Below are 144,179 nucleotides of genomic sequence, written 5' to 3'. Positions count from 1 at the left end.
AAATTTCTGGGGGGCCAAATAAAAAGAAGGAATGACTTCGCAAAAAAAAAAAAAAAAGAAATTTGCATAATTTGAAAATTAAAGTCAGTAGTCAGTGACATAATTTGATGAAAATAAATGCTGAACAAAAAAAAGCCTTTCAGTTAAATGCAATTTGAGACCTCATTACAATAGCAATTCATAACATCCCTCTGACACACAGTTTTCCTCAAATTTAAGTTGTCTGAGCATACCAGCCGTTCATCCAATCAGGTTGGTCTGACCCTTGTTGTAAATGCTCAATGAACGTGTTGTTAGCTTGATGGATGTTATTCTCCTGTGAGCCAGCACTCGTCTCAACAAAAAACCATACATCATTTTTAATAGGCTGAGGCTAGACTGGAATTTGTGATAATTAAAATGTAAAGTCCTGGCAAACGAGCTGCCAAAGCCCCACAATCCTGTTACTTTAAGTTCCACTGGTGGTTTACCAATAAAGTAAGCACGTATGAGTCTTTGAGCCTGTTCACCTGCATAGGATCTAGAAGAATGTCTGGACGATAAAAGACTAAAAGAAAACAATTCAACACCAGCTGGGGTGGAAAACAAAGCAATTCAATCTGTCTGCTTTACATTAGAATTTTTTTAAACTTAAAAATCAGCTCAAAAATCCTCTGAATAAATTTCGTACTACAAGGCTATGTTAGCAAGTGTGGGAGCGGGCGATTTAAAGGGCCGAGGGGAGGCTGCAGGACTGAATACAGGTACTGTTCACACAAGGCGCTCTCTGACTGCATGTTTACTCAACCAGTCACATGTCTAAATCTATGCCGGAAAAAAAAGTCATTTTACCGTTTTCCACACAGATTAACCCTAAGATTCGGGTTAACAGCCCTCCAGCACAGGAAATTCCTATTTCATGTGCTATAAGGGACACTGTCGATTCTGCATTGGCCACATAATGAATTTTGATCTGTGTTGTAACACCCTCTGAATTGACTCCATAAATTTAAAGCATATAAATTCAGAGCAGTCATTTAGATCTTGATTTTCTATCGTGCTTGGCAACACGTCAGACACAGATCATTTTATATGTGGTTGAATTACTGAGCCACACACATACATTTACTGCCATTTATGATGGAAGGGCAGTAAAGACTTCCCACAGGCTGTTTAATGGTGAAACAGAACTTTGTGAAATCATATTTATCTTCTGGTACACACAAAGAACAAAACAAGATTGCAGTGATTAGTTGTGCCACATTGGGAGTGTTTGACAATAAAGATATTCCGGGAGCATGTGGGTTGAGCTCCTGATAGGGTAGATTTTCCGTGCTTGTGTGCACCGAGAGACTGTGTAAATAAAGGGAAAGAGCTGGTAGGGCTCTCTCAAGGCTTTGCTCTCTGCCCAGACCTTATAAGGAGGCTCGCTGATCAACAGAGCCGTCGCCGGGACATTTGATCCACAGAGACAAATGGAGAGCACTTGTACTGGAAACAGTGGGCAGAGAGGCAGTCTGGGGGAGGGGAGCGATCATGGTGAGCCATCCTGAAGATATCACTGACATTTCTTAAGGCATTTTCCAGTAATTTCAGATTGAATGTGTGCATGGGTGACTGCATTCTCTTTGAGCAGTCTTCATTGAAGCTGATAATTTTGTTGTTAAAGTGAAAGGAAAGTTTAATGACAAATCTTAACTTGCTAAGATGACTTTACAACATCCAGGATCAGCTTACTTTGTCCCACAGGCAGCAGCTGCTGATTCACCGAAGCCCCAAAGCTTCTGGGATGAGAACGTGCTGCCAATCTTTCAGAGACTTCAAGATGAAAGGGATGAACGTGTTCATTCCCAAGAGCTGCTGACAGCAGAGTTGACTTCCAGGTCAGGATGGGTTATGATCATCCACAGGGTTCAGACCTTTGCGGTAACCAGTAAGAAAACAGCTGGTCTCTGGCTCTTCTTCCACCCATCCTCCATCAGTCATCCCACTTAGCAAGAGCTGAGTCAACTACATGAAATGGACACTCCCATTTACCACCAACCACCATCCCAGACAGTTTACTGTTGTCTCAAGCTTACACCATCAGTGGGAGCTTTGACAGACTCGGGTGATTGTAGGGTGACTGTGAATGTCTTTGTGCAGGATTTCTCAGGACATCTGCTCGTGAGAAATCCTCAGACTTCTCAGTCGGTGGTATTTTCATGGCCGTACGCTGAACTCGGCAGAGTCACAGTGAGAAGTGTGATTATGCAGGCTCATGCGGGGTCTCAGGTGGTACAATGGATGTGGAATAGTGAGAAAATTTGAGAAAGGCAAGCGAGAGGTCCAGGGAAGGCGAGACCACCAATTGCAAAGCAGTGAAGTGAAACATTAAACATTAGCTTCATTGGTTCACTGATCGGCCTGAAGCAGAATCAGCCCAAAGGATGAACTTGGCCTCGTGATCCAGCTCTCTTATCAGTAAGGGTGTTTTCATCACTGATCACTCGGTGGATCCTCTGCAGGTTCCACATCATGTATGCCCAGGAGGTGAATATCCGTGACGCAGAAACACTCCTAAGACATGGTGTGAAGTGAGTGACAGTGGTATGGTGCAGCTGTGTGGCTGGCAGGCCCGAAGATGCAGAGGCAGGTGTGAAGAGCAGACCACCTACAGTCCATGGTGGGAGTACACACTGTTAACATTCCCTTTCCTAGTCCCCCATAAACAGTGCAGGTGTACCACCATATAACAGCAGTGCTATGTCGGTGTCATGCAAATGTGTCCCGTCTTCCTCCTTTTTTCTATGGTTCCTTATGTCTATTTTACTGTCCAAAGTAAATTGTTATTGAGGGCATAAAATTATTTACAGGCAGTATTATCCATAGATTAATGTCTTCTAACATTTTTGGTTTGTGACCCCCTCATGTCAGTGTGACTGCCTTTACAAGCTACCCTCAACCTCTAAATTGTCATCCAATGTTAACAAGTACAAGAGTACAAGTATGCAACACAACAAATTGGCCTAATTAAGGCTACGATTCTTGTGTGCCTGCAAGGTCTGCGGAGGTCCTGACCCACAGGTTAGAGGGCGCGTGTGAAAAGAAGAAACTGAGCAGTCAAATGGAGAAAATGTCATTACATAATATGTGAATGTTTGACTGCAGTTATGACATCTGATTGAAGTTCAAATGTTTTCAAAATGCTAAAGTTGAGATTTAAATTCATATAACCAAGTTACTATAACAGGCCCAAAATGCAACCATCTCTCTCAAATGTTACACAAGTGAAGTACACTGGCAGTCACATTTTGATAGAAATGTATTTTCTCCCAGTAAGGTAGTGGTAAGGTGTATGTAGTAAAATAAATGTTCGCTTTCAAAAAGCAACAAAGTCCACATGAAGTCAACTTGTTAATTAAAGTTTGTGAGCAGAACAACACCTCGAATTACCTGGCAGTGATCCTTCTACCCTGTTAACCCACCTAGCTCTCATTCTCTTGATCCCACACTCCCACTCCCTCTACACATATCTTTTATTTCCCGCTTGTCCTCTTCTTATCTCTTCGTTTCAGGCACCGTTTGGGTCCATGTATGGTCGGGCAAAGTCACCAACTGAGGAGGAAACCCCCCTAATGAATAGATGCTTGGAGTCGCTTGCACCAAGCAGACTAGGTTTTTGGAGAGCAGTTATCTTTAAACTTAAATTTGTTTTCACTTGCTATTTGGTTCAGTTTGGGCATTAGAACTTCTAGGATAGGTTTAGGAATATATCATGGTTTGTGTTAAAAAGAAAACACTCCTTTACAGCAGGTGTGAAGACTCAGCTTCTTTCAAACAGTACTCCCAATGTATCTACAATAGTTAACCAACAGAAACAACCACACAATGGTGGTTTAATTCAACAGTGCGTGCTCAGTTGAGTTTCAACGGCTGAGTCGCATTGTCCAGCCCGATCTCACGAGGATTCGTGAAACTGTCACGTAAATTTTTGTTTCGGTTTCGTGCGCACCAACACGATTTCGTCATGTTTTTCGTGCCGCTCACCACGAAATGCACACCAATGTATTTTAAACGGCGGACTTTTCGTGCCACTCAGAACGTATTTCAAAAGAATGTGTATATTATATTTTTAATGTAAAACCGCGGCGAATCCAACGCTATATTTTTGCATGACATCGTCCCTAAACATAACCCTAACCATAATCCTAACCATAACCTAACCATAACCTAACCATAAGCCGGTGGTACACTTACCAATTTGCATAGGAATTTCAAGAATGTCCGGCGGCCGGCGGCCGCAAACGCAATCACACAAGCAGTATACGCCGATGGACAGCTTAGATCGTCATGAATCCGCCGGTATAAACCACTTTCAGATGTGATTACCACAGCGAAAAACATTTCGTGGTGAGCGGCACGAAAAACATGACGAAATCGTGTTGGTGCGCACGAAACCGAAACTAAAACTTACGTGACAGTTTCACGAATCCCCGTGAGACTGCATTGTCTCAGTATGTTGCTTCACCGTCCATATTGTCATCACTGTCTGCAACAAAATCTTCACCATTGTCGAAATAACTGTCAATGTAGTCGTTTTCCTCTTCAATATCCTCTTCATCATACTCTTCTGCTTCAACTCAGCTGGGTTACTAGGGTAACAATTACTGCCCCATCTGTGACTACTTGGCTAAAATGGAGTGATAGTTGGAAAGTAAAAAAAAATAAATAGTGAAGATTTGTTGTAGTTGTCATACATCGCCAACAAACATACTCTGGGAGAAAATATACTACCCTCAAAACATAAATAGGAATTTTGGGGAGACAGGATTCCAAAGTAAAGTCGCGATTATCAGAAGTCTTGAAAAGTCTTTTGCACTCTTTTGCAGACATCTTAGTTGGTTTTATTAATGTATATTAGCAGGCTTATTGATGGATATTGAACTACTGTACTTAATTTCACTCAGTAATGCTGCTGTAGCATAAGACTTTGTAACTGGAGAGAAAAGTTTGCCTCCTGAGTCCTGCCTGTAGTAACTCCGGTTAAGATTTGGGGTTAAAATTTTTGGCTGAGTGATAATCAAGTCCATACGAGACACAATGTGCAGTACATTGTGTGTCACTTGTGACTTTTTCAAAATTTAACCAAGACCACAATATTTTGCTTTGAGTGCCTAACCACAGAGGCAGTTAATCATGCTTAAGTTGCTGTGAGGGGATATTGTGCTGCAAGAGCACGTATTGTAGAGAAAACACTACTACAGTGTCATTATTATTTTTGCCAGTATTAATAATGTGTTGCAGAAATCTTTTAATACAGTTTTTTTGATTATATTTCACTGAACGTGAAACGCAATGCAACGAAAATTAGCTCAGGAGACAGGTTGGGTGGGATACAGGTAATGAACATCCAAAAAAGCAAGAATGCATTATTTTGCCCGATACTTTTTAAACTCATTCATTGATGGGAAAGTCATTTGTTGTTTTCTTTGAGCGTTAAGCTCTGTTCTGCCCTGAAGTCGTGATTTACACAGCGAGAGGCCCCTCAGTAAACAGAGGGAGCAGACGCACTGCTCAAGGGCTCCTCATTCATCTCATCATCCCAATGACACTGACAGCTGGCCTTCGTGACGGGACAATGAGTCCGAGAGGAGCTCCAGCAGAGAGAGACGGTGGCCAAGAGCCCTTTCTGCCTTCTCTCTGAAGGGGTTAAAGTCTTAATCCTCCTCTATTCTCTATGGCATACGGATTAGCCAGACAAAGTTTAATACGCACACCTTCAGGTTAGGGACCAGATCGAGATCCCTGTTCGGCAGCTACACAGCCTGTCTGCTGTTTGCAAACAACATGCGGCCCCCTCTGCCCTTATTGGCTGTGCCCACTACCAGAGGCCATTTTGACCAGAGGGTGACCACCCCTACTTCAAAGCCTTTTAGGCAATAAGCACAGATTGTTCAACTTGTCCCTCTGCACTTTATGCGTATGCACTCAGTCACCACTTAACCCCTGAGCTAGGTCACGACTGAAATAGAATTTGCATTAATGTGCCATGACAATAAGTAAGAGGTCTGTAAACAAGCGCATAAATAAAGCGATTTCACAGCTCTCTCTGCTGACCCTCAAAAGGAGGTTTGTTTGCCACTGCTCAGCAGTATATAAATAATCAATTGCCTGTTAGCCACGGCTGCTGCTAATCCTCAGCCGAAGTCACTGCCAAGTCGGAACATATTTGAGGGCAGCTGGATAATAAATCATAAGAGCTCAAATAGAAATATACCAAAGAGCTCGCTGTTTACGCCTTTTGTTCTGGAGCGATGAAGGTTGTGACAATGAGCTCATGAGACCAGAACTAAACCCACCAAGAACTTTTGGCTCTGTATGGACTGTGTATGCCCTAAGGCAAACTAAATGAAACAACGGTTCCACTCAGGGCACGACAAAGCATTTACTATGAACTGGGCAATACTGCATTTTTAAAATCATTCATTATCTGATATGGATGATTTTCATTTTATGTTCTGTTTCCATTGGTAGTCTGGAAAATTCATCTATTTTTCACTTTTATTATAATTTTCCAACCGTCACAAAAAAAAAAAATCTGATTTGACTGAGCACAGAGAAGATGATGTTAACTATCAAATCACAATCAGTTGGAATCAATATTTCTGTAATGATAGCGATTCTTCACTGGTTTGAGTTCTGCATTATCTATACAAATGTGAAAAAAAATCCTCTTTCCTGGTGTAATTCCCAGGCCCGTGGTTGTCTCAAAGAGCGCAAAGAGGTTGACTCAAATGCTCTAATCCATGAAGTGGAAAAGTATTAAACCTTTCAAAAACTAAAAATAAAATTGCGTGCCGGCTGTTCTTACTTTTCCTTTTTACAGTACAATAATTCACTCAAACTGTTTATCGACTAAAGCAAGTGGATACTGGTATGTTGTATAAGTGAAAACAGGTGTCCAGTGCTGTGGCTGGTATGGAGACGTACAGTGTCTACAGTGTCTGTATCTATACATGTGGTGGCTGTCTCATATCGCCTAGATCTATCTGGAACACCATTTTTCTGTATATAATTGTTTATAGTGCACATGCTCCATTCATTTTCAACAGCCTTTACCAGAGGCATTGTGGGTATCACGGGAGATATTAAAAAATATGCTTACAATGACTAAACAATAGGCAAACTTGGTTTGTGGGGCAAAAACAGGCCACATGCTCCACAGACAAACACTGTGGCGACATGAAGAACATTGTGGCATATTTGTGTGACAGCCAGAATCATAAATTAGCGCCTGCGCTCACACCACTGCTGTCAATCACGTCAGATTGCCAGAGAGTGAGCATGTGTTTGCTGAAGCAATGTCTCCCACAATAACATGTTTACACTGGTGAAAGAAAAAGCAGTTCAGCTTCTTCTAAACACTCTTGTATCCTCAAGGATGTGGAAAGATTGAATATTTTTACTGAGTCAGATAATCAAATACAGGAGAGATGACTTTTTTCAAATTGTATTTATAATCGGAAAGGCCTGGGCGAATGTGTGCGCTGTATCAGCACTGCTCAAGCAGAAAAACTTTCATGGGAGCTGACTGGTGCACAGCAGCCCTCCTCTGCTGCCCAGCATGCAGCTCTGCAGAGGCAGTTGAAGGTTATGTTGCTCTGACAAGGACAGCACATGGCATAGAGGGAGAGAAGATACACTCCACACACCACAGCACAGTCCACTGCAGGGAGTGAGACAGTTTTTATAGGAGTAGCATTGAGTCTATTATGATGGACAGTATATAAAATGATCACAATCAATGCAGCAGAATCACAGGTGTTATGTTTTGTTTTGGGGTTTTTTTGTATCCCATCTAACAACACTTACATTACCCATAAGGCAAATTCCCTACAGATCAGATGGAAGTTCAGATGTATCATAGTACAGCTATGTAACCTTGAGCTGCTATCCACGTGCAGACATGAGGGTCAAGGAGGTGGTTTGATCTCACTTGTTTATATCTTCATACCATTTTGTTTGCACTGTTCATTGGCCCTGAAGAATTGCACCAAAAAAAAAGCTCCTGTCCTTTTCTCTGTCTTGTTTTATTTAGATTCCAATAAGCCACTGGAATGTAACAGTTCTTCCTGGGGCCCTATTAATAATTTACTCTCATCACAGAAATACATCAATACACGTCCATCACAATATACTTACTAAAGACTCATTGTAAAACAGACATGAAATCAAAACCAACTCAATGGTCTGTCTAATACATAGTGTAGCTCTGTATAGTGATTTCATCTCTTTAATAAGTGGAGAAAAGAAATCTTTCATCAACACTTAATGAAAACCAAAAGTGGGATAGATAACTGTCTCTCACTTCTTTGTGCCCATCCATCCATCCATCCATCCATCCATCCATCCATCCCAGTTGACGTAGGGTGAATGCAGGGGACACCGTGGGCAGGTCACCAGTCTATCTGGTTCTATCTGGGCTCACATTCACATTCTGAACTATAGACAATTTAAAATCACCAATTAACCTCAGCATGTCTTTGGACTGTGTGAATTCCACACAGAAAGATTCCAGGGCACCATACTGCCCTCTACTACTCTATTCCTTGTGTAAGCAAATACAATTTTTTGCCATTCTTCATAGCGTTTTGGATTGGTTTTATGATATCAAAAAAAGCAAATAGTCATGAGTATGGCCAAATGACACCTATTCATTTTTTAGTCACAACTTTGCCGATGCCTTTTATGTTTGAGTACCTAGATGTGTGGTTCTTCACACCTGATTGGATCACTTACGGACACATTACATCCTGTATCAGGACTTCTCCTGAGAGCACCGCAATATATATATAAAAAGAATTTTAGTTTATATTTTTTGATTGCAAAATTGTAAACAGTCAAAGGGATTTTTGTAATGTCATTTATTTTCTATAAATTGAGAAAACAGCACAAAGAAAAATAAAATAACACTAGGGACATTTCATCCATTAAATAAACATTGTAAATTATATTCACACAAAGCACATAGCATGTTTTTTGTTTGTTTTGCTGTAAAATGACTTCATTTTACCACAGTTCAATGAGGATTTTAAGAAATAAACCCAAATAGCTTGGGCTGAAAAAAGTTGATAATTTTTTTTATTATTTTAAAGTTGTTACCAGCATAATTACACTTGAAAATAGCTTTAAAATGCATTTTACCCGCATTCACGAATCCCTTTAGCATTATTTCTAACTCTGTCTTATATATATCTTATATATATAAACAAACCTGAGTGAGAAAAAGCCTAATGAGGGTCTTGTCAGTGGGAACACCTCCATCTATACAGTGTGTCTTTGTGTTACCTCTCCATAGCGTATCCCTCCAGGTATCAGCGGAATCTATGGAATGACTAAGTGGCTTGCTAAAGTTCTTATGAGATTGCCTTGATCTATCTGTAATCCCACTCATAGGATGAGTCCGACTGTTTCTCAGGTGATATAAAGAATAGCTCCATTCATCTTATCAATGAGGGATTCTGTGTAAAGCTGAGAAGTCGTACTGCTGACCAGAGTATCTATCACTGGTCATTAGGACGAGTGGCAAGCAGATAGTGCCAACATGGCTCAGGTCCAGGTGAGACTCCACTGCTGATCGGACCAGGCAAGTTAATCCTCAATTCCAACTTTCTGTCTGACTAAAGGCACAATGCAGGATATCAGTAAAGCTGGAGCTCTGGAGGGCTGCTTTAATCCACAGTGAAACCAAGCGACCTCTGTCATCGAGCCTTGTTTATTACGGAGAGGATTAAGGTATTGCTAGGTTAAGAACAACTTTGATCATGACTGCTGGCTCCTGGAATGCACAAAGGCTTGAGCATAAGCCAAGACAACAATTACCAGCCGACAGAGGGTCATTAGACTGGGAGCTGCTGCCCACACTCCAGGCACCCCCCTCCCCTATAACCAGGACCAACCAGGACCTTTGATAACATCAAACCAACCTCCACTCGTCCAAGCTCTGCCACAGTCATACAAAACAAGGCTGCCTGATGCTGAATGCAACTCTGCCCGGCTCCACTGAGATCCAGCGTTCCCCACAACTAAAGACAAGGAGTGACCCAACAGGAAGTGTCCAGGGTGGGCCAAAGTGGGCGACTGGCAGCCTCTGGGTGGTTGAGGTCCACGGAGAGCTGCTCAGAAGTGGTCCAAATGTGATGCTATCTTTCTGCTGTACTTTGCTTGATTTTTTCCCCCCTTATTAATTTACCCAAGAGGCAGTAAATTGACCTTTAAGTGCAGGTTGAGTGGTGTTTGCTTTAGTTTTATTACAGTTTTACTGTAATTACTGTAACACTGCAATAAAGTTATGGTTGTCTCCTTCGAAAGCCAGTATGGTTCTTTAACGGAACTCTAATATCACTGATTTAATACATTTGTAGCCTTATTCCAGTACACATACAGCCTGGGGAATGGAAATGCAATTTTATCTCAAACATATGAGATATGAGTTTGAAGACTAAGTCGTTGTCTTGAGATCACAGCAGTGCCACTGTTTCTGTTCTGTTCATAAGTCAGAGATCACAGCCAGTACAATGAATGAAGACGACTGGAATTTTTAACCTTCTGCATTCATGCATAAAGCTCTTTCTTGCTCAGTGCAAACCTGATATAAACAAAATCTTGTCGAACATCAAAAAGTAAGTTTTGATGTGAATTATCTGCAATTTTTTGCAATTAAAGTGCCGACTGATTTTTTTCCCATTAACATGATTGACAATTTATGTTTGGTATTGCTGTCATATAAAAACAAGACCAAATGCTCTGACTTTGCTTAAAAAAAAAAAAAAAAAAAAAAAACACAGGCAATGCTTTGATTTGATTAAGCCTCAAGGAAAAATAATCAAAGACAACTGTGCTTTCAGTCTGCTCTCTGGATGTCTTCAGCTGAAATATGTGTACAGGCTCAATTAGAGCATCAACAGTACGACCTTTGAACCCATCTGTTCTGTTTGGCCTCTTGACTCCAGAAGTATACCAGGGTTACTCACCAAAAGTCTGATAAAGCGGTGATGGTCGGGTCACTGTCAGACTGGCTCTCAGTTTTAATTCACTGAGTCGCAACAGGCACTGCAATCTGTTTGCTGATTTGAGCTTCAGCATCATTTTGTACAAAGCACACTGGGCTGCTCCCAGCAGCTGTTCAGAGTCTTTCTTTTTGATCAACCAGTTTAAAATGTGCTGATTCTGTTAAATATGGTTGAGTAAGATCTGTAGGTCTCATAAATCTTTAAGTTGCCTCATGAAAATCCATCTCAGCAGTGTTTGTCAGTGAATAAGCAGCGCTGACATAATCAACAACACTCCCCTTGGGTCCGATCATGCCACAAAATGATTCAGTCCCGACCATGTTTTCCACTTTCTCCAGAGTTATTGCTTTCAGCTGGCCAAGCACCATTGATCCTCATCCTGAGCGCTTATGTTGTGCAAATCAACAGGAGACAAATCAGCAGTGGGTAAAGCCACAGTGTTTCAGTTAAACTTGCAAAGTCTGTGAGATGACTGACAGGAAATATGTAAATAATAGCTCTATTTTTAAACCAGGTCTCCCACAGAAGCCACAAAGGCTGACATTTTGACAAAACTGGAAGTAAATAAAGAAAGGGTCTTGTGACAGTTGTTCATCTGCAATGTCTTGCAATAGTTGTCACATCTTAGGAAAGATGGGGGATTTTAGGTTCCAGACATTTTAGGTTTGTGTCATCTGAGACACCCAGTCCTTCAACTATTTATCCTTCCGCTACTATATTCCAAAACTGACAATCAAACAAGCATAGCAGCTATCCAAATGTGTAAAGTTTGAGGCCAGACATGCTCCCAACTTGTCTGATTGTGCTGCTTTGTAAGAACCTCCTCATGTCACATTTGAATCCACCAAGTAACCTCTGGTTTCCTTTTTCAGAGTAGTGCTGGCTCATTCAATAGACCTATAAAAAATTGTGAATGCCAGAAATAGATGCCATGAATCCATCACCAAATATTCTTCTTTGGTGTCGTCACTGTTGCTCCTTTTCAATTAATGAGGAGGCTGCCCTTGTAGCATATGGTCAATGTTGTGAAAGTGTGTATGTTAACCCAAGCTGTGATCTTTTACTGACATTAAAGGTCGATGAGGCAGAAATCTGGAAAAGGCAAAATTAAAAAAAAATATCCAGAAATATTCCAACCCTGGCTTTCTAAGTGAAAGTCCTCCAGCTAACCCAATGCACCACTACATGCTGCTTTCACTGGGGAAAGTTAGTATGTAATTATTGCCCCGTGATGCCAAAAAATACTGCCTACACCAGCTTTAACAAAGTAGTTTTGGTGACCGAATCTAACCAAACAGCAAAAGTATCACGAAGAAAACTAAACTAGGAGAAAAAATATTGGTGCCACATGGATGCCTCCAACTTCCTTATGAGACTCTTTTAAGCTAGAAAAACTCTTATATATTTGTTGGCGCTGATTATTGACGTGGGTGGCACCGAAGCCACCAGCTTTGGATTTTTACTCTTCTTTTTCAAGCTTTTTTTCCCCTGCTACTCTTCTATCCAACCCTAATACCTCAGCCACATTTATATGACAGCTGAGCAGAACACCCTAACTATCTTTTACAGCTGAAATGTTCCAAGTTTTCACCATTATCCCTATTTGTCTAAATTGTTATAAGCACTAGTTTATTTCAGCATTTAAAGTGGGATTTTGACATCATTCTCCAGTGGCAGTGAGAGCTCAATGCACTGCTCGGAGAAAACATCCTCACCAGCCTGACAATACAGGCTCAGCATTTACACAGCTAATCACAGCTTTTTAGTGCTCATCTGGAAACATCGTAGTCTGTGCAATTTGCAGCGCTTCTGTTTGTTTGCTTTCTATATTTGGAGAATTTTTTTCCTACTTTGTCCTTCACCTGCAATGTTGATTAGTAAAGCTATTTTCTTCATTTGCTTGTGTTTCATCTATTTGCAAGGGTTTTCTCAAGCTGCAATGGGCTGAGCTCAGCATTCAGTCATTGGAAATCTCAGGTCTTACAGCTCTGAGATTTGTTTGGACATTTGTGGCTGTGTAGAGCAGGCTGTCCACCAATCACAAGGCTGGCAGTTTAGTCCTCGAAGTTTCCTTGGGCAAGACACTTTACATGGCAGCTTTGTCGCCATTGGAGAGTTTGAATGGGTGAATAACAAACACATTATACAGTTCTTTGACTACCACTAAGGTAGAATCAGAATCAGAATCAGAAATACTTTATTGATCTCCAAGGGAAAATTGCCTAAAGCACTTATAAAGGAATTATATAAGTGCAAACCATTTACCGACTTCAGTGCCACGACTTTTCTTAATGCAGAAAACAATAACTAGCTATACTATATACACACAAAGAGACACACAAATACACTACCAGTCAAAAGTTTGGACACAGTTTCTCATTCATTTGAATGGTAGTGTGCTTTCAAACCTACACCTGTGGTTGCTCCCACCACACCCCACAACCTCCATGATCCTACTCTACCACATGGAAAGACCTTGAGTCAGACTGAGTGCAGAGGTATTAACTTGAAGCACAGTATCTGGCAGCAGTGTGCAAGCTTTTACAAACATGCCAAATATGATTGCATTTTGATTATCTTGAGAGCTGTGCTTTTTTACACTGTCCAAAGAAAAACATCAATTTACTTTCAATTGCTCCAGGCTGATTATAGAACCATAGGCGATATTTTCACAAGGCTTTTGGGAACATTATCACAAACACAGCAAGCTGAGAGTTTGTAAGACCTTTGCTATCCCACAATTATGCTTGAACTTTGTGTTACCTGTGGCTGGTAAGCTATACTTGGCGCGGCTGACACTGAGATAGGTCACATGACAAACATTGCTGGCCTTTGTTTCATTATTATACCATATTAAAGATGGATTTGACCCATTTCTGTAGTTTACTAGTTTTGACCATAAATGGCAGGTAAACTTTCTATTTTATTTGAGATTCAAGAAAGTGTTCATGTGACCTGAATCCAAAATCTTCTGCAAAATAAACTAAGGATCTTAACTCTCTGCTGCAGTAAAGTAATTCTACTGCCCCGCGACATTTTATATCAAATATCCCCAGTCTTGTTGCAGTATTGTTTCTAAATTATGCTTTTCTAAATAGAAGATTTTGCTTTTCACACTCCCTCTCGTTTTCTATCTCCTTTGACAGACAAAGTAAAAGTGTAGCATATCATTAGATGAGCAATAACTCCAAGGCCTCTGCCTTCATGGCATGTTCAGGCTTTATGGCGAGACTTTGCTCTTATCAGACACAACTCTGAATTCCACTGCAGAGCAGATGGAATCTCATTTTATCTCTATCCATTGATAAGATTTACTATTGCGCCCACTATGTCTGTGATTTGTAGCTACAACTCACTTTGAAATTATCCCATTTACCTGTGCTCCTTCTGGTACACCCCAGGGCTGAACTATGGAGGAATATGGTTGGTGTTCCCATTTTCACTCACCTGTCATTGACCACATCAGTTGGAGTTGCAGTGTTTTATGGTCTGCTCATTGAGGTGATTATGAAGAGCACCGAGAGAGTCCGTGGTCGGGTCTGTACATTGGATCTGAAGTGGAGCAGCTTCAGTCTGCTTCTCAGAGTGGTTAAATAGAATTTAATTTTATTGTAGTGTAATGTTGTGGTCACACAGTCATATCCCTCAGCGATATCTTAGCTAATTCAATTAAGGGGAAGCTTTACCCGGCCGAGTACTAAAAACGACCAATGTTGAAAGTTTCATATTGCACACACTTTTTAAGATAAGGTACCTGTACATTTTTAGAGACCTCTAAACACCAACTTTACTGTGAAACCATTTTTTTTCCCCTTTTGAACAACTGGATTGAAATTAAGTGCCAATATCTCAAAACTTGATTTTCGGACACACATAAACTGCCCCTTAACTTATCTTCTTACGCTTTTGACCAAAACTTCCCATTTTTGGCATGCTGGTAGTGTAGGCTATGCAGAATGAACCTATTAGCCATTTTTTTGATAACTTCATTCTATGCTGAGTTATATACGAAAATCTTTGTAGCAATTGTTTTGTTTCATTACCATGGTAACCATGGTGAAATATGACAAAATGCCTAATAGGTGCACAGGTCCATACTTGAAGTACTACGTGGTGCATTGGTATCATTTTATGTTAAATATTGCATGAGATTTTGCTTGGGGCAAATACAAAATGTAATTTCGGGTTCCATAATTCAACAGCATTTAATTTCAATCCAGTTGTTCAAAATGAAAAAAAAATTGGTTTCACAGTAAAGTTGGTGTTCAGAGGTCTCTAAAAATGTACAGGTTGCATACCTTATCTTAAAAAGTGTGTGCAATATGAAGCTTTCAACATTGGTCATTTTTAGTACTCGGCCAGGTGAAGCTCCCCCTTAAGTCCAAAGAAATCATCGCAGTTAATGTACCCATTTGCAGGAGGTTTACATCTTTGAACTCAGACAAGTGGATGGACAAATATCAAACTGCGTTGACATCACTGACATCGGAAAAAAACAGATACGGTCAGAATGGAGGAATGGTTTGCAGATAGTCCATTGACAGGAATTAATGCACAAATGCAAAATTTGAACAGACTCTGTGAACTTAGTGGAGGTAGCTTGAAAGCTAACACAGTTTGCCCTGCAATTTGGAGTCATGTCTCCAAACATATGGAACCAAATATGTCAAAAAGGCATGTGGATGAAATTTGCTGTGCCATTTTCTGTTGTGACCAGGCCCTAAGGCTGTTTTTTAATCACTGTAGGAGTCTAATAAAGTAGCCAGTACTGAGTTCTGAGTCTGTCTGACCAATAAATTAGCCTTGAAGTCTGGTTTCTTGATTTTTCATGTGCCACAAAGATCACAGACTGCCCTGGTTATACTTCTAGTAATCCTGAGCAGAGTGGAAGGCTTATGTGGGAAAAAAGTTGTTTTTTGGATGAATTTTTCTTTTTTTATGAACATTTACATACATTTGTTTTTTTATTATTTGAGCAAAGAGAAAAACAGCTCAATTTGGTGCTTTCAAGTACATTTTTAAGTGTCGCCTTAATATTTCCTTATACTTGTAAGTCGAACCACATACACACGTGGACAAAATTGTTGGTACCCCTCAGTTAAAGAAGGAAAAACCCACAATTCTCACTGAAATCACTTGAAACTCACAAAAGTAACAATAAATAAAAATTTATTGAAAATTTAATAATCAAAAACAGCCATCACTTTTGAATTGTTGATTAACATAATTATTTAAAAAAACAAACTAATGAAACAGGCCTGGACAAAAATGATGGTACCTCTATAAAAGATTGAAAACTATTTGACCAGAGTGACATGATTAACTCAGGTGTGTCATTTAATTGACATCACAGGTGTTTCCAAACTCATAATCAGTCAGTCTGCCTATTTAAAGGGAGACAAGTAGTCACCCTGCTGTTTGGTGAAAAGGTGTGTACCACACTGAACATGGACAACAGAAAGCGAAGGAGAGAATTGTCCCAGGACATCCGAAAAAAAATGATAGACAAACATCTTAAAGGTAAAGGCTATAAGACCATCTCTAAACAGCTTGAAGTTCCTGTGACAACAGTGGCTCATATTATTCAGAAGTTCAAGAGCCACGGGACAGTAGCCAACCTCCCTGGACGTGGCCGCAAGAGGAAAATTGATGACAAATTGAAGAGACGGATCGTTGGAATTGTATCCAAAGAGCCCAGAGCAACCTCCAAAGAAATTAAAGGTGAACTCCAAGGCCAAGGTACATCAGTGTCAGATCGCACCATTCGTCGTTGTTTGAGCCAAAGTGGACTTCATGGGAGACGACCAAGGAGGACACCACTGCTGAAAAAAACTCATAATAAAGCGAGACTGGAATTTGCAAAAATGCATGTTGACAAGCCACAAAGCTTCTGGGAGAATGTCCTTTGGACAGATGAGACCAAACTGGAGCTTTTTGGTAAGGCACATCAACTCTATGTTCATAGACTCAAAAACCAAGCATACGAAGAAAAGAACACTGTCCCTACGGTGAAACATGGAGGAGGCTCAGTAATGTTTTGGGGCTGCTTTGCTGCATCTGGCACAGGGTGTCTTGAAAGTGTGCAAGGTACGATGAAATCTGAAGACTATCAAGGCATTCTGGAGAGAAATGTGCTGCCTAGTGTCAGAAAGCTTGGTCTCAGTCGCAGGTCATGGGTCTTCCAACAGGACAACGATCCAAAACACACAGCCAAAAACAGCCAAGAATGGCTGAGAGAAAAGCGTTGGACTATTCTAAAGTGGCCTTCTATGAGCCCAGATCTGAATCCCATTGAACATATGTGGAAGGAGCTGAAACATGCCATTTGGAGAAGACACCCATCAAACCTGAGACAACTGGAGCTGTTTGCTCATGAGGAGTGGGCCAAAATACCTGTTGACAGCTGCAGAACGCTCATTGACAAATACAGAAATCGTTTAATTGCAGTGATTGCCTCAAAAGGTTGTGCAACAAAATATTAAGTTATGGGTACCATCATTTTTGTCCAGCCCTATTTCATTAGTTAGTTTTTTAAAATAATTATGTTAATCAACAATTCAAAAGTGATGGCTGATTTTGATTATTTAATTTTCAATAAATTTTTATTTATTGTTACTTTTGTGAGTTTCAAGTGATTTCAGTGAGAATTGTGGGTTTTTCCTTCTTTAACTGAGGGGTACCAACAATTTTGTCCACGTGTGTAGCTAGTTTGTTGATGAGCAACAAAAGGCAAATGAGAATCCCTTCTGTATTTTTTTCTTTTGGGCCAGGGACCAACAAGCTATCAACTTTCAGACCATTTATGCAGCCAACTGGCTCTTCCTGTCTTTTAACTTCACCCACTACCAAAACACAGAAGCTTCAGTATTCAAGGAATGCTTGGCACCGTTGATGCTGCAGTGTGATTACAATCCATGAGTTAAGGAGCACAAGGATTACAAGGAACAGACAGAAAGGTCTTTTCTGTGTCCATAGACAGCTATGTCCGTCCAGCAAAGGGCCAGGGCACCATCCCAGGGTGCTGTAAGCTGTTTGACCAACATGAAAGTGTCATGGCGGAAGAATAAAGCTGACCTCTTCTGCTTGGTCGCCATATCCTTCTCAAAAATCGCTTGAAGTTAAGCTCTGTGTTAAATGAATCTCTGGTCTACAAAGATAAGACATACTGCACAGGAAGCCTTTTAAAGGTCTCTTCCTTTTGTGGGTTTGGATGATAAAGTCTTAAGGGAATATAATCTCAAACTAGATTAGCTTTTCTGAGAATTTAAACCATTTGAGACTTAATGCTGTTTTTGTGTGTACATTTTTGCAAGAATACAAGAAAAGGGGAGATTGTCTTTTACTCGATAGTTTAGACAATCTAAACCTCAGCATTTAACTATCCTGAAATCACTGTGGTCCTCAATACCGGGAATGCGTCATAATTTTCATGCAGTCAGTTGTGGAAAGTAATTTGGATTTTCTCAAGAATTTTACATCAGTTGTTGTAGAAACCAACAAAAATGCTGTAACAGGTCAAAATGAGCTTTCCCATTTGCTGCACCCTGGAGAAAAATGTTTAAAGCTGAATGTAAATGTGTGAGATAACCAAAATGCACGCAATAATGTCCTTTAAAGTGTTTTTTCCCTTCATTATATATGGGCAATTCACAACAATGAACGTAGGGCTTGGCAGCTTGCCAAAACTAAAAACCAAGACTGTCTGGAAATCTTTCAGCAGTAAGACTGAGAGAGTATGAAGATGTTGAATCTGATTCAGGCGACGCTCTGTAAAGACTCCATCCTTGTCTGCCTCACATTGAAGACACGAGATGAAGCTGGCCAAAAACATCAAAGAACTGGGAGGAGAACAATCAGTTTCTGAATTACTGGTTTCCTTTTGGCTTATCCCCTTTTCTGAGGAATTTCTTGTATGTAAATAGCTGTTTGCGGATTTGATCAGTTAGGACCACACCCAAGCACTGCTCAAGCCAAACTGTCTCGTCTCACTCGCCGAAATCCCTCCAACCTTATCACCAAACCGAGACATAGACGTTTTACTGCTCTGTCAGATCCAATTGAGACACATGACCAACAGCTTTATCTCTTGGATGGGAGTAGGTTTTTGATCGCTTGATCTTCTCTCACATTTGAAGCCACATCAAAAGGCTTTAAGCTATTCAAAGAAGGTGGAGAAAATGGCATCCTGTCTTCATGTGAGCTAATTCAAGCCAGGTGGAAGACAGAGAGAGCAATGAAGACTGATGGATGGCCCGACGTGCAGATGTAGCCAGTGGCACTGCCAGACCTGCAGTACTGTAAATCCTGTAAGCTCCAACATTGCATTCAGACTCTTTGTTTAAAGAGCTGTCACAGCGCTATACTACAGACACTTTGATGTTTGCCTTTTTCCCAGAGTGTGCTTTTGATGATTTGCGCACATTAATGGCTCAATAGATATTTTAATTTTCACATGAAGAGCCTTCAGATCCCACATTTTCACACAAATTCACGACATAGACTTCAAAATTCACTAATAATTATAAAAATCAGCAATGATTACTCCTTCTCAATGTCTCTGTTGTTACAATCAAGCTTTATATGCTCTCCAGCCAACCCAACAACCTCACCACCACCTCAGTATTGTTCATAAATGTAGAGCTTTATTCATTCCAAAAAACACTGCCAATGAACATAATGCCCTAATTTGTCGGAGAAACAGTTACATATTAACCAACAATACGTTTTAATATGGATATTTTACTTTACATCAACAAAACATCAAACGCCAGACAAGAACATTCGGTCATTTTGTCGATTCTGTGGACTTCTAGACAAGCTGCAGATGCAGACAGACAGGCCTTTGTGTGCAGGTGAAGTGATGCAGTAATGCTAACGCTAATCAAACTTAAAGAAACTGGTACATGTACCAATAACTGTTGTTGTTGTGTGAGGCTCAAGATAATTACACAAAGCACAGTGAGCATGTGCAAGTTAAGGTGTAATATAATTCATTTCCACATTTTGCATTTCCACACAGACGCACACAAACCTGAGTTCTTAGAAAATCTGCTCTTTAAAAAAAATCTCCACTTGGACAACTTGAAGATAAGGTGGGTGAAAGATCCAAATCACAGAGGAAAATGTTAATTTGCAAATTATCTGACTTTATGTGGACAAGGCCTGAAACACGTAATGGAAACGGTGACCTTCATTGTCAATTCCACCTGTGGTTTCCCACTGTGACAAGTCAAAATGTCTGCTGTGAAAAGGTCCATATATTACAGTGCCACCTGACTCCAGATCTATGCTTGATGCAGAGACTTGAGTGGTATTGATCTGCTCATCTAAATGTCAGCAAGTACGTATAAGTTTATTTCCCAAAGTGTTGAACTTTTCCTTAAGGGCTTCTGTTTGAATAAACAATCAGTCAAAACACTTTGTATAGTATAATTGAGTTGTTTCATGCAAATCTTCTGGAATTAACTCTTCACTTTCTATCTTTACATATTTGGCTCATTAGTGTTGCTTTCTCGTCTACACCCTGACAGCATGACTCAGTGTTTTCCCATCTCACCATGCAATACACAAGCTACAATCTGTAGCTTTTTTCAAACTGGTCGATGCATGCGACTGAGGTTGTGTTCAGGTCTGGACTTCTGTCTTCGACAGCGTGCTCAGCTGCGACTAATCCTAACATAACAGCGAGCAAACCATTTTCATCAAACTATTATTAAGTTAAGACCCAAAGTCTTTCACTATAAACTTTCAGAAGGGGGCTAGTGTTTCCCCTCAGCTCAGAAAAATTGGCACCGTCAAACCTTCCTCTCTAAACTCCCCTCCGAATTAGCAAGCAGGTGTTTGAAACCAGGCAACCAGGTGTGACTCATTACACCAGTTTTTATGAATGAAGAAACAAACAATTTTTCTCAGCATTACCGACCAGCTCTGTGAGCGAAATTAAAAGAAAGTCAGTAAGCTGCAACCCCCAGGGGCATGAAGAAAATCTCAAGATGCATGCCAGTAATGGATTCCCAGCTGAAATTTTTTTTTTCCTTTTACTTTGTGTGTGCTTGAGCATGCTCAAATCACTTTGGCTTTTAATTATCTTTCCATTTTAAAGAGCGCTGAGACCTGGCACTCCTGTTTATAGAACTTTCAACAAATGATATCATGTTTCCAAACTAAAACATGATGGTATAAACTGTGTAAAGAACCACAGCAAAATTTCAACGCTATTTAACTGTTAGGCAGTCTGCCTGACACAGCAGTAGTCCCTGACTCTTAAATGCAATGGGCCCTAACAATAAATTAAACTGACACTGTGTTCTTGTGGGTTGCCAGCATGATGAAATTATCCATTTTTCATAGCACTTAGTCAGGCTGTTATTTCTCACCTCCAGCCGGGTAGTGATTTGCAGTTCAGTTCTGTGTCTGTTTTGACCAGTTTGCTGCACGCTGTGTTTTAGCTTGTTCAACAGAGTCACTCAAACAAGCATTTAATCACAGGTTTCCACACTCACCCCGAACCTTTCACTGCGCCGCTGATAGTGCTGCCCTTCCACAGCTTGACAACATTAATCTGCCGGCAGATAATTATGGAAATTAAAGATTTGGATGGCTGTTGTGAAGTGAACATGAGTGTTAAAAAGTGTCATGTTTAGCCATTTAATTATCAGAGAAAACACGGAAAAGCCAGCTTCAAAGGGACAACAAGGGGCGTAAAATTGGCCAAAGTGATAGTGGACTTATACGCTGAATACAAAGTGTAGAGAAAGAAAAAAACAAACAAATGAAAGTAGTAAAAGTCAAAGACACTGTGCTAAACAATGGTCTTTATTGCAGCTTTCAGGATTGGCAGCATGTCAGCACACAAAACAAAGAGGAACGGGTCTGGAACAAGTGGGATGCATCTGTGGAGGATTAACTGTTCATTAGTCAGCAAAGTGCACACAGGACAAGCTTTAGGGAAGTACAAATGACATAATGTGTTTTGAAATCTCCCAAAACAAGTGTTTGTTCATTCTAACCAGCTGTCCGGCAAACTTTGTTTAACGAGAATTTTCAAGTTTGCTTTGAAGGACACAACCACATTAACTTAATAAAGAGCTGTTCATGTCCAGAGCTTATGGCCAGCCACAAAATCTCTCACTTAACTATCGTCCTCTGTTTTCATTTGTTTGTAGGGGAAGACAGCAGAGAACAGATGCCCCGTGGCCATAAAGAAAGCAAAAAAAGGGAACAAAAACAAGCCTTCTCATTTGTTTAAACTTGAACTCCAGCAGGCTGATGGGAGGTAGATTTTGGGGTCGCCAGTCCCATAGTGCTTTCCCTCTATGCAGCGCCTCCCCGTGCACATCAAAGATCCTCAGCCTCAGCAGATAGCTGCTCAGGCCGGTGAGCAAAAACAGCTGGGGCCCCGAGCAAAACAAAGATGATATAAGCGGCTTCCTCCTCGGTGGCGGCACCAGAGCAGTCGACAGTGATAAGCCGTCAGCCTATTTTGTGTTTGAAGAGCGGCCCCACCCCAACACCCACCCGCCACCACCAGCACCACCAAAACCAGACAATTTAGAGCTCCGTGTAATGCAAGAGGAAATATAAACTGTGATCTCTTGAACCCTGTCAAAGGGAAAAGGTCTGGCTTTTGTCTGTGCAGCCATTTTGGGGAAGTAGCAGGAGTGACTTTAACGTACGAGGAGTGTGATCTGTGAAACCATTCAAACATCCCCTAATGTCAGCAGGGGAAAATGGGGTGAAGCATAATGGAGCAAAGGGGGATACGACTGGACGTGAAAACGATGTGCATTTGAAAAGATGCCTCGCTTTAGTTGAAAAGTCTGACAAATTGTGAGCTTTATTTTCTTTTGCCTTCAAGGAGGAGACAGAGAGGACTTCATGTCAGCCACAATGACAAAACATGCATTCTGCTTCTCCCTAAAGCAAATTAATCATAACATATTCTATGTACACACTTCAACGCACCTACTGGTAACAGAGCTACTTAGCATTTTTTACAGTTGAAGTATTCTTCTCAATCTGGGCCACATTTTGATGACCAAATAAAGATGCCATCCAAATGACTCATACTAAGAAAAACAGGAAATGCTGCATAGTCTGCGGTGACTGCAGATCTTGCATATGGACAGAAAGAAATTTTCCTGGCTCGTGCCCAAGTGGAGGTAAACATTTTCAAGGGATGCACAATTTCCCGTTGGATTTCGCCGACTGTGCTCCAGGCAGGCAGAAAAGGCAAGAATTCATCCTCAGAGGCTGCCAGGAGCGAGAGTTCTTATTTGCACACATGAGATCACTTTCTAAACAGGAAGAATTTAAGTTACCTTGTTCCCCTGGGTTTATACCTGCAGTCATAGGAAACAGGATTCAAAAGGGACCACATTTTATCTGCTTTAACGCTGAAGTTCTTATATAATCCAAAAAAAAATTGCAAGGTTAAATGGATGGAGTTCTGCAAGGGATTATGCAGTATTATGCAAATGGAGGGGCTAATATGATTATTGTGTGCACACACTGCAGGCTGATGAGATTACTTTTGGTGTAAAATGGTGAATAAGCTTAGTTCGCTATTATGTAAATGCATGTATGTGTGTCAGTTAACTTATGACCTGTGTCTGGACTAGTGGCCTCTTATTAAAACACTGTCTTCTCTAATTAGTTCCACACACACTTTGGTTCCATGACGATGGACTCAGAAACACACTTACATATTGTTTAAGGAGACAATGGGGTTTTTAAAATGTGAATGCATTGCAGTTATAGTGTCGCTATAGTGCTATTTTTCCAAAGCACTTCTGCCACTCTACAATCTACCTCTCCTTCACACACAGTGAAGTGAGGCACCTGTGAAAGATGCTGTTTTTAAGACTTTGTGGTTTTCTGAAGATATTTTAACCCTCTGAATAATGTGTGGTCTGCTCAACCTCCTGAAGGTGGTGCGGGAGTCTTCACACCAAAGAGACTACTTGTGATGCTTATTGCTCAAATTATTGTCTGGTTGACAAAAGTGCTTGGTTAGGTCAGTGGCTAAGCGTACAACATGATACAGTAACATAGTTTAAAAGATTTTGCACAATCACGCCGCACACACCATTCATTTGTTGAAAAGAGATACATGAAATTGAATGGTATGGCACATTTTGAATGGCTTCCATTTTACACTGTAGTTCCTTCAAACGTCAACATTGTCCAGAGCATTTTCAAGGTAATCCACAAATTTACATTTACTAACATTCCACTTCATGCCAACGCTCCTCATAGATTCCATCCATTAGCTGTACTTGCAAGACTGTCACAGGGGACGGGAGTCTATTCCAGCTGACATTGAATGTGACGGAGGGTGCTCCCTGGACAAGCCTTCAGTCTGTCACACAGCTAACACAAAGAGACAAACAACAACGCGTGGTCACACTCAATCCACAGCCAATTTAGAACCATCAATTAACCGGCCTGTATGTGTCTGAACTGCAGAAGGAAACCAGAGCAACCACAGAATATGGAGAACATGCAAACTCCACACGAACAGGCTCCAGCAGACCAATACATTCAAACCCAGAACTTGGGCTTGGTAACCTCTGCACCACAGAGCCGCTCCTCCCCTGTCCATTATCAGTGCTGTTGTGGCCAGTTCCCTAGAAAGCTCCCGTCCGCTCAGTTCAAAGAACCGGCACTTGGCTCTAGGTGACATCACTGTCCTCCAGATTACATTGACTTTGGAGAGCAGGAGGGGTCCTCCAGAACCCCCATCACTCCCCGGGGTCATCCACAGCCGTGTCTGGTGAAAGTGGGCGTCAAGGATCTCACAGCCAGGCTGTTAGGCCTCCATCTGGGCCCCTGAATTAAACATCAGCTAGGCAGACGGGCGTCCTGCCTCAGAGCTTGAGGGACCAGAAACTGAGGCCAATTAACCCATGCCTGGTCTATTCAGACCTTACTTTGTAGCCAATTAAGAGGGCATGTCAAAAGATGATAAACCGGCTGGGTTTGATTTGACACCAGGCACACTGGTGCTGTTTGCATAAAATCATATGGAAAGGGAACACTTTTCTTTGGCAGTGACTGTAGTTACTATAATCAAGTAAGCACATTAAATGCTCAGGATAATCATGAACAATAATTGGCTTTGCTTTTGTTGCTTTTTCCCCTCGAGCTTCTATGTTGACCATGAGCATTTCCTTCCAGTAAAAAAAGATTAACCTTCTTTGTTTGTTTGTTGAACCATTAAAGAACAAACTCTTAAATCTGTGCCTTTACTGATGTCATATTATGTCACTAAGTCATCAGACACTAGTTTGTTGTCACTGCAGCTCAGTTCCTCTGAAACCATTTTGTATGAAGAAACACTTTTGCAGATGAGGCAGAGTCAGGAAACAACGAATGAGAGGAGCAGAAGTGAACAGAATCAGGACAGAGTTTTTTCTTGTCTCGTTGTATCAGATGGAGACGATCACAGATGTGACCAGATCACAAACTCCCAATCCAACCAAGTCCCACGTAGCAAATCATGTCATGTAAACAGTCTAGTTTTTTAATGTCTTTTCAGAAAAAATAATCACAGTCATTATGTCTGGTGCTAATGATTTAATGAAAGAAGCTCTGAGGTGTGAGCACGAACTTTGTTAGATTGTGACTGGATAAAAAAAAAACGTTTGCAGACAGAGTTTGATTTAGATTTCATGGACTGGTGCCATAACATCCCCAAATAATGGCCAGGATTTATCTTTGTATGGCACGGTCTGTAAGTATTAGGACAGGGATGTGTTTTTCATTGGTTTGGCTCAGCTCCAGGACACTGGATTTGAAATGAAACATATGTTAGAAGGTAAAGGTTCTGACTTCCAGCTTTAAAGGTGTTTGGGAGTGTTCACACTGATACCCGATGTACATTGTGGCTCTTTTTTATCTTTTGGGATGAGAATATTGTTGTGTATATATAAAAGTGTCTACAATTTCTACACATTTTATGAATGTCAAGACAAGACAGACGTCTCAGCTGAGACATTTTCCTACATTTTTGCATTGGATCACATTTTTTTTCTTTGCTGGTGATGCCGAAACAAATGCATAAACTACTAATGCAAAAAGCTGGGTCATAAAACTCTTGCAGCTGACAACCTTTTTGTTGCCAAGTGCTGTATTACAGACATTGATCAAAAAGGGAGAGAGTTTAAAATAGGCACCTTCTTTGCTTCATGTCAGCTATGATATAAAACACAAGGTAAAACACAAGGGTACCATATGTCTGCTGCTTTTTTTTTTTTTAAACCGGTGTCTGTAAACCTGCTGCTCTTAACTCAGCATATATATACATGTGAACACACAAATGCACGTACATTTACACATGTCCCTATTTGTGAGCTGGGTCGGCAGGGAAAATTCTTGTAGATATAATCTTTACAACATTTCTAACATTCAGCGCTCAGTACGCCGCCCCTTCGAATAGCTAACATTTTACATCAGTCTACTGCCTCGGGGTAGGAAAAAGTGTAATGACGGTGAAACTAAAAGAAACAGGTGTTCGTCTTGCTATGGGTGCACTTTGAAGGTGCTGAGAGTTACAGAAAGATTGTGAATCACTGCTAATTGCATGAAATTATAGTTGTGGGGTGCAAAATGAACTCATCCCGGCACTGCTCGAGCCTACACAGTGGTAGAAGTTCTTTGCAGGGTTGTTGATGGCATGAATTATGGAATGACATGGGTATTTCTGGATTTTAAGCGAACAATGACTCCGGTTTACTGGAAATGCTTCAGGGGATTTACAGAACAATCACCTGATTATGGTGATCCGAAGCAAATTGTTTATTTAATAACATGACAAAAGTGCTAAGTCACTGTCAGATTTACCAAAATAAAAACCTGGGGAAAGTGAAGTTAATTTAAAGCGTGTGCCACTTGGAGATTTGCTTGATCAAACCACTGAGCCAAATGAGAAACTCTGCCTGGAGCTTCTTTTTGTTAAAAGTAAAACATGTCTGTGTGGTTTTCGAACAAGAGTTGACGTTTCAGGAGACGATCTATTGAAATAATTAAATTAAATCTTAATTGTCAGCATCGGCACCGTGTCTAATTACAAAACACACACAGCCTATAGTTGAGCTGCTCCGTCGAAGTCACCAAAACAAAGGCACTTGCAGCCGATATTTACATGAAGTCGTGGCCTCTCATTATTCAGCTGCTTTATCAGAAAAGGCAGCCGTGACTAAACCAATTTAGAATAGACAAATAAAAGTCATCTGTATTCTTTGACAGGCCAAAAACCAATAACCAGGATAAATAATGCACAAGCCAGAAGGGAAATATCTGACTGATGATAAATCCAGGAACTTCTTTCATATTATTTCGGCAACTTAATATACGTTGCATATTAAGTTTGTGAAATATTAGGCTGAGTATTGCAGGATGCTTCTTTGCAGAACACACTTTTAGCCACTTAGAAACTGATAGGGTTGTTTATGTTGTGTTTTATGAATCCATATTCATTTGAAGTCTGGTGACATCTGATTTTCACCTCAGCAGTCTCACATGAGTTAAGCTTTCAAATAGGCACAAAGTAAGATCTTATATGAATGCTGAATTTTACATGTCAAGATATTTTTTCATCTTCTTTGTCTATAATGTAAATACTTTATGCTGCTTGTTTGTAGAAATATGCTCCGTATCATATGACATATGACATATATTTTCACATGAAATGCACGGATCCTTCCTCAGTTGCACTTCCTGAATTTCTTCTATTTTTAAAGTATTTTTGGGAGGGTGTTTTTTTTAAGTAACCGGACATCGAAGAACAGACGGAGTTGTATGCTATGCATGTTGTGCTCTTGAAGCAATATTTGTCATTTGTGTTATTGGGCTATTGTATGCAAATAAAATAGACAGGAACTGACTTGACTAAAAGTTAATAAGTCATGTTTTGACCGCTGATGTTTCGCCATAAGTTCAAACTTGGAAATACGGCAGTGAATTATGTGTTTAGATCATGTGATTGCAAAATGGTAGTTACCACATGACTTTAAAATTGCTTTTAGAAGACTTTTGAGAACTGAAAGTAGACTCTTGACCCATTGCTTCCATCCTACAGAAGCATCACTTCCCTTGAAGAGCCAGCAGTTTGTTATTTATTTGCCAGTTGTGCTCTAGATGACAAATGTAACAGCTCACTTTGACAGAACTGCGTCTTGATCTAGACTTTGAAGAAACGCTTTTTGACAAAAGTTAGCAGGGATAATTTCTGCTCGCTACAGGACATATTTCTGAATATTATGGCGTGTTTTACTGCCTCACTCGGTGTTATTTTTCTGTTGGGATTCATCGACATTGCCGCAGCAAAGGACACCTGTGAACTCTACGCTGCTGTTGGGCAGCAGAGTCTGACTCTGCCTTTTGTCTATGAAAGACTGGCAAACTCACATCCAATGAAGTGGACTCATAACAGCACAATAATATTCTACAGGGAACAAGGGAAAGTGTCAGTTGGAAAGCCACAAGACATCTCTGCAACTGGATCTCTTATTCTGAAGAATCTTCTATTCTCAAGTGCAGGGACCTACCAAGCCCAGGTGCTGTATCCCAATCGCACTTTGGCTAAAATGTGGACTGGTCGCCTCTGTATGATGGATAAAGTATCAAAACCTCAACTCAAATATGCCTGTGAGTTCAAGTGTAATGCTGTTCATCTTAACTGCGATGTTGTCAAACCTCAGGGTTTGGCCTTCTCCTGGACACTTGATGGAAAGACACTAATAAGTGAAACAAGACAAACACTGAGAATCTCTCTGACCCAAATGAAAGGCGAGGAGAGTTTCACGTGCACTGCAGCAAACCAAGCCAGCAAGGAGATTAGTGACATCGTTCGTCCAACCTGTAAAAGTCCACCACCTATGCTTTGTTTTGCACGACAGACTGTTGTGGCAGTGTTAGCAGGAGCAGCAGCTCTCATTCTTCTTTTGCTCATCATCACCGTCGTCTTATGCTGCCGTCACAGGCGCAACAAGACCCATACGAGACACAGGAATAAAGGGGAACTGAGGATGCTTTCTGTAAACAAGCGAGATCCTGACTCCATTAGCCCGGACTATGAAACTATGCACCCGACTGAGAGCTCTCCGCCCCCGAGCCCCCAGCCTTCACCAAGAGCCTGTTACCAGAAAGTGTCTCAGCCTGAAGTTCAGAGTGAAAACAGGCTTCCACAGATCTCCACAGCTGCTGAAGGACAGAAACCTTCACCGGTGCCAAAGCCAAGGACGAAGAACACCCAGACAACAAACATGTGAACATACCGTCCTCCCTTACCATTCCAGCGACTTCCAGGAAAGTAGACAAAAAGACATGTATCGAGCTTTTGATGGCATACACGAGAAAATGAGAAAAAAGTACCGAAGAAAATAGGGTTGTTGGCAGTCTTAATTGACATGTTCTTTATCACTTTAATAATTTGATGTGATGTTTTATAGATACAATTATATGGTGATTTGGTGCTGTAAATGTGCATTTTCCTGCAAAGGTTTGTCTGTGTTGTTTTGCTGTTAATGCTTAAAAATGTGTTATTTGAACTGTTTGATTTAGCGTGTATTTTACAGATGAGTTTTGACACTGATGTATTTTTCATTTTTGATGTTTTTTTCTGTTTTGTTATGAATTTTCAAAGCATATCATCTTTGAATTCTGCACAGCTGATGTACTTATATGATGTATAAAGTAATTTCCATACAAATAAGAGATCTTTGCGTCAAATGTTTTTTTAAAAATATTTTACTGAAAATGTAGTATCAATAGTTACAACAGTGGTGTTGTATCAGATTCCCAAGGTACGATATCTCATTCATCAGAAGTACAGCATTGCCAAACCTGTTCTTCATTTCAAATAATGTGGAAATTTGAAGCCATTTGACCTCTTCTTTAACAGACACAGTTATCACCATTTGACCTACTTTTTGTAAGTTTTTTTACTGAATGAAGGCTATTTTTAGCTCCTCTGATATTTTTCCCACACTCCACACAATTATTTTCAAGATAACAGTTGTTTTTTTTCTGAAATATAATCACACTGTATGCTGACTTGTGTCTGAAATGAATAAAATTGTCAAATATGATCATGTGTCTCATATTTTTATGGAAAACTACAATAAGCAGCTTATCTGTGTCAAACACGGCCCTTTGTTCCAGCTTCTTACTTGTCAGCATTCTTGCACTTATTAAAATTTGCTTGCTTGCAAGAAGTTATTAAAGGGGGGCGAAAATCAATAGAGAAATGGATTAGCTAAGGCAAATATCTATTATCTCCAATGGGTAAATGGTAATCCACACATGAAAGTGTTTGCTGTCTCGCCTAATGCTGTGTGACAGCCACATAATGGAATCCCCCCTGAGCGTCATCGCCTAAAACTTACAAGCCAATGTCATCTTTTGTCAGGTCCTGCTCTACTCCTGCTCTCTTTACATGGCTGAAATTTTCAGTCCAGCCGGCAGGGATTTGGCAGTAAAGCTGGTATCTGCTGCTGGAACAATGCCCTTTTTTCTTCTGTGTTTCTGCGTCTCAGTGTCAGTGTTTCTCAAAAAAAACTGAGACTTGACTGGCAACATGCCATGTCACTTCCCCTCCCCAGCTAAAACTATGCACCATCTACACAGACAGAGAAATACAGCAAAACACATGCACATACACAGACATATTGCAGTCCCACTTAAAGTACACACACCCATACCCGACTGTATTTCATGATGCAACTTAATGAAACACATCTGATATGCCGATGCTAGATCTACCCTGGAATTGGAAAGGAAATACTTCTGAAAAGTGTTTAATCAGCGACTCTTAGAGTCTAGAGGATACACCCTTTTGATGTTGAAGTGTGTGTGTCCAGGGAAAGGGTCAATTGCCCATGGAAAGTATTTATACTCATGTCAAATCATTCTTATTAAAGTTCTTTTGTTGTTCGGGGCTGCCAAGTCTGGGGAGAGTACAAATCAGAAAATCAGAAGTCAGCCAGTGCAGGGGCTTTTTTCAGGAGATTTGTCTGAAAATACAGAGATGATTATGACCTATTAGCATTCCTGAGCAAACAGTACTTCTCTGAAAGTTAAAGCATACAATGCAAAAAGTTTACTCAAGCCACACTCCTTCAAACACTCATCAGTTTATTGATCTATTAGTCTTGAAAGCTATATCATGATGTAATGAGTTTGAATACAACATTGTTTGCAGCAAAGACTCTTAAAAGGGGGGCAAATAGCAAAAAGGCCTAGGTCGTATTCTTGCTGAGCACGTAAAAGCATTGCATTAAAACGGTGTGAACTCCTTTTCCAAATGTCTCATTAAGCATCAAATTCATAGAATCTGTCAACACACCAGTCCTATTGATTTGCTCTCCTCCATCTGTACACCTCACACTGTTTTTCACACTGTGCATGCAGTTTCTGGAGCAGTTCTGCGGTCTGTGGGTGTCTCAAACACAGCTACATAAATTTGCTGAGGAATCAGGCTCAACTGATTCTTAATAGACACAGAATACGGTGTACTGTGATTTAGCACCTCATAGACACTGGATGTCCGAGGCCAAAGCAATATGCTGTGTGCTGGAGTTTTCTAACATTAAATTGGCTTTAATGTTTTTTTTTACTAACAAATTAGGTCTTTGAAGAGAAATTGCCAATATGTCTGTACACAATTTCACCCACATTAAGAAGCAACCCTTTTCTGTGTTGCACCAGGTTGTGCATAAAGTTCTTGCTAAGTTCTAATTGATGCTAAATAGGTTCAGATCACCGATTTTCTTCTATTGTGTTGGAACCTTAAAATTATAGAATGTCTTACCAATGAAGACTTCAGTAATGTAATAATAAGACTGATGTGGTTTGTCACAATCCGCTCCTCTGTCCTGTCTGTCTCTGTCTGTTTGTCTCCCATCCGCTCTTCTGCCCTGTCTTTTCCCTACAGCTCGGTGCCTGAGTGGAGTCTAGCTCCTCAGCTGACTCCACTCAGGCAATCAACTACCTGCACAGGCTCCCGGACAGCTGACAACCATTTCACTAATCACTCACTCGGCAATAAAGACCGGCTCAGCCTTCCACTCCCTGCCAGAGCGTTAAACAAGAACCACGCAGTTCGGTTTGCTCTCTAGCCCCCTTCATGATCTGTCTTGTTAAGTTTCTGCCAACTTCTGACCTTGCTTTCTCCTGCCTCCCTCAGATCAGCTGTCCGGGATCCCACGCCATCCTCCTTCCCCTCCGGTTTTCCCCAACAAACCTTCACCAGTTACGCCTGCCTGGACCCCCCACTCCTGCCCGGATCCCTCACTCCTGCCTGGATTCCCCACTCCTGCCTGGACCCCCCGCTCCTGCCTGGATCCCCCACTCCTGCCTGGATCCCCCGCTCCTGCCTGGACCCCCCGCTCCTGCCTGGATCCCCCACTCCTGCCTGGATCCCCCACTCCTGCCTGGATCCCCCACTCCTGCCTGGATCCCCCACTCCTGCCTGGACCCCCACTCCTGCCTGGACCCCCCACTCCTGCCTGGACCCCCACTCCTGCCTGGACCCCCCACTCCTGCCTGGACCCCCACTCCTGCCTGGACCCCCACTCCTGCCTGGAGCCTCACTCCTGCCTGGAACCCCCCTGCTTCTGCTCCCTGGCTTTTCCCACCCACCATTATTCATCCCCTCCAATAAATCCTTTTCATCTCCTCTGGTCTTGGAGGCGTGGTTCTCTGCTCGGGTCCAACTCGCTCGTTGTATGACAGAACGCTCTGGCCCGACATGGACCCGGAGAACTCGCTGTCAAGGCCGGACTGGCTCACTCCACCCGACATCAGGCAAGTCCACCAAACCTTTCGTCAGCTCACGGTCAAGTACCAGAAGATACTCAGTCAACTCACTGTTTTAACTGGCCAGGTATCCCAGGTAGCTCCCGACCCTGCCTTGTTGGTTCAATACAACCAAGCCTTTCAGGATGTTGCCGCCACTAAGGCACAATTAAACCTAAACATCGCCCAGCTCACTCAAGTTTCCTCATCTGCAGCCCAGCCCGCGCCATCTTCCCCCCCACCAGCCCCAGGCCCAGCCAACACCCAGACCCTAACCGACGACACCTCCTCTCCCTTCTGGGGAACCCGGCTAGCTCTCAAACCACCATCTAGGAAGCAGCATGTTCCCCGGAGAGGAAACACCCAGTCCCCGCCAATCGTGGAGCCGGCCTTTGAACGACCTGGCTGCCTAGGACACCATACCAGGAGGTGCCGTGGCTCCCGCGATCTTGCCCCATCACCGCCCCTCTCTGACCCCCCACCCGTTGTCCACATGTCGTCCGTCCTCCTGACCTCGGCTCCCCAGAACCGGACCCCGACCTCTGCTCTCCAGAACCGGACCTCCGTTCCTCTCAATCAGACCCAAACCCAAGACACGCCTTGGGACATCTTCTCCTCCTGCGACGAGCACAGCGTTTATTTCAACACGTTATACGAGTTGTGGGAGAAGTGGAGGGAGGATCCCCAAGACGCAACCATAACCCTGGGCCGCAAGCTAGCAAGCCAGCGACCCGGATTAGCCAGCCACTTACCTGATTACATCCGTGACTTCTTGAGTGCTCCTCTGAGCGAGCCGCCTACTGGCTCCCCTAGCAGCCAACCGGGCCCTGTCTCCCTGCCGTCCACAGACCCACCTGCCAAGCGGCCGGGCCGTCGAAGACGTGAGGCCAGGAGGCATCGTGGCCCCCCGGCTCCAGTCTCCGCAGAGGACGACGACGCCCCGCCTCCTGTTCCCGCGGAGGTCGACGACGCCCCGCCTCCTGTTCCCGCGGAGGTCGACGACGCCCCGCCTCCTGTTCCCGCAGAGGTCGACGACGCCCCGCCTCCTGTTCCCGCGGAGGTCGACGACGCCCCGCCTCCTGTTCCCGCGGAGGTCGACGACGCCCCGCCTCCAGTTCCCGCGGAGGTCGACGACGCCCCGCCTCCAGTTCCCGCGGTGGTCGACGACGCCCCGCCTCCAGTTCCCGCGGTGGTCGACGACGCCCCGCCTCCAGTTCCCGCGGTGGTCGACGACGCCCCGCCTCCAGTTCCCGCGGTGGTCGACGACGCCCCGCCTCCAGTTCCCGCGGTGGTCGACGACGCCCCGCCTCCAGTTCCCGCGGTGGTCGACGACGCCCCGCCTCCAGTTCCCGCGGTGGTCGACGACGCACCGCCTCCAGTTCCCGCGGTGGTCGACGACGCACCGCCTCCGGCCCCCAGGACTTCGGCAGCCGTCGAAAGGCTTAAGGCCTCCCCTCCAGACCTGCCCCTGGACCCTGCTCCGCCCCCGGAGGGGCTCCCGGCTCCCGCGCCGCCCCCGGAGGTGCCCCTGGATCCCGCGCCGCCCCCGGAGGTGCCCCTGGATCCCGCGCCGCCCCCGGAGGTGCCCCTGGATCCCGCGCCGCCCCCGGAGGTGCCCCTGGATCCCGCGCCGCCCCCGGAGGTGCCCCTGGATCCCGCGCCGCCCCCGGAGGGGCCCCTGGCCCAGTGTTCGGTCCCGCCCCCGGAGGACCCACCGGACCCGGCTCCGCCCCCGGAGCGGCCCCTCTGCCCTGTCCGGCCCCCGGGCCGTCCGCCGGAGCGGCCCCGCCTGTCTGTCCGGCCCCCGGGCCGTCCGCCGGAGCGGCCCCGCCTGTCTGTCCGGCCCCCGGGCCGTCCGCCGGAGCGGCCCCGCCTGTCTGTCCGGCCCCCGGGCCGTCCGCCGGAGCGGCCCCGCCTGTCTGTCCGGCCCCCGGGCCGTCCGCCGGAGCGGCCCCGCCTGTCTGTCCGGCCCCCGGGCCGTCCGCCGGAGCGGCCCCGCCTGTCTGTCCGGCCCCCGGGCCGTCCGCCGGAGCGGCCCCGCCTGTCTGTCCGGCCCCCGGGCCGTCCGCCGGAGCGGCCCCGCCTGTCTGTCCGGTCCCTACCTGCCCGGTCCCCGGGCCGTCCGCCGGAGCGGCCCCGCCTGTCTGTCAATCCCCAGGACCGTCCCCCGGAGCGGTCCCTCCGGTCCACAAATCCCCAGCCAGTCCGACCTACGGTCCGCCCGCCGGAACGGACCCTCCGCCTACCGGAACGGACTCACCGGCCCACTAATCCCCAGCCAGTCCGACCTACGGTCCGCCCGCCGGAACGGACCCTCCGCCTACCGGAACGGACTCACCGGCCCACTAATCCCCAGCCAGTCCGACCTACGGTCCGCCCGCCGGAACGGACCCTCCGCCTACCGGAACGGACTCACCGGCCCACTCATCCCCAGCCAGTCCGACCTACGGTCCGCCCGCCGGAACGGATCCTCCGCCTACCGGAACGGACTCACCGGCCCACTCATCCCCGGCCTGTCCAGCCTACGGTCCGTCCTCCGGAGCGGACCCTCCGCCCTGTCCATCCCCGACCTGTCCAGCCTACGGTCCGTCCTCCGGAGCGGACCCTCCGCCCTGTCCATCCCCGGCCTGTCCAGCCTACGGTCCGTCCTCCGGAGCGGACCCTCCGCCCTGTCCATCCCCGGCCTGTCCAGCCTACGGTCCGTCCTCCGGAGCGGACCCTCCGCCCTGTCCATCCCCGGCCTGTCCAGCCTACGGTCCGTCCTCCGGAGCGGACCTTCAGTCCAGTCCTCAGCTTCGCTCAGCTCAGTCCAGTCCTCAGCTTCGCTCAGCTCAGTCCAGTCCTCAGCTTCGCTCAGCTCAGTCCAGTCCTCAGCTTCGCTCAGCTCAGTCCAGTCCTCAGCTTCGCTCAGCTCAGTCCAGTCCTCAGCTTCGCTCAGCTCAGTCCAGTCCTCAGCTTCGCTCAGCTCAGTCCAGTCCTTTCCTTCGCTCAGCTCAGTCCAGTCCTTTCCTTCCTCGCTCAGTCACTTTCCTTCGCTCAGCTCCAGTCCTTTCCTTCGCTCAGCTCAGTCCAGTCCTTTCCTTCGCTCAGCTCAGTCCAGTCCTTTCCTTCGCTCAGCTCAGTCCAGTCCTTTCCTTCGCTCAGCTCAGTCCAGTCCAGTCCTTTCCTGCCTTCGGTTCAGTTCAGTCCGGTTCAGTCCTTTCCTGCCTTCGGTTCAGTTCAGTCCGGTCCAGTCCTTTCCTGCCCTCTGTTCAGTTCAGTTCAGTCCGGTCCAGTCCTTTCCTGCCCTCTGTTCAGTTCAGTTCAGTCCGGTCCAGTCCTTTCCTGCCCTCTGTTCAGTTCAGTTTCAGTCCGGTCCAGTCCTTTCCTGCCCTCTGTTCAGTTCAGTTCAGTCCGGTCCAGTCCTTTCCTGCCCTCAGTTCAGTCCGGTCCAGTCCTTTCCTGCCCTCAGTTCAGTCCAGTCCAGTCCTGCCCTGCCCTCAGTTCAGTTCAGTCCAGTCCGGTCTTAGTGCAGTCCCTCTCCCATTTCTCTCCCTCCCGTCCCTCCCGTCCTTCCCTCCCTCCCGTCCCTCCTGTCGTTTCGGTCCTTCCCGTCCCTCCTGTCCTTTCCCTCCCGTCCTTCCCTCCTGTCTGTTCCCCTTGTTTTCTGCCCTTCCTGTCCTTTTGGTCCCTTCTGTTCCGTCTGGTCCCTGTGTTTGTGTGCATGTCTCTGTCTGCTCCTTGTTTGCCCCGGTGGGTTTGGTTGGGTCCATGGGGCGCCGGGAGGCGCCCGTTGAGGGGGGGGTACTGTCACAATCCGCTCCTCTGTCCTGTCTGTCTCTGTCTGTTTGTCTCCCATCCGCTCTTCTGCCCTGTCTTTTCCCTACAGCTCGGTGCCTGAGTGGAGTCTAGCTCCTCAGCTGACTCCACTCAGGCAATCAACTACCTGACAGGCTCCCGGACAGCTGACAACCATTTCACTAATCACTCACTCGGCAATAAAGACCGGCTCAGCCTTCCACTCCCTGCCAGAGCGTTAAACAGCACCACGCAGTTCGGTTTGCTCTCTTAGCCCCCTCATGATCTGTCTTGTTAGTTTCTGCAACTTCTGACCTTGCTTTCTCCTGCCTCCCTCAGATCAGCTGTCCGGGATCCCACGCCATCCCTCCTTCCCCTCACGGTTTTCCCAACAAACCTTCACGCATTACGCCCTGCCTGGACCCCCACTCCCTGCCCGGATCCCTCACTCCTGCCTGGATCCCTCACCCTGCCTGGATCCCCCACTCTGCCTGGACCCCCATCCTGCCTGGACCCCCCATCCTGCCTGGACCCCCACTCCTGCCTGGACCCCCACTCCTGCCTGGACCCCACTCTGCCCTGGAGCTCACTCCTGCCCTGGGAACCCCCCTGCTTCTGCTCCCTGGGCTTTTCCCACCCACCATTATTCATCCCCTCCAATAAATCCTTTTCATCTCCTCTGGTCTTGGAGGCGTGGTTCTCTGCTCGGGTCCAACTCGCTCGTTGTATGACATGGTTTGGAGGCAACCATATTTGCACGATATGTTTCACGATCTTCGTACCTTTCTTCATACTATACAGTAATCAGACACACTGTTAAAACCAACCACCTAATATTGTGTATTGTGCTGCCAAAGTAGATCGAAACCACAGAGGTAAGAACATAAGACCTCTAGGGCTTTCCTGTGGTGTCTGGCACCAGATTATTGGGTGGGGCCTTTGTGAATCAGTCTTGTACCAGTGCATCCCGTGAATGCTTGAACTGATTGGGATTTTTGTTGTGTTCCTCTAGCCATTACTGAGCAGTTTTTGAATTGTGGCAGGACACATTGTTCTGTTGGCAGTCGTACCTAGCCAGAACATCTTGTACAGCATACGAGTCTGCCTGCACCACACTGTCATTCTGCTATCAGCGGGAAAAACCCCCACAGTGAGTTGTTTGGACAAAGCCGACTGACGCCATCAGTAACCTGTGCATGTATCCTACATACGATGAATCAGACTATCCAGCTAAGGAAGTCATTGGAGGGTGTGCTTGATCTGTAACAATGTTTTGGTAGGAGGTGCTTGTCAACATAATATTGACATGCATGCCAGGACCCAAGGTTTCTGAGCAGGGAATTGAGTCTAAGTAGTTTTAATGTTGTGGGTTTTTGGTGTATTACTCAGAATAAAATGCATACACCACATTACAGCTATGCAGTAGTTATAGCAACAGTGCAGTGTTTGCGTCGACCTCTAAAGACTTGAAACCTTGTAGACGGGAAAATTATTTTTAAAGAATGTATTAATAATTAGGAAAACATTACTGACACAACAAAATGGCAACTTTATGTGTAAATGCCACTTTCGCTATCCCCTCAGTAAACAAAGTACCACTGCTGTACCTACTCCTAGCTTAGCATGATACATAGTGTTAGCACAGAATTAGTAGAAATTCTGACACATATTATGAAAGTTGCATTGGCTGATGCCAGACGCTCAGCGAACTACGGACTGTCTAGCCATCTGGGAGTCCAAAGTCAGTGCTAGACAGCTGAAAATATGATGATAGCAATACTGAGCTTGGGTTGACTGAGAGCAGTGACGGGAGATCATGGTATGTGTTATGTCTTTGGTTAGCAAATGAACCCAGCTAATAGTAGAGCTAAACTGTGATCAGCCTTCGCAAACATCCACGCCATTAAACTTGGTGGTTAACTTTGCAATAGTATCCAGAAAAGCTCAGGGTACACATACATTCTGGATGATTTATTTCCCATGAGTAGAAAGAAGTAGCTACTTATCTCCTCACAGCACTAAGCCAGCAGCACCTCAGCTCATACTTCTCTGATTTGAACAGTGATGCTTGGGACCGGGTGTGTGTGGTCCTGTGGGCCCAGCTGCAACAGTTTCAAGTGAGTTTACGGGTAAAAGTGAAGAGCAGCTAAGTTTTGGGCCAGTCTTTCACAGAACCATCCTGAAACTACATGTGAGGCCTTGAAACTTTGCTGCTTTCCCCTATGACTTACCCGCGTGAGTCATCATTCTGCACACCAGCAAAAGTAAAGACTAAGCAAAGTGCATGTTTGTATGTGGAAAATGACATTAGAGTCTGTCAACTATAATGCCAAGAAAAAGAAAATTGTCCATTGACATGAACCCACATCTTATTAAATGTCAGCTTTAAGATGGAAACACCAGCAGAGACAAATTCTATGAAAACTTAGGAAAAAATAGGCTTCCAACACTTCCCTGCTCTGAAATCTAACATTTTCCCAATAGTTTTCTTTAATGATTGTTAAAATATTTTAACAAGAAGTTAGGAGGGAAAAAATGAGAGCGACTGCCTTAAGGTTTTCTGAATGTATTTTTGTGTTTTGCTATTAAGTCTTATACATCCAAAGTAATAATTTATCAAAATTCGGTTTATGGAACAGAAATCTAAGCATATATCTGGTTATACTTCTCTTTGGTGATCTCTGGTCGGCTTTTTTTGGTGCCAATATATAATCTTGACCCTAAAACTAACTTTTCTGCGGCCTATTAAGGAATTCCTGGTTAACTCTCAAATTTGGCATCTGCAGTGGTTGGGAATGCATGTTTAAAGCACTTTGATACCATATCAAGTGTCCAGGAAATGAGAGGTCACATGTGAAGGCAAGATGGACAGAATCAATGCTGAGACCATATCGACAGCGAGTAGAACAAATATTCCCACAATTTCATTCTAATGCCTCAGCAGCTGCTCTGAGCCAAAGAGGCTGGCGTGTGAAGAGAGAAGAGGCTGGGAAACAACAGCTCTTTGTCAGACACGGACCTAGAAAGCAGCACTCCAACCATTTGTAGCCAGGGAAGGAATGTGACAGCACCAAGGTCTACAGACATGATAGAAAACATCCTTGCTCTCAGTGAGTATATAGCTAGCTGTGGCACTGTAGCACAGGGCTTTAATGCAGCTTATTGAGGACTCGGTAAAGATGTAGATAGATAGGTGTCAATTATAATACAAATACTGTGCTCTTTTTAGCAGACTTATCAGAAGGAGATTATGTACAAAGATGTAATCCCCCACTGGCTTCCCACCTGGAATTGCATTTAGGAGAACACAAACAGGCTGAAGCACTATGCAAAGGCCCTTAAGACAACTTATTATGTCAGTAATGTAGAAATTTTCCTCTGATGAAGGTTGGATTTTAGAAAAAGAAATACATATATAACCCATACAGCATATGTAATTCAGGGCATATGGCTAATCCAGATTTAAAAAAAAAAAAAAAGAAGAAGAAAACATTTGCCTTTCTTTCCTCTATTGGTTCTTTTTACACATCAACATGTGAATTTCCATAGAGAAGTGGAGCACAAAACTTTATAGTTTTGGAGGCGAGATGGGAAAAAACTTAACAGCTTACAGCCCAGTAAGGAACTTTCTGAGCACTGCCAGGTAAAAACATGAAGAAATCCCAAAAGCTGTTTGTATAAACAACCAAGCTGTTCAATTAAAATAGTCTTAAGCCTATCTAAATCCTGGTTGTGCTACTTTCACATTCAGTCCTAAGTACATAAATGCTGTAAATGACATCATTCTAAACTCAGTACAAAACCCCTGTGTATGACTTTTGTAATTGTATTTATTTAGATTTTATGAGCATGTACTGACTGGCTGTATTGTTTTATCCTTTTGTACAAATTCAAAACGGGCAGAAATCAGATTTTCCCAGACACAGTGAACTTGAATAAATACATTTAGCATTAATCATCCATTTGTTTCACAATCAGTCTTGGGCAATGAAATCACAGCTTTTTACAGAGGAGTTTTGTGTTTCTACTCATGTTTAGAGTTTTCCAATTCCCTTTCTGTGTTTATTGCTTCACCAGCTTTCAGTGTGACTGTGTTTAGGTCATGTGAGGGATGTCAGCTGTGGTTAAAGGATCCCTTACAGGACGGTTAATCTTGTCTGTTTGTTGTCCCTCACCAGGTGTACCTCAGAGCTGGTCTTCATCTTGGCCACTGCTACAAATTCCAGGTGAAGCTGCCGTACAGGGGATGAGTCTAAACAAACATTCCAGGATAATCAGCTGTAGACAAAAGAAAGGGGGGCAAACTTCAGTCCACAAAATGCTTCAAAGCACACCTATCATTTGCACCACAACTAGAACTCTATAATAAAAATGCTTCTATCAGTCAAATTACCCATCCATGGTCTTGCACCTGATATAAATCAGATGGAAGAAAAATTCCACCTTCTGCTCTAATAAGCATCCTGTGTGTACAGGCTCAGCATTCACGTAAAGATCAAACATTTTCTATAACATTCTTGCAGATATGGTGCGTGTGTGTGCCAACGTAAAATTACAACCTGGCAAAAGAAGAAGAAAAAAATGAAGGGGCCTGCTGCTTATGATGTACATTTTGCACAATAAGACTTTTTGCTTTGACACGTAGGGCATAAGCATTTAAGATGATTCTCCCAGATAGCTGTAATGCCTTTTGACGAACACCCAGAAGAGATAATTTGGATAGTTTGAAGCCTTTGTCTCGGTCTACGGGTCTATCTCCTCTCAGAGAAAAGGATCCCTTCAGCTTTTGTGTGTGTGTGGATTCATGAGGGGATAACGGCACGTCAGTGAAGGGCCACGCAACAATAGTTCAAGATGAGAGAGGTGTAAAGGTGCGACAGAGGACTAACAACATAAGGTTTTGCTTTGACTATGCCGTGCCTATCTAACAAAGCATCAGCCCAACGCTCCAATGGTCTCTCTGTGTGGCCTCGGTTTCTTCAAACATGCTTGAAAGGTACTCTGCTGCTTGCAGTGGCCTCATACTGGAAAACTGCCTTGAAAAGTATTTTATCACCCAAATAGATAAAAGCATTCGGGGTAAAAGTGTTTTGCTGTGTATGTGCAGCCTATTTATTGCTGCTATGGAGACCATCTGGTCAAGAAAGAGAAAGAAAACATATAAATTAAAGTTGAGCAAGTCCAATATTCACCAGAAGTAAAAGATAAAATCAAATTGTTGTTACAAGATGCTTGCCATTGTATTGAAGTAGCAATGACAGGAACAGCATCTATAGTAAAATTCAAGAAAGCTGTCATAAAAGTTTATTTTTAGTCTCTTAGAGCATAAAGAAATAAAAAAAAAGTACATGAAGAATTATTAAATACTGTACCATGGTTAGTGATTCTTATTAAAACAAAGTTGTAAATGCAAAGGTTAACACTGGAGCATGACTGCCTAATTAGGAAAACATCTAATCATGTGTCTAACAAGTCTTCTGGGCCAATTAATCTGAGTCGATTCTTGTCCGTATGGCAACTGCCAGACTGACAGTCTGGTCAAAGTGGCCACTGATGCTGCACTCTATGCCAACAAATGTGTCACAAGCAGCTGGTTAGAGCGTGTCGTTGAGCTGAAGGGCCATATGGAGTGCTAAAACAGAATAAATCCTGCTGCCATCGTGACATGTGAAAAGCTCATGAATCTTTCTTATATTTCATTCAACACTGTCTGGGATGTCCATGTGCAGAATGCAAACAATGGCCTACTGTAGGTACGGGGCATATGGCTTAAAGAGGGCCAGCAGAAAGATTGATCAATGCTGTTATGAAATGGAAGTCTGGTTGTTTCAGAAGAGCTGGCAGTCTGGTTTACTCATTTATTTATATTATACATAATTTCTGATGACAGAAAAAGACAAATTATTTTCCCTGAAACAAAGATCCCGAATCTTTCTTGGTTAGCCGAGAACTTTTCAAGGCAGTTGTGGTGTTACAGAAAATGCAGTTTTCACAATCGCAGTTGCACAGGAGTTGATCCGTGTGGCTTTGATCCGTGTTCCACATGTCATTTTATTTAAGCCACAGCTGTACAAGGCTCCAGTTTAAACACACATCCAGAGATGAAGTTAATCACTTGTAAAACACATTCCTCCTTGAAATTATGGGTTTGGAAGCTTTTCTTTTCTTAAGAGGACACATTTGTTATAGTCTAAACATGAAACACTTGGATCAGTTCAAGTGCTGCTTTTTCCCCCATTTCAGACGATGTAATAGCTGCTGATTTGCAGTCTGACAGATTTTAACAAATAATTGTTTCATTTAAAAAATCAAAAGAATAATTATATACCTGACCCGTGCAGTGTCATTGAAACTGTGGTACACATGGTGCACGAGGCAGTGTGCTCTTCACATGGACTGATTTTATGGGTAACATGTACAAAGCCAAGTAACCATTTACACACTCACACTTTTGGGCAATTTATTGTCTCTGAATCATCTAATCTGCATTTCTTTGCGTAGTGGGAGGAAACCACGAATCCTAAAGGAAACCCTCACAAACTAAGTGCAAACTTGAATTGAAAATAAATGTGAAATGCTTATAACAATTCACTGATCTTGAAAAGCCCGTTTAATGCAGATACTTCTTAATTAACACTGGTCTACAACCAAAAAGCTTCTCAAATAAAAGTAGTCATTTCTTGTGTTTTTTGGGTCACTGAGAAAGAATCTGATGTTTACAAGTGTCAGTTGGCTCTAGTTTTTGAGATACGAAGGAGGTCAGTATGTACGAGCCTTGGTTCAGGATAATACGTAAGTTACATTGTGTTAAGCATAGAAGAATATCTTAGAAAAGTAGAAATAAACTCAAATGTATCTCTGAGTGGAGCTCTAAATAAAAGTGACAATAACTCCATACAGAACATGTGAAACTTGTATATGTTGCAGGTATAAAGTGACATGATATGCAGCCATGCCTCGCACATGCATCAATAATCCCGACTGCTTCCGCTACATTTGTGGCAAAGTGACTTTTGCATCCCAAAAGTGCAGCATAACCCCTATGGTTAAGAAAGCCTACCATCTTTATTTTGGATGTAAAATTGGTGATCAAGATAAAAACTGGGCTCCACATAGATGTTGCAACACTTGTGCAACAAATCTGCGACAGTGGCTCAGTAAGAAGGAGAAATCAATGCCATTTGCTGTTTCCATGGTATGGCGTGAGCCAGTTGACCACACCAATGATTGCTACTTCTGCATGGTCCCTCCAGTTGGGAAAGGCTTGTCCAGAAAGAAAATGTGGACTGTGCAATATCCCAATATTGCATCTGTTTTGTGTCCAGTGCCTCATGGAGGAGGACTGCCAATTCCTACACCTCCTGAATTGTATTCACTAGAGTTTGATGAGGAGGAGGAGGATGAAACACATGATCAACAGCCATCAACATCACATGATCCAGATTTTTTTCAGCCAGTGTCACCTCACCCTCATTCTTCGACATGGAAGGTGACCTGATCTACTGCAGCAAGGAAGCTGATTCATAAAACTGTTTGATAAACGTACAAAATTTGTATCATCTTGCTGCCATGTTAAAACAGTAACTTAAGCATATTAAGTAACTTTAAGCATGTTAAAAAGCTGTAAGTAACAATTTTGTTGGGAAATTTCACTGTTTGCACATTAAAAAAGGTTAAAAAAAAAACACGTGTCAGATATCTTCACAATGGTAGCCAATCTTAAAAAACGGTCTTCATATTTGAATTCAGCACGTCAAAATACATAAGGATTGATACAATTTATTTCAGAAGCTGGCAACTTTTATTTGTTGACCAGTGTAATCAGTATCTCTGCTCCCTCCTTTCAAAGCAGAGTTTAATGTGCGCTGGGTGAATTGCAGCAGACATACTTCAAAATAAAATGAGTACATTTGAATAAGCAGTCTCCATTTAAAAAAAAAAAAAAAGAACAACTTCAGACAGAAAATGAGGCTGGAGAGCTTAAAAGCTTGTCATTGGCTGTTGCAGCGGTCTATTGAAGTGGTTTTGTCTGTGTTTGAGTAGCCCTATCACGAGACAGACTGGAATGAGTGCCCCACTTGCGACGCTAATAGACCAATTGTACCTGTGTGTGTGTGTGTGTGTGTGATATTGAGGCCATATTCGAGTGTGTTTCAAGCACATACACAAAATCAAACACAAAGACATTCCCACACACACACACACACAGACACACACACACACACACACACACACACACACACACACACACACACACACACACACACACACACACACACACACACACACACACACACACACACACACTCTGTAATCCAGACAGGAAGACGTACTGAACACTAGACAGAGGCACTTGAGCTGGCTCTTAATTAGAGCAGGTAGACAAAGGGGTGGAGATGTTTGGAGGGGAAGGACATCGCTGCGGGTTTGAGGGCTTTTTGAAATATGAATAGCTGGACAATAGAGGGGCTTTCTTGTGGGTTAAACGTGGCCACACCTTCCTGTAGAGGTACGGTGATTAACAATCACAACAGAAGTGATATTTTTTTATCTCCAATAAGTCCCAATAATAAAGTGTGCAACCAAATGTTCCAGCTTCTAGGAATTTCCCATTTTTTTTTCTCTCATCCAGAGATTGTATCTTCCTTTGACAGAGGAAGGCTAGTCTGCATGTCTCTTGGGTAAAAGACACGAGAACCTATTATTTCGTCAAGCGCGGAGAAAAAGTAGATTCTGAGAGCAGAGGACCTTCAGAGAGGTGATTGATGGGAGTTAACCCTGTCAAATGCAGGGTTATGGATCAGTGCGAAACAGGACATAAATCACTTCCAAATGGTCTTACCTACCACTGTGAGATCAGACTGATACACTGTCTCTTTCTGTGAAAGTCTGAAATATTTTCTTTCTTCAGTAAACTACTTTAGTTATCCTCATACTGGCAGTAAAGTTGGAGTCCATTTGCTCAAAGTAAACATGGACATTATGTCCACTTTTATTCTATGAATATCCTCCCATTACATATTCTTGGAATAAAACCTCATGTCTAGAAAAGCATTGAAATGGTAGCATTCCACAACTAGTCAAAAAAAAAGAAGCAAAAAAAGCATTTTATATTTGATGTTGCTGATGATGTAAACCCAGATGGAGGTGTTAATACAACGTTAAGGAATACTTCTGAGCTTTCAGTCTTGGCCTGGAGTCTCCAAGACAACATACAAAACATTGGAGTTGATGCATTATTTTATTTAGTAACATTCTTCAGCTTTTCAAGGTAAGAAAAGCCTTTTTTAAAGACCCCCTCCAGTGAAAATCCTGTTTTTTTACTTTCTAACGAGTCAATGTGGTGCTTTTTATATCTTAGAAGACATACAGTGGCAGTACAAATAATTCCCTCTCTCTTGGAAGTTTAGCCTTTTTATTGCTTTTCACACTTGACTCATGGTCAGTATTACTGTGGCCTTTTTGAACGGGAATAGCCGTCAATCTGCATTATTATAACAATTACTAATTATAATAATAAAAAATGCAAAATGTAAAATCAGTGATTGTGTAAGTATTCACTGCCTTCAGTAGATGCATCTTTGCCATGTGGATAGGTCGTAATCAGCCTTAAACCTCTGGACAATACAGTTTTACCTCATTCTTCTACTCATTCAGGTTGCACACAGGTATCATATATGAACGGCACTTTTCAAATTCTCAGCCTGACTGTTGCCTGGATCTGACTTGGCCACTATACAACATTGACTTTGTTGTCTTTAAACTATTTCTGTGAAGCTTGGCTTAAAGTTTAGTGCTATTATCTTGCAGGAAAACAAATCTGTCACAGGTTGCAGGGGGTGGGGGTGTGCCTGTCATGATGATGAGTGTTTGGTGTCCTCCAAATATCCAGTCTGATGGCCAAAAATCTTCTTTTCTGACATTTCCCACATGCCTCTTTCGTGAACTTTAGTTGAGATTTAATATTAACTTTCTCTTTCAGTATTAGCTTTCTCTTTGCCACTCTCCTATTAGGCTTTGACTGGTGAAGAACAGATAACAGTTGCATAAACAGTTTCTCCCATTTCAGCCACTGAAGCTTGTAACGCTTTCAGAGGAGTCATAGTTGTCCTGGTGGCCTCCCTGATTAGTCTCTTTCTTGCATGATCACTCAGTTTTTAAAGACATGCCATTAAGTGCCATATTGCTTCTATTTCTTAATGATGGATTTAAGTGTACTCACATGGATATTCAGCAACTTGGAACTTTTCTTGTTTCTAGTCCCTGACTTATGCTTTTCAAAAACCTTTTCACAGAGTTGCTTGGAATAGCCAGGAGTACTAATTCACCAGTGACTGGACTTTCCAAATACAGATAATTATGTGACTTCTCGCACCATCTGAGCTGCAGTAGGTGGGGATGAGTGGGCGTAGATAGGCGTGGTGACTCCATAGGTATGTAGATTCAAAGGGGAGGGATTGTTTAGAGGCAGGAAAGAGTTATTTTCTTCTAGATATGAAACTTTGATGGAAAGAAATTCATTTTTACCACTTTATTCAGTGATGGGAGAGGGACTTTATTTTTCAACCAAGTCTGATGCTCTATTTTAAAAAGAAAGTAGCTGGTCCTCTGCAGCAGGAAAACAATTGACTATGGAAAAATGGACATCATCTGTTCTGAGCTATCTTGACAAGAATTCTCTCATGACCACGGACATCTTTTTCATTAGCTTTGCAAACTTTTCCACAGAAAACACACAGAATGTTGCTTGTTTTTCACACACAGCATTAAACACTGCAACATGCCGAAGCCACAAAAATTTGGGGAAATCTCAGTTACTGGTGCCGTCTGTTGTCTGTGTCTTCATAAACAGGGCGTGTGTCAGTAAATGGTTTGCACTGTATGTACAGTGCCTCAGAGGGCTCTCGTACGTGTGAAATGCAAAAACAAAGGGGACATTCTGTTAAGAGGTTTAATATACTCGGGTGACGTGAGCCACAACAGTCTGTAAAAATCTCCAGAAAGCTCATTTGATTGGCGTGTTAAGCTGTTAAAAATAATTAGCTTACCCCCCCTCTCCTGTTATTGAGAGCCTTGTCTGCTGGTTTCACGCACAAAAGACCGACCACGGCTCAGAGCTACAGCCGTGTCTGGCCTTTGCCTCATTCATTCTAACTATGCTGACATGGGGCAACATTTTCCAGGCTGCTTAACAGCCTACAGTTTTACAATGGGAAAGTATTTTCTACAACGAAAACACTGCCACTAGTCGTAATGTGTGCATTTCCTAAATGACTGTCAGCACGCTTTTATGACCGCTTCACTGTGAGAACTGCTGCTTTGTTTTTGCAACAAATATAGTATTATAACCACATTAATGGCTGCCGAATATGGCTTGTCAAAATGACTCTGCTGTATTGCACGTAGTCTTAACAAAGATCCTTGAGCAGACATCAGAAATCCCTCAGAGAGTGTGTTCTGTTCACTGCTGCCTTAATGTGAGATTCACGCCAGAATCTCACATTCACGGATCAAACAATGCAAGTCCATTTTTCACCACACCACATGTGCATATGAGCTATTGGCACATACTTGCAGACCCCAGGGGTCCAACACTTACCGCCCACCCCCTTAATACCTCCTCCAGTTGGACCATGCCCGTTTTTGACAGCATACCACCCGGCTGTGTACAGTGAATAGGTGGTCAGCTTTGGACCAAGGCTGCAGTCCCCCACACATCGCATGCAGCTGTTACAAAATGGACACTCTAGACATGTAACACAATACCTAAAAATGACCTCATTCAGTCTCAGTCAGTTAAAGTCTAAGCTGACACGATTTCCTTCAAAAGCAGGCAGCCAGGCTGACAGTGCAGTCTATAATGCTCGTAAGGCAAAGTGCCAACAGCTTCTACCCCAAAACTACTGATAGCCCCGTTGGCAGCGGAGATAACTGCTTAATCGTGTGTGGTTTCAATGGATTTTGAAGCAGACATGGTGCATCAATAGATGAAACTGATACTGCTCAAGGCCAACTGTTCCACTATAGGATGTGTGAGTGCAGGAGGAGTGGGAAGGAGGGTGGTATGTGTGTATGTGTGAGGTATACAAGAATTTGTTTGAACAACCTTCTCCTACTGCAGCAACTTTCACTGTGAGAAAATCTTTCTGAGGACTTCTGAAATGAAGAAACTGGGTGTTTGAGCACACTGCTGCTGATACAGATGTGAAGTGCTGAAGGAAAGATAAAGAAAAGCAACAGTAGAAGTATCAAACCGCTTCAATCAAGAAGTCATCTATAAATATGCCCTCACACCAAAGCAACATCATGTAATCAACACTTTGCAGTTCAATGCTCAATAAAATAGAACCTCACCGATGACATGAAGGTGGTGCATATATGACACAAAACACACAAATATGTAGGATACATCAGGAAATCCTTAAAATTGGAAAGTCTCTGTCTTTGCAAGAGTCTCTGAAGACAAAACCACTGCCAGTAGTTCTTTTAATGTTTTACCGCCATCTACTGGTCAGGAATGAAGAGGCCTTATAAATGTTGCAGTACACATTTCCACGCTAACCCACTTTCATTGAGTCTAAGTGTAAATGCTACAGTCTAAAATTGTAAACTCCAACAAAAACAAATTAGCTAAATTGTGAAGATATCTACTTTTAAAGCTTTACAATAAAAAAATCTGCAATTACATTGTAAAATTAAAACATTTTCTTCATATTTTTATTTTTGTGTTTTTGTGTAAATCACAGTTTATTACTGACGAGGGAAACGAAACCGAGTTGGCCTTTTTGCAGAAGACCATTCAAATGTTGGAGTGGGCCTAGCATGGGTGTAAATAATAAAACTACTGATAGTTTAAGTGTGTTTAGCAGCTGAAACTCAAAGGTCATGCAAACAGTACTTACATAAAGTATACATGTAGCGCGCATGGCAGGGATGAAATCAGCAAATACAACAGCTGTACAGGAAAGAGGTTGCATTATTTCTGCAAATTCTTTTAGGCACTTCTCAGTATATTCATCAACTTTTCTTTCCCTCAATGAGAAACAGTGGGGCACATTTTGTCTTATATACTTACCTGGCACAATACACCACAATGCGGTACAGATTTTGTATTTGATGCATCTTCATAACTTATTTCAGTGCAGAAGTATAGACAGTGCGTGCACATTAGTGGTTAAATTGCCACATAGGACAATAGACATTATTGATTTCTTTATTTCAAATCAAAACCCAATTCAGTATCATCAAAGAACAATCCAGAACAACATCTTTGTCTTCCCTGACAGTAAATTGTATGAACAGGTTCAAGCATCTATTTAAATGGACAGAAACTTATTTCTTCTAATGCTCATTGATACATTAAAAAGAAAAAAAAACTACAACTGTGTAATCAGTCGAATCTGATAAAAGCTACTTAAAAAGTTTGTTGACTTTGCCCCAAAATTAGGTTTTAGGAATCAATACAACATTTCTGAGTTCATCTGTTACAAAGCAGATGGCTGGTGCTTTCAAAGAAGGGGCAAATATGTGTCATACAACCACTATCTTTGATGTTTATGGAAATCTATGCTACCAAAGATTTCAGGATTATTTCAGTGGTGAGTTTCTCCCTTGCAGCATCTTTGATTTTACCACGTGATTAGGATGCTGACTATGAGTTTTGATGTATTTCAGCAGTAGAAACTCAATTTAAACTCCATGTGATGCAAAGGAATTACTTTAATTTGACTTTTTCTCATTCTTTACTCCAAACCCTAAACCCTGTATAACATAACTGGACATCCAGATGCTGGTGGACATGTTTACTCATCGTGTCTCATGTGTGGTGGCTTCATCGAAGTCTTTGACTAGACATAGTGTTGTATTATAGACACTAGGGGTCACTGTTTGCTCAATTTTGGGGGGTAATGCATTTTCCTTGAGGCCACCCAGTGAATGCTTCAGGGTTTTTGGTGCAAAATTCACAGTTCAAATGTATTTTCAATGTGCTATGAAATGTTTCAGTTAAACCTTTATAAATATAGTTTAATGACTGATATGTGGGTAAGCTCATCTACTGCTAAATGTGATAAGGGATATTGTGTTGTAAACTGAAAAAAACACACTTGGGATGTGGTTTGAATACTTCTTAAAACTTAAAAATTTCATACAGCTGTATGTAAGCTGGAAGTCATGTGCATTACGACTGCTAATGCGTCACATTAAATCTATTGTGTGTTGTTTCAGTGTGTCAGTATGAGCGCTGACATAGTTTTTTCTGGGTATTTGCCCTTTAGAGCAGGTTGCAGCTGCAGATTCCACTGGAATGTCTGTGCTGTTACCTCAAAGCAGGCTGTGCTTCATGGTAAACATCAATCATTAGTGTCTTTTATGAGGATTCTCAGAGCAGGTTTGTGTTTTTCACCTTGGTCATTAAAGAAGTCAGGTTTATGCTCACAGCAAGCAGGCCAGGCAGGCTGTTTCCTAACTTGTCCATAGCCTGGAGAGTCTGGATAGACCTCATCACAGCTTGGTTTCACTGGAAAGCTGCTCTTGAGCAGAGTTGTTGTTGTGCTTCAGGACTCTTCCAAATCCTTAGATTAGATTTTAGGAACCAAGGCAGGCTTCTGGCAAGAAATCAAAGCAGTTCTTGAGGTACTGCAGTATCTGTTTTCATTTAATGTACAAAGCTATCTCTGTGCAATGAGCCCTGGAAAAGTGGCTTGTATATAAACAGTTTGCCTTTCGCTGAAGTACCTGCACCTTTATTACTGAGTCATTTCGGTGACATAATTCCATGAAAATGGTACTTTCCGCCTTTTTGTGAGGTTTTCAAAGCTTATGGGGACTTACCTCATTCTTTGATTTGACATAACAATTTGATGAGTCATCGGGGTGGTTGACAGCTTCAGCTTGTTCCAGAACTTAAGTATACATCTGCATTAGAGAGAATGGATTTTAAGCTATTTGCTCTGTTTATGTGTCTCTTAAGTGGAACGGAACTCTAGAAAGTCATGTTGTGGAAATGCAGCCTGCTCCACTAAGTGAATCCACATGGAGCCACAATCTGGCGAACACAAGCAGGCAATGACCCGGTGCCCCTCTTATTAAACCAAGTGGTGGAGAGAAGCTTGACAATGGTGATAAGAGAGACTTTAGATTTTACTCACTACATTTCATTTTTGCCTGCTTTTGTTGTGTTCGTATAGTATTGAAGTCGACCTCTATTCAAAAATGTGTCCTTCTTGTTATTTCGTTTGGATGTTCAAACTGAGAGTAGTAGAGAAAGTGTGTGAAGTTTTAACACTAGAAATTCTTCTGACAAAGAGGGTAAATTTCTCTGTTAATCTTAAATCAGGATTTCCAAAAAGTACTGATTATGAATAGCATTATGTTGTGACATTGCCATAAACCACATTTGGTCCCATATAATCCGATGTTACTGTCATAGCACAGAGTACAACAAAATGCAATCTTTCCACATAGAGCAAATTGTTCTGAAGCTGAGGTCAGAGCACAGGTCAGCCACACTATAACACCCCTGGAGCACAGAGGGTTAAGGGCCTTGCTCTAGGGCCCAACACAGGCACCTTAGCGGTGCAGGGGTTAAAACCTCTGACCTTCTGATCAGTAACCTTAACCACTAAGCTACCACCATCCCACACACCTCTGAGCTGGTTAGCCATGGCCAGAGGCATTGTTTTTGGATTGTTGGTCTGTCCAATTCTCTTCAACACCTTAGGGGAATTTTTTCATTTTTGGCATAAGAGTGCATTTGGTAATAACTGATTAGAATTTGGTGGTCAAAGGTGAAGGTCATTAGGACCTCGGGTTGGGCATTGGGAACAGGGTCCAACGTTTCAAAGTTCTAATGCAATGAAATCATTATGAATGTTACATTCTGATTGTGCATTTGGGTTTCTAAACAAATTTCCCTCACACTAGTTCATCAACAGTGTTCTGCTGTTTATCTGCGACTGTCCCTCTGCATCATTAGTCATTCAAGTTGCATGCCTCCCTGTCTCCTAATCAGGGCCAGAGTGGGACTCATTTTCAGCCCTGGACTTTCATGCCTCAGACCGGCCCACTTTAGATCACGACCTATTACTATTAAAATCATGTAATTCTAGCCTTGCATGTTAAGTCTACAATAGCGCACTGTTCTGCAAAGTCTTGTAATTTAGTGTGTTTTTCTAAAATATTTCCAATTCAATGCAAGCCAGGGTTGCTTCACAATGTGGATATATTTCAACATAAGTACACATCTCCAACATTATTCTTTACAACAATATCAGAGTCTATATTCTGTTCAAATGTTCAAGGATATCCAAACCTTAAAAATGAAATTAAAGAAGAAATGAAAATATTAAATTTAAAAAATAAAAAAATAAAATAAAAGGTGTTGCACTTTCTAATAACGGTCCGTGCACGAAGTATAATTCGTTGTTGTTACAATAACACTATCATCTCGTTTTCCTCTCCAAGGAATCAGTTCCATCGCAACTTAAATTTTACAAATATGAGAACATCAGTTAAAGAGCTAATCTCCAACACGATTCTTTACAACAACACAATGTCCTTTTTTGTAATATCAAATATCAAGCAAATTAGTGTTCACAGATATCTAATCCTCATGAATAAAGAATAATTGTTGCACTGTTGTCTGCAAGTTTGTTATTCACAGTATAATATAACTTTCTAATGATGCCATTACGGTCGGTCCATGTATATTTTGGCAATTGGATTTTCTGTTCTGAAAGGGGTATTGAAAAGTAAAAAAGGAGTGGTTATTTGAATTTCATTTAATAATACAAAAATTAAAACTGAAATACAAGGTGTTTTTCCTTTTCATGATCAAAAAGGGATATACGAAAATTTAAAAATGCTTTTATTTTCATTTCATATTTACAATAACAACAAAATAAAATCAGTACGAGATAGAAGCGAAAAAAGTTCTGGTTTTTCATTTCCTGAGATCGGAAGTGGTCATCAGCAAGTGTGGAGTCAAACAGAGTACGGTCTCAGCACAAATCTCCACTTTTTCCAATGCCGTCTGGTCAGTTTAATGTAGAGCTGAATCATCTCGCATCTCAGGTCACTTCTCACATAGAGCAGGTCTACACCAGACTCTTCTTTAGATTCATTCTAATATAATATTCACTCAATCAACAATCCTACCTCCCACTCTTGACTTGTGGGCTCTTGGCTGCTTCTTGGTGCTAGATCTTTCTTCTGACTCAGAGGGGCTACAGGACAAAGTTTCCCAGTAACAATCACCCAACAGAACACAGACTTTGAATGACCACTATGCGTGCCAAGACATGCTCCAGCTGGCTAAAGTAGCTTTACTGCTCTTACAGCAACACAGTGCTGTTACTTCTCACACTGACGTACTGACGTATGTTAACATCACAGGTTTAAAAAACATACTAACAGTATATACTATAACTATATACTACAGTATTAAAAGTAAAAGTATTTGGACTCCTAGATAGCTCAACTGGTTGAGTGAGCAACCCATGAAGAGGGTCTAGTCCCTGACGCAGTGGCCTGGGTTCAATTTCTGCTCACAGCCCGTTACTGCATGTCTGCCTCTCAGCTGTACCTATCTAATAAAAGGCCAAAAAAAAGTACTTTTAAAAGAAATGTCTCTTGTAACTGCTAGACTGTAACAGATCATATAATGATTATTATTACTCATGCATTCCTGTAAAAGCAGGATTTTAGTCTTGTAGTAACCCTAAACATCTGCACCTAAAATAATCTGAATTGAAATGCTCAGCCCTACCGTGACCTCACAAAGAAATGGATTTAGTCGTAATTCAAGACTTCATACACTAATGTTGAATGAAAATTGCAGACAATTCTAAGTGATGGCATCTACATATCCAAAAAGTCCAAACTCAACTTCATTATAACATCGTAACATTCTGCAAAAACACTTTTCTGGCCATTATTCAACACCATAATTCAGGAAAAGAAGGGGAGACTGCGCCGTATTTGTGCCGTACTTGTACATTTGTTTGGACACTGACTTGTTGACACTAATCTTGGATACCAAACTAATAAATTCCTTCTTCATTACAAATATTGCTGACCGAAATCGATGAAAACTGCAGCTTCAGTGGTTGGAGGAGACGTACAACTGCAAAGCATTCATTCTAGTTCACTATGTAATTAGACATTTGTGGTAAATGGCTATATATGAATTACAATACCAAGCTGTTTATTGTTTTTCGTTCTAAACCATTTCTGGAGTGGATATTTAATGTTGTAAAACCTGGCTTTAATTCAGAAAGTGTCGTAAAAAATGCTAAATGTCCTGCTCAAATCAAAGAAACACAAACAAACTGGTTTATCAACGATTCTGCTGAAAAGCATGTTTTATTCGTTCTTATCTTTTAACAGCATTAGTATAGTAGCAAGACATACAGTAGTTGTACGATTAGTAACCATAGCACCAGAATCATTCATTTCTTTTATACAGGCTACACACACACTGTCGGTACATACGATTCTTAAAAACATCTTTGGATAAAGCATGGCAAACAAGCACACCGTTTCTCTGTTCAGTACCAATGCCCATTCAATATTTAGCACGCTGTTTACAATTCAAGTATGAATATTAAAAATACACATATATCATAAGTTACAAATCTTAACGGTTATTACAAAAAAGAGAAACAAACAGGATTACATTTCTACAAAACTGATGGCACATAGTGCATCAAGTATTCTTTAAATTTCTGATACAGACCTCATAGCACAATTGACCATCATAAAAACGAATGATAGCCAAAGGTTTTCTAGCTGCTCATCGACTGTTATTATTTTTCAGCCATTCTTTAAATCAAAAGAAGCTGCATTGTCTGAGAAGAAACATAAATCTGCACCTATCTTCTAACTTTGGTTAAAGCTTAACATTAGCGTACCGCCGTGTTAGGTTGCTTGATCGTTGTAGCGGTCATGGAAAAAGTCCTTTATGATGAGTTAAGTCCTGCTCAAAGAGTGTTTTATCCGATAGATCTGGCCTTATTGCAGCTACATTAATAAGAGGAGTGGCATGCTTTAGAGGCAGACTGTACATCTGTACAAGAGACTCTGAAGCTCTGCCACAGCGAGTGTTATTCCTAAAGCCAGTGTTTTCCTTCTCAAGATTAGAGGTAATTCCAGTAGTTCAAAAGCACCATTCAAAAGATCCTCATTTAAGGTTAGTGGTTATGCTCTACAGAGACTTGGCTACGACCTATTTCAGCAAAGCAGACAACGGACAAAACATGCCAGACAATGGCTTCTCCGTTGGTAGTAGTCATTGTGCCACAACAAACAGAATATATCTACACGTCAATACAGAATAAATATGGTCGAACATAAATATATTACAACACATATCTCAACAGAGTATGGGTGTTTGTGAGAGGTAGGGGTTGCAGGCACCTACAGTAGGCCCGATGGAGGGTGTGAGGTGAGACATCACACCTGATACTGTGTCGCGTTGTAACAGACGAGAACTTGTGTGATGTAATTAAAGGGTATCACTACTAATAAACTAAAAATAAAACAAACACAAAAACCTAATACACGAGGAAACACTGGAATATTTCAGCTCTTTCCTTACAGCACTACTGTTGCGACAGTCGGAAGTCAGTGGACTGTCTACGTGGGTTTCAGTAGTTTTGTTAAATACCTGACAACAGATGAGAGCAGACAGACTCAAGAAATACACAACAATGAACACAAAAATGATCTGAGGTTGTTCTAAAGGGTCCTAATGTTCTGCTACAGTTTCACCTCTGGCCTGAGGCAGGTCAGAAGGATGTCAGGACTTAATTGCTTGATTGCTCTTTTTAGAAAGTGTTGAAGTCCAAACAAATTGTTGAACATTTTGAGAAATACATTTGCTTTCTTGCTGAGATTCAGACGAGAACATTGATAATACTCCCATATATGTTAACAGCAGCCAGTTAGCTCCGTGTTTTTTTTAATATATCACACTGTAAAACAACTATCCTCTATATTCCATTCCAGTGTCTGTGTATAGGAGTTCTTTATCAGACGAGATCTGCAACGACTGTTACATACGTGCTTTATGTTTCCTTTAATAATGTGTCACTGATTGCACGTTAGCTGGATCAGTGGCAGCTAAATTTTGACTTTGCTTTCAACAGACAGAATTTGATTCACACACTACCATAAGAAAAAGCTGTTTTTTTTTTTTTTTTTAAAAAAGATAAGACTTTTTCTCTTTAAGAGAGAGGAAAAGTTTGTGTTCCTGTTCTTTGTGTACTTGCTTTCCCAGTGTTTTAAAGTTCTGCATCCCTTGTCATGATACAAAAAATGCACAGAAAAAACACATTTTAGGTTCCGAAGCACAGATGTGCCTGATAGCCACTGCAAAACTGCTGGCAAGCAAATACAGCTGGCTCCTGGTCAGAGTTAACAGCTTGGATGAAAGATCCGTGTAGTACTGCTGTGTATGTAGTGTCTCGTCTGCTTTAGCTGCCATTTGGGAAACAGGGATGTTACTGTCGGATGATAATTTGTCAAACGCTTCTCCACCACACTCACAGATGACAACAGGAGCCAGCAAATCACTCTCATTGCATGTTCCTGGGCTCCCGTCTTCAGGATAAATTTAGGCGTTTGGTCTCTGCATGGCCCTCAGTGGACTTGAAGCAGTAGGCCGCTGTGAGCCTGGGGAATGCACTTCCCACAGAAACCACCACAGCGACCGTAGATTCTTGTTCCATCCTACGGAGAAAAAATGAGAGGAAAAAGTGGGCAAAGGGCAGCTTTTTATGCAGAGAATGGAAGCTGGATAAATGGTCAAATGTCAAAGGGGATTCCTGCTCAGTGAATCAGACACAAGTACAACATAGCAATTCAGATGACATTTTGGAACTGCAAACTCATTCCAAGACGCAGTAAACACATCCCAGTAAAATGGCAAGAGTATAATTTATTATGTAAATGTCACATAGTGTTAGTCATACTGAAGGAGACCAATAAATGGATTCACTTAAACCGTCTTACCTCAGATCTGTGGACCTTGACAGAGACATAGTTGCCCTGAGATATCCATTTGGTGGCCTGAGCCACTTTGAAGCCAGTGCCAATCAGATTAATACTGAACTGACCCTGAAAACACAGAATAAGTTATCTCAGAAAAGTTTTTTCAGGAGGAAGGTTGAGCGTATTCATATTTGCAGAAATACATCACACAAAACAGATGAGACGACGTGTCACCAACCTGTGGACACTTGGCTGCGCTATAACAATCTCCTGCTGTAGCGAAGGGCACCGGTCGACCAAGAGGAGTCTGGGAAAACTGGAGGTCTGTGACTGATAAACAGCAAAAGATACAAACAACAGTCACAATGTGCAACAGCAGACGTAAACACAGACTGAAAACATCTGCTCAAAGGAAAGTAACCACACAGATAGCTGCAGAAAATCAGCAAATACACTTTATGCAATGAAACTTTATTGCAGGGTTGATGTCACGTCTTGTCACTTTGCCAGGTTGTTTCTGAAGGCATTTTCCACTAAAAGGTTCTCACAGTGAAGCTGGAGTTTACACACGTGGACAAAATTGTTGGTACCCCTCAGTTAAAGAAGGAAAAACCCACAATTCTCACTGAAATCACTTGAAACTCACAAAAGTAACAATAAATAAAAATTTATTGAAAATTAAATAATCAAAAACAGCCATTACTTTTGAATTGTTGATTAACATAATTATTTAAAAAAACAAACTAATGAAACAGGCCTGGACAAAAATGATGGTACCTCTATAAAAGATTGAAAACTATTTGACCAGAGTGACATGATTAACTCAGGTGTGTCATTTAATTGACATCACAGGTGTTTCCAAACTCATAATCAGTCAGTCTGCCTATTTAAAGGGAGACAAGTAGTCACCCTGCTGTTTGGTGAAAAGGTGTGTACCACACTGAACATGGACAACAGAAAGCGAAGGAGAGAATTGTCCCAGGACATCCAAAAAAAATTATAGACAAACATCTTAAAGGTAAAGGCTATAAGACCATCTCTAAACAGCTTGAAGTTCCTGTGACAACAGTGGCTCATATTATTCAGAAGTTCAAGACCCACGGGACAGTAGCCAACCTCCCTGGACGTGGCCGCAAGAGGAAAATTGATGACAAATTGAAGAGACGGATCGTTGGAATTGTATCCAAAGAGCCCAGAGCAACCTCCAAAGAAATTAAAGGTGAACTCCAAGGCCAAGGTACATCAGTGTCAGATCGCACCATTCGTCGTTGTTTGAGTCAAAGTGGACTTCATGGGAGACGACCAAGGAGGACACCACTGCTGAAAAAAACTCATAAAAAAGCCAGACTGGAATTTGCAAAAATGCATGTTGACAAGCCACAAAGCTTCTGGGAGAATGTCCTTTGGACAGATGAGACCAAACTGGAGCTTTTTGGTCAGGCACATCAACTCTATGTTCATAGACTCAAAAACCAAGCATACGAAGAAAAGAACACTGTCCCTACGGTGAAACATGGAGGAGGCTCAGTAATGTTTTGGGGCTGCTTTGCTGCATCTGGCACAGGGTGTCTTGAAAGTGTGCAAGGTACGATGAAATCTGAAGACTATCAAGGTATTCTGGAGAGAAATGTGCTGCCTAGTGTCAGAAAGCTTGGTCTCAGTCGCAGGTCATGGGTCTTCCAACAGGACAACGATCCAAAACACACAGCCAAAAACACCCAAGAATGGCTGAGAGAAAAGCGTTGGACTATTCTAAAGTGGCCTTCTATGAGCCCAGATCTGAATCCCATTGAACATATGTGGAAGGAGCTGAAACATGCCATTTGGAGAAGACACCCATCAAACCAGAGACAACTGGAGCTGTTTGCTCATGAGGAGTGGGCCAAAATACCTGTTGACAGCTGCAGAACGCTCATTGACAAATACAGAAATCGTTTAATTGCAGTGATTGCCTCAAAAGGTTGTGCAACAAAATATTAAGTTATGGGTACCATCATTTTTGTCCAGCCCTATTTCATTAGTTTGTTTTTTTTAAATAATTATGTTAATCAACAATTCAAAAGTGATGGCTGATTTTGATTATTTAATTTTCAATAAATTTTTATTTATTGTTACTTTTGTGAGTTTCAAGTGATTTCAGTGAGAATTGTGGGTTTTTCCTTCTTTAACTGAGGGGCACCAACAATTTTGTCCACGTGTGTAGATGTTGAAAGAGTAACAAAATAAGGTATCAAAACCAAATTAACCTTCTGAAGCCCAAACTGTTTCTTTGTGTTTAGTCACTGTGGACTCATCTTTTACTATAATGTAAAGAAACAGCACAAACATGTGCAGAAGTACAGAGAAGTCAAAAATCTTACTATGTAATATGCCATAGACATAATGCAATAAATTATGTTATAAAAATGTGCACTATATGCCCTCAGGTGTTAATTACAATAATAATGGAAAACATGGTGACTGTACATTTTTTTATATATATTTTGCGGTTTACATTTTTAATTTTTTCCATATTTGTCTTTAGTGTATTCTGAGTAAACAGCCTGCAGTTCAAGCACAGGTCAGCTGAGAAGTCACTGAATATTTTCCATACGACAGTTTGGCACAGTTGAGTCACTAATGGCTTCATTATTGCAGTGAGCAGCACAGAATTCTTTGTCTTTTCCAGAATCTGGTTTAAGCAAGCAGTGTATATATTGGCAATTTTCAAATGAGATGTGGAGTGATATTAATGAAATACTTTAAGCTCAGATTTGGCTAAGATTCCCAATGAACCATCATCTCACAGATGAATAGTTAAAAGACTGTTGGTGAGTAGAAAATCTTACAATTCTTTCTGATTTTACAGTTTGTGACTTTGATAAATTATGTAGTTTTTAAAATACCTACATGTATCTCAAGCCCACCAGCAGGTTGTGGGCTTCACAGGGTTAAATCCTTTGACAGGTCTATTAAAGTTCTGTTTGAAATGCTATGCTAGCATTAATGATTACCTGATTGCTTTATGAACTGCAAGAAGGGACAACGCATATGAACCGAGGTATTTTACTGACAGGTAACCAGATCCGAGCAGATTATCAATTCCATGCGAGAAATGACTGTGTAACTCAAACCTTGATCTTGCATTTTGAAGCCAATCAGTCTAAACCCTGTTCCCCCGAGTCCTCTATTCTGATTTGTCATTTTCCGTTCATCCTGCATCACCACACGTTAGCCGTGACCGGTGCCTTTTCCTGCCCCGCCTTTGCGTCGCCTGCATGTCGATAAAGTTTACAAGATGTGCAAGGCATGCCGAATTAGCGCCTCTTCATAATCTTCCCTTCATCTTGAACTCATTACTTCCCCCCCTCAGCTCTCTTCAAGCCACCTGAAAGCCAAATGAGCAGGGTCCAGAGGGAGGGTGGGAACACGTGCTGTCAGGACCCAGACGAGACGGAGGGGATGGGAGGATGACGGCGAAGGTACTAATCCATCTTGCCAACACACACCGTACACTAAATCCACATTCTCTAATCAAAGACAGACTTGGCCACAACAGTGCAGGTGGAGCCGGCTGTAATAATGAGCACAGGAACATGGCCCGAAGATGTGTGTGTTTGGACGCACACAAGTATGAGTAAGTGTTTGATACTGATGCAACTGGATGCACGGATGTGTGTTCGCTCACACTTTGTCTGTCTGTGCTGTCTGAGTAAGCACACACGTCTGTATGTGCACGAATGCATTCCTTTATTCTCCTGCTCACATGTTTGGACCAACAGGCCTGGTTTCAAGTCCTCCCTTAGTGATGTGAACGCAGAGTGCTGAAAGGTCATTACTTTGATTTCAGAGCAGAGAGTGTGAGTGTGAGCAGCGCTTACTGCACGCGGAAAGCCCCGGCTTTAGGATGAGGCGTTATTAGCACTACGGGATGAGGGGTGTTAGGATTAAAACAACACTGCTGTGTGGTCTCTTGACAGTAGAAAAAGAGAGCAGTAAAGCAATCAAGCAGTAATTACGCACTCATGATTCTCAGGGAGCTCAGGTCCACACGAACTTTGTGGAAGAGTGTGTATCCTGCTGCTGAGTAGTCGTTCCTACAGTTGCAATCTTGTCTCCTGCTGCCGTTATACGGGCATTCAAAGGGGTTCAGCAACCTGTGTGTTAAACATGATGTGTCAGGTTGATTTGAGACAAAGCTCTCCTATAAAAACTGGATTTCAGACACCCAGCGTTACCCACATTTACACATTACATAATCTTCCACGAAGCTGCAGTGAATCACAGCTCCAGAGGTCATACACACCTGTGCCCGTACACCTCCGAGTAGTTGTCAGTCTGACCGCTACGCAAGGTCACATACTCCTTGGGGAACTCAGTCTGCATCTCAGCACAGTAAATCTGAGGCCAAACACATTGAGACAAGAGATGTGAAAACTGCTGGTTGAGTCACAATGTGTGCAGGACTAGCTCTGACTGAAAACACACACCTGTAGGATCCTGGACTTGACTTTGATATAGTATTCCCCATCTATCCTCACACCCTGCCTCATCTGGACCTCACGGCAGGAGGTGAACAACTGGCCTGGGAGAGGAAATAGGAAAGGAGGAATGAAAGATGTTAGTGCAACAGCAACGTAGCAGAATATAATTCCTCAACACTGAGGTCAACAGCTTTTAAAAGATGTGATGTTTAGCAATTCCACTTGTGAAAGTTTGGACATAACTTTTTTGTCCAGAAATGCCAGAAAGATTGCAAAGTCCAATAAACTGAACATGTCTATAAAGAAAAGGCCTGCGACCTGGTTCTTTTTTTTCTTCTGCAGTGTTGTTGTTTCCCTCCTCTGTAGTGCTGTGGAGCTAATATCATGCTGATTAGCTGATTAAAATTAATACTAGACCACAGAACTGGCTGTCACCCGAGCATATCATTTTAATTTTGCCAGTGCCTGCCTTGGCAGAAGCCAAGTTGGGAATGATTAGCCCAGTGTGCCAGTGCTGAAACATTCAAAATGTGGGGGAGCAAACCTGCAGACTTTGGCCCGCTGTTTTAAAGCACTGCAGGTTCACAGAGAAGGCCGCCTCAATCACGGCACAGACCCCCGAGAGGTTCTGCCTGACTGTCCATGTCACAATTTGAAGTAAAGTGCTGACTACCTATTTATTGTTCCACTCAGTAATCACTCCAAGAGGCTTTAACTGTTCTGCGTAATGTGTAAAAACAAAGCAAAAAGTTGCGTGTCTGTAAACACAATCTGATACGGCTTTGGCTGCAACATACAGCACAGTCAATTTAATGTTATTACTGCACACATTCCATGTTGGCAGGGAGCACTACAGGGATCAGAAAAGTTGGAAAAGACTGTAGATTCCTGAGTTATGTACTTAACAGCTAAACAAAAGAGGAATGACTCACATTCTCTGTCCTGACATGCAGCTTGAGACTCAGGTCTTTCTGACGGACGGCAGTGTTTGGACATTTGGCCTTTGGAGGTCACACACTCCACTCTGCGCTCCATCACTCCTGCCCCACAGGTCTGCGAGCACTGGAGCAAACACACACACAAATGAGTGTCCACACACAGCAATAAAACAACTGACAAATAAGCTCCGATCCAAATCCGCAAATGAGATTTCATGGCGCAACGCAAAAATGCACAAGTCACTAAAATGTTTTGTGAAAACAGCGATTAGCTGGAGAGGATTGTCTCGCCGCCTAACAACGTTTCTCTTTCACCTTGCTCCACGGGCCAACTTTCCAGTAGGCCGTGTACGGGCAGTCGGTGAGGAGGCACGGCCGGGTGCCTGGAGGGTGGGGCTCAGGGCAGTTAGTGCTGGCAAAGGAGGACTGAGCGTACGAGCGCTGACCGCGAGAGGGGGGCATCATGGAGCAGGAGACGATACGCTGCTGGTAGCCGACACCGCAACTGGCAGAGCACTGAGCCACACAAACACAATGACAGTCAAAAACACTGGCAGGAGAAAGTGTACACAGTAATAGTAACACGAAATACAGAAGTGGAGTTTTTTATCTGGGTCTGAGTAGTACTAATTATGAGAGTATGTAATGTGACTCATATAAATATCTTTTTCCCTTTCATAAGCCTTTTTGTACCTCATGTAGATTTTATATGTGTAGAAACAATGAGTTAGTTAAGTTGGTTAAATTATAATTAAATCAGTAGTGGATATCAAAAGTTTTAATGCTTTATTTCTTTTAAAAAAATTGAATAAAAAGCCCAAAATTTATTATTGCCCCTTTTCATGAGCTAAGCTTGTTGTGCACATTAGGTAATTCAGTGTTAAAGGTTTTATTGAGCGTAAAAAAAGTAGATTTTTTTAAACCCCTTACAGCAACACTTTAAAAAAAGTAGACCATTAATTTACCATTACTGTCATCTAAACATTGTCACACTCAGCATAGACGGTATACAAACAATCCAAGTTATGGCAGAAGAACCAGGGACAGTGTCTTTTCTTTAAATTCACATACTGAAATTATATACATTTTTTCTAGTAGCGGCTAATGTAGTCTCAGACCTCAGGGCTCAAACATCAGCAACAAGCTACAAAGGTCTGGAAATCTCTCTTCTTTGATTGTCAAACTTGTAGTTTTCACCTTGAACTGATGTTTGATCAGATTTTTCCACATGTGCACTTGCAACTTACAAGCCTGTAAGCAGATTTTTATGCAGAAAACAGCTGGTTCCAGCTTCTCAAAGGAGAGAATCTGCTGCTTTTCTTATTATATCATTTTAAATAGAGTACTTTGGGGCATTGAACTGCCGATTGGGATAGTCACCTTCATCTCTGAGAATGTGGGATGAGCTCTTACTACTATTTCTTTCCATTTTATCGGAATAATAAATAATTGAAAACAATATCACTGGCTGTGACTTATTTCTTCTTTCATTCCCACCTGTGACCATTCGCCTGTTATCCACATGTAGTGACAGGGCGCCTCTTTGCATGGCTGAAGCTGGGAAGGCTGGGACGACGGCTCACAGTAATCATCCTGGGCGGGCGTCATCCCCGGGCCCATGCACCCCACCTTCCTGCTTCTCACGCCTTTTCCACATGTTGCGTTGCACTAAAAGCAAAATCCAACAGAGGGAGAGGTCAGTAAGGGTGGAGAGGAGCTTGCAGAGGGGAGGCAGTGTTGCACTTTCTGCAAAAACATCACTAACTTCTCAAGATTCCAGCTTGTCCCTTTCATTCTCCAGAGACCAACAAATGCACAATTTTTATTATGCAAAGATTTACACAAATGGAGAAAACTGAGTGCTGTGCGACAATTCCAAACATGTGCTCTGGCCGATAATGTTACCATAAAAGACAAATGTTAAGATGGTTTCCGTCAGTCGTGACTTATTGGAGTATCACAAAGTTGTGATATGAACCACACATTTCAAGTTAATTCATGTAAAGAGTCTGCTGAGCGTGGATTTTATGACGGTTTCTTTGTATTTCATGAGAACAGAGAAGATTTCAGGGCGAAACTGTAAAAGAAAGGAGGCTGTAAGTTCTCGAGGCAACACAGACAGGAATCTGAATACTGCAAACATTCCAGCAGGAGGACACACTGCTATGTCCCTACATGGTGCCCCTCTTTTATGCGTGGCTTTTGAGGACAAAGCACATGACATTAAAGAAAGATGAGCTGAGAGGAAAACAGTCTGCTAGCGTGACACTGAACAGGGACATTCAGCAGGACAAAGGAATGATGGCCATCAGCACTTTGAGGTTTGATACTGTACGATGCACTGACTGATGGTTATCAGTAAAGCCCTCACGACTGACGCAAGAGATCAAAGATACCTGCAGGTCGTCCTTTAATGGTGCAGACAGAGAGGGGGAAAGCGGAGATCTCAGCCAATAAAAAACCTTAATAAGGCGGTTAAACTTCTGTACATCTGTTTCACACTGGGAGACTGAGCAAAGGAAATGGGGAGTCACAGATAGGAAGAAAGAAGATATAAAAAGAGTCCCTGCTTACTTCTTCCCATTCACCAGCAACCCAAGTGTAATGTGTGCATTCTGCAGTCTGGCACGGCCGAACAAAGGGAGGACGTGTGCGAGAGTCACAGAGATCCTCGCTGATTCGTCCAGCGCCCTTCAGCCTGCAGTAAACGTCTCGGTTCTGAACTCCATCTCCACAGGTGGCAGAACACTGTTAAGAAACAGAATACACATCAGATTGAGAACAAAAGGCTGCAAATGGAAAACGTTGGGTATGACATGCTTGTTTTGGTATTTGTCATGTTTTACAACACCAGGGATATCACACACCATAAGCACAGAATTTATTTTCCTGCCATCCCAACCTCAGTTCTGTCTCAGAAATAAATTCTACTCAGCATGTGAAAACATCTGTCCTCTGTGTGGCTCTGGAGAAAGCTATCCAAAGTGAATTATCCTGATTATGTCATCGGGATTGTACTGGTTTGGGCTTGGAGACATTGTGAACAGAAAGTCTGTGGTACAAACTGAAGCGCAGGGTTTAAAACAAGTGGGCATGTCAAGCCAGCATTAAGTTGCATTTTGGGAAAAGTGGGCTCCACTGTTTTCGAAGCATGACTTGTTTCATTAACTAACAAAGCCTCATGACATTACCTGGTTTTCTGAAGAAAGATTATAAAGCTTAGTGCGGCGGCTCCAGCCAAAACTGTCTTTATGTCTTGGCAGTGCCTGTCTCACACTTGGTTAATCCAAACAAAGTGTTGGAGCGTGAGAACGGTACCAAGGTGTCACTAAAATAATTTAACTTAAGTGTGTATAACTTTAAGCCATCCATCCTCCTCATCTCTGTCCATGAACAGGGAAATTTGCTGTAGAGACTATTACATCTTTTTGTACCAGGCTATAAACTTGTTTAGTTCTGCTCTAAAGTTGGGTATTTTAACATGGGGGTCTATGGGGAGATGCTCACTTTTGCCGACAGCCTCAAGTGGCTAGTCCAGGACCTGCAGGTTTTTGCACTGCCATGTTGGCTTCACTTTTTTCTTACAATGTAGCATACCCATTTCTAAATTGCTAAGACCCCTGATTTAAGTGATGCTATGCAGCTTTTGATCAACAGCAGTCACTGTGGCCACAAGGGACGATTTCAGTACATAGCACGGTAAATGTTCCTACATTTTCCAAGTTGCTCTTTGTTTGGTTTCCTTAAAAATATCATCATCAGAAATGTAAGTCAGAGAATGAAAATGACCGTAAACAAGCCACTATATACACACATGATGAGGAAAGTTACTTTAGCACATTTGATTAATAGCTATTAATCCTGCAAAATTTGTCTTAATTCTGAACATTAGCCAACATAAGTTACTGGCTAAGTCATGCTATATATATATATATATATATATATATATATATATATATATATATATATATATATATATATATATATATATATATATATACTGACTGATGGTGCAAATTAATATCAACTCAAGTTCTTATTTCCAAGTGGAAAATTGTGTGAATTTGTCTTGCAAAAATTTCAGTATTTCAAAATGTTTGTTTGGTGTGCCGCATCTAGATCTGCTGCCTTGATGCTTGTGTTCAATGCACTTAATAAATCCAAAGCTAGTTTGATGCTTCTTTGTGAGCCGCACATCTGAGATCACACAAAGGTCTATCTCAGACATCTCTTTGATGTGCTTTGAGAAGCATACCTGCATGCAGAGGAAGTACTCTGCAAGGCTTGAGCTGATCAGGCTGATTTCTCTGCAACCTCCACTCTAAACCTCAAAGAACAGTGTCAGGCCTCATTTGTTTCACACAGTTGGAAAATCTGTGAATTATACGGCAAGGATCCAATTTCCAGAAACTTGCTTTGTTTGCTGCAATTGCGCGTTATCATTGCAGAGTAAGTGGTTGGATATGAAGGGGCAAGTCCTTGAGTTTGGAAAGAGAACAGAAAGTACTGGAAGAAATCTGACCTTCAAATCATAAAATGTCCTTTTTTTTAAAAAAGATTGTACTAAGCATGAAAATAGAACCTGCTGTTGAAATGATCCTGGAAACCTGATTCTGTAAGACGTGCAGTTATTTTTTCAGAGACAGTGAGGACAGCATGAAACTATACATGAAAAATGAGGAGACTATTTCATGATTTTTAATGCTACTGAGTCAGCAGCTTCAGCTTTAAATGGTCAGTTTAACCAGATCACTAAATATGTTTTCCTACTCACTTTTGGGCATACCATACCTTGCAGATGATATATATTTTTGGGCAGTAAAGGTAAATTTAGCTGTGTTTGTGCTGCGACCGGCACTGAAAATGTATATTTAAATTTTATATTTATTTGGTATTTTAAAGTCCCCATCTGGTTGTCAATTAAATCTTTGAAAATTAATCTCTGTATATAAAAAATATATATTTAGGAGTTTCTTTTCATGAAAATAATGCCTTCTTATCATAAATGGCTAAGATGTAAAGCCACCCTGTTGTTTCCTTTATAATTTGCAGATCTATAAATAAACCCTCTCTCCACACTCAGTTCTTCCAACTCGGTGCAGCTCAGCACACCAGCTCGCCTACAATTCTACTCAAATAGTGAAAAACTACTCTACAATACACAATGGAAAGCTTAAATACTAGAGTGATTCAGCCATACATATTTGATGCACACATATAAGATTCTTAGGCTTGTTGACATAATAATCCTGGATATATGTATCTCTGTTAATAAGATTGTCATTAAAAAAGCAGCATATGCAAGAGTTTTTTTAAAAATTAAAGTCGAAGGGGATCTTTTAAAATACATTTTCAATGCTGCACAAACTAAATATTGTTGAAGACATATTTTATCGGAATTTGGAACAACCAACCTTCAAACTGGAATTAAGGATTTTATACTGAACATATGTGGTTGTGGCAGCACAAATAGTAAGAGAATGATTCTTGTGTCCTTGAGCATAAGTAAAAATCTCGATAGGAAACCTCCACCTCTCCATCTCCTCCAACATGTTGCCCATTACTCCCCCAGTCAAAGGTGACTGAGAAGGCCACGTAGCTGAGGAATAACTCAAACATTGGGTGCTGAGGTTTCAAAGTTGTCACATGCATTTATATTAAGATAAAAAACATGTTTTTATGCACTAGTTAAGGATTTCATGGTTGCTGCTGGTACGTGGAGGAAGATGATTGCTTCCAGATACCGGAGAGAGAAAAAAGTGAGACGGGGGGTAGGAGGAGGACACCCTCGAAGAGTGGGGAGTGGAAGGAGGGAGGCAGAGATTTACATTTTAGACTCTAGGTATACTGAAGATGGAAAAATCTTCTGATTGGATCAGCTAAGAAGGTTAGCAAAAGACATGCTGTAGTGTTAGCATATTCAGGTGACGCGAGCCTTTAGATGTGAAATATGAGCAAAGCCTACATCTTCTCACTCCTGAACAGCCTTTGCCCTACTAGTGTCCAGTTAGTGCAGAAACTGTGTGATTCACTTTTTATGGAAGGCCAAGGTTGGCTGCATCTCTACAATTCTACAATCTTCTTTTATACAAGCGACGTACATCTGAGAGTAGACACAACACAAGCAAGGATCTAGCTAGGAGAAAACAACCTGGATAAGTGCCATAAAACAAGTTCAAGTGTGATCTGGATCTAAGTGTTTATCACATCTCATTTAGGCAGGTTTTTATGTATGTGGTCAGTGTGTGGTATGATAAAAAGCTTTGCTTGCTGTACATAAAACTGTAGATTACTCTACACAAAGATTTTAGCATCTCGTCTGAATATTTCAAACCTGAAATATAAATGTCAAGTGCACTACGTAAACAGTTTTGCAAATCCAGCTTGTGGTGTTTAGTTCACACTTGAGGAAATGGGGCATTAATCCTGAACAAGAATAAACTGAGCTGTGATTGGACAGGTGCTCTGTGTGTACATGTCCTACATCTGCAATCCTCTGGGAAGCTCTTGGCTGTGTTTGTGCTTGTGTCTCAGCTGCTAGCTGCGGTTACTGATAGTTTGGTTCCAATGAGGTTCAGGCTATTATCTAACCCAGGGGAGACGGCCAGTAGAACAAACATACCTCCCTCCACCTGTTGGCTTTCCAACTGGGGCATCCTCGAGCGCGGCAGGCCTTCTGGGTCCGCGGCCGAGGCAGATGACTGCAGTGATCCTCTTCTATTTTGGTTTGGTTCTGATAAACACAGGCTATCTCCCGCTGCTTGGTCCCTCGACCACAGCTCACTGAACACTGGGGAGGGAAGAGGAGAGAAGGGGGATGGGTGTTGGTTAGAGAACAAGAGAAAAGTAGGACATATTAGCAAAGTCCAGTTCATAACTCATGTTCATAGTTACAAATGTGCAAATATAATACACACGTGGACAAAATTGTTGGTACCCCTCAGTTAAAGAAGGAAAAACCCACAGTTCTCACTGAAATCACTTGAAACTCACAAAAGTAACAATAAATAAAAATTTATTGAAAATTAAATAATCAAAAACAGCCATTACTTTTGAATTGTTGATTAACATAATTATTTAAAAAAACAAACTAATGAAATAGGGCTGGACAAAAATGATGGTACCTCTATAAAAGATTGAAAACTATTTGACCAGAGTGACATGATTAACTCAGGTGTGTCATTTAATTGACATCACAGGTGTTTCCAAACTCATAATCAGTCAGTCTGCCTATTTAAAGGGAGACAAGTAGTCACCCTGCTGTTTGGTGAAAAGGTGTGTACGACACTGAACATGGACAACAGAAAGCGAAGGAGAGAATTGTCCCAGGACATCAGAAAAAAAATTATAGACAAACATCTTAAAGGTAAAGGCTATAAGACCATCTCTAAACAGCTTGAAGTTCCTGTGACAACACTGGCTCATATTATTCAGAAGTTCAAGACCCACGGGACAGTAGCCAACCTCCCTGGACGTGGCCGCAAGAGGAAAATTGATGACAAATTGAAGAGACGGATCGTTGGAATTGTATCCAAAGAGCCCAGAGCAACCTCCAAAGAAATTAAAGGTGAACTCCAAGGCCAAGGTACATCAGTGTCAGATCGCACCATTCGTCGTTGTTTGAGCCAAAGTGGACTTCATGGGAGACGACCAAGGAGGACACCACTGCTGAAAAAAACTCATAAAAAAGCCAGACTGGAATTTGCAAAAATGCATGTTGACAAGCCACAAAGCTTCTGGGAGAATGTCCTTTGGACAGATGAGACCAAACTGGAGCTTTTTGGTAAGGCACATCAACTCTATGTTCGTAGATTCAAAAACCAAGCATACGAAGAAAAGAACACTGTCCCTACGGTGAAACATGGAGGAGGCTCAGTAATGTTTTGGGGCTGCTTTGCTGCATCTGGCACAGGGTGTCTTGAAAGTGTGCAAGGTACGATGAAATCTGAAGACTATCAAGGCATTCTGGAGAGAAATGTGCTGCCTAGTGTCAGAAAGCTTGGTCTCAGTCGCAGGTCATGGGTCTTCCAACAGGACAACGATCCAAAACACACAGCCAAAAACACCCAAGAATGGCTGAGAGAAAAGCGTTGGACTATTCTAAAGTGGCCTTCTATGAGCCCAGATCTGAATCCCATTGAACATATGTGGAAGGAGCTGAAACATGCCATTTGGAGAAGACACCCATCAAACCTGAGACAACTGGAGCTGTTTGCTCATGAGGAGTGGGCCAAAATACCTGTTGACAGCTGCAGAACGCTCATTGACAAATACAGAAATCATTTAATTGCAGTGATTGCCTCAAAAGGTTGTGCAACAAAATATTAAGTTATGGGTACCATCATTTTTGTCCAGCCCTATTTCATTAGTTTGTTTTTTTAAATAATTATGTTAATCAACAATTCAAAAGTGATGGCTGATTTTGATTATTTAATTTTCAATAAATTTTTATTTATTGTTCCTTTTGTGAGTTTCAAGTGATTTCAGTGAGAATTGTGGGTTTTTCCTTCTTTAACTGAGGGGTACCAACAATTTTGTCCACGTGTGTAAAATCAGATACTACATGAAGTTTGAGCTACTAATTCATTATCAAATTTCTTGATGAATTAACTTTTTTCTTGGTTAAATTAAGTGAACTGACCAAAGAAATCGTGGATACAGCATAAAGCTGCTCCAGAGTGTGTGGACTACTGACTGGAACCAGGTCACTATCTCTGGAAAGACATTTTGCTACTGGATTTTTCTTTAAAAAAAAATCAATGCAACAAATTCCATGAACCAAAACTCTCATTCACACACAGCTGATCATCATGTTTTTATATTTTGAGCCAAATAATCAGTAAAAAAAACGAGAACATAACCACAGACCAAAGGCCATAAACACTGTCAACAAACTGTCTCTTTCAGTCCTATAGTATATACAGGATTTAGTAGAACAGCACCTGGTGCTCCCCACAACTTCCTTATAGCATTTCATGGCCAACTGGACACACTGCAAACAAATTTAACTAAACAACCCAAATGGATTTTACGAAAACCTTCTGTCAAACACTGACACGCTGATGGAAAGCAGCCAAGTGTTGAACCTGTAAACAGAAGAATCACTTCTAGGGCTGCTGTGAATGGCAGAGGACGAGGCAAGAAGAAGAGACGGATGCAGAGCGAAACATAGATGCACAAGCATGGCGAGACAATCATCTGGTAACAATAAGGAACCTAGAAATACTTCAGAAACGCTGGACAATGAGGAAGAAGAAGAGGAAAAAAACGTAATGAATAAAAACCAGACACCCCGATGAGAGCTCTGAAAAAAGCTTTAGCCTGAGATGGTAGATGAAAATATTCGGGGGACGTCGGTCCCCATGAGGCCAGACAGCAATTAGGGTGCCTATTTCTGCTTGACGAGTGAGCGCCCCTATACAAAGCCACTCCAAAAATGGGGTGCCGGAATCAAATACACAAAATGAGGTTTCATTTTGTCTTAGCATATTTTCCAGTCCAGATAATGAACATAATATTGCATTGTCCTCTAATTATGATCTCAGTATATTGCATAACCCCAAACGGGATCTTTTTTATTTTTCTGTGTGTGCTCATGGTGCAGCTCATATCACAGATGATGACCTATGGAATTTGCCAATGAGGATTTTCCTTGTGCTACGCTTTCTAGGAGCTGAAGGAGTCATTGTATTTTAACTGTGTAATTTTGGAACTGTGTTTTGTATTTTCTGCTGCCTATCTTAGTGAGGACTCCTTTGAACAAGAGGTTCTAAATCTCAATGGGATGTCTCCTGGTTAAATGAAGGCTAATAATAACATTAGTAATAAAGGACATGTTTCCCCGCTTTAAAAAGTGGGCTGATCGAGTTTAAGCATCCGTTTGAATCCCTTAAACAAATCCTTTTCTTCTTAAGTATGGTGCGGTTGACACTGCACACGCTGTAATTACCGAGGCATTTTAAACACAGGGCTGTCTCAGCTGACGGGGGACATCAAAGCCGAGGCCGGAGCTTGAGTGACTAGTCCTGAGCAGGGCAGATTCACATACCCGCTGCACACTCCCTCAAAAATGATAACAGAACTCCCTCTACCTCAGACAAGAGCAGAGACAGGCAAACATGTTGGAGCAGGGAGTGAGGAGGGGGGCTAGCCCCTCCTTAGTGCTGTAAAAGCAGAAGGGAAAAAAAAAAAGGAGGAGGAAGAAAGGAAATCGCAGCCATACGGGCTATGCTCCCCCAGCTGAACTGTATCTGCATTTCTAACGGTGGGAGAAAAGACACTATATGGCGAAGCGCTCCTCCCGCTGCCCTGCCAGGCTCATCTGTCAGCCATTAGTTAATCAGGGCTGGTAACAGCGAGCACAGAGAGCTGGCACAGCGCATGGGACCAGAGGACAGCTTCACCTCTGAGAGCAGGAGGAGGGCAAGGACTCAGGGACCCCTGCTTCACCAAGCTCCAGCTGGGTGGCTTCACTCACCGACACCCACTCAGGTAGGACCATCATACTTATCACTAGAAATGTGACAAGTTACCGTCTTGCTGCTGTTTATTTTCTCCTTAAAAATAGTAATTGCTGCATTTGTTATATGTAAAGTCTGCATGCCCTTGAAGGAAAGCTGGTGCCAGATTATTAAAAAGCACATTTTGTACCGTGACAGGATTACGCTGCTAAAATGTCTGACTCAATCTGAACTTTTATGCATGCTGTATTCTGCTGGGTGTTCTGAATGTAAGGCAAAGTTCCCAGGGTCACTTTACCATGAAGGAGAACTCCCTGAGAAAAACACATAAATCAATGAGTCACATGGGAAACAAAACACTGAGAGACAGATTTGCCCTCCCACGTTGTCCCTGCAATTAATTTCACATGATTAGGTGGGTTAAATCTAGTATAATCCGGTGAGGTTCATCTCGGGCATAATGTGGATTACTCTTAAATGGAATGACTCACCCGCTTTAGATTTGGCACTCTAAAATCAGCCGAGCAAAACAGCTTTTGTGAAACATTTTTTTCCCCATGCAGGACAAAACTTCTACAGAGAAAGACATAATTGATATTTTAAATCCACATGAAATGAATGGACACCTTAATTACTCTGCTTAGCGACTCTAAGCTAAGCAGCTCTTCCTGATTTGATCGAATTTCACAGTTCTGGAACAAATCACATAATTGAGTGCTAAGCAAACCCACCTAATTCATGCCTTTTCTGCGTGCTACGAAACCACAAAACAGGCTGTAGAGTTTTGAAAACAGATGTCTGATACTGATTAATTTAACAAAGTGTAACTTCATACAGATGGATTTCTAGCACATAAATTCTGACCGGATAATCAGACTGATATCAGATATTTCTTTTCTGTGCATCAGTGTCTTTGTCTAGGACTGGCAGACGGCAACCTCCGCCTGACCCCACCCACCGCTTTACTTACAACAGGTAAGCCAATAGGACACATGGAAGCTGTTAGGCTTCCAAGAGAAACTCTACTGTAGTTTAAATATGTGTCACTCAGCCAATAAGGAAATCAAAGGAGCTAATACTGCAGAGAACCTCACAGAGAGAAAAGTAAAATCCACAACACCAACTGACCACCTGGCTCAGATCAACTATTTCATGTCGGAAAATGTGCATTTGTTTGATCGCTGATCACTTCGGCCTCAAGCAGCGCATAAAAAACATCGCTTTGACAATAAATACGCCTTAAAGAGTGTTTGTTTGCAGATAAAAGTGGAATTTAGTGGTTTATCTTGGAGCTGAAAAATCCTCTTAAAAGCCAGAATGTAAGTCTTGCCAAATGTTAGACATTGCCAGGTCAGTCATCAGTTAATTCTAACATTGTTGTTTGAAATGCTGATATATTTTTCCATTTCAGTTTGATTCAGAGCCACAACTACAATATATTATCTGCTCACACAAGATGACACACTTCTTACAATCATACCTGATATGGTATTTTTTACCGTCTCAAAAGAAATTATTAATCATCAAGTATTGTGTTGTATATTGCCTATATTTAGTGGTTGCAAGTGAGACCACGTCCTAAAATTTGAGGGCCAAGGTTGAATTCCGATCACATTGCCGCACGCTCACAATGCAAAAGGATGGTAATGCCAAGCATATGGTAACTGTAGCTACACAGAGCCTTCAAAGGAGCTCAGTGCTGACGCGGAGCAAGAACAAACTTGCAAGTGTCGACAGCAGGAGGGGAACGCAGGATTATGCTCTGAGCTATGTGTTGTCAGACTTGTGAGAGACAATATCTTCAAACAAAGGTGCTCCTGCTAAACGTTAATTTGGCTGTACACCACATCAAGAAGGAGCACGGACGTTATAATCGGGAACTGAATGCACTTTAACATAGTGTCATGGCTTCAGTTTTTGCTTTATCAGTATCACTTTGTTCAGATGAAGAAAAGAGGGAGAAAGAAACAGCGTCACAGAACATTCAGGCTCTTCTGTTCATGGTTTTGTTTTGCAGGGAGGTTTCAGAGTCAGAAGTCAAAACAACACATGTTATCAACATGGGAACAGCTGGTAAGAGTGGCGTCATGGGGCACAGGAATGTCAAGAGTCATACATCTTTTATCCATCAGGCCAAAATAACCACCCAGACTTGGAACCACACACAGGAACAGCGTGAGATAGTAACATTTATACATGCATCTCATCTCACGCTATCCATAGTTCACTTCATCCACCAGCTTCTAGAAACTGTATGACAATTTCAATCCAACAAATGCATATTAAAATGTATACAAATGCCGAATTTAGGTATATTTTGTTTCATGCTAAAACAGCAGTGATGAATTACAGATGTGACAAGTTGATTCTGCCATCTTATTCATTCATTGTGCTGCTGATTGTGTGACGTGGAAATAATTTCCAGTTTTTGACAGACTGTCAGCTGCAGTGACCTGCTGATTGGCAAAAACTAAACAGCACATTCTGCTTTTCCCAGTAAGAGTTAGCCGTCTTTAAAGAGTTAAATAAACGACTGGTTGAGTTGGCACAAACAGTGTCTTCAGCACGGTTTCCTTTTTCAGTCAACACCACTCAGCAAAGGCACAACAAGAAATCATAAGTAAGAATGAAATGACAAAACAGCCGAGCTCTGACACTTTGTTTTCCATGACCGTGTTAAAGTCAAACATCCAGGAAATGAGTGCCACACTAAATACTGGGCAAAATGAAGAAACATGAGGGAATCAACAGAATGGAGCAAATTCTTATTGACAGAACTTAAGAAATACAAACAGCAGACCAGTTGTGAAGTTATAAAGCGGTGACCTTTAACACAGGGCATCCAAGTCTAACTATGTCTTCCTGCTAAATGTTACACAGCTGTTTTTCTAATCTGTCATCGCAACCAGCCTGCCACAGCTTGCAGAGAGGGAAGTATGGAAAAGCTCAGTGAAGTGGAAGATCCTGACCTTGTGCTTAAAAAAAACAAATTAAAAAGGAGAATCTCATTGTTACTGCACTTTATCGACTGTTTACTAAGATTGTTTATACATCGTTTTTTTTCCTTTCCCACCCAAATTCCTCCTTTCACGATCTTTTTTTTTCTAACCTTGTGCCTGATTTCAGCTAAGTCCATGGATGGCACCAAGTGTTGACGAGGGAAAATGCCTTCATCAGAGGGAAACACATCACAAAACCAAGAGAAATCAAGAGACAAGCCACAATCACTACCAAGAAATAGAGGCACTGGGAATATTCCCTTTGAGAGCATTTAGCTAAACCTACATACTTAATACAGGGGTCAGTGATCTGAAATCCAGCACCTAGTCAGACAGAATACTTCTGACGGAAATCATTCCTTCAGCATATATGTTGGCAATGTTAGACTGGTGAAATGAAAAAGAACTAGAGTAAAGACACTACCGTTCGGAAGTTTGGGGTCACTTAGAAATGTCTTTACTTTTTAAAGAAATCCATTTTTTTCAACGGAGATAACATTAAATTAATCAGAAATACAGTCTAGACATTGTTAATGTGGTAAATGACTGTTCTAGCTGGAAACGGCTGATTTTAAATAGAATATCTACATGGGGTACAGAGGAACATTTCCAGCAACCATCACTCCTGTGTTCTAATGCTACATTGTGTTAGCTAATGGTGTTGAAAGGCTAATTGACGATTAGAAAAGCATTGTGCAAAAATGTTACCACATGAATAAAAGTGTGACTTTTCATGGAAAACATGAAATTGCCTGGGTGATCCCAAACTTTTGAACAGGTTAGAGTGCATCAAAAAAGCACATTTTTGATACACCGATTAAAAATGTAAACTTTTTTGCAAAACATTCCAGTGTGTTTTAATATTTCAGAGAAACTGTGCATCAGACAATGTTCGACACACTGGAATTTTCTCACATCTGTGGGCCAGTGGCCCCACACAAGTAGAAACAGACCAGACAGGTAGCTAAGTCACACGTATGGTATCATACATACAGTCAAACAGGGGTGAGGGTGAGTACAGTAAAAGCACTGGTGGAAATGTGATGTAGAGAAGGTACGACATCACATAACAGGAGCCTTTTCTGTCAGCCAGAGTTGAAATAGAGAACTATTAGCAAGCTGTTTGTGGAAGGGAGCTAGAAACACCCAATCTATCACTGCCTCTCCCACAAGAGTGGAAAAAAGCTGCCACAACTCCATTTCAATCCATCACCTTGATAGCATCGACAGGCCTGAACAGCACCCGGCCCCGTTAGGTCTGAGCTTGTAGCCTCATGCGAGAAGACTATACATTGATCTCAAGTCTTAAAAGGCGACTCCTTGAGGCTTCAAAACACTTAGCAAGGGTTGAGGAAAAGCAGGCGCTCTCTACCTGTGTCAGAGCGAGGCCGAGCTCCTTGTCATTGGACGTAGACCTACCTAAATGCTTCCAGACTTTCATGCCCTGTCTCCTCTCATTTCATCTCACTGCATCTGCTCCGAACTCAGATAACGCACAAAACAACATCTCAGTTGGGCTTCTCTCTTGATTTCTTTCAGTGTCCTACACAAAGTTTACCTGCACCTTAATCTGCAATAAATTGTAAGGATGCAAGTGCTCCTTCAACGTATCTACATCACAGTGTGCAACATGTTCAACTTTTCTTTATGTTGTCCAACTGATAGACCAAAAAGGGACTTCCATCCCTGACATAAATGCCATGCTGTGATCTAAATATTTTGAATCTTGAGATAACATCTCACAGCATCTGGTTTTCTCTTTCCCAAGTCGTAGTGGTTTGCCAAAAGCTGTAGGCTGCAGTGCTTGACTTCTAACCAGAAAATCATCCGCTGAACTGTTTTGCTTTCTCTCAAAGGCCAAAATGAAACATTATCTATCAACTCAGTCTTAAATTAAAGCCACAACAAGAACCGAAGCTAGGGAACACCGGGAGGGACCTTTTCACACTCGCCTGGCACATGTGCAATATCAGGAAACACAAGCTCAGTGATGTCACAACCAACTGACCCCGAGGTGACAGGTTCGGAGAATGTTCCTGCCCATTGCCCTCAGGCCAAAGTCAAGTATGTCAATGTTGTGCATGTGGATTTCATTTGAAGCGGCGTGATTAGTTTGCAGACGCTCTGCTGCGATCCCCCTCCATGGGAAACACGCACTGGACAGGAAACGGTATGTTTTTGTTAGCAACAAACAGGCATAAATTACTAAAATGGTGCCTCGGTTGACAATTTATCAAACACAGCCATATTGTTGGTTTTTGCACACAGCTGACATCGACGCTGCTTTGAAGGTAATTATCATTAGTTAATGATATTTACATTCCGATAGTTTATGTTGAACTATGTGCCTGTATTCTGTCATTTGTGCAATAAATGTGATAATTGTTTTGTGTCTTTTCTTTGTTAAATGCAACAAATGTGAAATGAATACAATGGTGGCAGCCATTCATCAGTTCCTGAAGCTGTCACTGCAAGATTTTTTAAAACATGGAAGATTATTTTGAGGAGACCTCTCAGCATATTAACAACAAACTAAAGCACAGTTTCAATTGGCAGATTTGTAAAACTGTCCACATGTAAGTAAATGCTAATATCTGGAAATGCTCTCCTTGATTACATGTTTATTACAAAGCTCATTTGTGAACATATTCAAGATGATAACAACTGTATCATAGTCTACAGTAGTTGCTGTTAACGTGTCACGGTTTATTTCCATTAATTTTGCCTAAAAAAATATACATATAAAACAATGGCATAGTATATATAGAATAACCCAGACGCGATATAACAATATTCACTCACATCAGATATTTTGGGGAGTAAAACGTGTGTGGGTTCTATTTTCCAAAGAATATATTGAATGTATGAAATAACTGAAAGCTACTGCCTCAAACTGATGTGATCAACACTGGGGGTGCAAATTTTGCTTCGATGCTAAATTCTACTTTGTGTAGTTGGTATATTTTGGTGGATAGTCCAAACCGAAGAAGCCATTGAATAAGGTAAGAATCTCCCTCTGAAGCCAGGAGAAATATTTAGACTATGTTACGTAATGCAAAAAAAACTGAGACCATTTGATCTTTCTCTGGTCTCTAAAAGAGCATCAGCTCCTAAATATCAACCAATTCACCAGCACAATGTGTAAGTGGTGGGTCTATGAAATGATTGAAAAGTAAAAAAAAAAAAAAGCAGAATGACTAACTGTAATATAAGAAGTCACATAGGTAGCATTGATTTTTGCATCATATTTAAGCTTAATAATTTGGTGTGGGCTACATTATTCCTTTATACAGATAGATTTTAAGTGAATTCTTCACTGCAGATGGTAAATCACAGGTTTTGTTTTGTGGAATCTACCAATATGGTCTATTATATGTCACTTGTAACCCCGTAGTGAAATGCTAACTTGAATTACAACATCATTTGAATATGCTGCTTGAAATAACTTCATAGATGCTAACTTTCTGTCTTCTGTATATACTGGGTTTTGCTCTTGGATCTCCTCAACTAAACAACCGTTGCCAGCATGAATTAATACCAATTATTGCCGTAGTAAGAGCAATACTCTGTCAGACTGCTGCCAAATGCATCACAGAGAGCCCCATTAATGCAATGGTAAACAGATGTGCCACCCAGCGCCAAAGTCTGATTTGCACTGGGTATGTTTCTCCAGGGAGATTACAAAATAAAATGTTAAAACACGTAAAAGGAAAAGTCCTGCAGTGCTTTTACACTACGTTCTGCCAAGGTATGTGAGGCACTACAGACACTAAAGAAGCAGATTTTTTACGCAAGCCCCCGACGACTGAATTATCATAGGAATTACTGAAAAAAAGACTGCTGAAGTCAAGTGAGGGTCAAATGCTAAATACCCCATAATGACCTACAAATCAAGTGTTTGCTGTGGGCTGTTTACAGTACCTCACCTACATGATAGATGCATTGCATGCACATGGTTTACCAGAGAAGATTAGTGTACTGCAAAGCCACTTAAGGAATAACTGCTGTAGCTGAACAAAAACTGTTATCCTGTTTGAGTAATAAACTATATATTTCAACTTTGACCATTTGGGATTGCACTGTGTCTCATTTTATTTGATTTTTTTTTTCTATCTTGCAATGCTTTTCATCACGAGGCATTTTTATTTTTTATGTCTTCCTCTAGAGTACAAAGCAGTATTTGTTCATCAGTAACATATTACATTGAGAAACAACACAAATTTCACAGTTATGTTCTTTAATAGTCTTTACAGTTGGAAAAAAAAGCTAATTGAACATATTTATGTATTTTTGCATGTGAATGAAATAAATAGCAAAAAGAACAACAACGAACCACAATATGCAAAATCAAGCAGAGTTGTCCCCTTGAGTTTGTGCAACTTTGCACCACAGGGTTAAAAAAAGGAAAAAAAAAAAGAAGGGAGGGAGTAAAACTGCCATGGCTGAGAGTCTTGGTTGTAGTGGAAGTCTTCACACACTCAAACAGGGAGAAAAGCAAAAACACAAAGAGGGAGAGACTGAAGAGATCCTCACTGGGGAGGACACCAACATAAACACAGACCCGACTGCAACACTTCACCTGAAATATGTGTCATGATCATTTTATGTTGCCTGATCCAAATGTAATGCAGAGTGCTTATATGTCCACAGTTTAAAACTGCTCATTAATTGTTTTTCAGAGCCTGAATCTGCAAACAACTCAGCATCTGCATGGTGTCTGACTCCAGCACACAGTCAGACTGTATATGGTGCTGTGTTTGCCTGGACCGGTTACCAAGTTGTCACAGTTTAACTTAACTTTAATACCAGACTGAACAGCCTTCCACAGATAAACAGTTCACAAGTGTTTTGCACATATTTAGGAGCACTAATGCACCTCAACATCACTGCAGCAGGTTAAATCTGGTGTCAGCTGGTTTTTAGTTGCTTTTTATGGTGATTAAACGACAGCAGCTTCAATCTAAAACACACTGAGGAGCTAAAATATGCTCCTTGTTTTTAACCCCTAAGTTGTCCTCATTGTCGTACTGCGTTTTTTTTTTTTTTTTTATCGCTGGTCACATGACTGCAAACCCCAAAGGTTCGAACTGTTTAGGTGCATATAATGACAAATAATTCAAGTAAAGTGTTACATCAATCTAAACTGGAACACAATATTAAAGCTGCAACAATTAATAATCTGTTGTAAACAAATAAATAAGTTTCATTTGAAAAAAAAAATCCTTCAGAAAAAAAAAAAAAACTGGCCAAAGGATGAAAGACAAACAGCAACAACTGACTGTAACATAATAAAGAGGAGGTATCTGTGTGCTTAGGTTTGTTTTATGGACACGGATAAAAGCTGAAAAAGAACCATTTCCTGCACTGACAGTTTTATGCTCAGTAAGCTGCACCGATGCTACCTACCATTAACAGAATAAATAAATTCTAAGCCAGGAAATGACCTCATCTTCACAAAACCGATAAGTCACCGTTATGCAATGTTTAGTCGAAAAGCACCTTATCATAATGACAAAAGATCTGTAAAAGTTGCATTTTAAGGTTGCCATTTTTGTGGCTTTCTGCAGAACAACAGCACCAAAACTCAAATGTGATAATAGGATCAAGTCTACAGTGTACGCGTAAAATGACACATTGGACAAGCCACTGATGTTGTGACGCATCACATCACATACAACCACCGGTGGCTAGACTGTATATAAAGTGGGCAACGAGTGAAGACAGATGTTAGAATGGTGTTGGGAAGTTAATGTCTGTAATCCTTCTCTTATGGTGAAACAGATTTCGGACTTGTTTGGCAGTTCAAGGCACTTATTTTAATGCCTTTTTTTTTTAGTATCGTTGCATCGTTAATTTTTTTTTTAACTGTGACAGTGTAGATAATTTCAGACAGATCGAACCTGATGGAGATGAAACCATTCTACGTTGCATTCCACTTAAGTAAAAACACAATATCAAAAATAAGAATGAAGCATGTTTTGAAATACTTTCCTCTGTACAAACTGCATTGACTCATAGAGAGATACGAGAGGTCTGACCAAGAGCACCAGCAAAATATTAAATATTCAGTAACGAAAAGTAGCTATTTGAAAAATAAAATCATACTGTACAAAGATACATACACAAAATACACTGACAGTCATTCGTAGCTGTTCAATAAAGGTCATAATATTAACTCTTATACACAAATATACACTTGTGTACTTCGGATACAGGGTGAAGACAGCAATAACAGCAAAGAACATTTACTTCACGCCTCATATATGAAATAAATATTTTCTAGAGTTACGCCTCTACAAATACATGGCATTGTTGGACAACGCTGTCCTGATTTATAGGTTTTAATTTGGAGCCTTGGCCCAAAATGGATCCATGTGTTTTTAATGATCCCCTCAGTGGAGCAGCATTGTTTTTGTGTATTTTTTCCTTTTTTTTTTTCCATTTTAATCAGCACCATGCCACTGCAGGGCCCATCTGGTGGGCTGGAGTTGGCTAGTGGCCACCAGATACCCAGCATTTACTGTTCTTCGGTATCTCCTACAGTTTTAGGCTTAAAAACACTCTCAGCACACAGGTCTGAGGTCATGCTAGCACCACACCATGTCTACTCACAGTGACCGCACCGTTCAGTGAGGAAAATAAAGTCGGAGGAAAATTAGTACTATCGTACCGGTTTCCATGGGCGACGATGCCGAGGAGGCAGAGCCTGGGCAGGGCTGCAGGTTGCACTGCTCCATGTCAGGAGGCTTGTCCAGGATGTCACAGTTGTAGTCGTTGAGCCTCTGCCGTTGGGTCTTTGACACACCACCAAGCGAGTCCTCCTTCCTCCACCACAGGTTTGAGTACACTGAAAGGAAAGCAAGCAAAAAATCCTGTTCAGGATAATGATCACTGACTTTAAGAGACATGACTTGGAGGTTTTTCTAGAACTAAGTTTGGGCAAATGTCTGCTTTGGTATAACTGAAAAGATAAAGAGACAGATAAAAAGACAGAGAAGACTCAACCGATGATCAGGATGAAGCAAAAAAAGATCTCCGCAACTGTAATAAGGATCACGATGAGTAAGTGGAAGACTATGAGGAAAACCTTCCTCCTAATCCCACATATAAGCTCACCTCTCCCCAGACGCCGTAGTTCCACAGAGGACAGGGACCAGAGTCGCAGCTCTTAGACTCAGCAGGTTTGACCCTCTCATCACAGTAGCTGTTGCTGCGTCCATCAGCATCCTGACACACCACCACTCTCCTCTGGAAGCCTCCTGCACAGGTACTGGAACACTGGAGAGCACACACAGCATGCGGTTGTGTTTACAGGTTCATCTTAATTTATTTAAATGTATTTGAACTAAAACTGAATAGCTATTGATCTACCATATAAAGACTGGTGTACCTATGGAATTTGTATTTCTTTTGTTACTACATGACCAAACCATCACTCTTTAGGCAACATGATCACACCTGAGCAGGTTCCATTCAGCACAACGGGGTCATGAAAATACGGCTGAAAGCTCTAGAAAGCCTCGTAGACAGGTGTGGTGAGGACTTACTGTATTTACTGATGTTTAATACTTCACTGCAGGGCTTACTTGAAGACTATGGGACCTGCTTCATTAAAACTAACACTACTGCATGCTCAATGATTTCCATCCACTCATTCAAAAATAATCTTTTAACTGTAAAAACCATAATCTCACAAAACAAAAAATGACGTAACTCAGCGCAGTAAACAATCTTTAAATTTCTGCGAATCTAGCTAAGACTAAATGCAGCAGCAATATTCAAACTATCTTCCAAAGACGGAAAACAACTCCATGAAGGACTATTTTGAGCACTGAACACCACAGCCTTGACGCAGAGGGTAGGGTGGCACTCTGCCATCCATGACAAATGACACATCCCCCACTGCAATGGGGAGTGAGCGCAGTTCAGTGCTTTCTATGTGCGAGGGAGGACAGCACAGAATGAGTTGTGAACAGAAGCGCTTCCGGTCACATGAGACTGAACATCGTACAGGGATGAAAATCTCCAGGATAAGAAGAGAAACCTCCAAAGACACTATTCACTGAAATATCTATAATAGTTTCAGCAATAACATTAGTTGAGTATATTATTAGAAATGGTCATTTGTAGATATGGATGACATTGTATGAATCATCAGTGTAGCTCAACACAACACAACACACAAAAACTGTCATAAAATAGCTCCTTGGATGTGCTAACAGTGAGGCATGTGAATGTCCTTTTAGGAAAAAGTACTTCATGATCAATACTACATACGCGAAACACTTGATGTACACATAAACTACCAAAAAAACGAGTTAAAAGGAAAAATATGAACTTATACCTGACAAAAATAGCGTTATCTCTGCATCTGAAGTCAATCTGATTCAAGCACAAAAACCTCAAGAGCTTGAACTGAACCAAAATCATTGATAATGCTTCATCCCCAGCTGATTTGAGCCAAAGAATTAAGGCGTTAGAAACAACTATAAGTTGGGTGAATGTCAGCATATACATTGAACAACATATAATGCGCATACACTTGGAAAGTCCTCAGTCTGCCTTCCGATCTGTGCTTCGTGCTGTTTGTAAAGTGCTTTACCATGTATGGCGCTCTGCCCTGGGAAATGAAAAACAGCTTGCCGCGCCTCACCTCCCAGTTAATGTGTTCACAAGAATGTGTTTACAGTCAGACACACAGACCTGCTCATCAGCATGGTATACACACATGGCCTGTACGGTACATGCAGAAAACTACATCAAAGCTGTTCACACATGGAAAAGGCTCCAATAGCACAAAAGGACCGCCTCCAAGACTGAATATTTCTGCTATGTTCTTCAAAGATGACATGCTGAACATACTGCTCCCCCAGGGGCCGGTCCTCCACTGGTTGTCTGCTGAGGGTACATTCCAGCTGCTGTGCCCGGGATGGCGTCCTGGATCCTGAGGGTATCCGTAGGGCTTGGTCGTTGATGCGCTGGCGGTGGTAAACGGAAGAGCCAGGGCGCAGCGGTACACTCCTGTTCTGTGGCGGGCCTCTCATCCGGGTCACAGAAAGACTGGTCCACCGGCTTGGTGGTAGTTGGAGCAGACCACCTGTCGAGTGGTTCTTCCTGCGCCGCATGTTACTGAACACTGGGTCAGGAGAGGCACACCAAAGTGTTAGAAACAGATGTGGAAGAAAGGAGCTGTTAATTTCACAAGGGAACAACAATTGTAAAAAAAAAAAACCCAAACAACAAAAAAAAACCAGCACCACATGGTCTAACCTGATAATTCCCTTCTTCAGAAAATAAGCACTCATTTAAAGTATAGACTCAACTACATGTACTGCATTGTTGTAAGAATGATATGATGTGCTCATATGAGTGAAACATTTTGCATTTTTCTGTCTTAAATGCAAAACCATTTGATCCTATACACTCTAAATGATCAGTATTCAATTATTCCTGGCTGACCGAGGACTCCTTTCCGCTATTTCTCTAATCAGATTTGTGTGGGAGATTTCCAGGTTGTTCACAGGCCTTAGTTCAGGGAGTATCGTTCTCACTGTCTGCTCCCACGTATTGCTTCATGATGTGAAGCCCCACGAGTCTGTAGCTGTCAGTACTACTGGAGTAGAAATCAAATGAATATGACATAAATGTAATAACTTAAGAATTTGTCCTCAGAGAAATTTCATTTGGGCTTTTATATGTAAAGCAACTTTGGCTTCACACAATCACTGTAATCAATATGGCTCCACCCTCACCGCTGGTCTCTTAATGACATCAACAGTTCTGGATGGAAATCAAAGATCAAGACTTAATTGTCAGATCACAGGAGTGCCACGTGGCCCGTTTTGTTTCGGGGTGATTTGAACATTGTTGGGAAAATGAACAAAGCGATTACTGCAAGTCACCACGGGGGGAAAAACATCTGCCTGATTGGACACAGTTGGATGTTCTACTCACCAGAGACCACTCTCCGGCCTGCCACTGGCCACAGGGGCTGAAGCAGGCGGAGAACTCCGGGGGGCGGGGCAGATGGGTGCAGTGTGATTCGTCGGCCACTCCTCCCTGGGCATCCCTGCAGCTGACGTAACGCGCGCCGCTTCCCCTTACCACAGGACACCGAGCACTGCAAGGCACGTAGACACAAACAGAGCTGAGATTAAATAAAATGTTTCATGTGGAATTGAAAAAATGTTTCTCTCATGTGGCTCTTAAAGTGATTCCACTAACTGCATTATATCCGATTGACAATTATCTTGATGCATGGTGTTTATAAAATGCCCCACAACATTGTTTGGTTTCTTGTGCTGTAGAAGTTCTGCAAAGTGACAGTCTCAAATGATACAGCGAGCATGCTATATACAGAACATATAATGTACCTACGAATCAATATGACCTAAAGTAATGTGCAATTATGCATGAATACTTTACATTTAAGTAATATAAAAATGGCATGAGCAAACTTGTAAGTTGTGTTTAAGCTTAAGCTTCGGTCAAAAGGTTAGCTATTAGCTCCTTATTTCTTACAAAAGGATAGCAAAAGCACATATTTTTCAAGTTTTGATTCATCAGTTTCTCAGTGGTAGAAATTGGTAATTTTCTATGCACTTCAATTTTCAATACCAATACAACAAGTCCAATCGAAGAAAGTGGTAAAATATTGCTATAGGATAATTAAATCAACTGTTTCTTGTCCAAAAAAAGATACTGTGAGACATCATCTACTTAAAACTATTAAGACACTTTAGTCTTGATCTTTCTTTTCTTTTTCTATTTTCCTGATAAAGTTGAATTAGATTGAAATTTGTTGGTTTGCGGTTACCAAAATGAGGGTTGGGATCCTGTGACGACTTCCACAATTCAAACAAAACTTAAAAACATTTAGTAATGGCAGATTTTAGCCATACCTGTAGCTGCTATCCCCATTGCAACCTTTCCTGCTATCTCTGCTGTCTATCTAACCTGGTTCTGTCAGAGGTTTTTTTTCTCTTCCTGCTAAAGTTTTTTTAGTTCCATCCCATCATCGCTGACTGCTTGCTTTTAGGAAATCCAAAGGCAATTTTGGATTGTGGGTTCTCTGTTCTTTGTTACTCCACCAAGAAGGCACAGACGTGGCGGAGTTATGTTAGGACTGGTGTACGTTTGTCTGTTTGTCCGTCTGTCTGTTAGCAACATGACTCAAAACTGGACCAACGGATTTGGATGAAATTTTCAGGGAAGGTCAGAAATGATACAAGGACCAAATGATTAGATTTTGGCAGTGATGCAGCTTATAATCTGGAGCCACAGATTTGTTAAAGATTTCTGTATCATTGTGAGATAACAGCAGGGTGTCACTCTAACTATGACAACAAGTGAACACTACATCAGCTGCCTGCTGATGATCACATGATTACATTCCTACTATTAATTGACCGCTGCGGACTTATCGGGGCTTATCTGTCGAAAATCATACAGCGATTGAGTGGCCTTGGCAGAGTACTGCGCTCTCTGAGTGCTTTTCTTGTTTAAATTGTCTTTACCTTACTATGTGAAATGTTGTGATTCGGGGCTATATAAATGAAATTGAACTGAATTAATGTTAACATTAAACCGTGGAAATATAAAAGCATCTCATCAGTCTACTGAATTTCTGTGACTGTCCCCATTTGACCTCTTAGTTGATAACAAGAGAATAACAGCTTGCATCAGCTGCAGCAGATCAGTTTACACAAAAATTGCAACTAAATATGGAAGATGATTTCTGAGGGTCCATCTCTGAAATTAAACCCAGACTAGACTTATTGTACTCCAGCACAGTGGTCACCCACTGCAGTGTGTGAGCTTAATGTAGAACTTTACATGGTAGCAACAATATAGGAGTCTGCTGTAAAGTGCACATTCACACACAGAGACGTCACCTGTAAGTCTGCTGCTCCTACAAACTGTACATTTCCTCCGTTACCACTACATTGAGATTACTTTGACTGATGATGACTATTATGCTCCTAGTCATTGTTAAACACTTATGAAATAATACCACGGATATTGTGCTTTTTTGTCTTGTTATGCCAGTGTTTGCACAGTTCTATTAGTGTATAGGAAATGGGACTGTGGGATAGTGGGGAACATGAGTTATATTGGTGGTTTGGCGCTGAAAAGTTTGAGAACTTGTCTTAGATTACACAACATCTTTCTTGATGTAAAGGAAGATGTTTTTGCAGTCCTGTCAAACCTCCTTGCATCATGATACGAGAAATAAAAGACATTTCTTCGACCTCTTTTCTCAAACTGTAATAGATCGGGCAACGTTTTTTTTTAAAGAAATTGATATATTGTGGCTTCCTCACCTGCTGTCACACATAAATGCAATTAGGATATTGTCTGCTGTCACTGATGTCCTGAAATAACTCCATGATCAGCTTTCTCCAGCTTACACTCTACACTCCTGCTATCTCAAGAGGACATCAAAGCAAACATTTCCGAGGGGATGAATACCTAATGCAATCAAATGGCTCCAGCTCAAATAGGCACGTTAATATCCCTCTCATATCGATGACAATCTAAAGAGTATGGCAGTTCCGTTGCTCAGGGAATGTGTGCATGTTTTTGTGTGCATGTGGCGTCTCTATTCGTATATATGTGTGTGTGAGACCACACTGGCGCTGGCCTCCTTGACATGTGAGCTCACAGCGACTTTCAGATTGACAGACGGGGTTCAATCTTAGAAACCGTAGACTTGTGTTTAGATGGAATCTGGTTTTCATTTGCTGTGAGTAACAATGCAAAGTATCAGAGAGACGGAGGGGCCTCTCAGCCCAGACACTGGAGCCTGAGTGTGTCTGCATATGTGTGTGTGAGTGTGTAAATGCAGCAGGGGGTAAAGGAGACAATGCCAAAAGAGGATCATAGTCATGTACAGTATGTACTCTCCGAAGGAATGCTGGGATATACAGCGAAGTTGAAAATGTCAAGTCGATTATTTGTAAACACTCATGCAGGAAACCCATCATTACTGGATTCTATTAAATACACAAACACACACACATATGCAAACTGCTCCATCAACATTCTTACTCTTCAGTCTGATACCAAAACCCAGCACATCACTTTCCCTAAAGCTACACACATGCAATGACGAACAGAACAGTGCAAAGTCTGCTTTATCATTTTGTCCATTCTACAGATCGTAATGTGCTCTCATCGACCCATCGAACCCTATTTATTTCCTTACCGCGGTCCAGGAGCCGTATCTCCACTGAGTCAAGAGCTGTGCTGAGTTGTCAGGACGAGGCGTGCTTTGTACCGGAGAGGCCCACGGACATGCAGCCATCTCACACTCCTGCGAATGCAAACACGTAAACAAGGTATCCTGCTGTGAGCTCTTAGTCATCCACGAGTAATGGAAGTAAAGATGAAACAAAGACACAGTATCTCCCGCAGATGCAAAAATCCAGAGTTTGTGGTGCTCTAATGATAACTTCAGATGTCTTAAAGAAATAAAGAAACTGCTCACAGTTAAGAGGTTATTTGTTTAGACTTTTCTAGGCTAGAAAAATATTCTTTATCGTTTCTTCCATAATCTACAAAGTATGTCCATATCAAGATGACCTTAGTTGAAGCAGCTGACACACATCCCCTATCTGGAGACTTTGAGGTCATCGGCTTAGCACTCTCTGCCTTCAGCGTCCATCAGTGTCAGAGAACCCTTAAGAGCACCCTACACTCAAAAATGTGTTTTGGTCGATGTTACTGGTCTTGACTGTTTGATCTTTACAGTGCTGAACGGTTCAAGTTCAGAGATGAACGCTAAAAGTCTTTTCACAAACTCGAAGTACCTGCGTCCTTGGTTGCAGGATTTACAGTAATAACAGTTATAATGCAGATCTATAATATAAGGGGAAACATTTTTGAACTTTTCAAAAAGTTCCCGCTTAACGCATCATAAAATCTGGAATAAATCGCTTGAAAGCAATATACTGCTTGGAAAATACATGGACGTTTTAGTGAAAATACTCCAAAACCATTTTAAAGGCCTATTCATGATTGACGATACATATTACATCTGCATTCAATACTGTATGTACTATATAATGAATGTCAGTTTTTTATGACTTGCGTTTTACGTCTTTACCCCGAGAGCAAAGCACTAACTCTGGGACAAACAAGGGCAAACCCTGAAGATTGAACTTTGGGTTACTTGAGCAATGTGGGGTACGTTAGCAGTTACTGTGTGTGTCTGTGTGTGTGTGTTTCTACCTGACTGTCTCTGGGCCTCGCCGCAGCATTGCACTCCCTGTCATCTACCGTGTCGCCATAGTTCCCCGACACGCACCTCACAGCTCTCATCTGGTAGCCGTGGCCACAGGTCACCGCACACTGAAAGACAAAATTACACACACACATACACACACACACACACAAGGAGAGAGATGCCCAGTCAACCGCAAGCTATCTCAAACTCTATCTAAGTGTGTCAAGGTTGATATCTTCGACGAGGCCTCAGTCAAGGTCCAGCTCAGCAGAGCCTGGTTAAGACCCTGACATGCTCACGAACACACACACATACACACACACACTCTCACGTGCGTTCACATACACACCCACGGTCTCAACTCGACCCTTTACCCAATTCTTAGCTCACATACGAGGCCATCCAATCGCGATTAAGTACAACATGAGAGCTGAGGAAGTGCCACAGGATAGGTTTATTTGAGCAGCAAATTATAATCACACAGGCAGTAATGAGCCGGTGTATTCCAGCTCTGTGACTTCATACAAACCATGTGGGAGGGCATTAGATCTGCACATGAATGACCAAAGACATCCATTCATACGTGTTTCATTCAGTTTTACACCGACAGTGCCAAATCTAGCCAGAAATCTGAATGCAAAGGACGGTGTGTAGGTTTGTGCATATGTGTGTGTGTGTGTGTGCGTGTGCGTGTGTGCGCACTGTGGGTCAGGTTTAGTCTGACAGGATATGAGGGCAAAGTGAAAGTACCACGGAGGAAATGGCAGCTGGAGACGCAGAGAGTGCACAGCTCTGTAGCTCACAGGTATATCAGGTTACACACACACAGACACACACACAACTCTACACTGTCACTCCTACACACCACGTTCTCTCTTTGACCGCACGCACTTGCACACCAACACGCACAACTTCCTAGACAGCCACACATGAAACCCATTTCCTCAGTCAGACACCGCATCCAGCCACTTCGCCCCAGTGTGTCTTATGTGTTTGTGTGTGTGTGTGTGTGTGTGTGTGTGTGTGTGTGTGTGTGTGTGTGTGTGTGTGTGTGTGTGTGTGTGTGTGTGTGTGTGTGTGTGTGTGTGTGTCTGCAGGACTCACCGCTCCCCAGACGCCGACCTGCCAAGACGCACACTCGGGCAGCTCGCAGCTCCCCACAGCAGGAGGCTTGCTCGACGAGTCGCACAAGTGCTCGCTCAGCTTTTCCTCCCCGGCTCCCATCCTGCAGGACACTTGTCGGTGCCTCATCCCTTTCCCACAAGTCACCAGGCACTGGTGGGGTAGAAATGGGTGTGGAATTATGGTGAGAAAATCGTAAAAGCGGGTAAGTGTTTCCTTATGATACAACCCGACATCAAACACACGTTCTCACCTTCAAACTTTTGTCAGTGGGTGCGGTCAAAATATTACAAAACGCCTTTCACAAAAGCCTCTAAAATGATCATAGAAACACAACAATACTTGTCTGACATGGAAGAATTTATTGGAGGACTTCTATATTGCTTGGCTCGGGCTAACCCCATAACTGTATTAGAGTTTATGGCGATATGGTCCAACCCTTGTATTATATTACACTATATTGTACATGACTTCACTGTTTATTTCTAGCATGTAGCTGTACTGAAGGTTATTTTTATTAGGTGTGCATAAGTTTCCTTCTAGGGATTAGAACATTACTATTCAGACATTTTTGCTGCATTTAAAGACCCTCTCTGATTGTTGATTTAACCCCTAAGTAATCTCCGTATGCATCAGAGTTACATATTTACAGATTTTTTTTCTCCTAATAATGACTTCATGCCTTTAAACAGCTTAGATGTAGATTTACACTGTTGATTCTTCTGGAATTTGCAGGTCCATTTGAAGTAGGCTCCACCCTACAAACTCAGGATGTCTGAATCCATGTTTTTTTTTTAGTGCAACACAGTTTCAAGGTGCAAGTATTTAGCCATGATGTTGATTCCTAATTATGCTAAAACACTAACGTAAAAGGTCAAAAACTGGAGTTTCATTGGAGGGTGTGCTTGTGAGCGGTCATATCTGCACTTCCAGGCGTGAGTCAAGGCTCACCTCACTCCACTCGCTCACAGTCCACTTCGGACACGGCTGGTCGTTGCAGGTTTCAGTAACAACTCTCTGGTATTCACTGCATTCTCTGTCCACCAGCCGCCGGCCCAGATTGTTCATACAGTACGACTCTCTGCTGCGGCTCCCACGTCCACACGTCTTAGAGCACTGTAGACAGAAACACACCAGCATTTTGTACAGCCTCTATGATATAACATTATTGACACGATGACTTCTAAAGCATTCGGACTATTTCACGATCTGATCACAACTGCTGTTTCAAAGGCAAAATGTGATTTTTATGTCATATCTGTCATATTTTTTGGTGTATATCTGGCATCAAATCAAAGTTTTCTACATCAATTTTACCACAATGTTGGCCTGACAAACGTATATTGGATGAGGATGTCACATATGGATTTTTTTCTCTGTTGCACTGCATTTGGTCGGTTCACCTTGTATGAACAGCGTCATTTTTCCACTGACTGTACCTGTGACCAGGCGCTGTACTGCCAGCTCTTGAGCAGACAGTCGCCATGGCAGGGCTCTCTGATCTGAGGTTTGGCGATGTCTCCACAGGCGCTTGCCTCCATCCTCTCACTCTGTCTCTTCATCTGGCTGTACTTCATGCACTGAACATCCAGGTTGCGGTAGCCTGAGCCACATTTAGCTGAACATTCGCTCTTTCCGGCGACATGCCACCTGTGAGAGAGGAGATGTTGAAAAATGTTTGGCTGTGTGTCGAGTGTTAGAGTTGCTCTGTGGGTGTAGTTATGTGTGTTCAGGCATTAATGCACACCTGACTTCGCAGTCAGTGTTGCAGGGCTCAGTAACAGGAACAGGACGAGGTAAATGTTCACAGCGTTGGTCCGATACCTCGAGGTGATCACTCTTACGCACACATACCGCCTTTCGTCTTTGCTCGCCTACACACACACGCGAAGGAAAGCAAGGTTCAAATCAGACAACATCTGGCAGGCACTTCACTTGTCAAAATATCTCATTTCTTCACCTCTTACTAGTCTAACCAGCTTTCTGACATTCAATCCTTCACCATGCAGCCTTAGGGTCCATGTCGGTCTCAGACCCCACAAACACAACTCTTTACTAGGTCCCACTGTGCACTCTGACCCTCTGGGATCCTGACAGGCTTGTTTCCAAAAGGGAAATTTGAGGGGCTTAGTTGGGTTAAGGACGAGGCTAAGGTGAAGGTGTCGGGCAATGTGATTGGCCAGGGTCAGACTGAGGTTGCCAGGAGGGGGATTTATGGAAGAAAAAAATGAAGGAGTAAGATTGAAAACAGAGTTATGTGTGAAGGATGCTGATCCTAATGTGCACTGACACTTCAATCTTTATTTATGGAATAACATCCCATGTAATAAGAGCTGCAAGATGCATTATGGTTCCTATAAATTTCGCACTTTTACGCATTTTTGTTCAAGTGTTTTTGCTTTACATAAACAGGTTTGACCACATAACTGCGACAATAAATCTTTCCTCACCGCATGATCAAATATTGCAGTTTGGGAAAAGAAGACTGGGGTTAAAAGTAAATCAAATAGCAATATTTAGGAATTCATCCCAAATTCAGAAGAGCTGTATTATGCTTTGCGCAATTATAAAGTTTTGTAAGAGTCAATGTAGCCAAAGACAAATAATCCTACTCTTCATGTGAGGAGATTTGGAAGCCAAGCTCACATCTTACCCTGACAGATGCGGTTGCACTCGAGCCAGGAGCCCGAGGGATCCCACACAAACTGCTCCCTGTGTTCCTCGATGGGTATGTTGAAGGAGTAACGCACATCTGGGTTGTAGAGGTTTCCCACGCACAAGACCTGAGGAAACAATGGTGGGAAAGGTGAGGTCAAAGGACTTACCTGTTCATTATTTTGTCCACACTGAGGCATCCCCTCTTTAGACACAGGGATTAAGCTCAGTGTGTCTCGAGGTGAGAAGGATAGAAGCTTTTACAGAAAATTATTTAGAAATGAAGGCTAAAGTAAAGTGACAAGGCAAACAAAGGAACGCATAGGCAACATAACTAAAGCAGGACAGATGAAGTTAATAAATACCTGTAGAATGAGCTCCTCCTCAATGCGATCAGTGCAGTTGATTCGCTCAATTTTCGTATCTGAGCCGCTGTACTCTATGACAGTTCCCTTGAAGTTGATTTCCCTTTTGAACATAGCCACCACGAAGTTCCCATTCAGGAGGAAGTTGGACTGGCTGTCAGATAATGCTGGAATAGGAAAACAAAAAAATTAACACAAAAGAAAAAAAAATCTGCTTAAGAGAAGAAATGCTTGCTTTTCAATTGAGGTGGCCCCTTGTGATTTGAGGTTTTGGGAACATGTATGACATGACATTCATCATTTCAGGCTATATGTTAAATAAACAGCCTTGGAGTTGCCAGCCTATTGTTCTGCAAAGCCATTGTTGCAGGGGAGGTATGTTGAAACACTGGTGGCAGCAAATTGCAGCGATTTAGAGTTAGACTGCGTGACTCTCCTCAGTGACTGACGCTGCAATGCAAACAAAGGACCTCCACGGACTGCACATACAAACAAATATATAAACATAAACCCAAAAGGGTCAGCAACCGCCTCTTTTTGTACCTCCAACACTATAGTTCCAAGAAACAATTACAATTTGTGAGTGCATGCTGAAACAATGTATATAATTAAGTCTCTGCACAGAATTTTGTTTACACTAAACTTTGCTTGTTGTTGGATGCCAGCTACTCAGCGACAATTTGCAAAGACCTACAGACTTTGGATGTCATCGCTGACACTTTGCAGAAATTGAAAAAAGATGCAGTGCCTTAGAAAATATTCAAACCTGGAGAACTCATGGAAAACACACGGAGAACTCAAATCTTAAACTTATGCCTGATGCAGATCAAAACTGTATTCATCTGAAGTCTACTTCCCCAAAACATGTTCACCTTAATGTGACGAACCTTTTATTATGAATTTTCTCCACACACAAGCTGTTTCACAACAGGGGAAAAAGAGAAAGAATGATCAGTTCTGTTTATTTACTGAATTAAAAATAGCTTGAGAGCACACCCAGGATACTGCTGATACACATTTCTGAAATTTAATCACTGTGAGGGGCACTCACAGTGATTAAATTTATCTTCTTCTTCGTCTCTGTCTTCTTTTTCTTCTTTGTCTTTGTTTTCATCTTTGTCTTCTTCCTTTTCTTCTTCTTCTTCTTCCTCTTCTTCTTCGTCCTTGTTTTCGTCTTTGTCTTCTTTCTTGTCTTAGTCTTCGTCTTCTTCTCCCTCTTTGTCTTCTTTGTCTTTGTTTTCATCTTTGTCTTCTTCCTTTTCTTCTTCTTCCTCTTCTTCTTCGTCCCTGTTTTCGTCTTTGTCTTCTTTCTTGTCTTAGTCTTCGTCTTCTTCTCCCTCTTTGTCTTCTTTGTCTTTGTTTTCGTCTTTGTCTTCTTCCTTTTCTTCTTCTTCCTCTTCTTCTTCGTCCCTGTTTTCGTCTTTGTCTTCTTTCTTGTCTTAGTCTTCGTCTTCTTCTCCCTCTTTGTCTTCTTTGTCTTTGTTTTCGTCTGTCTTCTTCCTCTTCGTCGTCTTTTTCGTCTTCTGCCAGAATGGATTTACATGATTTAGTTTTTATTTTGCTTTCAGGATTGATTTATCCTCACCTTTTCATAATATAAACTGCCTGCATGAACTTGTACGATAAAGTAAAGCAATAGACTCTTTGAGGTCACTGTAACGTCAAGGATTCCCCTTTGTGAAGCTTTTTTTCCCTGATATATTTCCCTCTTTGTACCATAACATTACAAGCAGGTAAAGTAGATACTTGTTTATTCAATTCTATAGTGAAAAACCTCTTGAACAGCTTTATAAAGACGTCCACAGTCTCCAACAGGAAAGAGCTTCAGAGTCACGGCGCATTAACTTCAAAGCCAACGTCTCCTTTTGAATGCGTGTGCTGATATCCTCAGATTTTTTTCTACATATTGTACCAGCTGGAGTGACAAAAACTGCTAGGGCGTTGCAAATATATACCATATTTAACACAGACTCCACTTGCTCAACGTGTGGCACTCAGCAGCGGCGGGGGTCGACCTTCCCACAGCAGTGAGGCAGTGAGGCTCTGCCAGACGTGTTTTCTGACAATTTGACTTAAAACATTTTGAACCTGACCTGAACCATCTGAAAATAGGCGCCCACACTTGCAACTCTTTCTTTTTTCTCTTTCTGTCTCCCGCTCACATGCAAGCACACACACAGACAGAAACACACACACACACACACACACATGCTGAGCCTGGTGGGTCCACCTAACCTTATACCCCTATATCTACTTTCATACAGCCTGGGCTCCACATGCCTCTAATTAGCACTTATTGCTGCCTCATTTATCTTTCTCAGTGGCTGACACTCCATTTGCTTTCCCAACCAACCCAGATGGACCAACGCCCCTCACGTTTCCTCCTTACATACTCCCTACAAATGACAGTTTCCTTTCATTTATGGAAACAGTTTAACAACAGTTTGGCCCACGTCTCCATACTCTCTTTTAAAAATGCCCGCCTCTACATCTCCGGGTCACCGAGCCCGGGTTCTTTATGGTCATGTTCGCGATAATGGCATTGACCTATGAGACGAGAACTGAAGGGATGTAAAGTATCCATCTTATTAGGTTGGACTGCTTCCATTTTAGATTGATTCTCCCAAGAATTCCTGAAATTTGATACAGTGTTGCCTAAAACCACATCCTCGCGCTGACGCACACACAGCACACTCACCGAGGTAGTTGTCATCTTCTGGCTTCCCAGAGTAGCTGACCTGTTTGATATCGATGTTGGTGGCTCCAGCAGGAATCCGCACTACTGTGTTGTAACCTGAAGAAAGTGACAGAAGAAGAGAGTGAGACGGACAGTTTCGCAGTTGCAAGAAGCCTCCGAAAGGGAATAAAGTAGCTGCAGTTACAGCAATGAACGGTCCCACCTTGGTTTTCATAATCGCTTCACTGTGCTGCACCAAACCCCAGTCAGGGAAGTCCAGTTCCAACCTCTAGGGAGTTAAATGTCACACTTGGAAAAATACAAAAAAAACGGTCTAGTCATCTCAAATAACCTGCAGGAGGCCTTGTTTTAGTCTCAGAGGCCTGACCGTGAAATGATATGTAATTATTCCCTGGATCTACCTTTGGCCTGTAATTACTACACCGGGGCTGTTGTCCCATGGTAAACTAACACAGAGCATGGGAGAGGGGAGAAAACTTGAAAACTAAGAGGTGACAACAAAAATGTAGGTATGAAGACTTAATGGGGAGGGCAGGAGGAATGAAACTGGCAAAATTTTAAGAAAATAGGACCAATTTGAGCAGAAAAGACAGAAAATTCATTCAATTTCAGTTCTGTGGCCCACTGATGTGTACCTCTACCAGCAAGTACATTAAACCAAGCTTGCTCAGACTTAGTTCTTTGATCAGAATTCAACATTTGGCTTCTTTTAATAAATAAAAATGAGCAGATGTTCGGTGCAACCATGATCATCTGTACAGGCGGCCTCTTTCTAAGTCTCGGTATGAGACTGCAACTGGTGTGATGTTGAATAATAATGGTTGGTATGCGTAGCAGGAGATAATTAACAGTTACTTATTTCCTTAATCATATCACTGCAGATTGAGAATTTAAATCAACTGAATGGTATGAAAAGGAAAGGCGTGGGCTGATGTAATGTAACGATTAGCCCGACACCTCGAGCCACTCGGGGGCAGCACTTGGTTTACATATCTGCCTCTCATCAGCCATGTAGATCTTTTCACACACGCAGAGACACGCAGATATTTCCCATCCAAGGCCCCACAGTGAAGGATGCTACTTTTGTCTTGCCGTTTCTGCCTATTAGTGCTGCTGTTGTGTTCATTTGTCTTTGATCGAGTCATGTCAAAGAGCAACTGGCTGACGGTGAAGTCTCATTCATACAAACCAGTACGAAATCAAAGCACTCTGCATATTCCTTCACAATTAAAAACCAAACCTTCATGCAGTTGTCCTGTTTTTAAATGCCATGTCAAATTCCCTCCCTAACCACTGGGTAAAGGATCAGCTCATAAGACCACAGGGGTGTATCAACTTTAGAAACCGCCACCACGGTCCCCCTCTGAGGTAACATGGTTTCCACAAGCCATTAGAGGCCTCCGAGATCCCCCAGCTTAGCAACTGACCACACACACGATCCTCCGCCGCCACAGAGTGACCCAGGAATTAATAGCAAACACACCACCGCGAGGGAAAGAACACAACCATGCTGCTCTCAGGGACGGCTGGGGTTTACCTCAAACATGCTTCTCTCTGCCATGAGCAAGAAATAACATGATGGAGCAAGAGGAAAGTGACTTGAATATTTTATTCATCCCGAAAACCTCTTTAAAGCAGCCCTGAAAGACTAAAGAAACAGCTCTTCACTTCGCTTCACTAGTCTGGTGTACAAGTTAAAAAGAAAAAAGAAAACTAAATAGCAAAGATTGAAACAGAGACAAAGGGATAAACACAGAAAAGAAGAAAAATAGAGGCATCAAACAAAAAAAGAACAAAAGGGTTGAATGATAGAAAGACAGGAGCAGATGGATATCCTGCCAGGGCTGCACTCCCACTTGTTTTGTCTTCTGGAAGGTCAAAGTCAGATTTCCCAGGCTGAGGTCAGTGCCTGGTTTGGATTAATAGAGTCCTCAAACTCGTTGCCCCCAGCAGCCAAAAGACGAGAGATAAATAGAGATGCTAAACTAAGTGCCAAACTGATGAGGAGTAAACATGACAGAAGACACACCCAGGGCTTTTTATGCTAATGCTTTTGCTGTTTTGCTGCCCAGACTTAAAAAGGATTGGATGCAATCAGCAGTTGGCCCAAACTGAAGCACCACATTAAGCAAGACAGTTCAAAGGGATGATGTCAGGATTGCATTTGCTATCGAAAGACCTGACGGAGAGAGATCGCTGAGATAATCAGTTCGTAAAGGTTTTGAACGGATTTGTTTTCTGCATTTTCCCCAAATTTGGGCGGGCCATATACTGTTACTGAAAGTCAGGTTTCATGCATTGAAACATAACCAGACATGACATCAGTGTCTAATATGAGCATGTGGCGTGTCGGCATTGCAGCCACGTGGAACTGAAAGTCCTTCATGGCTCATCTGTGTTAACTGTTTATCACATTTATCACGGCTTATCTGCAGAAGCTGCTGACATACTGTATGTTGAATAGCAACACCTTTTTTCAGGGCAGGCAGCTATTACTGGACAGAACATGTAATCCGAGCAGCATGACTCACCATACTGAGCATCGTTGAAGGTCCCTGCCAGGGTTTTACACGACGAGTTGTCTCCGCCACACACTCCGCACTTGTCGTTCCTTGCTTTCGAGTTCAGCACGTGGTCGCAGCCTGCTTGCTGAGGAGGCAGAGATAAAGAGATGATAGAAATGTGTCAAGGCGGGCTGGAGCCTTGGATTGGTCACCAGTCTATCACAGAGCTACATACAGAGACAAACAATCAGACCTATAGACAATTTAGAGTCACCAATAAACCCGCACATATACAGGGACAACATGCAAATTCCATGCAGGAAGATCCCGGGAAGGCAGGGAAGCAAACCAATGATCTTCCAGCTGCAAGGCAAAAGTGCTAACCACCAAGCCACTGCGATGCATTTTGATGCACTGAACTACATGATTGTCAGCAATGGCACCCATACACCATGAACTTGGCAAACAAAGGTGTTTCTGATTGCGACTTACAAACACTTCAGTGCAAAATCAAGCCTCATCTTTTCCAGGAATTACAAACCATGAGTCATGTAAAAGTATCTGTATCTATCTTCTAAAACAGCCAAAATGTAGCTCTGACACACTCAATCTTCTACTACATAACATGGATAAGTTCATGTTGACAATTTTGAAGCCTGCACTTGCACATTTTGTTGTGTATATATTCTCAGGTTTACAGCAGCAGAAGAACAAAAATTGCAGATATACCCTGCAGAGGCCTTGAACACAGATGTCGTAAGTGTCTGGCCCACACGGTGTACCGTCGATGACGCGATCCTTCAGCTGATAGTACGCCATAGTCCCAGCAACCCGGCAAAAGAGCTTACACCGATCCTTCATGAGTACTAGATGTAGAGAGAAAACATTAACAAATGGACAAAGTTGGACGATGACTCATTACCTTTTATGGGAACGTAACAAGAGCAAATACCTAAAGGTGACTTGCCTGTGCTCTAGGAATGAAAAAAAAAAACACTTCAATCCATTTAATTATTTTTGCACACTTCAGCAGATTCTTACTAAAGCTGCCACATTTTGATTCACTGTTTGGAAAAAATGACTTTGTATCTGACAGCGTACTACCTCCGGGGCTCGGCTTGTTTGCTTGTACAGCAACAATTAAATGAATGAATCACTTGCAGATGGTAATCTCATGAGGAAAGCTATCTCGGCAGGCACTGGAATACGGCTGTACAATGGAAAGCTGCCAAGAGGTTCATATGGAGAGGCTGCGCGAAGCTTTTATGTTGCTTTTGATTTGTGTCAACTAAAGGTTCACTCAAGGGCACCTCTTATCGAGGGTATGCAAAGTACGACAAAGAAAAAAGGACTCGCACACAGATCTGTACCGTAGCCAACACATTCACTAATTCCTCGACAAGCACTGTCTATCACCTCATGTAATAAAACATTAGTGCATTACGTCAAATGGAGTAAATGCACAGATATCCCAGTTTTACACGTTTTGACCTTCACATCCCTCCTACACACAATGTGGATTTACTGTACAATTGCATGAGAAGTTTACACAAGTAAGAACACAAACGGCGAATGACTGCACGCAGGCAAAAACTTCAAAATGAGAGCATACAGTATGTAAGTTAAACACCCCAAATATACTGTATCATTACTGTGTAGTTTGCTGTAAATAGTTTTCACCTTTGATGCAGTCCAGGTTGCCAAAAGAAATTCAAATTACATGCTTGAGTGTACTCACTGCCACTGTACTTGGGGACCCAGCGGACGGTGGGAGGTAGACCGTTGATGTTGAAGTGCTTTCCATCGAACTGAGAGCACTGCTCTTCGCGGAAATCTTTCCGTCCTCGCGGGCATGGCTCGGTGTTGCAAGAGCGGAACTTCATCCTGCGACCCACACAGAACTTCCCGCCGTTCCTGGGCCTAGTGGAAGAGCAGATCACAGAAGCATTATACATAGTTTGAGTGAAAACGATCACATTTTCTCTTGTTTGACTGGAGCTTTAACTTCAAATAAACATTATTTCCATTTAAAATGTACACCAATGTTGCTTACAATCAGGTTAGACATGTCCAATCTGACATAAAGGCTTGCTACACACTTAAGTTGGTGGCCTTGATTGTCATAATTGTGTGCTTCTTTCTTACTCAGGCTTGTTGCAGTCTCTCATGGTGCTCCTTGTTCCTCCACCACAGGACCTGGAGCAAACACTATAGGGGCCCCAGGGACCCCACTCCCCATGGACTGGCTGCAGGTCCAACTCCTTGTTTACACACATCCCATGTCTGCAATACTGCATGTTAATACACACACACACACACACACACACACACACACACACACACACACACACACACACACACACACACACACACACACACACACACACACACACACAGATCCCGATAAAAATCATGACTGTAACAAACACAAACACAGACAGTGCTGAGCACCATTGGGAGCAGCGTTTCTTTTCTTAATGCTCTGTTTAGATCTTTAATCTCCAGCTAATTCCAAAGCTATCTTGTAATGCTGAGAAAAGTGTACTTCATCAATACAACATGGAAATCTAGTGGGTGACAGAAGCGGTTTAATGAAAACAATGGTAACTTGAGACTTGCATAAGTTGTTCAATGCTTCACTGCTTGTCAAAATATTACAGACTCTTAAGTTTTCCACAGTCATTCTTCAAATGGGCTTTCCTTTAAACATACAGGTTATACAAGACTGATTCAAACAATCAAAACAAATGCTGTTCAGCACAAAAACTGAAAAAAAAATTGCTATGCGACAGACAGTTTCTCCTAAATCAGTTTTAGATTGTAAATAAAAAAAATACACAATACAGAGTTTTCATAAAGTACATCCAATGTGACACAGTAAATAAGGCGCTCGGTATCAAACAGTATGTAATCACCAAGCAGCTTTTGCCAAGGAGCCCTGACACTGCTTTCATAAGCAAAGCACGGCAGGCACATTTCCCTTTGTGTGTAACCAAATCCCCCTCTCAGTGACTAAGATATCGGAGGGTCCTGTTCACTGAAAGAATGCAGGACAAGACGGCGTCTGTCTGGGTACGTAGCCCGCCGTCCGGGCACACAGGCACGGGGAGCAGTGGCACCATGAAAAGGAAACTCTAGAGTTGTGATAACAAGAGGAACAGAGTTCATTACTGTCTTGACATCAGGAACTCTCTTCTCCTGCTGAGCGGAGCATCCATTCAGGTACTCTGTGTTAAACCCTTAACCAGAACAGGAGAACTCCTTGCTCAATGTGTTCATTTTCACTGTATTTTGTTTGTTTGCTGATGTTCACATTGTTACTCTAACTGCCAGCTCCAACCAGATGAGAACTGAAACCATCATTTCAACTGGACACACTCCCATTCTGCTACGAGACATTCGATCCCCAGCTTCAGAAAAAAAAAAGAGGCAAAAATCTCCTGATCTGAAGACTCCTGAGAACTGAGAACAAAACCATGTGAGATCCGCTTGAGTGAATTTTCATAATTACACTAATAAACAAGCAAGGTTATCAATCAAAGTCATCTCCTGTACAATGGCTAATCTGGCAGGTCTTTGCTTTCACATAAATTCACAACTTGCAGCCATTACTTTAGATGAACACCTGCAAAAGAGCAAGTCAGACACACAACCACATGTAAACATGCACAACTTGGCAACGCTGCTTCCAGTATCCTGGCCTAGTTCGCATGTGTGTTTGACACACTTGTGCGCCTAATGATGGAGTGTAAAGTCTGTGCACAATGGCAGGCAGGTGTTAACAGCTGCAGGGTATGGACTACACAAACCACAAACATTTCCATAATCCAGACCTGGTTTGAGTAATCGTCTGGCCTATTCTTCCTGTTTAACTCCACTGTAAATGCAAACTCAAAGCACTGATACTTTTGTTGCAGCGCTCACAATAGATTCAGAGAAGAAATGAAGTAAAAGGCAGTGTGAAGAATGTGATAAAATACCCACATGAGTGGAAATAGCTTCCACACCATGAAAAGGCAAACAGGTGCTGGACCGTATTGGTTGAGCAACCTTCTAAAGAAAAATAGAGCTAAACATTTGGAGTTCATGAAACTGTCAAAGAGACACAGTTAAGTCCAAAAGCTTTCCGTTGTCATAGCAAAGAGTTTCCCTCTATCCCCTTCCCCCACCTCAACTTGGGGACTGTCAACCCAGACCTGAGCATCCCTTCTATACCTCCTCTCTACAGCCACCCATCCCCCTTATCCCTCTTATGGGGGACCCCTTAAGGGCCGCGCAGAGACCACCACAGTGCACCCAGGCAGGGAGACCCAAGGAGTTGTCAAACAGAAGGCGGACTGTCTGTCACAGAGGACCAAAGAGTGTGTAAGCCTCTGAGGCATTCCACTCTCCCCGCTGGCACCCTGTGTTTACAACCGTTTTGTTTGGCTTGAAAAGGTGATGTGGGTGAAAAAAGAAAAGGAGGAATGGGTGGAGGGGGGGTGGAAAGGAAAAGAACATCTGTGTGAGATGATGTATGCGTGAGCGTGTGTGCGAATGTGAGCATGCGCGCGACTTTGAGTGCGTCTGTGCACATGTGTGAATGCGCGTTAGGCGTGAGAGTGATTGCTCGGCGTGTGGAGGCATCTGGGGGCCACGCTCAATTCCAATCAGCCTTTTTTCCGAAAGTGCACAAACACATACGCAAAACACTGAGGTGAAAGGCAGACTTGGCAAAGCTCAAATAAGCAGTAAGGCCACCAGCAAACACTTTCCTAGAAAGACTGTCAAAATTTACCCTCATTTGGGAATGTGGTGAGACATTTGAAGGTCTTGTGAGAGAAACCTGTCCAGCTGTGACCAGCATGTGCTTCGAATTAGGAATTTCACAAAGACACACGCTGACTCACCAACTCATGCCAAGACATGCATATGTGCATATCTCAAGCATGCATCTTGCACAAACTGTACATCGATGCACAAATAACATACAAAACAACACGCGATGCCTTAACTCTTAGGCTCTCAATCCATGCAACAACACATTAATACTAACACTATATAAAGCTAAAGCAGCTGGCCCACACAGCCACAGACTCTAGTCACCAAGCGAACCCTGACAGTGGGAATAGTAAGGACAGCAGCATCTGCTCTGAGCGCCTCAGCTGCCTGGTTTGGAAGCGAGCGCCCTGTAATTGCCAGGAAACTGTTGCAGCGAGCACCTCATTTCTGAACCCAAGCCATACATCACTGCAGGAATGAGAAGGCAGAGGACTGATTTAAAAAGCACACCGCTCTTTCATTTTAACACGGCCATTTCCAAAAGGCATCACCTTTCATGTTGCAATGTCTTTCTCATGGGTCTGGGTGAGGAGTTCACTCTGGCCTTGGCTTGTGGGGTTGTTATGTATTTGTCTATTGCAGAGAGCCCTCATGTTCTCTAAAAATGCACAGTTTAAATAGACTGTAACTCTCCCTGTAACATCTGGATCGACCTGTCAGGATGGCACAATGTGGACCATCACATGCTGACTTTTAATAAAGCGTCATTCACTTTTACATGTGTTGTAACTCAACCTGGAGGTGAGAGGTGATGCAAAGCCACAGTATGAAGGAGATTCTCTGCTGAGTTCTCTTTGGGTAGCCGGGGGACTGGAAATAAGTCAAATGACGGGTGTTATTATAGACTGGATTTACACTGCCTCATTTTTCAGCCATTGTGTGCATTTTTTCCCCAATGGTTCCATATTTCCTCTGTGTTAAAACGACGTGAAGACAGGAGGAAGAGAAATGACAAGACACGGGGGAAGGTGAGCAACAACATGATGCAACCGTGACCCCAACCAACCTCTCCTTTTATCTCCTTACATGATTTCCTCTCCTCTTTTGCCACCTCTCTGTGCTCCTTCCTTCCCCCACCTCTTTCCAAGAAGTGCACAGGTTGTCATTACAGTGAATGAGTAGTTTGACTCCATCAGCTGTTCCACTCATGTGCACTTCAGAGACACTTTTACCGTTTGTCTGTCTCACTTATCATCATCTCTGCATCACAACTGGGACACGCATACCTGTCGTAATCTTTAAAGTTGCAGTTTTTAGGAATTTTTCAAATTAACTTAAAGAAATGGGACAAGAATGGCCAAGCTGTGATGTAAAACGTGCCATTTGCAGTGACGAACCCATAGAGAATCAAATGTCTCAGTTTTTGAGAGATTTTTTTTGTCTCTTAGCTTTCTGTTATATTTTTACACTTACATAACAGATTTTTTTAGCTACTTTGGTGGCAGCACAAACATACTGTCTCGCTAGATTCATAGCCTGTATATAAATGTATAACATAGCCTCTGTCACATTGCCCATTGGACTTCTTGTCATCTTTTCTTTTGAAACCAAACATAACAAGCGAGGAGTAGGTCGGACTGAGAGCTCAAACACACTATGCATGCTGATACAGTAGTAACCTGTCAATCGCAAGGTAGTCTCGCCCTAAAACATAATGTATTAGATTGTTTATTTCACTATAAATGCAATTATAATTTCCAAAATGAACATCTGCTATATTAAAAAATAAACACGCTTCGCTTAAAACATCTCCCACCGTATATATAGTGCCTGGAAGTGCAAGATAATCTGTAGTGGACGATACACCAACAAAATGATACATCGTGAGTACAATAAAAATAATCAGGTCAAGGTCATACACCCCAAAAGGCACATCTACATTACCAACAGGCTTAGTGTGCACAATATGAATGAAATCCCTCAAGTAGTTTCTGAGATATGACCCGGAAACAAAAAAATATTTGAAGTGCCTCAGAATGACCTTGAAAATGAGGTCAAGGTCATACACCCCAAAAGGCACATCTATACTACATAGAGATGGCCTGGGTGCAATATGAATGAAATCCCTTAAGTAGTTTCAGAGATATGCTCCGTAAACGAAATGTGGACGTACGTATGTACGTACAGACGGACGGACATATGGACGGACGCGATGACGCCAATATCCCCCTTCGTGCCTATGGCATGGCGGGGGATAAAAAGTCTTGAAACTGACAACTGAGGCTGTCATCAAGGTTGTTTCAGTGAACAACAAGCAGCTGTTTTAAGCACAAAATGTTTCAAGGTAACGGCTTGCTGTTATTGTAAGCTAAGCTTGGTGTTCACAAAGACAGACATTCCAGGAGTTGGTGGAGATAAAAATGGGGTTTAGGTGCACACTGTGTGTTAGATGGCAGAAACATGATGTGGAGATGCGGAAATGCCCAACTGTCTGCAAATACAAAGGCTGCAATTTAAGATATACTGAGTGTGACTTAAATAATGACACTAGTGCTGTAGTTTACTAGTTTTAAACTTGAGGTGCTGGTCATGCCCATCGACCAATGTGACACTCAAGCATGTACGGTATAGTTTCACCCACAAAAGCCCAGTTTTGTTATTATGTCCTGCAGCGAGCTTGGCACAGAATCAAACATTTCCTGCCATCCTCCTTGTGTGACAGTCCCCCTTTAATTGAGTGTCATGTGGTAATGCTCACATACATATTTTGAATATTTAGCTGAAGCTCGAGTTTTGAAAATTGATATCAGCAATCAGGATGCGATACTTATCAGAAAAATCACAATTACACAATAGATAGTAGCAATGAGAACTTTACAAGGGTGATATGCACATGTACAGCTTTGAAATTAACTATTTGATCACTGTGACCACCGTTCTCTGTGTACTCCTTTGCGGCACTTACTGAAGCTGCGTTTTCTTCTTAAATTAGTAAAGTACAGCTGTTTTGTCGCTCTCCTTTTGCTTGGTTGTGTCCCTCCTTGTTAAGCACCGAGATTTTTGCTGTCTTATCATCTTGCAGTTTTTTTCTTCTTGCCACAATTTTGTTTTCATTATGTGCTGACAGGATTCAGTGTGGGTTAATTTTTTCCAGAGCTTTATACATCAGTTGTCATCTTTTAAGATTCTTGCAGTGTTCCGTTTATTTTGCAATTGTTTTCATGTTCCAGTGAATACTGTACATCTCCTTTTAGACACAGCATAAATATCACCACGCTGCTGCCTTGCAAAAGCTAATAGGGGATCTTAATAAAACAAACAGAAATCACGCTATGCTCTAATCATGCAAATACATTTCTCTGCTGCTACATGACCAGCAATGAAAGCTCCCCTCACCGGCTACCGGACACAGTAATTCCATCAGCAAACTACGTGAATGCTAAAACAACAATCCTCTTGTTAGCTCAAATCCACAGATATGTCTGTGATGATGGCAAATCAAAGTGGCAACATCCTGCAAATATCCAGAGATTAGCTTAGAGTGACACTGATACCAGTCTCACAATCCCAAGCTCTCATACAGGCGCACACACACACACACACACACACACACACACACACACACACACACACACACACACACACACACACACACACACACACACACACACACACACACACACACACACACACACACACACACACACAGACACGTCCGTCCCAGCATCGTACGACAAGTCTGTCAGGCTGCCAGTGGAGCTCCAGCCAACACTCACCGCCTTCGCCAACAGACTCCATTCTGCCCTGGCTTCACTTTTCAAGACCTCACTATCTCACTCTAATTGGCTGAAACCAGAGCAGGTCGTCATTCTTTTTCCGAGGAATGTTCTGGAAATCAAAAACAACTTCCCGTTTATTCACTTACACTAACCGCTCAATTAAGCCCCTATTAAGAGTATCAAGGAGATACAAAAAAAAAATGCATATTTGAAGAAAAAAATCAAGCAGTTTTGAGTGAAATCACAAAAAGAGACCTTTGAAATCTCATTTGCCATCTTGCAATAAATCCCCTACAAGATGTCTTTGAAGGCAGCTTTCAGTCAAGACAGCTCTCAAAGCTGGCAATGAAACGAACAAAACTGAGAACAATGAAAACTTTGACAACAAAACATCACAGTTTATTCAAGCGCACTCGCCACTTTTTCTCTCTGCCACCCACTGAGCAACGACGTGGTGAGAAGCAGCGCCGGGATCTTCAAAGGGTGGGGACATGGATACAAGCCCAAGCGGTCCCCAGCTTTGGCTTGACAGGCGCTTATTGACCACGATGACCGGCCCCTAATCTACCCACACACACACACACACACACACACACACACACACACACACTAAATCACTCATCTGCATACGTGTGTGTGTGTGTGTGTGTGTGTGTGTGTGTGTGTGTGTGTGTGTGTGCTTACAATTAAAGTTAGGTAATTCTGCAATACATGCATGCACTTGCACACACAATCAAAACACACACACAAACAGACACGCACGGACACAGAGGCAGGATCCTTTTGAAGAGCGAGAGGGACTGCAGAGGCGAGGAGTAAAGGAGAAAGAGCAGGAGAGGAGCGGGATGGAGGGGAGGGAGGGTGGTGGCGGTATTTATAGACAACAAGTGATGGGATGCCCTCGTTAGTGCACGGCCCACTGAGCAAGATGACAGACGCGCCGCCAAGAGGTCATGTGACCGCATTACTCACTTCGGCGCCCTGTGAAAGCAATAGATGTGGAGCGAGAGGGTGGGAGGGAGAGGAAAAAGGCAGCGAGTGAAGCAGCAGAGAGAGTCCGAGTAGGAGGGAACGCTGAGAGAGAAAACTACCCATGAACCCTGCGGTGCCCATTGCCCTATTTTAACTAAGCAGTATACAAACAAAGTTGGGTCCCCCCCCCCTCTTGATTTATGGGACGTGCCTCTCTCCCACTATTTGGGCACTGACCTCAATTATCCAAAGCGGTCACTACTTTGTTTCATAACCCGATAGAAGAAGAAAAAACTCTCCCCAGACAACGCAGGCGCAAGAGGTGACTGCAGTTCAGAAGACGTCATTTTTATGAGATAACACTTGTCATGGCAGCCTTTGGGTTACCATAAGACATGAAACAGATCCTTGAAGGAGAGCTGTGGATGCTAAGACGATACCTGCTCTTAGTTTCCCCCAGAGAGGCCATAGCGGTAATCCTCTAGATCTGACACCTTAGAGCCAGGTCCTTGACCCAAAATCCTGTAAAGCCTCCGACTTGAACCTCATGACTTCTTCTGTAGAGAATTTGAGGAAAGGGGTCAGGAGATGAAGAGGGAAGGTGTGATAGATGCATCATCTTAAGAATGTAACCAGGCGCAGCGGATGAATGCAAAAAAAGGCACCAACAATGACACAAAAGAATCAAGAAGTTCATCTGGCCGTGCGGATTATCAGACTTTAGAGGCACAAGGATGAGCACGAACATACGCAGACACACACAAACACACCGCACTGAAATACCACATAAAAGAGCACTTGTATGGGCAGGTGAGTGCTGGTGCAGGGTCCCTCTCTTTCAACTCAAACTACTTCAAACAGCACCCTGCATGCAGATGAAACTTGGGCCTCAGCACCACAAACAAAGGTGGTGCCACTCTAATGCATACATGGAAAAATAAAAGAAAACTGTTCTCATATACGGAAAACAGCGGCTGGTAAAATAGCACATATGGTTTTCAGCCATGCTGGCATTGTAGCTCTAGAGAAGGCAGCATCAATCTGTTGTTTGTTCGAGTGGTAAGAAACTATTGGACGGACATTCATGACGTCCAGAGAATTAGCCCCAAAGCTTTTTGTATCAAGTGCCACCATAAGATTGACATTAAAGATTTCGAGGAAGGTGGATTATACAAATAGCTGATGGGAACACATTTACCAAATCAGTGTTTACAGTGTCCAATAAAGACCAGACATCAATGGTAATCTAACCAAGTCAGCTCAAGTGGTGTTAAGGGGTTGTATCTAAATAAAGAAAACCACTTGGTATGATTAAATTCCGTGTGTTTCTCCCACGTAAAGGCTGAGAGCCGTATGAGGGCTACGATCCCAGGACCATTACTGTTTAGTCTGGTTGTTGTAGTTGGATTAAGATGTTAGCTATCCCCTGTTAACCTTTCCTCGCTAGACTGGGCTGATCCAGGACCTAACATGGTGAGGAGGGAGATGGAGCCAGATGAAAGGATATAAGGGATATGAGACTTACATGGGCCCACACTGCAAGACTCCTGGAGGGCAGAAGGTTAAGGACAGAAGAGAACCCTCCTTCCCTCCTTCGCTCCCTCTCTTTCTTCCTGTCATGCATGTTCTGAATGCTAAACACTAGCCCACCATGTCCTCATCCCCCTGTACCTCCTCCTCGCTCGCCTCCTCCCTCCTCTCCTCCCACCTCCTGCTCGGCAGAATCACTGATGTGAGGTCTTTTGTGAGCACACTGGCTGGCCTCAGCCCGGGCTCTGTTACGGCCTGACCACTGACCCACTCACCCGCCTTTTAAAGAGGTTTTAGGGTCGTGAGTTCACAACAAGGTGACTCAACTGTGAATGGCGGGCGGCATCCTCTTTCAAAGGGCCCATGTCTTCACCTTTCCCTCTTAGGACTCTCTTTCTCCCTCTTCTTCTCCCCCTCTGTCTCTCTTTTCTTTCCTTTTTCTCTCTCTTTCTCTTTCTGCACCCCCCCCCCATTCCTCCCCTTTCCGTCCATGTATCCTCAGTGACTGACCCGCCGTCTCAGCTCTAATTAGCATAGCATCCCAGAGCGAGGAGAACATGAAGGCTAATGGGGGTTGGGGCCCCGTAACAACACTGAGGGTAAAGCTTCAAGTTTCTAACTAGGGCCATCACCTGACCACATTTACATGGCTTTCTGCAACCAGAATGCAGTCAGCGGAGTAATGCACGATAAATTATTCTTTTTCTCTCGGTAGAGGAAGAGAACTAGGAGGAAAAGGCATCAGGATTCAACGCGACGCTGCACGGGAGGTTTGGCTTGCGTGAGTAATGTATTCTGTTGAAAATGCAATGAGGCCAACTTTAACAACAACTCTGATTAGAGAACGAGGAAATATATTGAGTGTTGCAACATGGTGCTCTGAAAACAAACACTTAAATCTGAGCCGTATGTGGGTTTAACACATTCTGGTTTCATGGTGGCTGAAAATGAGTGAACTTCACTGAATTAAGATAGTTTAAAGTGTCCATTTCTTAAGTGAGATACAGATGTTTTCCTCCAACTGTAAAAGAAGAGAAGAAAACATTTTGATTTGCATGTTCAGGTTAATGAATTTAGTCTAATACACAGTGATTGGCTAATTAATTATATAGTGATTGATCTAAATACAGCATACAGACAGATGATAAAATAAAAATAAAAACCTGAACCTTTGACCCCTACTAAGATGGGATCCAATGGCTCTGTTATGTTGTCAGGGGCACTTTTGCTGGCATGATTGGAGGACAGAGTTACCGCAAAGTTGCTCTATGATGAATTATTTCTATCCTTATGGCAGTGGTCTCTTCAGAGAAGGCAATGCTCCTCATCCATGTTTAACACAAAATGAAGGAGTATTTGTGATAAGAATGGTGTTCAATCCATCCAGTAGAGCTTCTCAGATGTTTGGAATCTATGCTAAGGCGCTCTGTAGCTGTTCTGGCAGCATGCCGTGGCTCAACACAAAGACATTTCATATTGGTTCTTCCTTTAATTTGTCTGCAGATCCATCTCAATTTGTGCTGCACTTTTCACCCACAGTACAGGTGTAGAGAACATCACAGCGTTACAAGACATATACCTACACTCCCAAACTGGCATCAGGCCTTACATATAAGCTGGAGTAGAATGTGCATCTCAGTACACAACATTTCATATGATATGATTTGTTTATTCAGCAGCATCGATCTACACACGTGTGCTGACTTACCATTCCATGTCCACAGTCAGTCCCATCTGCCAGTGGCATGTGCTGTGTGCGACAGCCTTTATGGTCCCCTTCTGCACTCGTACACCACAGCCTCTTGCATTGTTTCTGTGGAAAAAAAAACAAAGTAAGCACTTACAATAAATCACTTTGGGCTGCATTGAAAAAAAAAAGCACATCCCTTACCCTGACAGCATTCTACAAGCTTCCAGCAGACGCACACTACACTTCTGACTAGAAATGTTTTATTTGTTCAGACTTTGAAAAAGAGCAGAATTTAACAGCTACATCCTTTTTTATTGCCCAACTTGTTTTAGGAGGAAGAAAGTGCTCTAATATGTTAATTGGTTTCTTTAAACAATATTGAACTCTAAGTAGCTGGGAACCGACTTTTCTTCCATGTTTGCCAGACGTGCACACTACATGTTAAATAGCTTGACATTCGGCTTTAATCAGTGTCTGTGCATTCGACAGCACATTAATCTGCCTCTTTGTAACTTGTTCTGCGTGTTCTGCATTGTGCATAGGGATTTACAGATGGAAATGGCCTCTGATGTATTGTAAAATAAAGGACACACATTTAGGTGACTCCAGTTTTATATCTGTTGCACTCTTGGTGTAACTGCTCTGTTTTAATGTTTGAGAGTTTAAAAAGAAGAATTTTTCTGTACACTTCGGAAGAAAGTACAACCTTAGATCTACTTCCACTAGGGCTGGCCCGAATAGTGGTTTCTGGTCTCCGGATATTCGGGCCCTATTATAGATGAATATCTGAATATTCGTTCCGCCCTGTAACGTCCGACGGAGTGGGGGGGTTGTGTCGGTGTGGTGGAGACGGCCCGAATATTTGGATCCATTCGTCTGGTCTCCCGGACCGGAAAGGAGATCCGCCTGACTATTTGGATCCATTTGGATCTCCCAGACACAAATTTTGCACACTGCCTTCATTTTGTTTTCAGTTAAACTGAAGAATTCCCAAACAGCGGAGGTCTTTGGCATCTTCTCTTGTGTTTATGCAACGAAGTGAAGCGTGACATCAGAGTCGGCAGCCACCCGGCCATTCGGGTGGTGGTAACAAACACGAATGGATGAGCCAAGATGAGCCGAACATGGTGGGATGAGTCGAAGTGGGCCGAAGGTGAAGGGGAGAGACGAGCTCCGAATATTCCTATTGTCGTCTGGGGAGAGGAGGGGGTGATCACACAGACATATGTGTATATGTCATAAACATATGTGTATATGTTTATGTGATCACACTAGGAATGAGCCAATATGAGTCGATGTGGGCTGAAGGCGGAGGGAAGACAGTAACGCTGAATATTCGTTCCACTCGGTAACGTCCGACCGGGGGGGCGGTGTCGAATATTCGGATACCAAAATTAATATCCGGATACCGTCGTAGCAAACGAATATTCGGGTCCAGCCCTAACTTCCACTTGAAGTTTTTTTTTTTTTTTTACTTTTTCAGTGTATTTTTTTCTTGCTTTGATTGCAAGTCAGCTTACCATGTAGGGGCAAATTTGGGAACCAGGACCAAACATCAGTTCACACTGTCTGTTGGCGTTGTACATCTGACCAGGGAGGAGGGTGGGAAGCTCATATGTTCTGCCTACAGGCTCATCAAGGAGGCACTCTCCATAGCCAGTGCTGAAAAAAGTGAAAATACACGTACAGTAGATAAAAAGGAAAACACAAAACCACAACAGCATGTGCAGAAACAGAAAAATACTGAATGCACACATATTCACAATGCAAGATGAGGATAACCTTGTGTTTTCTGACCCTATAAAGCATCACCATGTGTCATCTCTTTCATAAAAAAAAACAAAACAACATAAACACCTCTGTCATCGTCTGTGATCATCCTCAGATGTGTTTTCCCCTGTGGGTGGTCTGTAAAGATACCGAACAGAGAGACTGATACCACTTCCCCTTAAAAAAGCCTTTTAGCAACGAAATTGGAGTTAGGCGCCATAGACTGAACAAGACAGCATTTCGATACAGTCTGAAAAGAATCTGCGTGTTGACCACATTTTTATCTGAAGTGTGTTTTTCTACGCTGAAGGCAAACAAGAGAATTTAGAATCATAAAGCACCTTGACTGAGTTACATAAATCAGTGCCAGCACCGGCATTGCAGTATAATGACAGATTGTGTTGTACGTCAGCCACACCCTGAGACACAACGAAGAAACAGAGACAACAAAAGTACAGCTGGACTGAATATATACAGTATATGTACCAGCAGCCAGCACATAAAATCATCAGCCTTTGCGGTTGTGAAAAGGCACTACACAAACATGTTAACAGAGCGAGCAGAGCCACAAAGGATCTCTTCTTTTTGTGCTTACTCTGGAAAAAGGAAACTTTCAGAAGAGACAAGCATAGATGTGTAATTACGCAACATGTCTCCACCGCTCTGACAAATTTCATCCTGGATTGAGCCGCTAAAACACCTGCTCGACAAAGCACCAGCTGATGTGACAGGCCAATAATTATACGGGATTATCCTGACTTACCATCACTTTGTTTCTTTACCCTTTCATTTCCAGCCGTAATGTATGAAACTGTGGCAAATGCTGGCTGGTGGCAGGGGAAAGATTGCACAAGACAAATACAGCAGCAGAGGAAGACACTGTGAATGAAAACTATGGAGTGGCCTGTCAAGGAATCATACAGACATATTACAGTGTCTTTCAGCAGTTAGTCATCTGTCTAATCAGTGTCCTGGAACTTAATGGAATGATTATTAAAACCAAGACAGACAGACGCAAAGGGGGAAGGGGTCAATGTGGTCATTTTTTAAATGAAATGTCTACTTCATGTCTTTTTTTGGGGGGAAAAAGAATATTGGCTGTATGGCTTCGAGACAGTGAGGTGATTCCTCTCTGGCATCAGAAGAGACTAAACACCTGGCAGCCAGTGGGAGTAAAAAGTGAGTTAATTTACAAGTGACTTTAACGTGGCTGTTGTGTACTTGTAACATAAGATGAAACAATTATAGTTCAATGCAGAGAAGAAGTCTGCTCATATGTTGTACTGACGGTTTCTACAGAGGGTGAGGAGTCACAGCATTACTACACAGGGTTGGATCAAACAGTGCCAAGTAAACTATGGCCGTCCTTGTGCATGACAGAGTGTACCAGTTATTGTATATGGAAACATAAAACATGATGACAGAGGTTTAGTTAAATTTGGTGAAATGTGGTATAAAGAAACATCTTGATTTTATCATGAAAAAAAAATACTTCACATTGAAGTTTTCAAGAGGGTTTTGCTGTTTATGCAATGTTTCTGAGGTGTGCAAAGAAAAATGATGGGACTTGCCCACTGCTAACGATTATGTGGTTTCAACACCCAGCATCAACAACTAGAGGGTGGCATCAGTCTAAGATTTGCATTTTACTTTTATATCTGGATTTTGTGGCTTAAATCAAGCGGCATGGTGCCAGAGAAGGAATGAATAGTTTCTTTATGTAGCGGTTGACACATAATAACACTGCACTACAGCAGGACACTTTTCATCAGCTCTCAGGTGCGGGAGTTCAGCGCACATTATTACAGCAACAGTGAGATAAGGGGGAGCAGAAGGGGAATCCTTTGCCTTTTGAAAAGGGATGTTTGAGAGGTGGCGCGGCCTTTCGTTTTTTAAACTGGTAAGAGAGTGGTGCAGATTGAATTTGCTCTTCAGGGAGAATGGGCAGTCAAAACACTGACGTACTTGACCAGGTCAGTCCACTGAGCAGGAGTGGGACTGTAGAAGTACGAGTTTGAATCAATGCTCCTCATTGTTGGCTGGAGACAAACTTCAAAAGCGCTTGGACTGCACTTTCAAGAGCCTTTCCCACCGCTGCGGCTCCCACACTCAACCAAGTGCTGCTTTAATCTCTCTACCTGGCTGTTTGTTATAAATCCCATGTGGCTACCAAATGTTAAAGTTGGTCACAAATGCATTTGACATTTGCATCATACTCTTGCTGGATTTTGAGAAGAAATGAGCCACAAACAGGAGCCCAACACAGCTGACATGGACCCGTCCAAATAATGAGGAGATTGATGGAGATTTTCCTCGTCTTTTTCAGTATGTTCCGACCACACGATCTTGAGGTCATTTCCAGCTGGAAACTATGCAAAGCACAACCTTAAAACTCCCATGTGAGGCGTCGCCTAACACTGTGCTCTCGAGATGCATCTGGTCAACAAGGCCGTCCTTTGTGAAAGCCTCCACAATTAACAGAGGAAAGGAGGCAAAGATTAAAGGGTCATGTCCAGGGAAGATCTAATTATAACTGACATTTCCCATTTTAAAGGGAAGTCCTTCACCAGGATCTGTGACCATGGTGCGGGTTAGGGGCTGCTGAATGGGCCGTTGCCCCATGCTACAGATTCTGGTGTGGAAAGGAGGCTAGCAACTTGATTAGTGTTTGCCCAGCCTCTTCAGATTGGAGGGACAGCTGAAGGACCGCAGACGATCCATCGCACAGGTCATCCGAGGAAGACCCCTGGATTCAAACAGGAAATACTCTTTCAACACCAGGCAATAACAACTCAACACAGTTTACATTGCGCTGACCTGTCTACAGAGCTATGTGGGAGACATGGAAGCCATTTGTTTTGCTAGGTATGTCACAACAAGTAAAAGTTAAGGACGCACTTAAAACGTGGTTGCGATAATATCCCATTGGGAAACCATCGCTTTCTCTTCAATTAGAAGAGTCCATGGTAAGAGATTTGTTTTGATGACTAGTCAGTTTAGAACTGGAAAGGAGAACTGGATGTACGTACTCTAGAAACTCTGTGATGTACTTCCGACTGCATTTGGACCACGACCAGGGATTGGTGTCATAGTTGAGGGTTGGAGCCATGACATGATACTGGTGCTTCATGCCTGCCTCCCGGCACTTGGGGTTGTCATCGTGAGGCATGTTGAACCTGGTGCAGAGTGGAAAGAAAACAAAGGCGGTTAGAGATGGTGAAGTGTAAATAGAGAATGCACACAAAGCGATTAACAACCGCTTAATGGCTATGTTGTACTAAGAATGATAAATGTCACAGTCAGCCATTTTTAACAAGAGGTCCCCCCACACATCCCTGTGGGTTGCCACACACAGACGCAGACAGATCTGCGAGTGATGCTACACACTTTTCACCTTTCCTTCCACTTGTATGTTTGTATTTTTTTTCCACTCACAAATACACATGTCTCTCTATTTGTCCTATCCCCCAAACAGTCCTGAAAAGGGTGCAATGAAAATCCAGATGGTTATGCAACATTTTGTGCAAAACTTCATTCTCCATCTATCAGCATCTAATCAGCTCCAGCAGCAAGGCAAACAGGCTAGTGAGAACCACCTCACTTGCCTGTTTGCCTTAGAGGTCAAAGCTCAAAAGCTGAAACTGTTGCAGGGCTTAATGCAGAGAAGAAGGTATGGGCAGTAACATCATGAGTATAGTTTTCTTTTTATCAGTATTATAATGAATGAAATCTTTCATTACCAGCTGTAGAGATTGATCTGACATTTTTTCAAATCCAAAAATCTCTCAACTAACACAAAACGGGAGTCTTTACAGGAGAACCACTGTCTAAAGTGAATCATGGCATCTGCAAATTAATGAATTCATTGCGGCTGCCGGTAGTTGGCAGATTCATAAAGCAAGTTTTCTTGATCATGTCCAGAGCAGTGCAGTCCAATACGGATGTCCTGTTTTGTGCTGCGGTTTTGGCGTCCAACCCATAACACATGTTGTGCAAGCACACATGAGTGCACACGTATTTATACACACAGGAACCCATGCAGCTGTATGATGTCTGAGATGTTTACAACAGGATGTGGGCCAGTGCTGAGCCCTGGACTGTAGCTGAGGGTCAATCCATACCGCCACACAAACAAGATCTAGAAGGGCTGGCATGAGGCCCACCCTACAGGGGCTGAGGGCCTGAGGGCAAACACCCAGGAAATAATTAAGCCTCTGGCACAGTAACAAGCTCCGCACACACTAACCAAGCTGTTGGATAATACTCATAACATCAAATCTGGCTCAAATGGTATTTGCAAACTATTTTTTGACACTTGTGCTGTTACCCAGGGGAATTGGGGAGATATGGATAATGACAGGGAAGTTTCCAGTCACCAAAAAGTAATGGACAACTGGATGTGCTGCTGTAGCTAAAGTAGATTTTGTTATTACTGTGATGGGTGATCTCGGGATTTGTGGGTGTTATGAGGATTTATTTGATCAAGTAGAGAACAAATGAGGATACTAGCTTGAAATCCTGAGATGAGAGCCTTTTAGTGTAATTAGATTATAAATCAAGCTGTTTTGTGGCCAGATAGAACAGTCAATTCCATTGAATGAAAAGAATCCAGAATGTCATAATTTTAACTCCCACTCAATTTTAGTCAAAGCTCTTAGCAAAATGACTGCTTTGCTCTTATCTTAATGCCATCGGGCTTCCCATTAGTTTTTCAGCATGACAAAAACATATTTCTCTGATTAAATGCCTTGGGACGGCTTCAGAAGAGAAAAGGCATTGCTGCACTGTCAGTCAAATACACATCATAGCAAATCACAGCTACACCAAATGTACTGGTTGCAGTACATTTGGAAACCACCGGCAGCCTGAATAGTTTTGTCCAGCTAGCTTTCTAGAGTTATGTGTGAATGCGATAATGCCAGTAAAGCTTTGCGGTGTCCTCTCTGTTATTTCTTAAGGCGTTATAAAAGAAAGCCTGAAGGCAGCTATTTATTCTAATGACACAGCATAATGTCAGGAAGATTTATTTGTGATCTAAGACACTGGAAGCCAGACAAACTTGATAAGTCCTTATGAGTGTCACCTTTGAACAGCTATCAAATGACACTGCCTGGCTTGAAAATCCCCACGATGGCTATTAGTAATCACATGTCTTTGCAGTCATCTGAGAAAGGCCTCCTATCCATTAGTCTAAATCTTTCTTTAATTTGCAGTACTCTTGAGTGGCTCCCACTACCTGACACTGGCTTTCCCAGAGCGCTCAACACTCTGGAGAGCTCACGCCTCTGAACGCTGCGATCAACCATGCCAAGAGGCAGAGCCAACTGGGCCTCCAGCTGCTTGAACTTTAGCATAAACAGATCCACATGAGATGCGACGGGAAGAGCAGGGGAGGGAGGGAGGCCTGTAGACTCGTCCATCTGCTGCTGCTCTGTTTCGATCTCTCCACTGGAAGAATGTGTGAGCGTGACAGAGGAGGTAGAAGAATATCTTTCATTCTTAACCAGTGGCTCAGAGCCTCACACTGACACTGGTCCTTCTTACTATCCACACAAATGCACCAGAAAGCAGATCTCTCAATCCCGTTTACAGGAAGAACAATCAGAATAAAGACAGATTCTCAGATAAATTCATCCCAAAGTGAGCTCCCTAAGAAGGAAAACAGATCTAAGGCTGTCAGAAATAATGCTTTTTTAATCGCACCGTATTTAAATCACCTCAACTGGTTTACAAGAACGAGGAGGTAATGAGTAATTTAACATAATTTTGCCTCAGATGGAATAAACAACGCTTCATGTGCGAAACAGGTCATGTGTTTACACTGGGTCATTTTGAGACAAATTATCCGTACAGGTCTGCTTTTCACCCCACACATGTGGCAGTATTTGCTTGTTGTGAAAACACTCTCTGGCAGACAGGCGTGTTGTGATAAACCTGCCATTACCCGTTCAAAGACAAGTTACATATGCTGGCGCTGTTACATCTTCATGCTGTTTTCTCTGTGTTTGGGGCTGAGACGTTGAAAAAGACTAAGAATGAGCGAGCATCCAAATATGAAACACAATATTTAGCCTTGGACTGTCTGATAGAGGAATGTGTAGCACTGGACAACAAAGGTTTCCATAATAACTGAACCCTATGTAGATTTTTTTTCCACCATATCCACACTAAATCTCATCTAAGCTCGCTGTCATCGAGGTAAAGCTCGGAGACATACAGGGCTAACTTCTTGACCTGTATAGTAAGGTATTATAGGCTGGTATGTTATTAAAAGTCAAGTTTCTTTACTTTATTATGTTTTGCACCTGCGACTGCTGCACCCCACGTCTCTTGATAAGAGGGGCTTTTGTAGTCAAGGCCGGCTGTGAGTGCTGAGTGTGTGTGCAGTATGCGAGTGCTGCTGGGGTTATGGGTGAGGAGAGGGGGGAGGAGGGGTGATCGGGAGGATTGCTAAAGGTCCTGTGCCGCAACTCACACATGGCCCAGCTCATGAGCGATGGTGAAGGAGGCGCTAATTCCATTTTCCTCACTGATGGAGCAGCTCCGGTACGGGTCGCACATGGTCCCCAGCTCTGCAAGGCCTGCAGGGTCACGGAAACACAGACAAACACCACGGCTGCACGTAAACACATTTTGGCACGGAAAAATAACAATTGCTCGAGTGTTATAGGCGATTAAGCCATCAAAACCTCTAAGAGAGATTAGCACAACACACAGTCCCCCCCTCCTCTTTCTACCACTCCGTTCTGTCACTATAATGTTATTAGCTGACAGATTGCCGTAAACTCATTACTGCACAGTTTGTGAGCCGTGGTCACTGGAGTGGAAAGTTAATTGGAAGGGATATTTCTGCAATGGAAAAAGGCAAAAGTTTACCTAATGTGTCACATTTGTCCTTTGCACGGCAGATGTCTTCCCTGAAAAAATAAGACAATGCAGTTAGCACTTTGTGAACACAATTCTTTGTTTAAGAAACTTGCTTCGAAAGACGGCGTACCTGGTAATGAGAAGAGCAGTGTCATGGTGAGAAGGATGGTTGTCGTCCTGGATGTTTTGACTCTGCTGCCATACACAGAAGTTGTGGAGAGTGGTGGCAGCATTGAAGCTCACTGTGGGCCCTTCCTGGTTTTTGAGCGAAACATCAAACACGTTACGGCCATAAAACTGGGTATTTCTATCAGATTTTAATGATTGCAGTACATACATCTTGAAAATGTCCCAATTGAAGAATATTTAACGTGCCTTTTTTTCTTATGTCCATTATAATCACAATAACAACTGTCACTCAAAAGCAGTTTAACAATTATCAAGTAAACACAGAAAACACACTGCCTGTTTACAAAATCAAGTCACACACTCTAATATTTCATTGGACCGCTTTTAACTCTGAGAATGACACACATTCGCCGTGGCATCGTCCCAACATTTATTTTTGTCCAGAGTTGCATTCATTTTCTACCAAGATCTTATATTGATGATGGGAGAGTCGGACCGCTGCACAAAGTCTTCTCCAGCACATCCCAAAGATTGCCAATGGGGCTGAGGTCTGGACTCTGTGGAAGCCAGTCATTCATCTCATGCTCCCTGAACCGCTCATTCACAATGTAAGCCCCATGAATCCTGGCATCGTTATCTTGGAACATGCCCATGCCATCAGGGAAAAATAACTCCACTGATGGAAAGACCTGGTCATTCAGTATATCCAGGTAGTCAGCTGACCTCATTCTTTGGGGATGTAACGTTGCTGAAGCTGACCAACCCCAGATCATAACCCTAACCCGCACAGGCTTGTAGACACTAGCCATGATGAGTGCATCTGCCTCTCCTCTTATCCTGATGCCCCCATCACTCTGGAACAGGGTAAATGTGGACTCATCAGACCACATGACCTTCTTCCATTGCTCCAGAGTTCAGTCTTTATGCTACCTAGCAAACTGAAGCCTTTTTTTCTGATTAGCCTCACTGATCAGTGGTTTTCTTAGAGCTACACAGCTGTTTAGTCCCAATCCTTTGAGGTCTCGTCGCACTGTACTTGTACAAATGCTCTAACTTTCACTATTAAACAAAGCCATGAGTTCTACTGTTGATTTCCTACGAACATCTAAGAGTTTGTTCTGACCTCATTTGTTCCTCGAAGATGATGGTTCACCAACTATCCTTCAGGTTTTTATCATGCACTGGACGGTTCTTAACCTGATTTCAGTCATTTCTGCAATCTCCTGAGATGTTTTCTTTGCTTGATGCAGGCGTATAATTTGACCCTTCTGAAACAGATTAACATCCTTTTCATGACTACAGAATATATCTTCCAACATGGTTGTTTAAGAAATGAGAAGCTCCTCACTGCATCAGCTAGGACTAAATAAGTTGTTGCCTGCTGAAATATATTCATCACTGCAGTAATTATATAACAGAAGGCTCTTACCAATTTGCTTGGTTCCAGGATCATATGCTGTTTTTTTATCGAACAAAGCAGTCATCTATTCACAACAAACATACCATTTGCCACTTCTAGTTATGCATATGTGAGTCAATTTGTAAGGCGGTGAGCCACAATTGGAGTGTTACTGATCTTATAGAGGGAGTCTGTAAAAACTTCACTGAAATAAATCCACTGTGCTAATCAGTTCTCTACAACAGAGAACAGGTGATTCTGTTTTAGATTATTTCTGTTAAATTAGAGCTCTTTGGAAAGATGCAGGAGGCTTATTCTCTTTATCCCAATCAGCCTTTCTATAACTGCGGTGCTGAAACAAGATTTTTATTCTGACCAAAAATATGTTCACAATACCCACCAGGGCAAATGTTGGAATTGAATTTGTTACAGGGAAAAACAAACTATAGCATATCTCAGCAGAAACATCTCATTTGCAGGTGGCTAGCTGCCGTACTACAGTATCATTTGTTTTCTATGGAGATCTCTCATGAGACTTGAGACTGACAAGAAAGGCAGTGTCCTTTCAAACAGGCCCCGCAGAGGAAAAGCAGAGCCAGAGACACCTGCAATGACGTCAGCCCATATCGAAGGCCTGTATACAAGTAGCATTCAGGACCCCACACTCACCTGTTCATTGTGGATGATGACTAGTTTCACAATCATGATGTTGATGAGGTTTCCTACACTGGGGTCCCTGTACACCGCTGCTACCTGTAACAAAGACAAAACACACAGACAAAAAATGCAAACCTCCACTAACCTGAGCCAGAGCACAGATAGGGACAATAAAAAAGCTAGTTTACTCTTCTTAACTTCAAACTTGGACTGAAAAAACAGTCATTGCTTTTTTTTTAAGTTAAGCTCTGTTTGGTTTAATCAAAACAGCAACAGTTCACTGAAGTCAAAAGAGAGCAAAAATATCTCCTTCAGGGTAAGTTTAATCAACAGGGTATTAAAACCAATTACAATTCCTCTACCGACCTCGGCAAAGACAAGAAGAAATAAAACCTGGATCCAGCTACAAAAAGTGAAACCTCAGCAAAGCCGGAGCTGAGAGCCCCTCTCTGAAGACAACAAAACATTCCGCCTCGTCTCCCCTCCGCTTCTCCTGATTTTCTCGTGCACCTCTGTCACGGTCGGTCAGCAGTCTCCTGAGGCCGAGTGCAGCCTCATGACAGGAACTCATTAGTCCACCATAAACATTTAGCTTGCCCTAGCCTAGGGGGAGGAAACGTGGCCCAGGCCTGCCCAGAGTGGGCGAAAGAAGCCTGTCCTTGTATGCTCTTAGTCCAACTGTGACACAGGACATTGTTCTGCATGCTCTCTCCCCAGAGTATGTTATGATATGATCAGTGCAAAAACCAGAAGTGAGGGGAGCTGCAGCCTACACCGGACCATCACTACAGAATCTCACACAGCCACCAAACTGAAAACAAGCTCAGAAGCTACAAAGACATGTCAGCAGGGGTGTAGCTACTCAGAACACTGATGTCACGGTCTCAGAGGGTAAATGATCACATACATTACACAAGTCTGACATTTTTTAAAGACAAGAGTGTAGCAATTGGCAGATTTCAGGGAAAAACCTAAATAAATCAACATAGGAAGCTATTTTCTTAAATGTTGCAATTCCAGGTTTGGTAGGGTTCTTCTAGGTACTTGTGGATGAATTTAAATTTATATCTTATTAATGTATTGGTCAGATACTGCAAGGACAAAGTGTACATTTAAAACATGTAATAATGTAATAAAAACAGATTAAGCTATTAGCTACCACTGAATGTACTCTGACTCACTTCATCAGCAGATCCAATAGCTTAAAACCTCACTTGCATTAAAACAGTTGATCAAACTTGGTCAATTTCTCTGTTCTGGTACCATTAAAGTTACTGAGAGCATGTCAAAGAAGACAAAAAACAATCTGCACAACAGGTCTGCAGACAGACTGCGAGCATGGCTGGACTCGACTTCACTCCTGACAATATAAAGTGGCACATTTAACAGTGACTGTACTCTGTCCACTTTACTTTACTACAGACAATCATTACTCCATAAGTTACTGAATGTTTCACTCTTTCTGCTTGCCATACTGTGTAGTCTGGCTCAATTGATAACCCATCCTGCACTGACACACTTTCAGCAGACGGTCAATCCCAGTGTCAGTGGATGGATTACCAGGCTGCCCTCTCAGGCTGGTCTGGGACTCGTAAAGAAGGTCCTGAGTCAGTAATGTACAAATTAAGAGGTCCACTTTGGTTGATGCAGAGGCATGCTGAGGTCACAGCAAGGTTTACAACCAAAATGTCAAACTGTAAAGTCTGAGGCTAGACACACTCCGTTGAACGGCAGTTTACATGTTTAGACAGGCCAGCTTGACCAAACTACAAAAAAGTATATATTTACATTTTTACACCTCCCTTAAATAGAATCATACCATGGAGGGAGTTTGATGTATTTGCCACAGGATGTGTTAGTGTTCAAGATATCCTCCATCTGCTCATCCAATTAAGGTAAATGGAATTTTGTTTAGGGTCGTAAAAATTTAACAGCAATTCCCCCGAGGGAGACAGAAAGAAAGATGTCCCTGTTACTCTGGTCAAACAGATGTTAATATTATCACAGGGGTGAGGGGAGGCAAAATAAAAATGTTTTATTAAGGGGACTGACAACTATCTGGTTAATATTGATCAGCATTTTTAGCATTCTGTGATGCATTCATTCACATCTATTGCACTCAAGCTTAGTCTCAATTAAAATAGACACAAAAAACACAATTTTCAAAGAGAGGAACATTTCTTCACACTATGTGCATGTCTCTTTCTTGATTGCAGCCAAGCCAGTTTGTTTCTGATCAGAACTAATGATGCATTTGTTTGCAGTTATTGTTAATTCAAGTCCATTTAAGTTAAAACCAATGACGCTTGAAAATGTATGCAAACAGCAGAACAACGAAAATCCAAAAAAACAAAACTGCATAACACATCAACTAACACTATGGAACAAAAAAAAGGACACTTTAACGCTGAGAAAAAAAGGATAAATTTTAGAAACTTTATTTTACTTACTACTGACATGATTGTTAGGATGTAGTGCTCCAGGTTGCGTCCATGGTGACGCACCATTTTGGCGTCCGCTGTCACCATTAGCTCGACATAGCGAGGATAGGAGAGGAAGCGCTTGTGTCTGCGTGGAGATCTGGAGCGTGTGCTGGTGGAGTTGTCCTCATAAATGTGCTGATCATCTATGGTGGATCTGAGAGAGTCAAGCTCCTGTCCCATGTTCCCTCCACCTTCAAAAGAGACTGGCTTCCTTGAGGTCTCTGTTTTAAGAAAGAAAAGTAAGAAAATAACGATTATGGAATTATTCGTCATGTGGGAATCAGCCTCTCCATATCGGACACCGACTACTTTATGTCATAAAGGCATTTCATGAGAGAGCCACAGTTCAGAGCCAAGGAGGTTTAGCTTAGCTGAATTCCAATGACATAACAGCGGCACGCTGGACTTCTAGAGTAGAAACCAGTCATAGATTATTGTGTCATTCCAGTGTGCTGGAAAAGAGTTGTACCAAGAGACGCAAGGTCACTGGAGAGCTTTGAGACTGAGTTTGTAGGTCAGACAAGCTCTGTCTCAATGCAAGCACACAACTGGAGAAAATCCCCTGATGACATTTTATGGACTCACAGAGAGAGATAAAATTTTTGGTGACCCCGGCAAAATTATCGTGCAACTCAAATATATTTTGTGCCAGACTGAAACTCTTCCATTTATAGGGTTGAAATGAATGCCTTGAACAGCGGAACTAAAATGACGGCCGTATACTGTGCATACTCTACTGGCTCAGTTCTCTCAGCTGAAGTGCACGTGTGGCGCTGGCTACGACTGAGGGATTCCTTCTCCATGACAGAGTGAAGTTAAAAGAGGGAGACCGAGGCAGAGACACAGACTAAAAGCGTGAGCAGCTTTTTTCATTGGAGGAACGGAAACGAAAAACTTGCAAAGTTCAAGGTTGAAGCAGATTTAATTACACATAAATAGGACTGAAAGAGTTTAGAAAGAAGACAGAACAGAAAAAAGAGAATAGGCACACCTTCCATATTTTGCGCGGCTGTTATTGACCAAAACCATATTAAAAACCTCGCAAGTGGGAGTATAAATTGTCTATGCACACTGAATGTCAGAATGTTTCAATCAGGCTAAATAATTTATTGGCATTTGGTGGGTTTCCACTGCCCTTTTGTGCTGAAATAAGACATTCGAAGACTAAGAATAGCGCACATTGTGCTGGCAGATTTGCAGTGATGCACTGCCACATGTGATACAGTGTAAGAAAAATTCCTTGCAGTAGCTTCAGCTGTCTCTCAGCTGGGGAAAGATTGATTTTAGCAGCTACAAGTCAAAACAATACACAAAAACAGCAGGATCTGCTGGTAAAAGATGCAAACACATTGATGCAACAGCTATGATTGACATTGCTCCAAAAAAAAAATAGATGCAGATTTTTCACATATAGCTGCACTTCCCTGCTTTCTGTTGCCTTTAAGAAAACAAGCACATCTATAAGGCTGAGCAAAATAGTAAAAGTTGACAAATAATTTACATAAATAACTTTAGGTAACACTGTTAGTGTTTACGAGCCAAGCATAGTTTGGAATCCGTCATCCTAAATAACCTCCTCAACTTTGGGTAACCCGATTATAGTGAAGCGTTTCATTGTATTCTCTAAACTCAATCTTTCCAGACAGTCACACAGAGAGAGATTGTGTGTAACTGTTAGATCAGAAAAAAAGAGGAGGCAAGAAAACTCATTGAGCGCTCCGTGAGTATTCAAGCGATGCCCCCAGTGGGCACACGAGGCGGAGCGTGACTCCCTGGCACAATGGCGCACAGCTCTTGCCGCCGTGAGGCCCAGCCCCATGCCAGCGCCAGCATCCAAGTCAGCGCCAAGGCTGTCTGTGCCCGTGCACACGGCCCGGGCAGCTGGGCCAGAACAGAGCTTTGTATTTTCCAGGAAAGAATCTCTCCGAGGCCAAACCCACCACACTAAACCCCTTAAACAGACTCATCACCGTGGACAGTCTGACATCAAAGGGATTATCAAAGCACAGAGGAGTATCTGCATCCTCAGAAATTGGTGTTAGGACTCGGAGTAAGCGAGTGTGAGCTGAAAAAAGAAAAGAGGGGGCGGAGGAGGTGAAAATATGGCCTCTGTTATAATAGCCTTTGAATCAGTGCAGATTATCCACACACAACCTTTCCCAAATCGCCTTACTTTGAAATCCCCCTCTCACTAGGTAGTGAGCTGCTACTTACACCATGAGAAGACAGGGGTGACTGCCCTGACCTGCTGGACACACAGAGACATGACAGCATGCATTGGACAGACATTGGGCAGATCCACATCAGCCATGCATCTATATCTCATGTTAGAATTCACCACCAAACAACAAAAACATGATAGATTTCATTTCTTTTTACACCAGCAAGAATATCATGAGCCTATAAAAAACCAAGCTCCAGCAGTTCCTCACAACAAAGAACAATAAAACGGAGCCCTGCACGGCATGAGTGCAAGCATTTACAAATGCTGTAATTTGGTTGGCTCCAGCATGCACATACCTAAAACAGACCGACACTGCAATCACTTTTCTACCCCAACGCCTGCTCAACTTGCGAACGTGTAAATCTTTTAACCACAGCGCCAAAAGATAATAAGAAACAATGAATATTCAAACTAATGTTTATTTATTCACTCAATAACACATTTTATTGCACACACTGCATCCCATCAACTTCATTCTGGAAGAGATTCATACATATTGTAAGGATTTATGTTGGAATGTCTCCATATGTTTACAATTAAGCACTGATGTACATTAATGTATAAACACTGAAGAATGGAACCACTTGGATGTTGTATACACACTCTGTGTCTGAGTCCATTCATGTAGACCAGCCTCTCCGAAAGAATCTCATTGAGACTTCATCCTAGATCAAAGAGCTACTCTTTGACTCTCCTTCACGTCTCTGTCAAAAGTATCAATGCCAAGAGCCCAACAAAGGGGAACCCACATTTCATTGTTCGACTAATTAACATTCTTCTACATTGGCCTGCTGAGAGTTACAGCACCATATTCCCTGGGGACCAATTAAATAGACAGTATACCTTACACTGACTATAGGTAGTGCCTTGCTTCTAGACGGGGTCAGACACTCTGGTTGCTGGGATTTAGCTGACAGTGCAACTCAGGAGGGGGGAAAAATGTTTAGACTCCTGCAGACAGAAGCACAATTAAGTGCAATTCCGTGGCTAGACAGAGAGAAGGAAAGACAGCTAATTGTTGCTGCTGAAGAAGGCTTTTAAAAGTGAAGTGGCGTGGCTTTTGACCTCACTGGAAGACGGTGGGCTTTGTACACTTACAGTGCTCTCAGTTGTTATTTTGAGTTCAGAGACAGGCTAAAGACAGCATGGTGGTCAGCTGAAGAATGTGTTTGGAGTAGCGGACCTCCTCAAAAGAGGCAAAACACTAGTTGTGGATCTGACTCCAATGACAAGCAGAGGATTGCAGTGTTTTTCTTCTTTCAGGATCAAACTAAGACATTTCTGATATTTGTTTTGAAAGAAATTAATCTCAACATACTGTAGGTTAAATAACTAATAGATGTCTAAAGTTTAAAAACTAGAAAGCAGTCTGAAAATGCATACTTCATATTGTATATTGAATTACAAAAATGTTTAGGAATCTGCATTTGAATCTGGATCTCCATCAAAGAATCACCTTCATTATCTGCTGACAGCTGAAGAACATCAACTATCAAAAGATGAAATGTTTTTAAATTTTACAGGATTTAGGTTACATCTACACAATTCAGTCAAGACCAATAGTTTATACCAAAGAGGCCTGAGATTACATTAATGTGGCACAATATCAAAAAAGCAAAGCAGTAAGTTTTATAAGCTTGTCTAAACAAATCAAATGTCAAATTTGGGGAAAACTAGATGAAATGGTGCTGAAGGAAACATTGGCAGGATATCTCTTTGACCTGTACTGGTGCAATTAAGATGAATATCAAAATCTACAAAGCATTTTCTTGATAGATGGACCATCTTTTGTGTCATTCAAGTGATTTAACTGGGTTTGACACATAACTAAGACAGAAACAGGGCAGGAAACAACTCCTCTTGATGGGGGTAAGGAGAAAAAAATCATGAAAGAACAGATGTTTACTCATTAGGGGCATTTGAAAGGGATTGTAGAAATGATGTTAATTAGGGTGTCCTGGTCCAATCTCAACTGTTGGGATTGACACAAGCCTGAGATTGATCCTTTGTTTACATCCACTGTCACACAAGTGTCGTAAAGGGAGAGCACAGTATGCCGCAGGATGCCAGAGATTCAACTGAGATATAGTAACACTGTCCCAGTCAGTCCCAGCTTGTCTTAAATTCATGACCTCTGGTCAGAGGTCGTCTCGGCATCACAGACGTCTTTATCATGGTGGCCCATTTCTAGCTAAAACCACCACAATGTTCTCTGCTTGGAAACATGGAGGTACCTGTAGTCTGAATGACCATCTCCTTGGGTTGCTATGATATCAAACAGTAGGAAACTCCGACTGATTGTGAAACCAAGTACTATGGCAAATCTACAATACATTTTCTGACGTGCATGTGCAGAATCCAATGTCTTTTGAAGCTTGTGGACTTGTTTCTTAACACACTGTGAATCTAGTTGTCAAGCATATACATTGGACTGATTTAAATAACTTTAATGGACTTTTTAAGTGTCCTGGTACCTTGGAAAATTGATACAAAGTATTAAAACAGTGTACAGGAGCTTTGTCCTGCACTTTCATGTCTGGCACTGAACTACAGCTCCATTACTAGTAAAAGTCCAGCAAGAAAAAAAGTAGAAGTACAAAAGTATAAAAAATAAAGTAATAAAGTAAAAGTACTTGTCATCCCTCTGACTGGTATGCCACTATAGATGACCTCACTAGAATATTTTACAGTAGCATCAGTGTGTTTTATTTGGTAGCTGCTGCAGATGGAGCTACTTTGAACTACTTTATATCTAGTTTTACACACAGGGACAGCAGATAAATCTGAGGGCCCTTCAGATGAATAATGGTAGAGGAAAGATGATGCACAAATCTGTTTTTGGGTTTTGGAGCTTTTCCTTTATCTTTGATTTTTGCTATTTTTTTTCATTGAAATCAAATGTGAGAACTTCAGAGGTAAAAAACACTACACGGTGAAGCTGTTAATAACTCATCTGAAATGTATCCCCAACTACATACTGTTTTTTTAAGATGTCAGAAGTTCAAAAGTCTGGAAACTACTAGTGTAATCTTTAAGAATGTGCTGTATTCCAAAAAGGTGTAAACTCTTCACCTTAAAACTAACGACATCTGTCACAAATGTGTAGTGGAGTAGAAAATCCAGAATTTTCCTCTGAAATGTGGTGGGTTGAAAGGGTAGAGTGCCTCCAAATTGTACTCAAGCTCAGCACTCAAACATATTTCCTCTACTGTCTTGCTGGTGTAAGACCAGTGGTTTTTTATACTAACAATAAAGTGTTCTGAGTTCTGAAAGTTCAGGTGAGCAGCTCTGGAGAACATGATAAAATTGTAAACTAACAACGCATCAAACCAGTGTATAGTCAAAACACAAAGGAGTGGATTTAACGTAATTTCTACCTCATTACAACTGGGGCTGTATTTCCTTCATTTCAGTCCTCATTATTATTCCGATAGCAAGAACTTAATTACTGAAATCTGGGAACATGGCAACATTATTGAGTCACTTTGAGGCTAAAATCTTGTGACCAAAAAATGTAAACACTACTATTTTAACTCTTTTATGCATTTAACAGAATCCACACACGTGAATTTGCTTAATGGGGCACCGATTGTGACTACAGAGTGGTAAGAAACTGTTCAGTAAAAGGAGGAAAGCCAGTTAGTCTACGTAATGCTGCTGCAACACAGACTGTAAGAAGTGATGAATTCTCCCATATTTCTAAACAAAAAGCTTTTCAGGATCCTGAATCATATTTGGCCTTGACATAAACAAATCAGGTTTTGAATGATGTCTGGCCTCGCAGATGATAAACAGTCAAAGCCGCAGGCGATGACACTGGTGTTTCACTGGCCAGCTCTCACAACTCTTTCCCCAGTCCACCTCAGTGGGAACCTGTCGTTCACCTGTCACCCCCGACTGTCGCCCATGCCATCGCGTAGTCCGTCACTGCCACTCAAGTTGTTCTAACCATTCCAAACAGCCTCCATCTGTTAAGAATGCCCAGACAGTAGACAGTGGCAGAAAATAGCCCCAGCTGGAATCTGTCACAGGAACCCCCGAGACAACACAACACATTGGGTGCAATAGGGCTAAAGGCTTCAGGGCAGGCAGACACATGGCAGCTATTAAAATTATAGACTGCACGTAGCTGCCTGGCCCCGCTCGGCCCTGTCCAGAGGATCTGTTATCTTTAAATCAGATGACAATGAGCGCAGTGGATCATATTATTAGCAGCTTGCACTATCTGTCATGTGGTGTTATGAAATTTGAGGCAGCGATGAGACAGAGCGAGCTACATTGCACATTGCACAAAACGAATACATATGCTGGTTCACACATGCAGTCAGTGAATGAAAAAAGACATTTTTCAACTCATTTGACAATTAAGACAAGTATCATCATCCTGGTGATCTAAAGAAAACACCATGTCACTTTAAAAATGCATTCAAAACACAAACGAAATTCCGTTTTCGATTCGGATTTGTATTCCGGCCAAAAACGTCGCAGTGGGTGAGAAAGCTACTTTATAGGAGCAGGTGTAAAAGAAGAAAGGCAGGCAGTGGGAGTTTGGGAAAAGCCAGGGGCCACTGCCAAGCTCTGCAGCAAGACCGACAGGCACATGCAGCGCTGGCCAGGACTGCTCAAACACATGAAGAAAGAAATTTCTTTCTCCATTCCTTCGCTCTGCTCGCTCAGCAATCCCCAGCACTCAGTGGGACACTTCGTCCACTGACAGGCCGGGGAGATGGCATGGACTTTCGCATACACACATTCACAAGCAAACCACATCTCTGCGTGCACACAAAGACTTTGCAACAATAAGAACTTCCTGGAATGGCAGGTCCAGGGGGCATGAGGACACAGAGTGAGCCTAAGCCTTCTAGAGCCATGTGACATTCAGAAGTTCCACAGCATCTAAAGCCAGACCCTAAAGGTAAGAGAGGTTGTCTGAGTGATCAGTGCTCGCCCATCACACCCTGGCTGCTGACCATTTTTTCCTGACCCCTGTCAAGAGTAGGAGTTTAGAGGAAGACAAAGAGCTTCATGCATACCCAGCTCCAAGTGAGTCCCAGCAAACAAGCCAGCGAGCCCAGAAGCCATGCACCTCCAGGAGGGGAAAACTCAAGGTCACATTCACCCGTTCAGTGAGTGACTCCAAACAAAGAGGGAAGTGAGGTCACAATCAACAAGTGCTTCCATTCACATACATGAAAGCGCAACGGGAGAGCGGGCACTGATTCAAGTCGGCTAGTTCAAACTGCAGGCGGGGGAGGGCATTTTTCCGTGTAAATGAACCCATTGACCAAAAACCTGATGCTTGCATTTGAACGACCATGTATACACAGTGGGCACCAAGGGGGGAATCCTGTACAATGATTGTGTTGAGGGTCAGGGGGCACAGATGCCATATGTGCCAAGTATTGCTGCATCAAAGCCGATCCCAGCTGCCCTTCAAGTTAGGCATCAAGAACTCAGGTGGAACACTTGAGAGCCAACACTCATTTTGAGGTTTCACTTTGCTGTCGGGCTGCCTGTATATTCAATTAGTTTAATTAGCATTAGGCTAATTTTGACCAAATATGACTGAGGCAACTTTAGACTGCCAGCCGGCAACTGTGAGAAAGAGACACTGCAAAGTTCCACTTCCCTGCGTCTCTGACTTGTCTTCACTTGGATTTCAAGAAAGCAAAGAGAGAAGAAGAATCTGCCCCTATCTGCAGCCGCCCTCATCTTTGCGGTTATCTCTTTCGTAGGACGACGCGGAGATTCACATGCACGCTCAGAGACTGACATCCTGCAGAATGTGTCATTAAAGGTCGGGGCTGTGTTGTGATTTGAGCCCGACAAGCTTCTTCTCCAGATGCTTTTAAACTCCAGAACCAGGCACTCTGAGACTTAAAAACATTAATCACCCACTCAACAGCTATCTACTGCAGAGGTATTCTAAACAGCAGGGAAGCCACCCAGGTTGGCTGACAGAGGGAGAAAACTGATACAGCTGCTCGCCATGTCACCCAGTGACACTGTATATCACGAAGCAGTTCAGACGTTTTTGATTTGCTCCGATTTATTTGCACTGTAAATGTGAAACTGTACATTGAGATGTATTTTAAACTCTCATTGGTTCAGCGGCACATACAGTGACACGGCAGTGCTTTGTCAACGGGGCATGAACACACACAGCGAAGAAAAGCAGCTGAAGACAGGTATATAGCTGTGTCCTGACTGCTGAAATAACAAAATATCATTTTCCATCAAGGTAACACTTTAAAAGCCCTTATCAGTCCACTTCTACTCCTGACATCTCACAGGCAGTGACGGCACATGTATGAAAAGTCAAGTATTTGTACGTGTCAGAGATGACAAGCACAGAGTCGAAAACAAAACTTCATCTTTGTGAAATTCATCTTTGTGGAAACATAACCTTCCTCTCCTTTCAACACATTTCTGCAGGGACTGTACAAACTTCGGAAACTCTTACTAATTCAAGATACAGAAGTCCCTGTTGTTCTGGCACAGTCTGTAATGCACTGAGGCAGCACTCTGAGACATCACATCTGAGGGAAACACTTATCTCTGCAGTGGTATCTTTCTGCTGATACACTTTTTGCTTCCTGGAGGTGTTCTTGATAAAATGCAGTGTTTCATCATTTTTTAAAATCTGTTTTCTTTCAGTTCAAAGACAAAAAGGATAAATAGATGAAGAAGAATAATCACAGTCAGTAAATTTGTCTTGCAAAACAGTTTCTTTACAGATGGATGAGCCTCTCCCATTCAGCACACCCATGTGTTTGGTCGTACAAGGGCTCGAAACCTCTTCAAAGTCTCAAATCTGTCAAACCTCTCAGCACTCCAGTTCCAAATTTTGATTTAAGACAAGAGCCCTCTTCACAGAGACATAAAGTGGAGAAGGAAAGAGAGAAAAGGAGAAAAAGAAAGTCATAGGATGGCTGACCCTGACAAAGACAGCTTTTATAGCGCTTCAAGCAGAGAAGATAGTGGAATCTGCCCCCTCCTAACATCACAGGTTCTTAGGTCCATCATTTATGTGATGACATAAACCAGAAATGTGCTACGAATCAGAATCTACAGGGGGTTATACTAAAAACTGAAATGCATCAAATTGAAACAAAATGATGTGTTTTAACGCACCTCTCTCTGTGAATATGGATTCATGTAGAGTTGCATTAACGCTTGATGGTGGTTGAGTATGACGGCAACTGAGGATGTCCCACATCCAAAGTCAATACAAAACGAGACCACTGAACCTTGAAATTCTTAAACTTGTCTTGCCCTACCTCCCTAAAAGACTTTACAGAGATGCCGATTCCACTAAAATGTCCAAAGGGGACAAAATGTTAAGAACTACAGTTTGTGTAGCTGATGAACTTGCAACTAACCAAGTGTTACTACAGCTTTAAATGAGTCATCTTTTCTTGCAAGCTACTAATAATAAAGCTCTTACAATATTTTAAATGTGATGCTCTGTGTACCTTCCTGTAACAGACTAAACAGTACAATTTTCATTTTTAAGGTAACTTAAAAAGCTAGACCTTAATTGCTCGGCTTAAAATTCAGAAGTCAAGTGTTACTTGACATTTTCTGTGCTTGCGCTAGCCATTCGCCACTTCGCCATAGGCGAAGCCTACCTCAGGATGGCGAAGCCATTTTTAGCATGTTTAGCCACGGTGGAGAAGCTAATTTTGCCTAATAAATGTGAAAAAAGGGTTAACTTACAACTTTTTCGTAATTTGCCGAGCAATAATCAAAGAAAATAACAAACCGCGTCTCCTTTACTGAAGAGCGCTACAGAGTATAACCGGAATGACCCGAATGCTTCCGATCATTAATAGATGCACACTGTGATGTGTCTCATCTCAGCCAATCAGAAAAAAGGATTCGGACTAACCCCGGGAAGGCGTACAACAAGGAGGACGAGGAGAGGGCGGTGGAAGAATTGAAAAATCATTTTAAATAGAAAGATACTGAATTTTTTTTCATAAAAATATCATATGTACAACAAATGGTGAATGCTGGGCAACTGTACAGCACATGAGAGGTAAGATTATCATGAAAATATTGTTTAAATAGTCTAAGACTCCTGATCCTGCACATATCTGGATACGAGGACGTGCCTTCAGCCACAAAAAGTGTGGCTAAAATTCTAGCACTTTAGCCACAGTGGCTAGAGACAAATTTTCCCTAGTGCAAGCACAGATTTTGTTTGCCATATTTTGACACTGATTTGTTTGATGACAAACATGAAGAAGACATGTTGCAAAGTAAAGACAAGAGACCAGCTAAACGGGCAAGCCCAAAGCCAAAAAGGGAAAATGCCCAAATCCATTAACGGGAGCAGCAACTACAAGTGTTTTGCAAGTAGACCGGCACGTGCCAAGACAGTGTTTATATCTAACCTGCTAGTAGCAGCGTGCACTGCACTCCTTCCCATAAAAAGACAGGACAGGAACTGTTAGTCTTGGCTCAGTGCGGCCTTCAAAGAACACGTTTATCGCTGTATCTGGAGGGGGGCCTATCTGATAAAGCTGAGGAGCCACAGCCTGAGACTCCTAAGTCCTGAGCCAGGCTCACGGGTTCTTTTAATCCTCCTGCTCATTGTTTACCTGCTGCCCTTTGATGACGGCACACAGGTGTCTTACTCATTCACACATCTCCCTCCCTGCTGTCTCTTGAACACAATATCTGCAAGGATTTCATGTTATAGTTGAGGTTGTGACATGACAATTCAGGCTTTATCTTGCTTATTTTTAAAATGATAAATGGATGATGACAATGGATGTCCAAAAACGTCTGAAGTCTGGGGTCATTCAGAGAGCTTCATCCACCAGATTCTTCAGGGAGAGTGTATTTAAAAGTGTCACAGAGCGGGGGCTGAGAGACCCTCCACATTTCTCAGTCTCTGTTTGCCACCCACAGACAGACAGAGTGAAAGGGAAAAGCATATTAAAGCAGTATTGGCCTGGCCTATCAGGTCAGTCCCAGTTTTTTAAACCACTGCCACACACAATGGCCACCACAACGCGACAATGGCTGGGTTCAGACAACAAGCAAATCAGGCGCCCTGCACATAAAAGATTTATTGCGCTGCACAACAAAGGCCGCCCTCGGAGATCCCTATAAGGACGAGTTTAGGGTCTCCCATCGAAGTGAACTCCACTTGCTCACCCTGCTTTCTCTCAAGGGCCTCTCCATCAGCCAAAGGCCTCAACCATAAAACTTCAAATGAAACTGGGGAAACTTTCAAGTAGTCTACCAAGCAGAAAACCTCTCCAGTTCTTTTCACAGCTTCTGCAAACTAAGAAGCAATTATTTCTAGACTCTGGGTTGCTACCACAGACCTGGGTCTGAGTGCTCCGGCAGACAAGGAGTGAAAACCTCAGACTGTGCTGGAGCGCGTCTTGCTTAATTAAGTTGAGTAGTTCTCAGTAACACCCCTTAATCAAGACTGAAATCTTTTGGGTATCTTGCAAGCCAAAGACCGTGACTGAGTGTAATTTACATTTTAGGGCAGTATTTATGGCCATGATACAGAAAGTGAATGCAGATGACGAGGAGGTAAATGTTTGTGGGTAAAAGTCAGACAGAGAGTGGTTATAGGTAGTTTAGTTAGGTAGTCTGTTACCTGAGGCAGCACAGGGCTCCACGTTGTTGTCGGTATTCGAGGTGTTCCTTTTCCTCTCATGTCGGTAGACAAGATGAGGTTTGTTGTGTTCTTCATCATATTCCTCCCCCACAGTAGTTAAAAGAGGTTCCAAGAAATATTCACCGTGTTGTGTCGTAAAAGTTCCAATCTGGAGAAGAAAAAAGCGTGTCATTGATGGCTTTGGTATGAAGCATGCACTTGCATGTGCATACTGTAGTTTACAGATTAGAGCAGTTTCATTTACAGAGTTTGGAGTCTCTCTGCAGTCATTCTGTTCTAGCCTTGGGCACCACTGTGCACATTATTTCCAAGCTTTTGGACAAGCTCTGTTTTTGACAGGTGCACGTGGAAAGAACATGCTGACTCAGAAAGGTCAGGGAGCATCTGTAACAATTCACTTTCAGACAATGTTAAAACTTTTACCATCAGAATCAGAGACGAATGTGGCACATGTTTTGCCTTTTATACGTTTAGAAATGTGCACAGAAGTCACTGTGATGGAGTAAACCATTTCACACCTTAAAGCACAGCCTGTTGAGTCAGTGCTTGTTGCAACTGTGAAAATGCATTTTCCCCTCACACTCCTGACACTGGGGAAAATGACATCATCATACAGGGACAGAGCTGCTGACAGAGGAATGCTAATATTGATTTGGCAGCTCAGTCCCTCACAAAGCCTCTTAGCTCACTCAGCCATGAGGCACAATGGTGTTTGCATGGTAATTTCATGCACACACTTAAACAGGATATTGGACACTGGAATGTTATCTTTAAGGCAGCATTATTCCATAACCGTCTCCACAAGTGATGGACATTTGACAATGGAAAACATACAAATCGGATATGGAAAGCAAGTACAAACTGCATGTGCACTTTTCCTCTCCACCTTTCAAAGAGTGAAGGATTAGTTCCCTTCCACATGCACATCAAACTTCCTCGAAAGTGCCACAAGCTTTGAGTGCTACATGTGTTGAGTGCCACAGTGTAATCACAAGCTTGTGAAAACAATAACAGGATACGAGCCATCCTGCCACTGGAAATAGACCTCAGAGCTTTAAAACTTCACATTTTCTTTAGCCTCTGATGCTGTCATGCAATAATACATTTTTGTTCTAAGAAGATAGTGTGCATGAATCAAACTTTTTTTAAAAAAACAGATTCCACTTACATCAAGGCACCGTGAGGAAAAGCAGCATATAAAGAAGCAAATTTTCTTCTACTAAGGACAAATGCAGGATGAGATTTTGCAACAATGTTTTATATAGCACATGCTGGACTGTCAGTTCAGACACAACGCAAGCTGTGACAAATGTTTTCCTGGAGAAGCTGCGGTCAAAATAAAAATTCATCCAATTAGCCACACACTGCTTTGCTCACACACAATGCTCAGCAGGGACTTTGTAGATTAGAGAGCAAGTTTGACATATTTACACTCACATTTCTCATGAGGAAACATAACACCAAAATAAACAACATATAAATATTCTGACTGTGACGATCTGGAAACCATAGACACGTAAATCACATAAGAAATTACCAAATGTAAAAAGCATTTTCTTGCATGCTTCCATCAATGATGACTGACTTGGCAACAATAATCTATTTGGAAAAACCATATTGTATGTAGAAAAACTTCCATTCTTGACCTCGTAACAGGAGACAAAATGCTTTCACCACAAAGTTACTCTTTTCAGGCATTTAACATGATTCTGAGAAGATGGAGATGGCTCATTGGTCATGGAATTGTCTATGTTAAAATTTCCTTTCTTGTGTCGCAAAGTTTTTTCTGTCAAGGGAATCCAAAGAAACCTTTGGATTTGTTGGGTTTCTGCTTCTGATGCTGTAATCAAAAAGCAATGAATGACTTATGCAGTGTAACAACTGGTAGATGTTTACCTGTATCTTGTAGATCTCGCTCTTTGGTGAGTTAACTTTAGTCAGATGCTTATAGTTGAGCCTTCCAACAGTTTCATGAGGTGTTAACAGAAGGCCAAATAGATAAATGCTCTGTCCAGGGAGCAGAATTTGAGAGTGTTCCAGCATTAGGTTGGAAAATCTGGCAAACGTTTGGACCAACACAATAGTTGCTGTTCAGTATTGGGTGCTGAACTGGGCCCTCACAAATGAGGTACGCCCATTTGGAATGACTTCTGGCACACATCTGTTTCATTAAATCTCACAAAGACATTATGAAGCCCAGTGGGTGCAGAGCCATCCAAAAGGCATGCACAGTCGCATTCAATCTCTTAAGTTAAACAGGACATGAAGACGTTATGAGGCTGATCTTTACACAGAGGTTCATCAATTGTTGCTGGAATGAAGATAGGCTCACTCCTCAGGACAGCCTGACTCACCACACACTTCTATTGTGTGAGTGAGCTGAGAGAGCCAGCTCCTCCAGGAACTAACATTTCCCACGGTGTGAGCAATCCTTAAGTTCCCCCTCAACCTTCATTGGCAGTTGTCTCCTCTTCAGAGCATTTCTCCTCTTTTCTGTCCGTCACAGCTCACTTTGAAAAGGCCAAAAGCTCCTCAACCCTGCCCCCTCCCCTGGCTGCCCCCCTGGGGATAGCTTTGAGCAACTCTGGACCAAAGGGGAACCTGCTTTTTGTAGAATGACCCCTTTGTTTTAGGGCTTAATTATTCCTTAATGACCTCATCCCAACAAAATGTGCCCGGCCGTTAAAGCCTCAGTGATCAGATACGGACGCATTTATGACCCAATAGCCTCTGGTGCAGTATCCATTGTCCTGCCATTCTCAATGAGTGATGATGCGGATAAGCAACAAAGATTGTTGAAAAAAGGATGCAAATATGTTTGGATAAGTGAGTAATACATCAAAGTTGAACAGAAGGGCAATTAAAGGTTTATTACCCTGATAATTGAAACACACCTCGCGTCTTAAATTGCCGTATAAACAGGGAAATCCCTTTATTTGATTGCTTCTTTCTTTTTTCCTGACGCTAAGCTGAATGTGAGTTCATTCTTACTAAGAGATAAGACACAATGATTTTTGGATCTGATGTCTCAGCAGGAGCACAATCACTGCATGCATCGTCAATGTCCACGTTCAAAAAGCCACCAAGTGCAGCTGGTACCTATTCTGTGACATGCTATCCTGGTACTGTACACACTGCACCTATCTAAAATAAGGATTATGTCACTGATAGGGGCTGTGATGAGGAGGCAGTCTCCACGGCTATGGTCAGTCATTCTGTCTGCGTTGCTGTGACCAGCCAAACAAGCCACTCACCCCTAAACCACGCAGAGTCCAAGCCAGAATCCGGCTGGCGCGACTGAGGTCAACCCCCTGCCCCTGGACTGGTAACCTTATGTGACCCATGAAGTCATCGCCCTTCAGCAGTTATCAGATTCTCTCGCACAGGAGTCAGGAAACTAAATGACTTGGGCATCAGGGTTCCCAAGAGATATATTGGGTCCATAAACTCATTATTACCCAATAACGCCATTACAGCCCCATGAGATCTGAACAATATGACAAAGGGCAATAAAAAAAAGAGCACTGCTGATTGACAGCATCCGCTGTTTCAGGCCATGCGATGACTTTTACAACCCTTAAGCTAAAGAATATTTTCTCATTGGATCAAACAGTCTATGAAATGTGATAAAGTGAGAACAAAATTCCCATCACAAGCTCAAAGAACCCTGCAGCGATATCTTCAGATAGTTTTGGTATTCACTTTACAATGACGTAAATCACAGAAAAACGCTGTACAGTCAACTTTTGAGAAGCTTTAACCAGCAAATGAGGGCATTATTGACAGCGATTGTGCATTACGTGAATGACTAAATGAGTATTTAAAGCTTTGGATGACATACTTATTGATTAGGTTGCTCCTTTGGGCATTTCTGCAACTTTTTAAAGAAGAAAGTAATCACACTAGACGACAAAAGGACAAATAAGCCTCAACATGTCAACAATCTACTGGTTCTGTCTTTGTTTGCCCTTTTATTGGGGCTTATGATGTGTGTGTCTGGCTCAAGAGCACATCAGCAGAGTGGATGCTTGCAGCCTGCAGAGTGCAAGAGCAGCATCCCTGCACAGATCCAGAGCTCCTTACTGTCATTATCCCAGTCACATTTGGATTTACACCTGAGCAGACGGTTAGCGGGCAATGCATGGACGAACCTCTTGATTAAAAGAGAACCAAAATCTGAATGTCGTGAAATACTCACCAGGCCGGTGCACAGGCTTAAGACCGCAGGGTGCTCGCTCTTGGCGTTGACGTGTCCGCGGAAAAAGCAGTGGCGCATATCGCTCGGGTCATGGAATTGGGAGTCCGTGTCGTCGCTCTGTTCCGCTCCCAAGTGTGTCACCGCGTACGAGGGCGCGATGAAGCCGGAGTCTGCGGTCAGGTTGAGGTGGAAGCGCTCCCCGAACGCATCAATCCTGTAGTGAACCCGCAAACCCGACAGGTCGTCATTTAAACTCCTCCGTCTCCTCCTGTAGTGCAATTTGTGGGGGAACGACTCTCCGAAGTCATTCACACGGAGCGGGGTGATGATTTCATACGATGACAGCTGCTTGATGAAGCTTTCTGCAAAGAGTGAGAGTCAGGAAAAAAAGAGTTGAATAAATGCGGCTGCGGACTGACAGCCCTGCACATCTCCAAACCGAACACCTTCAGCTGGGATTCGTGCGCGTAAATCAACAACACCCACCTTGTTTCGGATGCAGTCGCTGCTGCAGGGTCTCCCGGACAAGTGCTGACAGATGACACATTAGTCCAACCAGCCAGATTGCAAACTGCATGATTTCCCCCCGCGAAGAAAACCCCAGGCTGTCCTGTCGTCTCCGAGGCAGTACCCTCCGTGTCTCCCCGGCAGGTCCCCCTCTCCCTCTCCTCCCCCGGCTTGTCAGCAACAGGTCGTGGGATCCGCGGAGGCTCTCTGCAGCGCAACTCTTGCGAAGTGCATTGGCCTCATTGCATTGCTAAACAGTCACTACCCTCTGTACGGACCCGACTATTTATGACACAACCATTTCCCTGCGGGATGAGAGAAAAATTTGCTGCTTAAAAGAGGGATCTGTGCCAAGTACGCTTTCCCTTAGCCATCCCTAGGACACCCCGTGCACCCTAAGCACTCACTAACTGCGAAGCAACGCCCCTACAGGCACCGGAGCCAATGGAGAGTCCGCCTCGACCACCACACATGGGGCAGGCTGCAGAGCTGCAACTGTTCCTGAGACCAGTCACTGTGTGAACATCAGGCAGCACAGTAAAAACCATCCTCAAGTCAGCCTTTTATTTCTGTCTGCAGCTGCATGTGAGTCACACAAGACAATGCCTCAACTCTGCTGATAAATAGCCATCTTAATATGTATGGGTCTTTATATAGAAAGTTCATGGGAAATAATGACTTCATGTTGAGTTTACAGAGTAGATTGTGGTGACAGACAGGGAGATCCACTGATCATTTCTGCATGTCACCCAGCAGAAACAGCAACAGAAATGCAAAGATCTGTTTAGGGTCATTCAGGAATGTGCCTCCATTGTATAGTTTGTCCACCAGAGAGCACCGACAAGCAGCGCAGAGTAGTGAGGCGTGCATTGCAGTAATGGATTACTTTATTCAGCAAAAAAGTAGCACAGTGTTAGTGAAGTTCAGTGCATATGTTATATTGGAATCCTGCTTTTTGTCTGTTTTGAAGTCCGTGTGTTTGCTGTCAAAGTGGGCGTTTGATGAGGAGTTGGTCTCAGTTTGGTCTCTTTGTGTTCAGCTGACAGACTGGTTCAGTTCATGTTTGCTTGGGGCAAAGACTGGAGCTTGGGGGAGGTGATCTGGCTCTACCAAAAGGAGAAAAAGTGTGGCTCCTAGTAGATCCAAAATTGTCAAATTTATGTGCTGGTTTTCTTAGCTGGCTTTCAAATGTCAACCACTGGAAAGACCGAGTCAGGAATCAGCTGGTTTTGTTGGAGTTTTTGTGCTGCTGATAATCAGCTGATGTTTCCAAATGCCAGACTGGCTGTTTGTTAATCTAAAAGTGTTTTGTCTTTAGGTCTATGCGTGTTGATACAGAAAATGTGCTGTGTGCAAGGTAATTTGGACTGAACTGGGCCACAAAACAAAATGAAACCATAAAGTAATGAAATTACATTTTAAATGACAAAAATCTGTCAAGTAATTGATTCAAATTTTAACAAACTTGCCCAGCAAAGGGCTTCTTACAATTAACTGTCAAATATAAAGCGTCTGATTATCCCGTTATGGGTTTGGC

At 42.4% G+C, this 144,179-nt stretch overlaps 3 protein-coding genes and 1 long non-coding RNA gene across 5 annotated transcripts; 3 read left to right on the top strand and 1 right to left on the bottom strand.

Annotated features, from left to right (window-relative positions):
- The first annotated feature begins 28,137 nt into the window (after nucleotides 1-28,137).
- LOC110962624 (hepatocyte cell adhesion molecule-like) lies at nucleotides 28,138-30,124 on the top strand. The gene has a single exon (XM_022210615.2). The coding sequence runs from the start codon at nucleotides 28,295-28,297 to the stop codon at nucleotides 29,303-29,305; it is 1,011 nt and encodes a 336-aa protein (XP_022066307.1). The 5' UTR covers nucleotides 28,138-28,294; the 3' UTR covers nucleotides 29,306-30,124.
- A 2,448-nt stretch (nucleotides 30,125-32,572) lies between these two features.
- Nucleotides 32,573-34,277, top strand: LOC127535096 (uncharacterized). The gene is made up of 3 exons (XM_051952092.1): nucleotides 32,573-33,825; nucleotides 33,859-33,990; nucleotides 34,251-34,277. Exons 1-3 carry the CDS (start codon nucleotides 32,785-32,787, stop codon nucleotides 34,275-34,277), a joined length of 1,200 nt encoding a protein of 399 aa, XP_051808052.1. The 5' UTR covers nucleotides 32,573-32,784.
- A 20,664-nt stretch (nucleotides 34,278-54,941) lies between these two features.
- LOC110962629 (A disintegrin and metalloproteinase with thrombospondin motifs 20-like) lies at nucleotides 54,942-143,191 on the bottom strand. Its single transcript, XM_051951959.1, is given in 45 exon segments — nucleotides 54,942-57,338; nucleotides 57,621-57,725; nucleotides 57,838-57,929; nucleotides 61,602-61,735; nucleotides 61,885-61,979; nucleotides 62,069-62,163; nucleotides 62,995-63,124; nucleotides 63,316-63,516; nucleotides 64,498-64,668; nucleotides 65,575-65,748; nucleotides 69,623-69,790; nucleotides 83,130-83,153; nucleotides 83,155-83,243; nucleotides 83,246-83,306; nucleotides 83,576-83,737; nucleotides 85,323-85,421; nucleotides 85,423-85,458; nucleotides 85,460-85,531; nucleotides 85,533-85,595; nucleotides 86,414-86,548; nucleotides 86,550-86,579; nucleotides 89,667-89,774; nucleotides 90,692-90,811; nucleotides 91,791-91,961; nucleotides 92,760-92,924; nucleotides 93,248-93,458; nucleotides 93,556-93,682; nucleotides 94,462-94,591; nucleotides 94,829-94,995; nucleotides 97,527-97,622; nucleotides 100,058-100,175; nucleotides 100,760-100,896; nucleotides 101,769-101,950; nucleotides 102,176-102,321; nucleotides 112,781-112,885; nucleotides 114,283-114,424; nucleotides 117,562-117,708; nucleotides 121,008-121,113; nucleotides 121,409-121,449; nucleotides 121,530-121,654; nucleotides 123,597-123,680; nucleotides 126,035-126,288; nucleotides 137,917-138,085; nucleotides 142,136-142,497; nucleotides 142,622-143,191. Coding segments are annotated over 45 exon segments (5,730 nt in total). The 5' UTR covers nucleotides 142,713-143,191; the 3' UTR covers nucleotides 54,942-57,248.
- LOC127535071 (uncharacterized) lies at nucleotides 73,145-78,846 on the top strand. 2 transcript variants are annotated; one of them, XR_007943721.1, is made up of 4 exons: nucleotides 73,145-73,491; nucleotides 74,369-74,435; nucleotides 75,478-75,533; nucleotides 76,587-78,846. It is a non-coding gene; the product is annotated as an uncharacterized LOC127535071 (long non-coding RNA). The 2 variants fall into 2 exon arrangements; XR_007943720.1 differs by having other exon boundaries at nucleotides 73,149-73,491; nucleotides 75,478-78,846.
- Nucleotides 143,192-144,179: the final 988 nt, after the last annotated feature.

The sequence above is a fragment of the Acanthochromis polyacanthus genome, chromosome 8, assembly GCF_021347895.1.
Source record: "Acanthochromis polyacanthus isolate Apoly-LR-REF ecotype Palm Island chromosome 8, KAUST_Apoly_ChrSc, whole genome shotgun sequence".
Lineage (NCBI taxonomy): Eukaryota > Metazoa > Chordata > Actinopteri > Pomacentridae > Acanthochromis > Acanthochromis polyacanthus.
Note: the sequence above shows the minus strand (reverse complement) of the source record. Positions and strands in the feature narration are given on the sequence as shown.

Bases quoted from the DNA above. Each gene is read 5' to 3' on its own strand.
- LOC127535096 (XM_051952092.1), top strand. From the start codon at position 32,785: ATGGACCCGGAGAACTCGCTGTCAAGGCCGGACTGGCTCACTCCACCC. The intron at 33,826-33,858 runs GTCGACGACGCC...GTTCCCGCAGAG, and splicing joins CGCCTCCTGTTCCCGCGGAG to GTCGACGACGCCCCGCCTCC. The intron at 33,991-34,250 runs GTCGACGACGCC...TCCGGCCCCCAG, and splicing joins CGCCTCCAGTTCCCGCGGTG to GACTTCGGCAGCCGTCGAAA.
- LOC110962624 (XM_022210615.2), top strand. From the start codon at position 28,295: ATGGCGTGTTTTACTGCCTCACTCGGTGTTATTTTTCTGTTGGGATTC.